Consider the following 113,654-nt stretch of genomic DNA (forward strand, 5'->3'; position numbering starts at 1 on the left):
TCACAATTTGCCATGAACCTCTTGTCTTGCCCAGCCTCAAGTGTGCTCTCAGAAAGGACCTTCAGTGCAGCAGGAGGGATTGTAACTGAGAAGAGAACTCGCCTAGGTCACAAAAGTGTCGATTACCTGACCTTTATTAAAATGAATGAGGGGTGGATCTCGGAGGGTTACTGCACGCCGGAAGACTTGTTCTGACTTCTATGCAGCTGTCCTTCTCTTCAAGCCTCATGACTCCACACACAGCTGTCCTTTAGCGTCCTCCTCCTCCCTCCGCCACCGTTACAAACTAGGGTGCAAACCCTACTGGTTTAATTTTTTCTGGCCTCTGTGCTTCAGTGGCTGCAACCAAAAAAACTGGGCAAACAATGTCTACAAGGTCAACGTATGGCAAAAAATGACTATTTTCAGCATTTATATGGCATATTTTTTCTGGCAACTGTGCTTCAGTGGCTGCGTCCAAAAAAATGCATATTTTCTGCATTTATATGGCATAATTTTTCTGGCCTCTGTGCTTCAGTGGCTGCAACCAAAAAAATGCATATTTTCAGCATTTATATGGCATAATTTTTCTGGCAACTGTGCTTCAGTGGCTGCGACCAAAAAAAATGCATATTTTCAGCATTTATATGGCATAATTTTTCTGGCCTCTGTGCTTCTGTGGCTGCAACCAAAAAAATTTATATTTTCAGCATTTATATGGCATAATTTTTCTGGCAACTGTGCTTCAGTGGCTGCGACCAAAAAAATGCATATTTTCTGCATTTATATGGCATAATTTTTCTGGCCTCTGTGCTTCAGTGGCTGCAACCAAAAAAATTTATATTTTCAGCATTTATATGGCATAATTTTTCTGGCCTCTGTGCTTCAGTGGCTGCAACCAAAAAAATGCATATTTTCAGCATTTATATGGCATAATTTTTCTGGCAACTGTGCTTCAGTGGCTGCGACCAAAAAAATGACTATTTTCAGCATTTATATGGCATATTTTTTCTGGCCTCTGTGCTTCAGTGGCTGCGGCCAAAAAAACTGGGCAAACAATGCCTACAAGGTCAACGACGTTGACCTTGTAGGCATTGTTTGCCCAGTTTTTTTGGCCGCAGCCACTGAAGCACAGAGGCCAGAAAAAATATGCCATATAAATGCTGAAAATAGTCATTTTTTGCCATACGTTGACTCAACGTATATGGCAAAAAATTACTATTTTCAGCATTTATATGGCATATTTTTTATGGCAACTGTGCTTCAGTGGCTGCGTCCAAAAAAACTGGGCAAACAATGCCTACAAGGTCAACGTATGGCAGTTGTTTAAAGAGAACAGTAGATTACTAGCCAGCAAAGCTACCTAAGCTAAAATGTCCCTCAAATCCCTGCAGACTTCTGTCCCTCCAATACAGAGCAGTATCAAGCAGATTACTAGCCAGCAAACTTACTATCATCTGTCCCTGAAATCACTAACAGCTCTCCCCCTACACTATCTCTTCCAAGCACACACAGGCAGATTTTTCAGATACATTTTTGCCCTTGATCCCCCTCTGGCATGCCACTGTCCAGGTCGTTGCACCCTTTAAACAACTTTAAAATCATTTTTCTGGCCAGAAATGTCTTTTCTAGATGTTAAAGTTCGCCTTCCCATTGAAGTCTATGGGGTTCGCGAACCGCTCGCATTTTTGCGCAAGTTCGCGAATATGTTCGCAAACTTTTTTTCCGACGTTCGCTACATCCCTAGTAGTAAAAAGTAGCAATAACAATAAATGTGTAGCCTTACAGAGCATTTGTTTTTAAATGGGGTCAGTGACCCCCACAGGGGCGTAACTACAGAGGAAGCAGACCCTGCGGCTGCAGGGGGCCCAGGAGGTATAGGGGGCCCCATGAGGCTCAAATTCATACAATTTCAATACATTTTGGTAAAACAGGACAACCTCTAGATATGTTTGGGGCCCTAAAATTAATTTGCTGTGGGGCCCAGTAACATCTAGTTACGCCACTGGACCCCCATTTGAAAGCTGGAAAGAGTCAGAAAAAAGACATACGGGGTAAAGGCCCTGAAGTGGCTTAGACAATGCGCCCCCTTTGCTCTCCTATGCCTACATTTTGTAGAGGAGGGTCACATCACAGAGAGCACAGTCTTGCTCTAGGCACTAGAAGACACAAACTTCTGATTTTAAAAAAATTCAGAAACAATAAAAAAGAAAATTGAAGGCCGATTACTAGCCATTCTATTGCATACTAAAAGTTAACTTAAAGGTGAACCACCCCTTTAATATCTGAAAAATGAAGACCAATTGCAACAAGTCTTTGATTGTCACTACCGCCTACATCAAGCCAAAAGCTAGTTTAAAGGTGAACTACCCCTTTAAGTAACTATATAATCTTATGTGATCATGGGATAATATGAGCTGTTTTCGGGAAGATCTGGGGCTTTCAGGATAACGGATCTTTCTGTAATTTGGATCTTCATACCTTAAGTCTACAAGAAAATCATTAAATAAAACAGTAAATAAACCCAATAGGCTGGTTTTGCCTCCAATAAGGATTAATTATATCTTAGTTGGGATCAAGTACAAGCTACTGTTTTATTATAGAGAAAAAGGAAATCAGTTTTAATAAATTGGATTATTTGATTATAATGGAGTCTATAGGAGACGGCCTATCCGTAATTCCGAGCTTTCTGGATAATGGGTTTCCGGATAACAGATCCCATACCTGCATATATATTTTCAGTCTATGGCATTAATGGCACTTTAATCGTTTCATCTCTGAATGGTATAAACAATGGAAATACTGAGCCTTTCAAGTGGAGGCTAAATGACCAGGCTATGACTCCTTTCTAACTTCTCTTCTACTAAAAGAGCTGAGTTTAATGTAAATAAGAGCCAGCAGAGGGCCTAGAGTTTCCGCATTTTCTAGAAAAAGAAAAAACTGTCCTAATAATAGCATTAGCATCATAAAATAAAAATATGGCAACCCAAAGAGGGCTCCTGTACAAAATAAGGTTAAAGGGATGGTTCATCTTTAAGTTAACTTTTAGTATGTTACAGAATGGCCAATTCTAAGCAACATTTCAATTAGTCTTCATTTTTTCTTTTTTATAGATTTCAAATTACGTTTTTTGTCTTGCGACTCTTTCCAGCTTTTAAATTCTGAAAAAAATGCTCTGTAAAGCTACAAATATATTGTTATTGTTACTTTTTATTCCTTGTCCACCTATTCACATCCATACTCTCAGTGCATGGTTGCTGAAATTGCAAAATGGAAAGCTGTTAAATAAAAAGCTAAATAACTCAAAAACCACATATAATAAAAAATGAAAACCAATTGCAAATTGTCTTAGAATATCACTCTCTATACCAGGGGTCATATTCAAATGTAAAAGAAAGTTGGGGAGCAACAGAAGCAGGAAAACGTTTCCTGGAGTGCCAAATAAGGGCTGTGATTGGTAGCCCCTATGAGGACTGGCAGCCAGGCTCTGTTTCGCAGTACACCTGTTTGCTTTGCAAATAAAACTTGCCTCCAGGGCAGGAATTCAAAAATAAGCACCTGCTTTGAGGTCACTGGGAGCAACATCCAAGGGGTTGGTGAGAAACATGTTGCTAGCGAGCCACTGGTTGCGGGTTACAGGCTACAGCTCTACATCAGAAAAAAAGTGAATTTAAAGGTGAACAACCCCTTTAAGGGCAACAACACCACTTCCTCAATCAGGGTTGGCATCAGTATTCATGGGGCCCCAGCAGCAGGGCCCTCCCCCTAATTATTAGTCCAGTGGTCACCTTACCTTACACCCTGGATGGTTGGCCTTGAAATGTAGAATGGGGTCAGGAATGCCCATTATGCCAATCCCACCACCATACCCGCCAGCCCCATTCCCTTCTCAACATGCCGAAGCCGCGAAAAGATCCAAAGTCACGAAAAGAGCCAAACTTGAAGTCCCGAAGCCGCAAAAAGATCTGAAGTCACGAAAAGAGCCAAACTTGTATATGGGGGTTTACCGTTTTTAGCGCTGATGTTTGGGTGGTCTTTTAACTGTGGTGTTGGCAGGATCTGGGTTGGGGCCTGGGGTGGGCAGGCCCAGGGGGCCCTGAAAATGTTGTTGTACAGAGCCCCGTGATTTCTTATGGTGGCCCTAATGGCGGCGCTGCCCTTCCCGGTGTTCCGCCGGCCCAGTCTGACCCTGTGCTTCCACATGACCCTTGAATGGAGTACCCCCTGTACCCCCTGATGGCAGTCTTGAATAAACATCATGGGTGCCACAAGGCTGAAATAGATCATCTAAAATAAAACATTATCATTCTGCCAGATTCTGCTGTCAGAGAGATGCTGAAAGTTGTAAGCAGGGCCGGACTGGGCTTGTGGGACAGCAGGAAAAAAACCTGGTGGGCCCCACTCTCGTGGGCCCCGCTGGCCCGGACCTACTCTCTGCCCTAATCCATTGTGCAGGCCCAGACTGGCAATCTGTGGGTTCTGGCAAATGCCAGTGGGGCTGCTATAAGGTGCAATAGAATGTCAGTATTTAGTGGGCTGGTTGGAGCTGTTTGGGCCCCTGTGTGGGCTGATTGGGGTTCTCAGTCCAGACCTGCCATTGTTGTTGCCCCGACATCCCTCTCCCGCCCAGGTCGTGGCAAAAAAAGGTGCGAGGGGGAGGCTGAAGGGGATTGTGGCTGGGACAGGGGGGCCTGGAGGGGGCTCCCAGTGACACCCTGTTTGTAAGGTCTCATTAACTTGAAATGTGTGAAAAAGGATGCAAATTGTCTCTGCCACAATGCAGTGTTTTTGCCCATAACTGCAGTGCCATTGCCTTTGTCTGCTAGATTGTAAGCCAAGTTTGTGCACACAGTATTGTGTCCGTGTTAGCCATGCGTTGTACGTGAGCTCTTTCAGTCGGGCAAAATCTGGTCTCAGGTCTCAGTGCATCAGTTTTCAGGGCCCTTGTCTGGAGTTTAGGTCAGGATGGTTGTTTTAGGCTAAAGTTACCGGCTGAGACAGGCCGGCTGCCTGAAGAATGCAGGGACTTTAGTGAAAGAATGTCCCCCGGGAGCCAGAAGTAAGCAAATAGTCACACTTGGCATTGGAATGCGAGGCAAGCCCTCTGACATAACTGCTGGCTGCCGCTGCTCCCACAGTTCCTCAGGATTCTCTTGTCACGCTGCTGACGCTTTAACAGGGGAACAAAAGGCTGGACAAAAGCTGCCCCCCATACTCCCTGCAACCCACTTATTTTGCTTTTAAAGATACAATTAAGGAAAAGTCTCAATTTCCAGTAAAGTTGCTGTGTTGCCTTTTGTTTCTTGTAATTGAAAACCTTATCTTGCAGTACCGCTTTTTGTCTGTGTCTGGCCATAAGCACTTTCCATAGACAGCAATAGAACAGCGCCACCAGTGGATGTAACAGACACAATAGTGATGTTTGCAATGCAAGGGTTTCTCAATAAAGCATCTCCCAAGAAGGCAGGTAGGCCCCTTTTTTATACCAGCCAGCAAAGCCCTAGAATATATATATTTGCATTTTTATTGCGGTTATCTTGGATTTAAAGGGCAAGTAAAGCTGCAATGAAATATACAGTGGCCATTAAGTAACCTACGGAGTCACTTTCAAAAGTGCAATCACTCTAACCGTTACATGCGATTCCTTAAAGGTACTTGTGTCCAAAGACGCTCCTTGCACCCACATACAGTTGCGACAAGCACCATTTTTTCCGTCCTAATGTCTCCGTATGGAAAAAAATCTGCTTGTGGCCAGGATTAGATTTCCAAAGAGGGTGAGACTGTAACTGGTCCTGTAATCACGGCGAGTTGGATTTCACAGTGAGAAGGGAACATGTGTTACTCATTTTGTGGGAAACATGATAATACTGGTGCATGTGTCAGGGCCAAAACATTTTCAGTAAATAAATAGAATGCAGGTGCAATAAATTCCAAAGCAGCATCTCACCCTGATATCAGTGACAGCAAAACCTTGTTATGAGCTAAGGGGTCCAGACTGAAGGCCAGTTAGGGGGAGATTTGGGGTGAGTGATTATTTGTGCCCTGGGTACCCCTGGAACTATAGCAGGGTGACTGTTACCCCAATGTTTCTATATATCTGTAACATTGTTATGAGCTAAGGGGGCCCAGTCTGAAGGCCAGTTAGGGGAAGATTTGGGGTGAGTGCTTATTTGTACCCTGGGTACCCCTAGAACTATAGCAGGGTGACTGTTACTCCAATGTTTCTATATATCTGTAACCTTGTTATGAGCTAAGGGGGCCCAGTCTGAAGGCCAGTTAGGGGGAGATTTGGGGTGAATGCTTATTTGTGCCCTCTGTACCCCTAGAACTATCGCAGGGTGGCTGTTACCCCAATGTTTCTATATATCTGTAACATTGTTATGAGCTAAGGGGGCCCAGTCTGAAGGCCAATTAGGGGGAGATTTGGGGTGAGTGATTATTTGTGCCCTGGGTACCCCTAGAACTATAGCAGGGTGACTGTTACCCCAATGTTTCTATATATCTGTAACCTTGTGATGAGCTAAGGGGGCCCAGTCTGAAGGCCAGTTAGGGGCAGATTTGGGGTGAATGCTTATTTGTGCCCTGGGTACCCCTAGAACTATAGCAGGGTGACTGTTACCCCAATGCTTCTATATATCTGTAACCTTGTTATGAGCTAAGGGGGCCCAGTCTGAAGGCCAATTAGGGGGAGATTTGGGGTGAGTGATTATTTGTGCCCTGGGTACCCCTAGAACTATAGCAGGGGTGCAAGTGCAGATTAAGTGAGCATGTTTGTGAGCTCATATAAACTATATTATACGCTGTTATACTGAGGATCACTACATGAGACACAGTCAGCAATAAGTTCCAAGTTCCCACTCAGTAAGACTTGTCACACAGGTTTCTACTGGGATCATGTGGGTTGAAGCAGTTTCAGTAACAATCAGTGGGGTGTTTAATCTCCCCCACCCAGGCAATAAGGCAGTAAAATAGAAGACAGGGCCCTGGGAAAGCAGGAACATGGGACTGATCTTCAGATAAATGTATGTAAATCCAGCCCGTTCTGTTTGCCGTGGCCCCGTCACTTAGCAACCAGTCATCTGTTTGCTGTTGTTATTCTCACTGCACTAGAAACAAACAATAACACTATGGGCCGGGGAAAACTTTGCCCGTGGATGGCCTTGTAAAAATATCTCTAATATCAGACAATGAGATGCATCATTTGTGCTTTCCAAGGATATTTTCCCCTAAATATTATGCACAAGGGTATTCTTACCCCCTAGGGTACACCAAGTAATAACCTTTAATCTAATTATCACACGGTTGTGGGAGTAACAGGGCAAACAAGCACAGGCATTTATATCGATATTACGTGGAGTTAAAGGGGAAGTTCATCTTCAGCACACATATTATTTTCCCAATAGTCAGCCGCAAATAATTACTTTTTTTTCTAATTGCTTTCTATTTTTTATGATTTGGCCTTTTTATAAAATTTACGTTTTAAAAATACATTTATTTTGTTTTCAAGCTGTGGACGCCTAGCTGTTACAATTTGGTACTCTAGCTGATACATTCTCAGCAGCAACAGGAGTGTCAGCCCTTATTGTGCATGTTCCCAGAGCTACTAGTCCAGCAGAGTTATTGGTCCAGATGAAAAATTGGCTGCTATGATGTTTTCATTTGCTTAAAAGACTTTCATTTTTTGGTGTTACTGTTCCTTTAAGGCTAGTGCCAGATGGGGCTTAAATTTGGCGCGCTCCAATGGCATTTGCCTCCTGTCCTGACTGCACCCGGAACAATTGTGTCAGGCACATGCGGCAGATTTCGGTGTTTATTCTGTCTATTTACAGCTTTCTCAGCTAAAGCAATACATTCTGTTGCCAAGGTCACTGACCCTGGCAACCAAATACACATGGACCTACAACGTTTCCATGTTATTGTTATTATCTTGTTACTGCTTACCTTTATTTTCAGACGCTCTCCTATTAATCATCCAAACTCCTGCCTGGTTGCTGTGGTTATTAATGGTGATACATTGTATCGGGACTAGAACTAGATATAGGCCACAGAGGCTGCTGATAAGGGTGCATTGAGATTGGTCGGTGCAAAATTTGGGGTGGGGGGGGTAGAGAGCTTGCCACCAGAATTAAAGGTTATAAGGAAAGCAATGTGTTATATTATTATAGGATAGCTTATAAGGGTGATTTAGGGGGTTATTTATCAAAATCCAAATTTTTTAGATTAATTAATTTAAAAAATCCGACCAAACTAGAATCCACGATTTGATCTTATTTATTATTAAAAAAAACTAGATTTAATTGGATTGGGGAAAAACTCTATAAAATCGAGCAAAAACACAAAGCTTATGATTTTTTAGGTTTTTTTTTCCCGAATCGCTTGATTTTTTGGGGGATTTTTGCCTGAAATAGTCAGATTTTCAGGCTAATTCCAGTACAGACCACAGAAATTTTCGAATTGGATAGGGACCTCTCCCATTGGTTTATATAAAACTTCAGCAGGTCTGACATGGTGGATTTTCGGATTCTGACTTTTTGCAGCCTCGGGGTATAATAAATCTCAAAAAATTCGTTTTTTTTTTCGTTAAAAATTGTAATTCTATAGTAAAAAAACTAACATTTGTAGTTTTTAGCATTCGGACTAATAAATAACCCCCTTAATGTTCTTCTGAAGACATTATGGTTGCATTATGCTCTTGCCAGGGGGAGCATATTTCCTGATGCTCATGACAGTGCCATATCTCCTATACGTAGACAAAAAAAACAGCAGCCCTGTCTTGCTTTATGGCAGGAATTCTAGCAATACAAAGCAGAGCAAACATCTAACTAATTAATGACCTGTTATCCCAAAGGTTCCTTTATTACACTGCTGCCTGCAAAGGTCTGTGAGAGATAAGAAAGCTTAGCTGAGGCAGAGAAATGAAAATCAGTGACGTTTTATAACTCAGGTATGGGACCTGTACAGAATTCTTGGGTTTTCCGGATAATGGATCTTTCTGTAATTTAGATCTTCATACCTTAAGTCTACTAGAAATTCATGTAAACATTAAATAAACCCAATAGGCTGGTTTTGCTTCCAATAAGGATTTATTATATCTTAGTTGGGATCAAGAACTGGTATTGGACCTATTATGCAGAATGCTTGGGATTTAGGGTTTTCCGGATAACAGATCTTTCTGTAATTTGGATCTTCATACCTTAAGTCTACTAGAAAATCATGGAAACATTAAATAAGCCCAATAGGCTGGTTTTGCTTCCAATAAGGATTCATTATATCTTAGTTGGGATCAAGTACAAGCTACTGTTTTAATATTACCGAAAAAAATGGAAACCATTTTAAAACATTTGGATTGTTTGGATAAAATGGAGTTTTCTGGATAACAGGTTTCCAGATAACGGATCCCATACATGTACAAGGTACTGTTTTATTATTACAGAGAAAAAGAAAACCATTTAAAAACATTTTGATTGTTTGGATAAAATGGAGTCTATGTTAGACAACCTGCCTGTACTTCGGAGCTTTCTGTATAACAAATTTTAGGATTCCTTACATGTAGACAAATCCAAGAGGTCCTCTGCACTCAACCCATTAGCATACTGCTACTGAAAAATGCCTTACCCTTTAAACAAAACAGGGATTGTTTGTCCATATATTGCAATATATTTAAGCTGGCCAACTACGTCAAAGTCATCCCATATCTGGCCAGTCCTACACTCAATTTTCATCTGATTCATTAAGAATTCTATTGCTTCATTATACATTTTACAAAGGGACTAAGTTTTACCTGCAACTTACTAGCTGCTTTCAAAGTAAAACTCCCAAACTTGGCTGCCCTTTTATTAGACACCAGTGGGATCACCTGACTATAGTTGGGATGGGTGGGAGCTACAACATGGAGCTGGTCACTGCTCCTGTATAACTATAACAAACAAGGGAAAGTTGTGCTCACCACTATTTTTTAAAACCATTAGGCGGGGGTGCAATGAGGCTGTGACCACAAAATACATATAGACAAATACAAGAGTCCTCTGCACTCAACCCATTATTATTATTTAAGACAAGGTACTGTTTTAGTACAGATTGGATTATTTGATTATAATGGAGTCTATGGAAAATGGCTTTTCTGTAATTTGGAGCTTTCTGGATAACAGGTTTCTGGATAATGGATCCCATACCTGGGATAAATACATATATAAATACATTCAAGGTTGAGATGTGACTCTCTGCTTTAAGGAACCAGATTATAAGATATGTTGGGCACAACCCACTGATCAGCAGTTGCATGGAATTTGTCTGTTCGATACACACACCTTACTTTTGACGGTGCTTTATCTACATCTGTTAATAACAATAATAGTGAGAGATGCAGTGGCCCCGCCACTCTGTTACAGTTAGGGGCCCCGTGTCTCTCCCATATCCTAGTTTGTCTGTGTGCATTGGAAGTTGTGTGCAGAATGGAAGATGACTATCCGTGCCAGCGCTGGTTCCTTCCTGTGTCATTCCATGGATGCCTGACTTGTACACAGTGCAACTGCCAACTGCTAAATGCCAGAGCCTTGCTTCTAATCAAAGAGGCCCAATGAGTCCCGTAACAATGGGTGTGGGGAGCTGTACTTGGCACAGACAGTGAGACGGAGTGAGGATCCATCTCCCAGCGCCAAAACTGTTCACTGCTCCAAGGAGCACTTTGACTTTCAAGGGAAAGTGTCGCCTATATTCCTACTCTTTAGGTTATAAAGTATCCAGGTTTATCTGATTTAAGCTCCTATAATAGATCAGCAAGTTGGAATAAAAATCATCACTCCCAGCAAGAAGAAACCAAATTATTCTATCACATATTTTAACAACACAAACCTGTCTCCAAATTAATATTGTTTCACTGGGGAAGATCCAAGTTCCAATATATTTTGGTTGGAGAACAAGGTCAGGGAGTTTGGGCACAAGAGCTATAGAAAACCTGACAAAGGACAGTAGTGCTATAATAAAAAATAGATATTGCCATTATTCCTGTCCAGGCTTGATGTTAATCAAACACTCCAAACTACTGGAAGGCACTTTTGGCTGACTGCTGCCCTCCTGTTAGTAATATACTTAGCTTTCCCTCCTTCAGTCTAATCAGCTTAAAGTCTACTGGCCATGTGAGAGGTCAAATGAAAGATCCTGCTGGTTTGACCAGGGCTCCTATTAAGGGGGGAGATGGGAATCCAGACACAGGCCAGAAAGATGCAATGGTCCCAAATTGTGGTACCAGGTATGGGGCTGGTGTTTGGGCAGGCCAGGGGCATGTTTGGATAGCTCAGGGCTTGGCCTAGCTGGATCAAGGGTATGAGCAAAACACCAAAGGTGCCCAGTCAAGGCAGAGGTAAGAACTGTGGCCTCCAGAAACCCTACCGACTAAGTAGTATGGGGCCACAGAGTTGCGATCATGGTCCTAGGTGTAGCCTAGTGTGGCCCTCTAGGTGTTAGGTTTAACCACATGTGATCTGACTGGTTCAGATATCACAGAGGTCATCACCATGTGCATAAGCTTATAAATAGGGGTTACATTCCCTTTCTTTCACAGGAGCAGGTTGGTTTTGTTCAACAAGTGGAGAGATATATGATTACTGTCCTTTCTTCTGTCAGTCCTTCTTACACCCTCTCCATTGTCTTGTATTCATTCTGTTGCTTCTATCTACCTGCAGGAGCAAGTCCAAAGCCTATAATAATCAGCAGATAAATATATATCATCTCTCCGTCTCTGTTCTGCTCTTTACTGTCGGAGCGAAGCAATCTTTTCAGCTTTTCAGGTTATTGAGTTTGGAGTAATAAAGACCAAAGGTTTTGCTTACGGTCACAATGGGCTGAACTCATTAATGCCATAGGAAACTGCTCACAGGAGAAGGAGGGAGTGATTTTGAACCATTTTATACTTTTTCTTCTCATGGAAAAGTGTTTCTATTGATTTTCTTGTTTTGTTTCATTCTCTTTATGGACCATTGAGGAGGTAATTGCGCTGGAGGCTGCTGAACATTTAATCTGGAACCCTTTATTTGAGCTGCTGTAACTACTGTAGGTGCACATTATGTGCTCTGTTATTCGGTTATTGTGTACAATGCCCTAGCTAGAGAGGTATGGGCCCAATGGCAGCCACCCTCATCCCTTCCACGCCTACCGTAGCTCCAGCAAGCTCCCTGCCTCATGACTTCAGTCTTCCGACCAGCTCCATTGAATATGACAATGGTGCCGTCATACTGTCTGCAACCCTAATTGTCATGCCACTGATTGGGTGAACTTAATATTCTCCTTGTGTTGGTGTGTTTTTTCTGAGTTCTATTGAGCCCCAAGAATTTACTGGTGACCTGATGAAAGTAATAGCTCCACCACCTACTGTCAGTAACATTACCATACCACTCCTTTGAAATACAAAGTCCTCTGATATCCATCCAAAGCAGTGGAGCAGGGAAGAGAACAGGAGGCAGGACAAGGGCAGAATGAGGATGGCCGGGCTAAACATGTTCTGGTAGGTGGGGCTAAGATGCACCCAGATCCTTTTTCTGCCTAGGGCCCACCAGAGAATCTACATCCAGGTCCTACACTCACAACAGTTAGATGGATACATTGTCAATCGGTGTAGGATTATGGTACAAATAAGAAGGGCTAATGGGAATTGGGGTCCACTGAGATCCTCTGAGGACAGTCCAATCCTGTATATTTTCCAAAGAAGTTCAAATAGCTGGATTAAGACAAATTGGGGCCCTAATTAAGGAAGTGATGTGAGGACCTCATCATTCGAATGCCATTTTGGTGTCACCCCCAGGGTCATATAAAGAGGGCTGTCTTTAGGGGAGCCAAAAAAGGGAAGCTTTTGCTCTTTTATTAATTTGGCTTTATGCATCTACCCACTTCTCAAGGGCTGCCTGAAACTGTGATACAAATGATTAGTGAAGGTGGCCCCAGGCTAGCCATTCTTAGCTGTCAGCTCCCAAATTCACAGCTTATTGGCCTCTACATGGGGTCAAAATGAGAAGCTGTCCATCAGATATGTGATGGGTGATTAGCTAAAAATCAGAAGAGGGTGGTTGTTTGGTGCAGTCTTCTCCCAACAGGTCTGCACAGGTCCTCCTCTATGATCAGCTCAGCCCACACTGGCCGGCATTCAACTAAAAGTAGATCTCCTAAGCAACTCTTATTTTATTGCAGGTGGAGCAGAAAGGATTTCCAAAATAACAGATGTGAGAAAGGAAGGTTTGGCCATCGTTGAAGATGATCCCTTTAAGTTGAGGGCAGTGTTGTCTCTGGTGAGTGTTTTTCTGTGGATGGTGCTTGGGTTTGATAGAGGGTTGGATTAACAATGTGGCACATGGAGATGGTGCACATGGAGCACCAGACATCGCTTGCTTAATAAAGGGTGTGCGAGAACCAGCTGTATTGCCTATACATGGAGATGGTGAACAACAGTCTGAAACCAACTGAACTGAAAAAAGTGTTTGAAGGTGAACAAGCCCTTTAAATTGAGCCATGCAATGTGCTGCAAGTGTTACTGCCAGTGCACCTATATAAGTGAGATGTACTGCAGGGGGACACTTGGAAATGTAGGGAGCACACAGAAGGGGGCACTGTGGGGGGGGGAATGGTAGGTTGAGGTACCGAGGTTACAGAGATGACTCACTGCTGCCTTTATTACTCACAAACACACAAACTGACACAAAGGCGCACTCACACACCATTAGGCCTGACTGCAGAGAGGAGGCGGATTGTTTTCAACTGACCAGCCTTAAGCACTGATCCAGGGAATGACAGTAATTCACTTCAAGCCGTAGAACTGAAGGGCTTTCAAGAAGTGTGTAGGTGGCTTTGAGCATTGCCAACACAAAGGGCTGCGGCTCGCTGCTGACAGATTCATATGTCAGTAAGAAGTGGAGTCTGTTATTTATTTATATTCCACCCAAAAGTGGTAAGAAATTGAAAAGGTAGTGCATGGGTGTAAGTCAGAGGTGTGTGTGTGTGTGTGGGGGGGGGGTAAGGGTATATATCAATTAGCACAGGCCAAACCCTGACCTAAGATTTGTGTGGGTGCTCAGGTGTTGTGGTTTAGCTGCAAGGGTGCAGGTTGAACATTCCTGATGTGCAGTAAACAAGAATGAATTAGGAAAGGAATCATTTGTACATTAATCAAGGATGTTTTCTGCCCCAGATATACCAGTCTGAGACTGGGGGGGGGGGGGGGGGGGCTTGCACGTCTAACCTCAAACCTTCCAATAATTCTGCAGGGAAATTCTGATTCTGCTCTCTTATTTGCCCTAGCACACCCATATCCACCCTAGTTCTGCCTGTATCCACTTAAACGAGAACTAAACCCTAAAAATTAATATGGCTAAAAATGGCATATTTTATATACTGAATGTATTGCACCAGCCCAACGTCTCACCATCTCAATAGCATCAATGATCCAGGACTTCAAAATTGTCACAGGGGGTCACCATCTTGGAAAGTGTCTGTGACACTCACATGCTCAGTGGGCTCTGAGCAGCTGTTGAGAAGCTAAGCTTAGGGGTCGTCACTAATTATCCAGCAGAAAATGAGGTTGGTCTATATTATAAGCTGATGCTACAGGGCTGATTATTAAATTCTGGTGCTAGTTGCACTGGTTTCTGTGCTGCCGTATAGTAATTATCTGTATTAATTACTGATTAGCCTTATAGTGTGACATTTTTATTCTATATGTACTGTATACTGTGAGTGGGTACTTTATCTTTGGAGACACAGATCTTAACTGCTAAAGGGCTGTGGTTGCCTTGGGCTGGTACAAAAGCCCAAAACATAATTGTCCAACATCTCTAATCACTTCTTTAGTTAGGCTTTACGTGTCCTTTTATCCTGCCCCTCAGTTCTTTTTTCTAGGGGCTACAGCAAACACATATCCTCAGGCTACATCCACCACTGTAATGATCCCAGTGAATAGGGCATCAGTGTAGAAGAGTTTACAGGTATAGGCTGTTATGCAGAATGCTTAGTACCTGGGGTTTCTGGAGTGGATCTGTGATTGACTATTTGGTAGCCCCTATATGGACTGGCGGCCTACAGGAGGCTTTCTTTGGCAGTACATCTGGTTTTAACACAACCAAAACTTGCCTCCAAGCCTGTAATTCAAAAATAAGCACCTGCTTTGAGGCCACTGAGAGCAACATCCAAGGGGTTAGGGAACAACATGTAACCCGTGAGCCACTGGTTGGGGATTACCACTGAAGGAGGTGCAAATTTGCACTTACACCTCCGCACATCATAAATAACACCCTTAATCCCTTTTGTAACCAAAAAATTCATAGCCTCAATATTTATAGGGTAACTCAAGTATCTGTCTCTTTACATTCTCTCTAGTTCTAACTCCTGAAACAGATCGCAGCTAAGGGGTTGTTCAACTTTAAAAGAACTGTTAGTATGATGTAGAGAGTGATATTCTGAGGCAATTTGCAATTGGTTTTCATTTTTTATTATTTGTGGTTTTTGAGTTATTTAGCTTTTTATTCAGCAGCTCTCCAGTTTGCTATTTGAGCCACCCAGTTGCTAGGGTCCAAATTACCTTAGCAGCCCTGCATTGATTTGAATAAGAGACTTAAATATGAATAGGAGAGGCCTGAATAGAAAGATGAGGAATGCAAATTAGCAATAACAATACATTTGTAGCCTTACTGAGCATTTGTTTTATAGATGGCTTCAGCGACCCTCAGTTACATAGTTAAATTGGGTTGAAAAAAGACAAAGTCCATCAAGTTCAACCCCTCCAAATGAAAACCCAGCATCCATACACAAACCCCTCCATACTTTCACATAAATTATATATACCACCTATAGAGCAGAAAGCTAGAAAAAGGCAAATAGTTTAAAAAACATAAACAATAGAAGACCAATTGAAAAGACTATTCTATAACATGCTAAAAGTTAACCACCACTTTAACAGAGCTGGATGAGAACTGGTATCTGCTACACTGTATCAAAAGTCAGAGCCAGAGAACAATAATGCAGTAGCAATTACATAGAATAACATGTTTTTTATTTAATTTTTCATAAAACAGTTTTTTTTAGCACATAGCTGTATATTGTTTGAGTTTGCCAAACAAAAAAAAGAAGAAAAGGGAGTATTAACTGACCCATACACATCCATTGTGCTGCAACGAATCGTAATCCATATACGAAAGGTACCAAGGAGCACCAGCGGACTGGCTATAACATATATTTCTTTATTCCATATTAGTTAAAACAAGGGAGCACACAGTCCCTGAGCTTGACGTGTTTCGTGGTCAAAGCCAATTCCTCAATAGCTTTGACCACAAACAGGGTTGGACTGGGCCAGCAGGAAACCGGTAAAAAATCCGGTGGGCCCTGGCCATCATAGGCCCAGACCTGCGCCCCCAGCTGCCCCTTAAAGAGCTGAACTTGCAGTTGGGCTGCGGCACTCGCGCATTGAGTGACATGTTTGCACATGTGTGTGCCGGCCCTGGAATTTGGAGGTTGGGAGGGGGCCCCGGGGACTGCCAAGACGGCCCTTCGTTTGCAGCCACGGTGGGCTCCCAAGGCTTCAGTCCGACCCTGACCATGAAATGTATAAAGCGCAAGGATGGCGTGCTCTCTGGTTTTATCTAATATGGAATAAAGAAATATATGTTTTCACCACACCGCTGGTGCTTCATGGAACAAGTCTTTCATATATTGTGAGTTTGCATGAAGTAAAGGAGCCAGTGAGGCGGCGGCGGCTGCAGAAGTGCCTGTTATGGACGGCATTTAGGAACCTGAGCTGCTGAGGTTTAATGAGGATGTTCCTATTGAATGGCTGTAGGCGAGTGTCACTTAACATGTGTTTTTGTGAGTAGATATCAGTGATGCTGCAAACAAGTCCCCAGGCATCTGTATTTAACCTGTATAAATTGTGCCTTTCAAAGAGCATTCCTGGCTCTAAGCACGGCTTTGTGCCTCTCAGCACTGAAATACACCTCCTGCTCTCCTCTGAATAGTAACCCATCACCCCCTGCCCACTTGAACCCTGGTACTGGACTGGGGAGTCTCATGTTATACTGAGTCTCATGTTATACTGTGCTTTCTAATGGCATTTGGGATGCACAGGTCAATTGTACATTGGTAATGGGAGACTTTCATCGAAAATGAAAAGGTCTCATTTATTCATTAGTAGGTGCAACCGTGTTAGTTAAAGGGAGTCGCTAATTGCCATACACATAGCACCTACACTTTGTGCACTGCCAGGACCACCATCAGCAATCATGGGGCTCTATACTCCTGTATTAGCAGGGCCCTCTCAGGGGCTCCAGTTATTAAATGGTTGGTTCACCTTTCAAGGAGAACTAAACCCCCAAACTAATGAAAACCCCTACCCTCCATAGTCCCCCTCCCTGTTCCCCTTGCACAGTTGTTAATACCTGTAAGTCTTTAATTAACCCTCAATGCAGAGTTAGCGCTGCGGAGCTTGCAGGTGCCCTAGTTCCAGCCCTGTCAACAGCCACGACTCAATATGCTGAAACCCCACACTCTCCCCCATAAGCTGTACCCTTACATGACCCTTTATACCCTTGGAGCCCCTGACTGTACCCCCCTAAAAGTTGCCAAACGTGCAAATCTTTCCCCGACAGGCCAAACGTATTACAATGAGGGGGTTATGAAAAGTCAGAGTGAGGACCACATCAATGAGCTGATGCGGTCCCCCGATCCAACAGGAAAATCAAGCCTTCCCGATCGAGATCTGGACGATTTTTCTCAGATCGGGCAGGCCTATCAGAGAGCCCATACCAGAGAACCAGATAAGATGCTGAATTCGTCTAAAGGGCCCACATTGGCAGTTTAAATTTGCTCGTGTATGTCCACCTTATTGGTAACCCTGTGCAGTGCAAGTGCCTGGAGAAACCTGTTAAACAATTATTGGTGGTTTAGGAAAGACCCACTCAACATGCCTGTACAGACAAAAAGAATCCTATGTCTGGGAATATACAGTATATACATAATGGATACTTAATTTGCAACCCTTCATTTGTTCTTTAACTCCCTGAAGGCTGCTGGGAGTTGGCTCCTGCAGAGGAAAGTTAAAAGAACAGAAAGCTGCCTGCCTGTTGTCCATAATTATTCAGAACTGCCTGAATCTCCTGGATCTGGAAAGAGATGGGGCTTGCTGGAAGTGAAAAGTGAATGGGGTTTTAAATAAATTGAGGTCTTGCTTGTCATGACGGTGTTAGGGTTGTGGCCAAGATTATGGTTGGAAACATATACTCTACAATGCCATTTAATATTAATGTTCATACCGGAGTCTTGGAAGCAGTTAAAAGAAGAAATGGAAAGGTAATAATCATATTAATCAGCTGATTAAATTGTGATACTATTCACTAGAAATGTGCAGCGTGTGAATAGAAGGCTTATTGTTACCCTGACCCAACTGGCACTGCATTGGCTTAATGAATAACTTCCAGTTATCAGCCACTCGGCTTTTGCACAGACTGAGTCATTTGTGCTGAGTTACCTTCACTGGCAAGGGCTAATTTATCCAATGGGCAGACAGAGTGGGGTAACTAGGAGTAATCCTTACCCATGCCATATATCATACATTTCTTAAAATGGTTATTCACCTTTAAATTAACTTTTAGTATGACGTAGAGGGTGATATTCTGAGACAATTTGCAGTTGGTTTTCATTTGTTATTATTTGTGGTTTTTGAGTTATTTAGCTTTTTATTCATCAGCTCTCCAGTTTGTAATTTCAGCATTCTGATTGTTAGGGTCCAAATTACCCTAGCAACCATGCATTGATTAGAATAAGAGGCTGGAATATGAATAGGAGGGGCCTGAATAGAAAGATGAGCAATAAAAAGTATCAATAACAATACATTTGTAGCCTTACAGAGCATTTGTTTTTTAGATGAGGTCAGTGACCCCCATTTGAAAGCTGGAAAGAGTCAGAAGAAGTAGGCAAATAATTAAAAAACTATAAAAAAAAAAAAAAAGGTAGACCAATTGAAAAGTTTCTTAGAATTGACCATTCTATAACATACTAAAAGTAGACCAATTGAAAAGTTTCTTAGAATTGACCATTCTATAACATACTAAAAGTTAACTTAAAGTTAACTTCTATGGCTGACAAACCTTGTTTTCAGCATGATGATTTCTGACAACCCCTAGTTTCTCTACAACAGCCCAGAGCACACTGAGCATGTGCAGTGCCACTGACACATAGAAGATGGCCTAGCAAGAGCCAAGGCGGGGAGCTCCTGTGTACAACTGTGAAGACCAGGTTATTTCTGTTATAGGACTGCTTAACTTCAGTTGTAGATATATTTATTAGGGATGCACCGGTTCAGGATTATGCCTTTTTCATTAGGATTCGGATTCGGCTGAATCCTTGTGCCTTGCCAAACCGAATCTGAATCCCAATTTGCATATGTAAATTAGGGGCGGGTAAGGAAATCCCAAGTCTTTTTGTCACAAAAGAAGAATTTTTTCCACTTTTTCCTTTCCTGCCCCTAATTTGCATATACCGTTTGGTATTCAGCCACCAAGGATTCGGCCGAATCCCAAATAGCGGATTTGGTGCATCCCTAATATTTATTGTTTGGCTTTAATTCTCCTTTATAATGTAAAAAACTAAAAAAAAAAAAAAGGTAGACCAATTGAAAAGTTTCTTAGAATTGACCATTCTATAACATACTAAAAGTTAACTTAAAGGTAAACCACACCTTTAAATACTGTCTTCTTAATTTCTATTTTAACATAAATGTGATGGGATAACTGAAGGGCAATAAAGAATTAGGCTACAAATGCTGCACATTATGTTTTTAGGCCTCTCTGCCAGCCCAAGGCAACCACAGCCCTTAAGCAGTGAAGATCCATGCCTCTGACAATGCCCGTCTTCTTTCCTGCAGTGCTAATTAGTAATTAATTAACAATATAACAGTACATGGCAGCTCAGAAACCAATGTATTCTGCATCAGAATAGAATAATCAGCCTTGTAAAATCAGCTTCTATGGCTGACAAACCTTGTTTTCAGCATGATGATTTCTGACAACCCCTAGTTTCTCTACAACAGCCCAGAGCACACTGAGCATGTGCAGTGCCACTGACACATAGAAGATGGCCTAGCAAGAGCCAAGGCGGGGAGCTCCTGTGTACAATTGTGAAGGCCAGGTTATTTCTGTTATAGGACTGCTGAACTTCAGTTGTAGATATATTTATTAGAGATGCACATTCGTGATTATGCCTTTTTCATTAGGATTCGGATTCGGCAGAATCCTTGCGCCTTGCCAAACCGAATCTGAATCCCAATTTGCATATGTAAATTAGGGGCGGGTAGGGAAATCCTGTGACTTTTTGTCACAAAAGAAGAATTTTTCCACTTTTTCCTTTCCTGTCCCTAATTTGCAAATACCGTTTGGTATTCGGTCACCAAGGATTCGGGGATTCGGCCGAATCCCAAATAGCGGATTCGGTGCATCCCTAATATTTATTGTTTGGCTTTAATTCTCCTTTATAATGTAATTTGGTTCGAGAGTCGGGTTGATTCCATGTTACTTCCCACTCATTTTATTGTCCAAAGTCTCAGGGTTCAAATTCTAAATTGCAAGGTGAACTCAAGTTCTGAGCAGTAGGGGTTCTAAGAATATGGAGATGTCACAGAGAATATGGGAGTCCAGTTCTGGACATAAATGTTGATTTTAAGGCATAGACTCTCTTTAAAGAGCAAGGCCTTCTACTAATGTCAAGGTTCTGGTCATTATCATAGGTGGGGTTCAAGTCCTAATGGGTAAAATCCGTCTGGAGGTGCATTTTCTGGCTTCATCTGTTTTCTTTTGAGCAGAGATGGGTGCTTTACAGAAAATATTATTAGGCTGTGGTTAGACAGAAGGCAAGGAGAACTACTCAGAAAGCAGAAGTGAGAGAAGATTAAGCCAACTGAATGGGCAGTGTGTTGAGAGAATGAATAGCATAGTGTTGTGGTAATGGGCAGCGGTGCATTTAGTTCTAGGCACTGGACATCAGCGCACCCCCTTCATTGAGGAAGAAATGTCTGTGCATGATGTCATAACCATGGTGTATAATGTAATTTCCAAAAAATGCGCTCCTTACCCCCCTCCCATCTTAGCCGACTCATTTGACAGCTGAGCCAGTGGCTCGAGATATTATTTATTTTTAACAAAAAAAATTTAATATATAGACACACAAGAGCCGTCCCTATAAAGCTGCCGCCCTAGTTACAGGCCCATGGGTGCTTATATATATATATATATAAATATGGCCCTGGTAATGGGACAGACCTTCAATGCAAGGATCAAAGATGGAGGGAGGCAAAATACCAAATTTGGATGCAAATTACTATAGGGATAATTTACCAAATTTTCACGGCTTTGGGTCTTCAACTTTGGCTCCTTTCGTGGCTTTGGGTCTTTTTGTGGCTTCTGGAGTTCAACTTCGGCTCCTTCTGTGGCTTTGGGTCTTTTTGCGGCTTTGGGTCTTATCGGGACTTCGCTGTCAAGGGGGCTCAGCGGGTTTCGAAAAGTGCAGCACAGCCGGGCTCCCCATTAGGCCCGGTATAACAGTACCCCCTGTGCTCCTGGCAACCCTGGGCCTGAGAGAGCAGCATGTAAGGAATGAACGGGCACATTGGTCCTTGATGCATGTTACCAAGGAGCATGTACGTACTTTTGTGAATGGCATCAAAGCATGCTTCAGTTTGCATCTAGTGCTTTGCAGTTGGTCTTGGGTTGGTATCTGAGCCCTTGGAGGTACAGATGCTTCTGGAGATTCTTTATGCAGAACTGCTGGTGCTGGAGGCAAGAGGAAGCGTCTATAACAGCTTCTCTTAGAGAAAGATGATAGGAATTAGATTAATGCAGAGTAGCTCAAAGGCGCAGAGGGAACGTTTGAAAGAGCTGGGAAGCAGTGAAGGGGCAAATTATTAGCTGTGGGGCCCCAAAACTGGCTGAGGAGTGCAGTAAGAGGGGGCCACTCCACATTGTTTGTGGATGTGCTTGGAAAGTATAAATGAGAGAAATAAATGTGAGCAAACAAGCAAGGGACAGGCAGAATGGCAGGGAACATTAGCAGCACGAGGAGGGGGGGGGAAGTATTAGTCCTTGAAAGGCGCTAATCCCACATTTATTTTGCTGGCTGGGGAGGCCGCACTGTAGCTCAGCTACTTACAGATCATTGTAGCATGAGTGCCCATAGAAACAGCCAGCTGGAGAGGCCACCGTAGTTGGGGATATACACCCAAACAACATAAAACATGGGCCCAATGTCATTTGAAGCACATTTCCAAGACACACTGATTATCAGCGAACATAAAGTTCCATAATGGGGAGTTATATGTTAGCTCGCTGGTCACTTGAGCCCCGTGGGTGGTTGCCCCCAATAAAAAGTGCTCCTGCACTCATGGTGATGCCTCTGATCTGCCCCAGCTATGTCTCATTTATGCAAAATCTCTGCCCCTGATCCAACCAAATCTCCCCCACATTCCCTACACTATGAATTGTGCTTTCCTTCTTGGGTCCCCCATGATTTTTATGGTGTATTTTGTTACCATATAAAATTAATTCCTAACCCAACAAGTACTGTATATGTTTTTTAGTTGTATATATACAATATATAATATTGGTGTGTAGGTGCATCTCAGGTCATTTTGCCTGGTCGTGTGCTTTCAGAAAGAGCCAGTGCTGCACTATGGAACTGCTTTCTGACAGGCTATTGTTTCTCCTACTTCAAGGGGCAGATTCATTAAGGGTCGAATTTCGAAGTTAAAAATACTTCGAAATTCGACCCTCGAATTGAAATCCTTCGACTTCGAATATCGAAGTCGAAGGATTTAGCGCTAATCCTGCGATCGATCGATTAAATCCTTCGAATCGAACGAAGGAAAATCCTTCGATCAAAAAATCACAGGCAAGCCTATGGGGACCTTCCCCATAGGCTAACATTGACTTCGGTAGGTTTTACCTGCCGAAGTAGAGGGTCGAAGTTTTTTTTAAAGGGGAAGTACTTCGACTATCGAATGGTCGAATAGTCGAACGATTTTTCGTTCGATTCGTTCGATTTCGTTCGAATTCGAACGAATTTAACCAATTCGATGGTCGAAGTACCAAAAAAATACTTCGAAATTCGAATTTTTTTCATTCGAATCCTTCACTCGAGCTTCATGAATCGGCCCCCAAGTGTAACTGAAGAAGTCACAGTGGGACATGGATTTTTACTATTGAGTGCTGTTATTATATCTACCAGGGAGGTGCGGGATCTGTTTACCTTCCCATTGTTCTGCTGATGGGCTGCTGGGAGGGGTGGTGATATCACTCCAACTTGCAGTGCAGCAGTAAAGAGTGACTGAAGTTTATCAGAACACAAGTCACATGACCGTGAGCACCTGAGAAACTGACAATATGTCAGATTTCAAAATTAAATTAAAAAAATCTGTTTGCTCTTTTGAAAAAGGGATTTCAGTGCAGAAGTCTGCTGGAGCAGCACACCCGATGCATTTTGAAAAAACATGCTTTCCCATGACAGAATCCCTTTAATGTTGGCCCCAATTAGCTACAGTCTAGTACCCCATAGCAACCAACTGTATCTTTGCTTGTATTCATTCTAATTGTGGAATAAGGCAACTGCTGCTATAGCGACTGAGATGTAACCTCTGCAGAACCTGAAATAGTGTGCCATTTGATGAATGGGGATTGTATGGTGGATGAAAGATGTTATTTGCTATTAACTCTAATCACAAGTCCCTGGTCATAAGACATTTTTTATATAAGCTGCCCTGGGCCCATCACGTGCACTGATTCTGATAGGGCTTCCTAGGTCACCGAGTCTGCCAGCCAAAATCCAATGGAAAAGCTGAGTCAGCAGAATAAAAAAATTCTAAATTTGTAATATTATTTAAAGACATGGGAATAGGGGGGTTACTGTCCTGATTATGGGCACTGTGTGTGCTTCCATGGGGGGAATCATTTCTTGGTACTTTCCTTTTCTGAAAAACCACAGCAGCCTTGCCTTGCATCATGGCAGGGGTTCTAGTTTTATATCCCACAAGACAAAGCAGGAACAAACACCCAATACATCTATATGCACCTTTTCCCAACAAAGTTAATACAACATGTTTTAATTTTGTTTCACTTTAACGCTTAGTAGCTCCCCTCTGAACCAAGATAACGGGCTGTGTATAAAGAACTCCTTCCCTTCACCCTTTGTTGAGACTGTTTTGGGTTACAGACAAGCAGAAATCCATTCTCCAGGGGTTTTATCTGTACACTACCTTGATCTAATTAATCACAATATACTAGCTTCCTGCTAAGGGACCTTAGATTCTATCCTTTGTTCATCAATTAAAAAAAAAAGCATATTCTAGTAGTCAGGTACCAGGGAGAGGGGGATGGGCACGTAATCCTCAGTATCGCATCTTGTTGCTCAAGACCTTCATTATTTGCTTTCGAGCAAAGTGAAATCATCTAAATGCCACCAGAAATAATGACTCATTGGAATCCTATATCCAACTGAGGGTGGGGGGGACATAGTAGCATTAAAACCCAACTGTCTCTATCCCTGTATTGGCTCTGAGCCAATGGAGTGCTGGCCTTGTATGGCAAAATAAGGGGTTAACTGGATGCCATGAGTGCGCTCGATACACGTATGCCCTTCAGCTAAATATTCCTCTATCCAGCAGTAAAACATGCAGTTAGTAATTAACGAGCCCAATGTGTCGGAGTGATTGACGGTAAAACCATCGCGAGTTAAGATTCGGCCACCGGTTGCTATGGTAATAATTGGAGTGGAGGTTTAGGTCTCTTTATTATTTTTTTTTTTTCCCTGATAAATGCTCGAGGCAGCAATACCCTTGGAAATAACTCTTCTCGTGCTGCCTCAGCCACCAAGCTCTTTTGGTTTTGTAGGCAATATCTAGTAAGGGTTCAAAGCTGTGTATGTATGTGTATCTGTGGGGGGGGGGGGGTTTGTAATAATAATATGATAATAATGAGCCAATTCAAGTGTTCATCTTTCTTTCATAGAAGGCCACAGATTATATTTCCTTCCTATTGAAACTAGGCTACATACTTTTTTTTTTTTTCCTATGGGGGGAGGGAGGAAGCGTCAATATATTTTTCCATATTCCACCCGGGCTCCTGTCATCGTCGAGCTGAGCCGCACGGATTAATTATACGTCTTGACACATTGGTCAACCAGTTAAGTAGAACTGGAAAATAGAATTTGATTTCAGTCAGTATGGATAGATGAAAGCTGATGGTCTATAATGAACATATACAATGTTTTACTGGATTGCAATAGTCTACATGGTAGCATAGCAATGAGAAGCCTAATGAAGTCCAGCATTTAGGCATGGTAGTCTAGTTTGAAAATTGATACATGTCCTTTCAGCTTCAACTTGTCAAGTTGTATGCAGATATGCTATGCAGACTTGTTATGTTTCTTCTGGCAGACCAGACTGGTCAAGATGGACAGGGCTCATGGCTCATTCAGCCTTTTTTAACCAGACTGGTCAAGATGGGCATGGCTTATTCAGTCCCTGTAAGCCAGACTGGTCAAGATGGGCATGGCTTATTTAGCCTCTTTAAGTCAGGCTGGTCAAGATGGAGATGTTTCATTCATCATCTTTTTAAGTCAGACTGATCAAGATGGAGATGGCTCATTAAACCTTTTTAGATAAGAATAGTCAAGATGGACATGGCCCATTCAGCCTCTGTAAGCCAGACTAGTCAAGATGGGCATGGCTTATTAAGCCTCTTTAAGCCATACTGAAATAGCACATTCCACCTTTTTAAAGCAGACTAGCCAAGATGGGCATGGCTCATTAGTCCTTGTAAGCCAGACTGGTCAAGATGTACATGGATTATTCAGCCTCTTTAAGTCAGACTGGTCAAGCTGGAGATGGCTCATTCATCCTTTTTAAATAAGACCAGTTAATATGGACATGAGATGTCTCATTCAACCTCTGTAAGCCAGACTGGTCAAGATTGGCATGGCTCATTCAGCCTTTTTCAGTCAGAATGGTCAAGGTGTACATGCCTCATCCAGGGTCTTCAATCACACTGGTCAAGGTAAAGATGTCTCATTCAGCCTCTTTAATTCAGACTGGTCAAGGTAGACATGGCTATGTTAGCCTTTTAAGCCAAACTGGTAAGATGGATATGGCCTATTCAACTTTTTTTAAACTAAATTGGTCAAGATGGAAAGACTATTACCATTTTGATGTCAACCTGGTGAAAATGGACAGCCCAGGAAATATTTTTAATTCAAACTAGTCAAGATAGTTAAACCAGTCTATCTAAGGATGGACAGGATGGACAGCCCATTCAATCTTTGTAAGACAACTTGTCAAGATGGACTGATCATTCTCTCATTTCTCAACCACATTGGTCAACCATTGTTCAAGCTGGTTAGGATGGGCATCCCATACAGTCTTTGTAAGTCCAACTTGTCAAAATGGATTGCCTGTTTAGCCTTTTTAAACAAAACTGGTTGAGACGGTGGCTTATTCAGTCATTTTAAACCAGACTTCTCAAGATGAACAGCTTATTTTCTCAAAAACATTGGTCGATTATTTGTCAATGCTTGCTGCCATATACCAAGAGATGAGAGTTCAGTGTTTGATCTTGTTGAAATCAGTTGCTTACAACTAAAAAAACGTTAACGTGTGTTCCCAAGTTGCAGCGCATCTAGTCGTTCCCACATGGTTGTACAGTTGGGAAAATATCCCCAGTATGTAAATGCTGTGCCAAAATTTAATTGATTTATATCTTTCCTATTATAATATGTCCTTTTGAGATGGGATAGACACACCTAGGGGCAAATTCATCAAGGGTCGAATATCGAGGGTTAATTAACCCTCGATATTCGACTGGGGAATGAAAATCCTTCGACTTCGAATATCGAAGTAGAAGGATTTTGCGCAAATACTTCGATCGAACGATCGAAGGAATAATCGTTCGATCGAACGATTAAATCCTTTGAATTGAACGATTCAAAGGATTTTAATCCAACGATCGAACGATTATCCTTCGACCAAAAAAGTTAGGCAAGCCTATGGGGAACTTCCCCATAGGCTAACATTGAGCTTGGTAGCTTTTAGGTGGCGAACTAGGGGGTCGAAGTTTTTTCTTAAAGAGACAGTACTTCGACTATCGAATGGTCGAATAGTCGAACGATTTTTAGTTCTTCTATTCCTTCACTTGAACTTAATGAATGGGCCCCCTAATGAATGCATAATATTAATAACATGATCTGTTCACACTGCACTATAGGACTGTGCTTTATAATACCTTAAAACATTCAACAACATCCAAATCATACATTTTCCCTACTGCTACCTTGATTTTTCCCAAGTGTTACATTTTAACTGAAGACATATGGCATCCATTTCTTTCACAAGCACTAAATCCCTTTATGTATAACTGAAATAAAGAATTGAAGTCAAATGCCAGAGAAACTGAGGACACCTACAGAGCTGCATATGCTGATATTTGTATAATAATTTTATAATGTTTTAGGCAATATATGTGTATGGCTGCTTTATGGCAGCTGTGATTCTAGCTATCTGTATAACAGAACATTCTGTCCCAGTGGCTGCACATATCCTATCTGATCCGCATTGGAAGCAGCAGTCCTGCCCTGCTTTATGGCTGAGATTCTAGCTATCTGTATGACAGAGCATTCTGCCCCAGTGGCTGCACAGATCCTATCTGATCCCCATTGGAAGCAGCAGTACTATCCTGCTTTATGGCAGCTGATAGTCTAGCTATCTGTATAACAGAGCATTGTATCTCAGTGGCTGCACAGATCCAATCTGATCCCCTTTGGAAGCAGCAGTCCTGCCCTGCTTTACGGCAGCTGAGATTCTAGGGGGCAAATTCACTAAGGCGCGAAGCGCCGAACGCTAGCGGTTTTTCGCTAGCGTTCGGCATTTTCGCTACTGCGCAAATTCACTAACGAACGCTGGCGTAGTTTCGCTAGTGTTACTTCGCAACCTTACGCCAGGCGAATTTTCGCTAGCGACGAAACTACGCAAATTCACTAACTTGCGCAGTGTAGCGAACGCTACCTTTTACGCTAGACTTCCTTCGCCACCTCAGACCTGGCGAAGTGCAATAGAGTAGATAGGGATTGTTTCAAAAAAAGTCAAAATTTTTTCTAAGTCCCAAAAAACGCTGGCGTGTTTTCTACATGATGGCTGATAGGCTGAAAAAGATCGAAATTTTTTTGGGGCTCCCCTTCCTCCCCCCTACTTTTCCTGACTCATGGCAACTTACCTAGACAGTGGGCACATGTGTAGGGCAAAATAAAAATTTTATTGGCTGATTTGAAGGTTTTCTAGGCATTTGTAGTGCAGATACGTGTTCCTCCATTGAAATTTGAATTTCGCACCGTATGCAAATTAGCCTTCGCTAGCGCAACTTCGCTTTATATAGCGAAACAACGCTAGCGCAACTTCGCAAACTTACGCTACCCCTGTGCACAACTTCGCATTTTAATGAATTTGCGTAGTGCTGGCGAAAATTCGTCTGGCGAAGTGCGGCGAAGTTGCGCCTGGCGCAACTTCGATTCTTAGTGAATTTGCCCCTAGCTATCTGTATAACAGAGTATTCTGTCCGAGTAGCTGCACAGATCCTATCTAATTTACAATTGAAGCAGCAGCCCTGCCCTGCTTTATGGCAGCTGAGATTATAGCTATCTTTATGACAGAGCATTCTGTCCAAGTAGCTGCACAGATCATATCTGATCCCCATTGGAAGCAGCAGTCCTGTTCTGCTTTATGGCAACTGAGATTCTAGCTATTTATGTATCCCGGCTAGTGAAGTGTTATTGCATTTTGAGCATCGGGTTACAGGGCTGCTCTGTGAGAAGCACTGAAGTCATTAGAAGACCATGTGGATTTTCAGCTCCTGGGTGGAAAGTGGGTTACATAAAGTACTTCTAAGCATCTTATCTAAGACACCATTAGATTTTCTGCAATCTTGAAGGTAAATAAATTCTCTGTTTTAGGGGGGAATTTCAGGTGCCTCCCAATCTAATTTCTGCTCGGAGTTAAAACGAGCCAACAATCCCTTAACTGTTTAGTGTCACAGAGGTGAAAGTGTTGGATTACAAGGCTTTGGGGACCTCACTTGAACTCAAAAAAGCCAACTTCTTTGTTAGCCCCGACCACATGCAATCAATTAGAACATTCTCATTAAGTAAAAATATATCCAATTTCTAATAAAAGAGAAAGTAAAATTAAATAGAATCCCTAATTCTCTAACAAGAACATTCCTTTGCTGTATAGTTAGTACTACTGTAGTTTATATAAACAAGCTGCTGTGTAGCCATGGGGGCGGCCATTCAAGCACAGGATACACAGTAGATAACAGATAAGTACTACTATAGTTTACATAAACAAGCTGCTGTGTAGCCATGGGGGCAGCCATTCAAGCACAGGATACACAGTAGATAACAGATAAGTACTACTATAGTTTATATAAACAAGCTGCTGTGTAGCCATGGGGGCAGCCATTCAAGCACATGATACACAGTAGATAACCGATAAGTACTACTATAGTTTATATAAACAAGCTGCTGTGTAGCCATGGGGGCAGCCATTCAAGCACATGATACACAGTAGATAACCGATAAGTACTACTATAGTTTATATAAACAAGCTGCTGTGTAGCCCCCATGGCTACACGGCAGCTTGTTTACATAAACTATAGTTGTGTTTCTGAATCAAGCAGATCAGTTTAACCAGTACAGGGCAACACTGCATAATATTGTCATTACTTTCAACACTTTAATTTTTTGGTGTTACTGTTCCTTTAAATCAGATATTTATTCATTATAGACCTTAAGGCAGCAGCTCCCCTTGTGGCTGTGAACATATACTGCACTGTTGGAGAATGTTTTTCAAATTTCAGATTATTTTTTTTACACTTTTTATTTTGATTAATTGATTATTTTTTTTATTAATAATTATTGATTATTATTGAAACCTGCTGACTACTCATATTCAGCTCAAAATACTGATGGTTAAGACCATTCACAGCAGTTGCCATAGACCTGTCCATTTACCCAAAATAATGCTGCCAGTTGTAGAAAATAGAAATAGCTAGGGGGCTCCAGGTAGGACATGTATTAGAGCTGAGCAGGCAGTTGACAGGATAGCTTACGATGTAGCTCCACCTATAGTAACCAACATGGCTACACTTATGTCAAGGAGACAAGAAGAGTATAAATTACCTTTGAAATGTTTTAGTTTTGCATGCATGAATCTGAGTCATGTTCTTTCGTTTCCTATAGCAGCCCCAATAAAATCTGCACTCACATTCAGACTCCCTTTCATTATCTGCATTCATTTTGCAACTGTTGCTGAATTGTGAGGTATGTGATGTCTACACTCAGGTTCTCAATGCCTGTTCTACCAAAACAGACTGAGATTGCTGCCAGGGTTACTGCCTCTCTGTCCCGTGTGTGGAGGAAAGAGTTAAGGGGTTGTGCACTGAGCTGCAGATGAAATATAATAGTGAGGAATGGGCATGTGGTGCAGAGGTACAGAGTGCACCTGTCCTGTTCCAGCCATTCACGGAATGTAGTTTGTCTCATGTCCAGCAGATCACACCTCTCAGGGACCCGAGAGCAGATATTCTGCAATAGTGTTGGGGCAGGAGCACAGAAATGGGGTTGACAGTCAATGTGAAATGCCTTTAAAAAATCCGGGTAATAGAAATCTGTAAATAATAAATTAGTATTAGCGAATGGACCTTTCCTCTTTGAAAAGTGCATTGTACTGGGGTGTAGTTATGTTGGGGTTAGGAAAAATAACCTGCCAATTTACCCTTAAACGCAAAATGTTGCCATTGTAGGACCCGGTGCCCAACCCATACCTACGCACTGTTGGACTGGGACAGTGACCAGGGCCCCACCCGAAAACCTTAGACCAGGGGCCCACACTCTTCCTCTCCTCACGTCCTCCTGTTCCATTCTCCTAGTCTCTTTTCTTTACATACTATAATCTATTATTCCATCTGTTTAGCCTCCTTGTTCTCATAGAAATGAATGGCAAAGAAAATAGGCAAAATGTTTGGCAGCATGAGGGCCCCCTGACACCTGGACCCACCGGGAGTTTTCCTGGTATCTCAGTGAGCCAGTCCTACACTGTACCCACGCCTTCCTCACTCTGCACGCTCGTTCTGTCTGTGCCTCTGGTTCCAAGACCCTAACTTGTCCAAATTCAACCCAAACTCACCCAATTAGTGGTCAACCCACAGTTCACCATGGTGTTAGGATAGCACAGTGCACAAAAACGAGGTGCGCCGAATTGGACGCCGGCACGTCCAAATTTGCTGCCGACCCCCCACGACCCCTCCCCGACCCCTCCCCCGGTCCTTGCAAAAAAAAAAAAAATTTTTGCCATCGGTCCCTCGTCTAAAAAAAGGTTGGGGACCCCTTCCCTAGGAGGAACGCCCCGCTAACTTAATAGTATGGTACATGATTAGTGATGAAGATCCTGCAGGCCAGTGCTCTTTCTAATCAAAAGGAGCTCATAAATAGCAGTCACATGGGGGCTGCCTAACACATCCTTTAGGAAACACCACCTATCATCTATCTATATTTGTATTTAATTACTAGAAAATGAACATTTCATCTTCAAATGAGTCTGTAAAACTCTTAAAGGAGAACTAAACCCTAAAAATGAATATGGCTAAAAATGCCACATTTTGTCACAAACTTGTCACAGGGGGTCACCATCTTGGAAAGTGTCTGCAACACTCACATGCTCAGTGGGCTCTGAGCAGCTTAGGGGTCGTCGCAAATTATCAAGCAGAAAATGAGGTTGGTCTGTCATATAAGCTGATGCTACAGGGCTGATTATTAAATTCTGATGCTAATTGCACTGGTTTCTGAGCTGCCATGTAGTAATTATCTGTATTAATTACTAATCAGCCTTATATTGTGACATTTCTATTCTATGTGTACTGTATATTGTGAGTGGGCCCCTAAGCTCAGTAAGTGACAGCAGCACAGAGCATGTGCAGTGAATCAGCAGAAAAGAAGATGCGGAGTTACATTGATGATGAGCCACAGGGGGATAAACTGACTTGTCTGTGCTGCATGGATTTGGCAAATGCACTGCCCCCAGATCCTTTGGCTTTTTTCCTTTGGGAAATGTATGAGAAGTCCACAGTACATAGGATTTTGCACCCCCATGGCTGCGTAGTGACTGTGTGTGTGCCCTTTTCTATAGCTACAGGCATAATGCTACATTGTGTCATTTGATCTCATACTACTTACTAATAGCAACAATTTTCATAGTCTCTGCATCTTTGTCAACTGAAACAATCAATGTTTTGACTTCCAGCCTATTGATTTATTCATGAGTAAAGTAACAGGGTTATAAACATGCAAAGCCCCTCATAATCGCTTTACAGCACAGCAATATGGAATATGTTGTGTCTATAACAAGGCAGAATGTACCCCCTACTGGTAAATGATAAGGATATTAGAAGTCACTGAGGGGTTCTGTGACCGTATAAGGCACAAGGCTGCAGGCTGAGTTATACAGGGAACTCTGAGTATCACTCATGTATTATAAGGGATAATGTACCCCCTACTGTAAATGATAAGGATATTAGAAGTCACTGAGGGGTTCTGTGACCGTATAAGGCACAAGGCTGCAGGCTGAGTTATACAGGGAACTCTGAGTATCACTCATGTATTATAAGGGATAATGTACCCCCTACTGTAAATGATAAGGATATTAGAAGTCACTGAGGGGTTCTATGACCATATAAAGGCACAAGGCTGCAGGCTGAGTTATACAGGGAACTCTGAGTATCACTCATGTATTATAAGGGATAATGTACCCCCTACTGTAAATGATAAGGATATTAGAAGTCACTGAGGGGTTCTGTGACCATATAAAGGCACAAGGCTGCAGGCTGAGTTATACAGGGAACTCGGAGTATCATTCTTGTTAGAGTTAGAGTCCTGCAGTGGGTCAGGTACCTGCGAGTACCCCACAAAAAAAGCAGGGAATGCGGAATGAGGGGAGGATTTTCAGTTGTGGGTATAGATGCTGGTGTGAGGGTCGCTGGTCTCATCTAAATTTCTTATCTTATGTACTATTGTCCATATTTTACTCCTTTTAAAGTTTTACAAAACTTGTTTCTGTCCCGCCCGCTTTTGATAATATCATTTCCAGTTTGAAGCAACATCACTTCCTTTTTGATGGTGGTCGGTAGGTTGCAGATTAGGCAGTTGCGGGTCCAGGTAGTGGATCAAAGTGGTTAAATATGCTGGCTGCGGGTTTTGTGTCTTAGAAATTGGTTCTGCGCAGGACTCTAACTCATGTATTATGAGGGATAATGTACCCCCTACCATAAATGATAAGGATCTTAGAAGTTACTGAGGGGTTGTGTGACCATATAAAGGCACAAAGCTGAGTTATACAGGGAACTCTGAGTATCACTCATGTATTATATGGGATAATGTACCCCCTACTTATAATGATAAGGATATTAGATGTCACTGAGGGGTTCAGTGACCATACAAAGTCAATAGCACATGCCTGCTTAGGCATTTAATAACTACACAGGCAGACAAAAAAAACATCTAGACTCCCTCCCCAATGATCTGCATGTCAGTGTCTTGGAATTGCTTGAAAATATTGATGCCCCAGGGCACAAGGCTGCAGGCTGAGCTTTACAGGTCATTGATCATAACATAATTTGCAGACCAAACTCAACCTCCTAATCAGAGTTTTAGCAGGGACGATAATTTGATTTGCAGTTATGATAGTATGTTGGTTTGAGACAGGCCCAGTTTCATTAGGAACTCTGATTAGGAGGTGCGTTTAATCTGTCAATGAAGTAGGCTTTGAAGTATTTAGGTTTCCCCTATTGTTCTTGATGATGTATTTATGATAATAAAGGTATGGGATCCGTTATCTGGAAACCTCTGAATTACGCAAAGACAGTCTCCTATATTATCCAAATTTTTCCAAAATGATTTCCTTTTTCGCGGTAATAATAAAACAGTAGTTTCTACTTGATTCCAACTAAGATATAATTAATCCGTATGGGAAGCAGAAACAGCCTATTGGGTTTTTTTAATTTTTTTATGATTTTCTAGTAGACTTAAGGTATGAAGAGCCATTATCCGGAAAACCCCAGGTCCTGAGCATTCTGGATAACAGGTCCCATACCTGTACTAACTTGCAATAACATTTCTATCCCATGGATTTGTGTACAAAGTGGGAATGAGCAGTGGCGAGTATTCCTGTAAAAGCTGCTGTTACTATTTAATAATCACCTATTCTATATTTATTTCCACATGTGACTTGTGTGTCATATATGGTTTTTTTCACTAAATATTGGAGTGCGGGTCATTCACAAACTACTAGATGTTCAACATTTGGCTCAGACTGGATCAGAGTGCAAGCGCTCACTGGCTTATATATATATATATCTATATATATATATATCTATATCTATATATATATATATATATATATATATATATACACACACTCTCAAATGAACCAGCAACACAGGGATATTTTTCAAAAGTAGAAAGTGTATTTAGTGAAGCATGTTCCAGCCAAACATGCTTCACTAAATACACTTTCTACTTTTGAAAAATATCCCTGTGTTGCTGGTTCATTTGAGAGTGCATATGTGATACTTTAACCGTGCAACTGGGTGAAGTTGAGAAGCGGTGTGCCACCCATCCCAATAATATATATATATATATATATCTATATATATATATATATATAGATATATATATATATGTATATATAGATATATATATATATATTTGTTAACTAAGGATTAGACAGCATTATCAAAAGGAGACCCAAGTATGTGTTTATGAGCAAGAAAGCAATAGAGTTTCAGCTAAGACAAGGTAAGAAGTACCTAATGTGTTGGGTCACTGAGGTCAAGATTCAGCTCTGCGGCTACTTCTGAGGCTGCTGTTTTGTGGGTTTTAGCCACAGAGAAGTGTGTGTATATCTGTGCAACTGTATCCCAGCCATACAAATGCGCCCCCTCTTCAATGGCCTCACTTTTGCCCTTCGTGTACATGCCACTGTTCAAACAAGGTGAACTTGTGTATTCCAGGCAATCCAATTGCATCACATTACACATGCAGGGATCTGGGCTGGGGGCAATTGCTCTGCTGTGCTGGGATATTCTTTTCCAAGTGGGCTTCTTTGCTAACCAAATACTACGAGGGTGACTGTTACCCTAATGTTTCTATATATCTGTAACCTTGTTATGAGCTAATGGGGCCCAGCCTGAAGGCCAGTTAGGGGGAGATTTGGAGTGAGTGCTTATTTGTGCCCTGGGTACCCCTGGAACTATAGCAGGGTAACTGGTACCCCAATGTTTCTATATATCTGTAACCTGATGATGTATTTATTTATTATTTTATTACCATTTTGACCTAGTTATAACTATAGCCATGTTTCCAAGCGATAAGGGCCAAATCCCCAAGCACACTGCATTGCAAGCTCATGGGCTCAGGAACATTTTTGCATTGTAGATAATGATATTGTAAGAATATAGTTTAACTGTTTTCTTAGCAGAATGTATATAAAATATTTTCTAGTGTATCCTGATACTCTGTGTACGAGATACAGGGAGATGCCAATATCATGTTAGCTGGAAGGGAGTTGGAGAAATTCACCCCATATTCTGATCTTATTCTCTCATACAAAAAAAAGCACTAAAGAGAAAAATAACAAGAAATCAATGGCGCTGCACTGCTGGAACACAGAATGGATTATTTTAAGGGCGTCTGGCACATCGGTTGTGAGAGGGCCAGCAGTAAACGAGAGGTTGGTGATCTCATTGGAGTCAATAGGGCAAATGATGTGTGCAAGAGCCTGTTTATTGATCAGGAGAGTTGATGTGGCAGTTTGGGCCAGGCCGGGATGAGAGAAAGAGACACAGGAGCAGATGCAGGTCCTGCACAAAGGGAGAGACTGGGCAACAATGAGAGGATCTGGCACAGGCTCTAGAATCGATATTGCCGGGTCTCAGAGATTTTATCTACAAATAGAATTTCAGTATTTGTGTAAAATTATTACTACAGGTATGAGATCTGTTATCGAGAAACCTGTTTTCCAGAAAGCTTGGAATTATGGAAAAGCCATTCTCTGTAATAATAAAACAGTAGCTTGTACTTGATCCCAACTGAGATATAATTAATCCTTATTGGAAGCAAAACCAGCCTATTGGGTTTATTTAATGTTTACATGATTTTCTAGTAGACTTAAGGTATGAAGATCCAAATTGTGGCATCCGGAAAGCCCCGGGTCCTGAGGATTCTGGATAACAGGTCCCATGTATTATTATATATTTATAAAATGAAAAACATTCTGCATCGCTGTACAATAATGCCCCAAAACCACCACACAGATTCCAGGCCACACCGATAATGCCCTGTTTCCATCTGGTGCCACAAAATACTGCCACCCATCTTGTTCTAAACATATACACTGCCTCCATATTTATGTTGTGCCACAGTCAGACTGGTCCCATGCCAATCTTGTCACTTTGTGCTACACAGTTACTTCCCCAATGCCCACCTTGTGCCACAGACACGACCCACAACCACCTTGTGCCACAGACACGACCCACAACCACCATGTGCCACAGACACGACCCACAACCACCTTTTGCCACAGACATGGCCACCTTGTGCCACAGACAGCCCACAACCACCTTGTGCCACAGACACGACCCACAACCACCTTGTGCCACAGACACGACCCACAACCACCTTGTGCCACAACCACGACCCACAACCACCTTGTGCCACAGACACAGACACCTTGTGCCACAGACACAGACACCTTGTGCCACCAATAGTGTCCCGATGCCTCAGATGCAGACACTAGCCTATACCACTTTGTATCAAGCAGGTAGTGGCAAAGTCATAGGTTTCCTTTCTCCTGACCTTGTGCAACATACAGTGCCCACATAATACATTCCCACGGCTCGGATCTTGCCCCAGTGCCACCTAATTGCCTTCCCTTGTGCCCCCAACACAGAGCCAGACAAATGGACATAAGGAATGTGGTTGAGTCGGCGCCAGCACACGCCGGGACTATACCAGCAGGTACAGAGAGAACAAATCAGCCAAAAAGCGACTGCGATGTCTCTGTAAGTCGCGCTAACTACTCGGGCCTGGAGTGAACTGGGGCTGGAATAGGCAAAGGGGTGTACCAAACGCCCCTTCCATGGGGGAGGATGGAAGTGGGAATAAGGAGGGGGCGGAACCACTCGTCAAGGGTTCCGGGGGGGCGGGCGCGGGTCACAGACAGGAGTGGAATGTTCTTAAGGTGGCCATAGACGTAACAATTACGATCTTTCTTGGAAAAGATCTTTCCAAGAAAGATCGTTCGTTTCAGTACACACGTGTAGAGCTCAATCGGCAGATATACAGGTAGATATACGGGAAGAAACAATAGAATTCTACCTGTATCTGACGATTCAGCACTAACAATGGGCGATGTTTGGGTCCCTTCAAAGGCACCCGATCAAAATTTTCCGTCCAGCCCGATCGACGAGCCGACCGATATCCAAGTCTTCTGCCGATATCGGTCGGCTCTTTTTCCACCATACACGCAACGAATATCGGACGAAAATTCGTTTCGTACGATATTATCTGTGTGTCTATGGCCACCTTAAAGGCGGAGGAAGAGCGTGCGATCTGGTGGGCGGAGACTAATTCTGGAGTGGGCGGTTCTTTTAGGCTCACGAAGTGTTGTCGAAGGAGGGGCAGCGGCAGCAAGGGGCAGAAGGCGGGTTCGTGTCTCGAGAGGCGTGTACGGGAGCCTGATCGCTGAGGAGAGGGGAGGAGGAAGGCACCACTTTCAGGAGCCGGAGAGGGGGAGGGCAGGAGGGGAAGCGAGAGAGCCTGAGAGAGAGAAAAGACAATGGAGCCTCTGTGCGGCTGCGGGACCTTAAAGCTGCCGTGATACCGGCTGTGTGAGTAGGAGGAGGAGAGACCCGGGGCAGGCCCGGCCGGCGCGTCACATTACAACCCCCCCAACCCCGGAGACACGAGCGCCCCCTCCCTCTGCGCGCCCCTCCTGTTACCCGAGGCGCTACCGGTAAGTGCTGGCGGGAGGAGTTTCTGTGGGAGGGAGCGGGTCACGCGCACGTTGCCTTCGGTGCGTTTTTTGCTTGTCGCTTAGGCCCGAGCCATGAGCCGAATCCCAGGCGGGAGTAGGGATAAGAGTACGGCCTATGGGACATTCAGGGCCCGACCAGGGGGCCGAGTGGGGCTCTGGGAACGAACAGGCCATAGTGTGGGACACTGGCAATGTGTGAGGGATAAGGGGACAGGCCATGGAGTGGGACACTGGCAATGTGTGAGGGGATCTGGGATAAGAGAGTAGGCTGTGGTGTGGGACACTGGGAGTGTGTGAGGGGATCTAAGATTAGAGAAGTAATAGTATGGCACATGTGAAGGTATCTAGACCCTTGGAAATGTTAGGGGACAACTGGGATCTTGTGTGGAGGACTGGGATTGTGTGAAAATTGTGAAGCAGGCCATGATGTGGGACACTGGCAATGTGTAAGGGGATCTGGGACAAGTTTTGGTGTTGAGCATTGGGGAATGTGTGAGTGGATCTGAGATTAGAGAACAGCCCATAGTTTGGTGCATGTGAAAGTACCTGGGGTTTTACAGTAGACCATGTGGTGGGTCACTATTCTGTGCTTTTGCGTTGGAAAGTGATATAATTATGTGGGACACTGGCATGTGTGATGGTAACTGTGTTAAAACAAATCATGTTGTTGGGGCAAAGGGGAATTTGGGATGAGAAGGCAGGCAACAGAAATTGCACTGTGGAGCATGTTTGGTATCAGATGAAAGAAGGCTATGGAGTGTGAGCCCTGGGCTTGTGTTTTATTTGCCTCTGGCATAAGAGAAGTGGCGTTGGTGACTGTGGCACTTGTGTGTAAGGGTATCTGATGTGGAACATTGGGTCTATATTTGGATATGCTGGGGCATATGAGGGTATCGGGCTTTGGGGAATGCTTGTCAGGAGCTTGTTAGTAAAGGATATTTGAGGAGACAGTAGGTTGAGCACTGAGATTCTAGAGTACTTGGGGCAGATGCATAATAAACATGAGTTAAGGGTTTTATAGCTTGAGGAACTGGATCATGTGTGTCTGCCTGGGGCACAGTTAGAACATTGGGGCTTGTGTCATGGTTGCTGTCTCAGCCATTGTGTCCCGGGAAAGTGAATTCAGGATATCTGGTGCATAAGTGGAGTTGCTGGGATATAAGGTTTCATGAAAATGAAGGTATCCATGAATGCTTTAGATGAGGCCCTGTTGTAGGCAGTCTGGTATGTAATGTCATTGGGGGGACCAGTGGGCTGGGCGACTGAGGACTATGGCACACATGGCTAGGTAATTTTGGGCTACTTTGAAAAACCCAAGCAACATGTATATTTTCCCACTGATAATTTACATTATAGCTGCTGTGCATTTATAGGAGATTAGTCACCCACTACAAAGCTGGTCTACCACAGGAGACGAATTTCCTTGTGTGCCATCAGCCCAGGGAGCCTCTCTGACTTTCGTTAGTGTAGCCAGGACTGGACTGGGCGTTGAGTATATTTCTGATTGGGATATGGGGGCCTGTAAGAAACACTTAGGTTTAAGTGATGCACAATAACAGAGGACCTCTTGTTGTGGCTCCTGGGGTATATAATTGTACACTAGCCCCTAATGCTGGGGCACTAGAAATTAGCTGTGAGTGAGTGGTCCTGAAATTATACCCTTCCAGTTAGTTACATATGAGTAAGTCTTTTCCAACATTCTTCTCACCTCTATGTGGCTACTTTAGATATGGTTGCAACAAACATGAAGCAGTAGTTACTGGTCTGTATTAGAAGGGATAAGTCTCCATAGGCCTCTTCAGATTTGAAAGTGACCTCATGGATTGCCAAACGTTGGTCTGGATATCCTGGTAGGAAAACTGAGGCACTGACATGGAGACACAAGTTGGTACAACCGGAAACGTTTGGACCTTCTGACCAAAGTTTTGATATTCCGGAGTATTCTGAAATGGGACAGGCTAACAGTCCTGAACTGTTAATGGAGCAGTGCTGAGCTTGTTCCGCAGCTGTTAAGCTCTCTGTGCTGCCTACTTTATGTATTTGGAGTTCAAGTCTTTTAAGGCTAAAGCCACATGTGGAAATGTATATCCATTTATCTTTGATTGTCACAGCAGCAAAGCCAATGGCAAACCAGTAGGGAGCCAGCTTTTGTACCATTTTCCAAAATGCTTTCCCTCTTTAGCTTCAAATACACAGGTGACTTGTCTGAGACCCTTTTTTTTTTAAATTTATTTATTTGTTTTTTATAACCCCATGTAACCTGCATACCCCCATATCTCCCCTATTGTCTGTTGTCCATCTCTGCACTGACAGTGGGTCTTCATCACCAGAAACTTGTTTCTTCTGTCCACTAGATACTACAAGATAGTATTTGCCGGGTTTTTGTTCAAACAACAGGAAGAACCCCTTAAAGGAGAATTAAACCCTAAAAATAAATGTGACTAAAAATGCCATATTTTATATACTGCACTTATTGCACCAGCCTAAAGTTTCAGCTTGTCAATAGCAGCAATGATCCAGGACTTCAAACTTGTCACAGGGGGTCACCATCTTGGAAAGTGTCTGTAACACTCACATGTTCAGTGGGCTCTGAGCAGCTGTTGAGAAGCTAAGCTTAGGGGTCGTCACTAATTATCCAGCAGAAAATGAGGTATGTTTGTAATATAAGCTGATGTTACAGGACTGATTATTAAATTCTGATGCTAATTGGTTTCTGTGCTGACATGTAGTAATTATCTGTATTAATTACTAATCAGTCTTATATTGTGACATTTCTATTCTATGTGTACTGTATATTGTGAGTGGGTCCCTAAGCTCAGTAAGTGACAGCAGCACAGAGCATGTCCAGTGAATCGGCAGAAAAGAAGATGGAGAGCTACTGGGGCATCTCTGGAGACCACTGCTAAAGGGCTGTGGTTTCCTTGGGCTGGTACAGAAGGCCAACACATAATGTACAACATTTCTAGCTTTAGTTAAACTTTAGTTCTCCTTTAAAATTTACACACACACACGCACACACACACGCGTGTAAAAAAAAAAATCGGACTGCAAAATTAGCTGCTGGGTGTATATTAAATATGTAGTGGCAAACACTGGGTTCAGTAGTTGACTGATTTAATGGAACATTTCATAATCAATAAGGGATTAGTTGTTAGGGGTAATACTCCAATATGGTTGATTTACTATGTTTTATTGCCGGTCTAGATATTTGTAGCATTATATAATCTAGGTCAAGTCTTTGCATTAAATAATAAAAAAAAAAAATCTGTTTACCAGTGGGTGCACTTTTATTTTTCATTATGAAATGTCTAGGCTATTCTGTACCAAAAGCCATTATTTAAACATTATTAGCCTGTGCAACATGCACTCACTTCATGATGCATTGCCATACTGCACTTTCAGACTGCAGGATGATTGGTTGTTCAGATGTTTGGGCAGAATGGTTGCAATAAGTTTAAAGGAGAAGGACTCAAAGTAATTCTGCTCTGAGTCCTCTGTCAAAAGAAACACAGCAGTTCTTTCCTTCTATTGTGTACACATGGGCTTCTGTATCAGACTTCCTGTTTTCAGCATAAACCTTCAGGGCTAGGGCTTGAGCATGCTCAGTTTGTTCCTCTATCCCTCTCTACCTCCCTACCTCCCTCCTACCCTCCCAGCTGTAATCTGAGCCCAGAAATATCAGTTAGCAGGGAGAGATTCAGGCAGGAAATGTCACATCAAGCTAATATGGCAGCTGCTATTCTAAACAAACAATAGTTTCTAGTGCTCTTTACTCGGGTATTGTAAAGTATTCTACAGAATAAATATAGCATTCTAGCTTTCCCTATTGTGGTTAATCTATTGGCAATAAACTGCCTTGGTAACTTTCCTTCTCCTTTAAGGCTTATTTCAGTTTATGCCCCCATGGCATATGGTCACATCCCTTGAGCTGGTAGGCCACACTCCTGATGGCTTTTTGTATGGGAATTATAACTCGTCATGGAATGATATTTATTTATATATAATGAAGGTATAGAAGACATTTAATGCTGGATGGGCACTAGATTGTCAGTGTAGTATGAAAAAGTATTTGCTGTCGCAATTCTTTCACAATTTAAAGTGTACCCCCTGCTTGGCAGATATTGCAATGCTCCTTAAGCAGCACATGATGTAAAGAAAATATAAAAACTCCCATGTATGACTTCTTGTCCTGCCGGGTAGGTTAGCAGCAGCCAGAGATACATGGGTTGCATATTATTGGTATTTTCTCCTCCTCCGGTTTGATGGTGTATACCGTTGTTTGCTTCTTTATGTTTAAAGAGGAGAAACAAAGCAAAAACCTCATTGGCGCATCTCTTTCCAAAGTTCTCCCTCGAATCGGCTGAATGAAAATCGCACAAAATAAAAGCAGGCCTCGATACTTTGTGGAACAATGTTCATCCAGTTGATGTTGCTGCTGAATTGTAACATGCTGCCAGATGGTTTCCATTAGAGTCGAATGCCTCATTTTTGTAGAACGATGGCTTTTAGAAGTCTGCAGAAGATGTCCTTCCAGCATGTTCCTCCATATTTCTTGTGTGCTGAAGGAAGTGTTCACTTTCGGGTGCAGAGTAAATGATGGTGTGTTTTGCTGGTTGAGCTCTTGGGTTCAGTACTTAAAGGGATCCTGTCATGGTAAAACGTTTTTTTCAAAACGCACCAGTTAATAGTGCTACTCCAGCAGACTTATGCACTGAAATCCATTTCTCAAAAGAGCAAACAGATTTTTTTTTTTATATTCAATTTTGAAATCTGACATGGGGCTAGACATATTGTCAGTTTCCCAGTTGCCCCAGTCATGTGACTTGTGCCTGCACTTTAGGATGGGATTAAATTCTTTTAGGCTATTTCTCCTACTTAAAGGAGAATTCAATCCCTTCGGGGCTAAAATCCCTCCCCCTCCCCGTGTTGCCCCCCTCCGACCTACCCCCCCCCCCCGGGCAAAATGCCCCTAACTTGTTACTGACCCCTCCGTGCAGTTCCTCTCCTGTTGAGTTCACGGCAGCCACGTTCGCCCGGCATTTGGTGGCGCATGCGCTGTAGAGGGATTTACCAGTAAGGATCTACTGCGCATGTGCCCGAAAGTCGCGAATCTTACGGTTTCTTTTTTCGTAAACTTTGTGACTTTCAGCACATGCACAGTAGATCCTTAACGGTAAATCCCTCTACTGCGCAATGGGTCCCATTATGATCTACTTCCATAAAAAAATTGTTAGCATTCTGTTCCATGGAAAATATTACTTAAATATAGATTTATCAGAGAATTTATATTGCTATATTTAAGAGATCACTATTTCTTATGTGACTTTAAAATAATAAATATCTGAATTAGGGATGCACCGAATCCAGGATTCGGCCTTTTTCAGCAGGATTTGGAATCCTTTTGCCGAACCGAATCCTAATTTGCATTTGCTAATTAGGGGCAGGGGGTGTGAAATTGCGTGACTTTTTGTAATGAAATAAGGAAGTAAAAAATGTTTTCCCCTTCCCACCCCTAATTTGCATATGCAAATTAGGATTTGGCTAGTTATTCGGCAGAATCTTTTGCGAAGGATTCGGGGGTTTGGCTGAATCGAAATTAGTGGATTCGGTGCATCCCTAATCTGAATATAAAAAAATTAAACAGGCGGCTGATTGAGACAAGATGTTTGTGGACAGTGTCTTGAGATGAACTGATCACCAGTTAAAGGTCTACTGGTAAATCCTGATCTACCTTTTGGCACCCCTGCTATACAGGTATGGAACCTGGGGATTTCCAGATAACAGATCTTTCTGTAATTTGGATCTTCATACCTTGAGTCTAGCAGAAAATCATGCACATATTAAATAAACCCAATAGGCTGGTTCTGCTTCCAACAAGGATTAATTATATCTTAGTTGGGATCAAATACCAGCTACTGTTGCTACGGATACTGTATATACATACATAGATATTGTAAGTACTGTTATAGTGTAAAATATGACATTTCCAGGAATAGCTCGGCTTCCTGTGTAATTAAACAAAGCCAGACTATTGCACTCCCCAAAGACAGACATTTCCATTCTCTCCCTGGACATATTGTTGCTCTTTGAATCCAGGAGAAGCACCGAGCCTCCCTGTGAACTGACATCTTAGGAAAAAAAAAAGCGTAGCATGGAAGCGGCATAATGCAGATTAGCAGCACCATTACTGTCACCCTGTGTTGACTAGGCAATTGGTAAATCGTGATTTATAAATATATTTTCTCTTCTAACTTGTGTGGCTTTTTTTAATGTATGAAGTATTACAACCATAGTCCTTTTATTTAGAATCTTTAAAGGGAATGCAAACTCAAAATAGCATTTTGCATAATGAAAGTAAAAATGTATATTCATTGCACATTTTCAGTTGTTTCAAAGTGTAAATGTAATTGCTGTTGAAAGCAGCGTCTGTCCCTTCCTGTTCACTGCCCTGGTGGCACTTGCTTTTGAAACGGTGTGGCAGTATTAGTGTCCCTTTCTGTACTCAATTTCAAGCAACTTTGCAATATACATCAATAAAAAAATATGCAGACTTTTTATGATTTTTAATGGTTTTCTTAGTTCCCTAAGCCTAGCCCCCTGCTCTCCTGCTGATCTGTCTGACTACTTTGCTGAGCTGACTGACTACTGTTACTTTGTATCAGCAGCCAGCTGTCCTCAGCCTGCATCCTCCAAACCCCACAATTCCCTGCACACGTGATTTCAATAAGGAAAGGAACATCATAGTGAAATGCATTGTGGGTTATGTAGTTCCTGCATGCTGTCTGTAAGCTGTGGTTACAATTTCTAACATCAGTGTTTTAGTCCCTCCTTCCCTGCCAGGATTTCAAATGATGCAGAAAGAGAAGAACTTTTAAAAAGCTGGATTTCAGTGTAGAAAATGGAATTTATTCATAGTTTTTGAAGAAACAGGTAACTGTGATGGGTATATTAGGGGTTTCTGTGTTATGTGGGCCTCTTTATCAAATTTTGGTTTGGAAGCTGGAGTTCCCCTTTAATTTTTTTGAAGCAAGTACTAGTATGGTATATGTTATCTGGGAACCGTTATCCAGAAAGCTCAGAATCACAGAAAGGTGGTCTCTCATAGACTCCAATTTATCCAAATAATCCACGTTTTTTTAAAAATGATTTCCTATTTCTCTGTAATAATACTCTGTATTAATAATTCTATGTGATAAGCTAATGAATCCTTATTGGAAGCAAAACCAGGTTTACTAGTAGACTTGGGGTATGAAGATCCAAATTACAGAAAGATCCATTATCCAGAAAACCTTGGGTCCCAAGCATTCTGGATAACCGGTCCCATACCTGTAGTTGAAGCCTGGTGTACAGATCCACACAATATTGACTTCTGCTATAATTTTTTCAAGAGACAGGGCCAGAGAATGGAAAGCGACAGACCGCTTTTCAGCAGCAATTACATTTACAAACTGCTTTCCTTTTTCTAATGAACCAATCTTGGAAAGTTACTTGGAATTCATTTTTCTTTCTTTAGTCAAACTGTTGTTTTGGGGTTATGTCCCCTTTAATGCTCTTCACGGTGCGTGGTCTTGAGACAAATTATTTGTAAGCATTATTGTTCATATTGCTTTGTGTATTTGTTCAAAGCTGTAAGACCCCCAATTTAGACTGAGCCATTGGCTGTGCTTTTTATGTTGAAGTCAACAGTTATAAATTATAATGCTATGGTTGGCTACCTGCTCTTGTTGGCTTAAGTTTTTATTGTCTATAGGGTCTTGCTATCCCAAGGTGTGGGCACAAAATGTGATTGTAGTAGATGAAAGCACCTTAATGTGTCACATGGTAGCTGCTTTCTGGTTTTTGGTTTAAAGTGAAGTTCTTGTTTTTATTTTTGAACTTAAATGAACAGTAACACCAAAAAATGAAAGTGTTTTAAAGGAATGACAGTATAATGTAGTGTTGCCCTGCACTGGTAAAACTGGTGTGTTTGCTTCAGAAACATGACTATCATCTATAAACACGCTGCTGTGTAACCATTGGGGCCGCGATTCAAGCGCAGGATACACAGTAGATAACTGATATATTTTGAAGAATCCAATTGTATACTACAGAGATTATCTGTTATCTGCTTTGTATCCTGTGCCTTTTCTCCCTTTTCTGCTTTGAATGGCTGCCCCTATGGCTACACAGCAGCTTATTAATACAAACTATAGTAGTACTTATCTGTTATCTACTGTGTATCCTGTGCTTGAATGGCTGTTCCCATGGCTACACAGCAGCTTGTTTATATAAACTATAGTAGTACTTATGTTATCTACTGTGTATCCTGTGCTTAAATGGCTGCCCCCATGGCTACACAGCAGCTTGTTTATATAAACTATAGTATTAATTATCTGTTATCTACTGTGTATCCTGTGCTTGAATGGCTACACAGCAGCTTGTTGATATAAATTATAGTAGTACTTATCTGTTATCTACTGTGTATCCTGTGCTTGAATGGCTGCCCCCGTGGCTACACAGCAGCTTGTTTATATAAACTATAGTAGTACTTATCTGTTATCTACTGTGTATCCTGTGCTTGAATGGCTGCCCCCATGGCTACACAGCAGCTTGTTTATATAAACTATAGTAGTACTTATCTGTTATCTACTGTGTATCCTGTGCTTGAATGGCTGCCCCCATGACTACACAGCAGCTTGTTTATATAAACTATAGTAGTACTTATCTGTTATCTACTGTGTATCCTGTGCTTGAATGGCTGCCCCCATGGCTACACAGCAGCTTGTTTATATAAACTATAGTAGAGTATCCGAAGCAACAACACCAGTTTTATCAGTGCAGGGCAACACTACCTTATATCTAAATTACGTTAAAACACTTCATTTGTTGGTGTTACTGTTCCTTTAAGGCTTAAAGCGTGTTGGGCAACTTCACCACCTAAGTGCATTGTAAGTAGCACTTCCATTATATTTAAATATACTTTGATTTAGCCCTAAGAGTGCTTCCACAACCCTCCGAATTTTACAACTTCACCACCTACTGTTGGGAGACCAGTGCATGGAGCACAATAAAAGTGAATGTAGAGTATTTATAGTACAGTTAAACTCAGAAATTATACCATACAAAATGGACAGTGTTTTTGGACTAACAGTACAACCATATTACCCTGGTGCAGGGATCTCCACGCTGTGACTTATTATTCAGCATATTTTTGTTGTCCGAGCCATGCAGGGAGTTGTGGTTGAACTGGAGAGTTGCATGCAGCAATTACATCAGTGGGAAGTTGGAAGTGGCGTGCTGTGGTTTTTGTGGGCCAGACGAGTGAATCCTCTTCTATTAAAGTTTCTTTGTCATTCACCTTAAGGGCTCTTACACATGAGCGTTCCGACCTGCGCTCCCCTGCGTTCCGTTTTTTGTCGTTCAGCCGCAGGGGAGCGCAGGAATAGACGCAAGTCATTATTTGAAATTGGGCTGTACTCACTCAGGCGCGTGTAGGCGCCGAACGCAGGAAAAATGCAGCATGTTGCATCTGAACCTGCGTTCGGCACCTACACGCGCCTGAGTGAGTACAGCCCCATTTCAAATAATGACTTGCGTCCATTCCTGCGCTCCCCTGCGGCTGAACGCCAAAAAACGGAACGCAGGGGAGCGCAGGTCGGAACGCTCATGTGTAAGAGCCCTTAAGGAGTGCTGGTAAGAATCTGTGCTAAAAACAGAAAAAGGCAGCCGAGTCCGACCGATACGTAGAAGGCGAGAAGCTGTATAATTACCTATTCTAAAGACAGGGAAAGGGAAGTGTAATCTTGGAAGCTGTGTCATTGCAACCTGCAGAATGTGGATGAGAAGTTGTAATGATACGTTATGAAGCTGTTCAGTCTAATTGAATGTGTGCTACTCTATGGCCAATTCTAAAAACCTGCAGATGGTGCCAAGGTTTATCCAGTTGTAGTTTAAGCTGGCCATAGATGCACAGATCCTATCGTACGAATCGAGTATTCGTACAATTTTCGGATCGTGTGTGGAGAGTGCCGACATCTTTTGTCCGACGGAGATCGGTCGTTTGGTCGATCGGACAGGTTTGATTTTGACCCGACCGATCCCGCCGGAGCCCATTGCACATCGTAATCGAATCGTTCGCCCATACGGCCGAACGTTCAGATTACCCCCAATATTGCCATGCTCGTTAACGGCATATTGGGGAAAGATCCGCTCGTTTGGCGATGTCGCCTAACGAGCGGATCTTTGCGTCTATGGCCACCTTTAGTTACTGGGGCCACATTTTATCATTATCTTGGCCTATTGTTGCTATCTTTACTACAGGTATGGGACCTGTTATTCAGAAAGCTAGGGACCTGGGACTTTCCGGATAGCAGATCTTTTCCCTAATATGGATCTTCATACCTCAGGTCTAATAGCAAAACCTGTAAACATTAAATAGACCCAATAGGCTGGTTTTGCTTCCAATAATTATTAAAGGGGTTGTTCACCTTTGAATGAACTTTTAGTATGACGTAGAGATAGGGTTGCCACCTGGCCGGTATTTTACCAGCCTGGCTGGTAAAAAAAGATTACTGATCCCAATGTTTATTAATTGAGAAAAAATATAGGAAGGCCGGTATTTTTTTCCAGAAAAGTTGGCAAACCTATGTAGAGAGTGATATTCTGAGACAATTTGGAATGATTTTCATTTATTATTTGTGGTTTTTGAGTTATTTGACTTTTTATTGAGTTCTCCAGTTAGCAGTGTCGGCAATCTGGTTGCTAGGGTCTAAATTCCCCTAGCAACCATGCATTGATTTCAATGAGAATATGGAATATTAATAGGGGAGGGTCAGAACAGAAAGATGAGTAATAAAAAGCAATAACAATAAATTTGTAGCTTTATGGAACATTTGTTTTTAGATGGGGGTCAGTGACCGCCTTTTGAAAGCTAGAAAAAGTCAGGAGAAGAAGGCAAATAATTCATAAACTATAAAAAAATAAATAATGAAGACCAATTGAAAAGTTGCTTAGAAATGGCCATTCTAGAACATACTTTTTAAAAGTTAACCTAAAGGTGAACCACCCCTTTAATTATATCTTAGTTGGGATCAAATACAAGCTACTGGTTTTTTTTTTATTGAAGAGAAAAATCATTTTTAAAACTTTGGATTATTTGGATAAAATGGAGTCTATGGGAGGTGGCCTTTCTCTAATTCGTAGCTTCTGGATAAAGGATCCCATACCTGTATATGAATGAGTGTATTTGCAGGCATCCTGTTTGTGTTTCATGTTTTTAATCTGGCTGTTCTGTATCGTAAAGAACTACAATTATGTATGTCATTTGTATCAAACCTACCAACCCCATCATTGCTATTGAAACTGCATTTAACCCCATTAACTGCTAAAAGTGGTCTTTTCGTTTAGCCTTTTATTGGTGGATGCCAGTGTTCCCGGCATACTTAGTTTAAGGGACAGATTTATCAAAATTTGCAAATAGAACTCACCGCAGAAAAAAACTCTCACTTTCTGATCATTCCTAGGGGATTTTTAAAAGCATATTTATCAAATGGTGAACTCCATTAATAAATATCATTCTAAAAATCCCATCGCAATGAATAGAAAGTGTGCTGAGTTCTAGTTTCACATTTTGATAAATCTGCCCCTAAATTGCAGTTATTTCCCGGAAGACAAACTGAAGCTCAGTGTTTTGCACGTTGCTGCCTCTCCTATTTGAATGCTCATCTTTATTATTTAGGCTTGCACATATCTGCCTCTTTTAAGCTCTACTATAATGTGCATAGTAGGTTTGTCTTACTCCCAATGTTCCTGTTTACTATTGTGGATTCGGCCGAACACCTGAATCCTTCGCAAAAGATTTTTCCAAATACTGAACAGAATCCTAATTTGCATATGCAAATTACGGGCAGGAAGGGGAAACATTTTCTACTTCCTTGTTTTGTGACAGTCATGTGATTTCTCTACCCGTCCCTAATTTGCATATGCAAATTAGGATTCAGTTCGATATTGGGCCGATTCTTCTTTTTTTTTTTATAACTGTTTTATTACATTTTCAATAAAATAAATGCTATTACAAAAGTAAATACCAAACATCCGTGCAGAATACATGTTTGTTGCTTTGTAGCCACATTCAAGTTATAGATGCTTACATACGATATGAGACCGCAGCCACGGTTCAACACATCATTTTGTGAGTCCGAGTTGCACGGTAACATGCATGTAGCATATGAGTAACTTAAAACTAATTAGAGTAGGAAGAGAATAGAGATGGGGTGAAAGTGAAGAGGAGAGGGGTGAATGGAGGTCTTTTCCATGTCGTTTGTCGTCTTCTCAGGGCAAATCGCCCTGCGCAGGATTTAATTGTTGGAGGAGGAGGCGAGTTTCTTCTTATCTAATTTATGGATTTTCATGTGAGTTCTCCCCTGAGGGAGGCTTCTGCCCACCATTTAAGGTAAGGGCACACTTGGAGATTCGGGGAGATTTAGTAGCCCGGCGACTAATCTCCTCTTCTTTGGGGCAACTAATCTCCCCGAACTGCTTCCCCATGTCTTCCGCCGGCTTTAATGAAAAAACGCCTGCGCCAATGCACTTGCGGTGCTTAGATTTCCGAAGTCGCCCAAAGTTTACTCGTGAGGAAATTTTGGGCGACTTTGGAAATCTAAGCACCCTGAGTGCATTGGCGTTTTTTTTTTTTCCATTAAAGCCGGCAGAAGACACGGGGATGCAGTTTGGGGCGACTAAATATCCCTGAATCTCCAGGTGTGCCCTAACGCATAGTATATCAGAAGGGTGCCAGTAGCTTGTGGTATTTTTGTCCCTCAAGTGTGTCTAAATATTTGCTCCAAATATCAAAGAAACAAGAACCCTTGGATTCCTTGTCTTGTAATGCTAGGACCCATTGTAGTTGCATTGTATATAGCAATTTGCGTTCCCACATTTGCGTTGAAGAGGGTTGCTCGTTAGTCCTGAATGGTCTTAACTGCGGTTAATACCATTGTATCCGCTACTCTGATTTTACCTTTGATAGTGTTGTTAGGGGGTGCAGGGTACAATCCCAGTAGAATTTGTGTATTTGTCCCTGTTGTGTTAATATAGCACAGATTTGCGATTTGTGATGGGACTGGATTCCAAAGGGTATTTAGTTTTGTGCACGACCTCAGAGCATGTTCTAGTGTGGCCTCTTGTTGGTTGCACTTAACGCATTTAGGAGTCTGAGTTATGCCTTTCTTGTGTGCTATTTTAGGTGACTTCAGCCAAATCTTTTGCGGGGGTTCGGCCGAATCCAAAATAGTGGATTTGGTGCATCCCTAGTAAACAGAAGGATTTGTCCGAATCCTGCTGAAAAAGACAGAATCCAAACCGAATCCTAGATTCAGTGCATCCTTACTGTTTACAGTTTACCTCCTGCACACACTAACTATACCAATCACAATGTAGAACATGCATCTCCACCTCGGGGCACTGAAATCAGTCTAGACATTGGTTAGACTCCGACATGTGCAAATGTCTCGCCGAAGGAGCCAGAGAACAGGAGAGATAAATAAAAATACAAAAAAGCCATGGAGCAAATCAGAAATTGGGCACAAGGTCAGAACAGAAAGATGCAAAAGAGAGGGGTAAAAGATGGCAATAAAATGAAAACAGGTGAAGTTTGCATCATTGATCATTTATCAGCATGGCAGTACTTGTCTTCCACGTGGTTTATGCTGTAAATGTTCTACTAAAGGAGCATTTGATCAAGTAAAATGTGATAACCAGTAACCATTGCTGAAAAGAGGACCCAAATAAAGTCTGAATAATCTCCTTCCATCTTAGAAGTATCAATTTGGGCTTGTTATACTAAAAGGTCCTTTTAATGATTATGCTGTTTTACATCCCGAGGAAAGCTGAATGCTTCTGAATGAATTCTGTCTAATGAGAGGGCATGGTTGCTGCTCCTTGTACGTGTTTCATCAATCCTTATGGAGACTACCAGAATACAGAAAAACCTGCTTCTAAACTGCAAAAGGCAGAAGAATCTACTGAACTCCGCGTAAGACATGCCTTAGGCTTATGTATACAGAAAAGTTTTTTTTTTTTTTTTAAAGAGAATTTTGACATGGCTTGTCAAGTGGAATTTGTAGTTCGTTGTGTAATTATCATGTTCACATGGCGTTGGAGGAAGTTCAGCCCTGCTACTCTATTTGGATAATGTGTTTGGCTGTTTTTTTTTGAGCCATTAAAAGTACGGTTACATGTCAAACACAATTTGTTTTCAGTTAAGGTGTTTTCACCCTTTTTGTGACATAAGCCTGTGTTATGGTATAATATGGCAAATGCTAGTTTCTCCGTAGAACAACTGCTTTTTTGGTCCTTCTATCCAGAGAGCTTTTGTGCTGTGGCTGCAGGCACATGTCTCCCATAGGTCGATAAGTATGGAGGTAGGGCTTCAGAAATTGTGGGACCTCTTTTTTCATTGTTGTAATTAAACGCAAGGCTCCAGTGCTAAGCGCTGCAACATCTGTGACTGGTATGGCATAAAAAACATATAAAACATATATTATTATTCAATACATATATTATTATTCAATACGTTTTATACTGCTCGGCCTTGCCTGGTATTAATTTGTGTGTTTCCCTGTAATTTAAATATTTGTACTGTTTGAAATGTCCTATGGCGTAGAGTCCTGCAGCGGGTCGGGTTACCCGCAAAAACTTACGGTACCATGCGGGTTGCAGGTAGAAGTTTCTGGAGCGGGTATAGACGCGGGTCGGCGGTTATCCGAGTTTGCAGGTCGGGTCGCGGGTCTTCTCAATAGCAAGTTTTACGCCTTTTTTTTCTGATCACACCTACTTCTAATGATGACACTTCCGGTTTACAATGTCAACACTTCCTGTTTCTTGATGGTCAGGGGATCAGGTTGCGGATAAGCTACGGTCGGGTAGCAGGTAAGTATGCAGGTTGCTGGCTGGGGTCCGGATTTACGAATTGGTTCTACACAGGACTCTACTGTAGCGTACCTCCCATGTACAGGACAGAACCCAAGAATAGTCACTGCAGCAGTATTGGTGGGTTGACAGTGCAACTGGGCCATAGCGCAGTGTGGATAAATCTATCACAAAAGCCATTTAAATGCTGGAAATGTTTTTTGTGATGGACAATGTGTGCGTATGTGAGTGTAAAAGCAAATCTATTCATTTTGGGCTTGTTCCTATCCAAGTGCAGTTGTAGTGACTGCTCGGTCTTACTGCTTTGCACCTGTCGGTAGAAATAGCTCCACAGTTGCTAGTGTGAATCGCCATTTAGATATGACAGTTGGCCGTGTAAGAACCACTTTTCTGACCACCCGCTGTCACATCTGGTCATGCCATCAGTCTGTGTGTATGTGTGGTGGGGGCCCCTAATTAGCAATTTGTATTTTGCTGTAATCAGACTAGAGATATGATCATTTGCAAAGCACAATAAGCTTAAAGGGGTTGTTCACCTTTGAGAAACTTTTAGCATAATATAGACAGTGGTATTCTGAATTAATTTGCAGTTTGTTTTAATTTTTATTATTAAAGGTTATTGAGTTATTTAGCTTTTTATTCAGCAGCTCTTCAATTTGCATTTTAAGCAATCTGGTAACTAGGGCCCAAATTACCCTAGCAACCATGCATTGATTTGAATAAGAGACTGGACTATGAATAGGAGAGAGTCTGAATAGAAGGATCAGTAATAAAAAGTAGCAATAACAATACATTTGTAGTCTTACAAATGGCTTCAAATATCCCGGAAATATGGTAAATTAATAAAGAAGCAAGTTAATATCTTTGAGCTCATGAATAACAACTATATACACTGAAATATAGGCGTTTTACTCAGATACCACTATTTGGATCATGCAAAATTCTATTTTTATATATAAGGACAACTGAGTGTGCGTCTGTTTTAAAAATTGTGTCTGTTGGTAAGGTGTTCCACTGACCCTAGTAACCAGGTAAGGGTTTGAAGGACAGAAAATGAAAAAGTTTTTGAGCTTTTAAAAGTAGTATTCACTTCCTTTCACAGGCACATATTTTCTTTTTATCTTCCTCTTTTGCTAGGAACATAAGATATCAGTGCTTGAACTCATTCCCGTTGTAGTACTTTCACTTTTATAACTTTGTTTTAAACTCAGTGTTTGGTCATTTGTCCTGCTCTCCGTTTGTCCTATGGTAATCCTGCCCCTAAGTTGTCTTTTCTGAAAAGCTCATTAGATTGCAGAGTACATAGCCTGATATTTAGAGGTAGATATGGCTGGAATGAAAGGAGTGCTAATGGCAGATAAGGTAGAATAACACAACCTTTCTGTTTGGCTCTACTAAGGGCTTTAGTACACGGGCAGATTCCGGGAGAATTAGCCGCCTGACGACTAATCGCGTTTTCTTCGGGGCGACAATCTCCCCGACCTGCCTTCCCCCTGCTAAAATGAAAAATCGCCTGCAGCAATGCACTCGCGGCGCTTCGATTTCCGAACTCGCCTAAGGTTGCCTTATGAGGAAACTTTGGGCGACTTCGGAAATCGAAGCACCGCCAGTGCATTGCCGCAGGTGTTTTTTCATTTTAGCAGACGGAAGGCAGTTCGGGCAGATTGTCTCCAGGCGACTAAATCTCCCCGAATCAGCCCGTGTGCTAAAGTCCTCAAAGTGCACTCACATTATAGTGGTGCTAAAACCTGGTCAGAAATACACCATGACTATGGCCGTATAGCTATTGCCTTTAAGCTCAATCAGTTGGACTTATTGAACCAGATTGTGAAGTAATCATGATAGTCTGCCTCTGGCTTGCAGGTACCATTTCCATGCTCTTAAAGGGGTCGTTTACCTTTAAAATAACTTTTAGTATGGTGTAGAGAGTGGTATTCTGAGACAATTTGCAATTGCTTTTAATTTTTTATTATTTGTAGTTTTTGTTATTTAGCTTTTTATTCAGCAGCTCTCCAGTTTGCCGTTTCAGCAATCTGGTTGCCAGGGTCCAAATTACCCTAGCAACCGTGCACTGATTTGAATAAGAGACTGGAATATGGATAGGAGATGACTTGAAAAGAAAGATGACAAATAAAATGTAGCAATAACAATAGATTTGTAGCCTTACAGAGCATTTGTTTTAGATGGGGTCAGTGACCCCCATATGAAAGCTTGGAAAGAGTCCGAAGAAGGCAAATAATTCAAAAACTAAAATAAATAAAAAATGAAGACCAATTGAAAAGTTGCTTAAAAGGCATTCTATAACGTAATAAAAGTTAACTTAAAGGTTAACCACCCCTTTAAGGCAGGACTAAGGGGAAGGGAATCCTCCAATGCCCTCCTTTGCTTTGGGGGCCTTGAAGTCCCTCTGCCCTTGTTTGTTTTCAATAATGGGTGATATGGAACAAGTTAGGGAAGGATTGAATGACTTTGCTAGTCTAATGGGGGTGGGAATTGTTCCTGATAGTTAGCTATACTATCATGGCATTCATCTATACTAATCACAGTTATGAAGGAACAGTTAGCCGAGTCTACTATGGAGAGATTCCAAAACTGTGCCAATATATGAATTTTCCTGCGATAAGCAGTGCCGAGCAAATAGCATCTTTAGGGTAATGTGCTTTTAAACGAAGCACTTCCCCCTCATCTCTGTACAAGAGTAGGGCGCTTTACACCAAACACCGACCACAGCGTGTGCTAATTTCTTCATTATTATTGATTGAAATGCCATTCTGCTGAAATGGGCCAAACCGTGCAGTCTAATCATTCTGCTCACTGGGAGGATGGAGCGATAACAGATCCATTACAAATGCTAACTGCACTAAAACTCCTCTATGTTTATGCTGTTACATGTATAGGAAGATTGCATAATTGAAGAGAAATCTATTTTATGAATAGGTTATGACTGTTTTCTTATAACTAAGTATAATGTAGGGGAATTGTGGGTATGCTGGTGAATGAAACTTGCACTTCTCTGTACATTACATATGTACTCGCCAGCTATACTTAGGTGTTAAAGGGGTGATTCACCTTTAAAGGAGAAGGAAAGCTACTGAAGTAGTTTATTGCCAATAGATTAGCCACATAGATTACTTTACCTAGTAGTCTGCTATAGAAGCTCTGTTTGTTTAGGATAGCAGCTGCCATATTAGTGTGGTGTGACATCACTTCCTGCCTGTGTCTCTCCCTGCTCACTCATAGCTCTGGGCTCAGATTACAGCAGGCAGGGGAGGAGGGAAAGGGAGGGAGGAACAAACTGAGCATGCTCAAGCCCTAGCCCTGGAGGTTTAAGATGAAAACAGGAAGTCTGATACAGAAGCCCATGTGTACACAATAGAAAGAAAGAAATGTTTTGTTTCTTTTGACAGAGGACTCAGAGCAGCATTCATTTTAGGTTTTTTTGGGGTTTTTATATAGACCTGATAAAACTTATTTAATTTTAGCCTTTCCTTCTCCTTTGTTAACTTTTAAAATGTTATAGAATGGCCAATTCTAAGCAACTTTTCAATTGGTCTTCATTTTTACTTTTTTATACTTGAATTATTTGCCTTCTTCTTCTGACCCTGTCCAGCTTTCAAAATGGGGGATCACTGACCCCATCTAAAAAATGGAATGCTCTGCAAGGCTACACATGTATTGTTATTGCTACTTTATATTACTCATCTTTCTATTCAGCTCCTCTTTTATTAATATTTCAGTCTTTCTCCAATCAACATGGTTGCTAGGGTAATTAGGACCCTAGTAATCAGATGGCTGAATTTTTAAACTGGAGAGCTGCTGAATAAAAAGCTAAATAACTCAAAATCCACAAATAATAGAAAATGAAAACCAATTGCAAATTGTTTTAGAATAGCAATCTGTACATCATGCTATAAGTTATCTCAAAGGTGAACAACCCCTTGCATTGCACCCTGTGCTACTACGACTGCTGCTTTGTACTTGCACAATCATTATGTGCTGCACTCTTTATAAATGAGACTTGTAAGTACAATTGAAATAGTGTCCCTGATAGCCAAATAGGCTGTATAGTGGACCTAGTTTTGGTATTTGTTGCTGTTAAAAGAACTATTCTCAGATCAATTGCAGTTGGTCTTTGTGGTTTTTGACATTTGCAGTTTCTTGTTCTGCTGATCTCATGCTTGTAATTGCTACGGCGGCACCGAATCTGTTTGAGATTCGGCCGAATCCTTGGTGAAAGATTTGGCTGAATACCGAATCCTAATTTGCATATGCAAATTAAGGGCAGGAAAGGAAAAAGTCTTCTTTTGTGACGAAAAGTCACGTGATTTCCCTACCCGCCCCTAATTTACATATGCAAATTAGGATTCACATTCGGTTCAGACTAATCCCGAACCGAATCCGGGATTCGGTGCAACCCTGGTAATTGCCACTGCTCTCTGGTTGCTAAAATAACCACAGTACAACAAATTAAAATAAGAACAACTATTAAATTAAAACATGCATTTTGAAATTGAGCCGGTTATGAGGAATAGACCATGTGCCACTTTTATTTAGGAACCCCCTCCCCCCTAAGGATTTTATATTTAGCACCTTTGTGATTGAGCCGTACTGAGTGTGTAGCATGTTTGGATGCACTTGAGAGAGAGACTTATTCCTTTCAGGGAAGATTCCAGTGACCCCCCTGCTCGCTGTGCCATATCTTCCCTGTGTTTGTTTTAATGGTCAAGTGAACATCAATGTGACTGATTTTCAGCCTGACCAGGCGGCACAAATTACTTGTCATTAAGCCGGGTTACTGGATTACTCGTTCTCGCTCAGTAACTCCAGTGCTTTCCTCTGCTCATCACTCTCCTGCCATGCACTCGGCACTTATTCCCCAAATTACTACAGGCACGTGCACTCTCTTATTCTTTGGGCTGTCTAATGAGTGCTGTAGCTGACATCCTATGTGGTTGGGATGTCCCTAACTGCTGCTTAACCCTCTAAAATAACATTATTCTTGGTTTATAACATTTTCATGTTTGTTTTTTTTTTGTGCAAAGACATAGGAATTCTTAGCAATACATATATTAAAACTTTTAAAGGAGACATTTTGTGTAAAAAAAAAAAAAAAAAAAAAAAAAATAAGAACATATCAGTGCGTTGTACTCATTTAGATATTGAAGAACTGTGCTTAAAGGACCAGTAACGTAAAAAAATTTTTTGTACTTAACGGAAAAAAAACCCCACCAAGATTAACTTTAAAATACAAATTCTTTACTAAGGAATAACTTACAGATTCTCCGCTTGCGCTCCTCTTCAGAAATTGGGACAGGGACGACGATCTATCGTGATTTCTCCTCCCTGGCTATCTCCTAGGCAGGGAGGAGAAAGTGAGCGCTGCACGATGGATCATTACCCTGTCGCCGTTTCTGAAGAGGCGTGCAAGCGGAGAATCTGTAAATTAATTCTTAATAAAGACTTTGCCAATTTAAATATGTAGAAACAAAGTTTTTTTAATTTTTTTTTATGTTACTGGTCCTTTAAAAAAAGTAGTGTTTCAGGCTGATTTATTGAATATTTCTGCAAAAACCCTTAATAATCCCTCCCTTCTCTTCCACTTCCTGCTCCCTGAATTCCCAGGCTGTGCAGGGGAGCCATTGACTCTCAGCTCACTGCACTGTAGGACAGGAACCAATCAGCAGCTAGCAGGACCTGATGGGGAACTGAAGCCTGTCTGTGCTTGTGTGACTGCAGGGCTGTGATTGGCTGTCCCCCTCCCACTGTGCTCTTGGCAGGGACACGCCCACCCCTCATTTGAAACAGGGACCAGAGAACATCTATAGGGAGCTCCAATAAAGGGGCCATTTTTAAAGATAATATTAATTTTTTAGCATGTAAAAGACATCATATATTACTCATAACTGCCTACACAATTGTTTTTTTCATTTATCTATATGACTTCTTTAATAGTTCTAAAGTTTTTTGTGTAAGTGCAATTGCCATGACATTTGTTAATGTCGTCTGTGCTTCTGACTCTCGATACAATGTAGAAGTGAGTTTTCCTCCAGGTCAGTTAATCTGCAACATTGTTGTTTGTTACTCCGCTGATGAGCTCACAGCTGCCCAACATTCAGGGCAGATTGTCTGATTTCATGTGCCTGCTTGTGATTGATTTCATGAGTCCTTTGTGGGTCCATTTTTTTGAGACCCGTTTCTGACCCCCATCTGAAAAAACAAATGCTCTGTAAGGCTACACATTTATTGTTTTGTTGCTTTTTATTACTTATCTTTCTATTCAGACCTCTTATTCAAATCAATGCAAGGTTTCTAGGGGAATTTGGACCTTAGCAACAGACTGCTGAAATTGCAAACTGGAGAGCTGCTGAATAAAAAGCTAACTCAACCGTAAAACGTGAAAACCGCTTGTTAAAGGAAAAGTGACACCAACAAATGAAAACTTTTTAATGGAATGGCAATATGTTCGGTTTCCCTGCACTAATACAATTTGTTTGCTTCAGAAACTCTACTATAGTTTATATAAACAAGCTGCTGTGTAGCCATGGAGGAAGCCATTCAAGCACAGGATACACAGTAGATAACAGATAAGTACTACTATAGTTTATATAAACAAGCTGCTGTGTAGTCATGGGGGGCAGCCATTCAAGCACAGGATACACAGTAGATAACAGATAAGTACTACTATAGTTTATATAAATAAGCTGTTGTGTAGCCATGGGGGGAAGCCATTCAAGTACAGGATACACAGTAGATAACAGATAAGTACTACTATAGTTTATATAAATAAGCTGTTGTGTAGCCATGGGGGGAAGCCATTCAAGTACAGGATACACCGTAGTTACACAAGAAAACACACAACGTTTACCAATGCAGGGCAGCATTACTTTATATTCTCAATTCATTTTAATTATGTACTAGCACTATACTTGGAGTGTAGTATGCAGCGTTTGTTTGGGGGTTGGCCAAGTTTGCACTTTTATCGCCTGTCTATGGCCAGCATTTTACTGTTTATAAATAAAAGCTGTTTTTATCCAGCCTGTATAAGGACTATTCTTTGATGGTTGTTTTTATTTTTTTTACAGTTAATTACAGCAGGACCCCTAATGATCATAATTAGACAATATTCTTGCACTTCAGGAGTATTTTTAGCATTGGTAAATAATATGGTAACTCCTACTTGTGTTTCAGTACAAGTATGCGTAGAACTAATGGTGCTTTAGTTTAGGGACTTAAAAATGGGAAAATAACTAGATAGCATTGCTAATGGCAATTTGGGTGTAGCTGCCTCCAGCTTTGTGCCAGTCATAAGGGTTGTGCCATCATTATTTAAGGTAATGGCAAGCTGGGAAATTTCTAAAGTTTGTTGCCTGTGCTTATTCTTGTTCTGTGTTAGGGGTTCAGAGTGCTGAAAATAGAGCCTCCCCCCACCATTGAAAGTCTGAGAATGGCCACAATTAGGTGCTGTCTAATGACGTGCAGGTGCAGTTCTGCTTTTTTGAGTGATATGCACCTGGCACTTAGTGGTGATACCTATTGACTTTGATTTGGGAATCTAGTACAGGTATGGGACCTGTTATCCAGAATGCTTTGGACCTGGGGTTTTCTAGTTAACGGATCTTTCTGTAATTTGGATCTTCATATCTTAAGTATACAATAAAATCATGTAAACATTTAATAAACCCAAAAAATAGGGGTTTGCTTCCAATAAGGATTAATTATATCTCAATTTGGATCAAGTACAAGCTACTGTTTTATTATTACAGCAAAAAAGGAAATATTTTTTTTTTTAAATTTGGATTATTTCATTATAATGGAGTCTAAGGGAGATGGCCATTCGATAATTGGGAGCTTTCTGGATAACGGATCCCATACCTGTTCTAACTTCCTCTAGGGGTAATGGTACTTGGGTTAATTTTGGGCATTTGTCTTCTGAAAGTTTGGCAGGAGGGCGATAAAATGGCGTGAATCCACCTCCTTTCAATAGGAATTATTGCTCAAAAATTAACTGGCGTTCCCATGCAGCCTATAGCATTGAGCTTTGTTGCCTGGGTTCTGACCCACCTGAGCAACCCCGTTTTTGATGACCAGGGTATTTTGGTTTCCACATGGTGTTTAAAGAGTTTGCAGAGTCAGTTTATTTATTTGCTTAAACAGTTTTTTGCTTTTATCTTGTGCTCTGGCTATAAATAGAGTTGCACACGGTGAAGGCTAATCGTCATTTAGGTTACATTTTTATTTTCAAATTAATGTTTTGATGCAGTATGCGATGGCTCTGTTTGTGACCTGCTGCTGTTCTTCTACTGCTGTCTTATTCAATTTGTCTGACTGAGTAAGATAAGCACCTCTTCATTAACAAGTCTTCCACGATTAATTATATATCGATCGGTTTTAAATTCCTTTCAAATTCTCCCTCATGGTAGAGCCATTACCTTCAAGCGCAGGTATTTGAAAAGTCTTAATATGTGGTGGCATCTAAATCGTTTAAAAAAGAAAAAAAAAATTGCTAAATAGGTGCATGCAAACGTCTGGCGCAATGTGCGAAGAACAACAAAACTCATAAATACTACTAACTGTAACAGGAAGATGTATGGAAGCAAAATAAAGAACTCTGTCTGTTAATTGGCTCATGTGACCTAACCTGTGTGGTTTGTTTGGTATGTTTGTGTGCACCATGAATTATGCGATCTCAGGGGGTGGCCCTGATTTTTTTAAAATGGCAATTTTCTATTTATGATTACTCAATGGTACAAACTACCAAAAAAGTATATTATTATGAAAATGGTTTATTTACATGAAGCAGGATTTTGCACATGAGCTGTTTTATGCAATATCTTTTTATAGAGACCTACATTGTTTGGGGGGTAGAGTTTTCCTTTAATCATGAAAATGTTGCATTTTGACCACATGCTGCTCCTAAAATACTGAGTAGGGCAACAGGCTTAGTTGTCACCACTTGTGGGCAGTTTGTGTCCTTTTTACCTGCACGGACCAGTAGTGAACAGTCCAAGCTCAATCCGCTGAGACTGAGCATGTTCCAGTGGGCTGGCGAAAGGATGTAATGGGGACAGAAATGGTGGTCACCATCCTTGCTGCTCTTTTGTGAATTAGGGAGGTGTGTGAGCCTAGAGCTATCTTCCTACCTGCCAACAACCATTCAGATTAAATAAAGTAGTAAAAGAGAAAATCAGACGATGTTCTACCCATGACCGCAATCGTACAAAAGTTATGTCTGACAAATAGTAGCAACAGTCACCCATTGACATGGTCAGATACATGCAGAGAAATTATCATTTGTCGGCAAAAATCATTTAACCTGCCCGAACGACCGATAACCATGGTACGGAAAATGTCTGGAAGATCCACACACGGTCCAAAAATCGCACAAAACATACGACATTATCTTTACGCCTATGGCCAGCTTAAGGCGATTTTTTGAAAAGATCTTTTCGTTATCGTAGCACTAAGCTTATCCTGAAACAATCCTTTAAATACACGAATGAACTAAAACTAGCATTACAAGCAATATCGTCTAGTTGAAGCCAGGAAAACGGTGGGTAGCTGTCTGCTTGGCCCTGCAAACAATTGGACAATGGATACATGTCAGTGTGAACAATGAAAATCTTGTAACCTGCCCGATCGATTTTCTGACGAAAAATTGTTAGCTACATAATTGTTCCGTACCCGCTAACCTCATGACATTTTGACGGATTTGTCGGCCCACATTAAAATAAATCGGTCACCTTTTAGGGAGGGTGGCCCTTGGGAGTCTTTCTGATAGCCTCGATAGGAGAGGACGAAGGGGCATCTCTAGGGTAGTGCAGGATAGAAAACTAGTAAACCGCATTTTAACATATTTCCTTAAGGTGGTCATACAAGTCCAGATCCACTTGTTTGGTGAGGTCAACAAACAAGTGGATCTGGGCCTTCTTTGGTCACCTTCATGTTGAGTCAAATCAGACTTGTTTGATTATTCGTTCTTCCGTTGGGCCTTCAGAAACCTGAAGCTACATCATCTTTGTCCAACTGGATTTATATACCTGCCCAACTTATATCTGGATGATCTTTGGCCAGAAATGAAATTGATTAGGCCCGTCAGTGGGCCCCATACATATAAACAGATCACTTTGTCTGAAGGGCTCTATTAGGGATCTTACATTTGCCCATTTATGGGCAGCTTTAGTGAAAGAGATGCTGTAAAGCTTATCCAACAAGCTCTTCAGGCTCCCTTTTTTGTCAGTCTATGACAGGGGTCCCCAACCATTTTTTACCTATGAGCCACATTCAAATGTAAAAAGAGTTGGGGAGCAACACAAGCATGAAAAAGTCCCTTGGGGTGCCACATAAGGTGATTGGCTATTTGATGTGGACTGGCAGCCTACAAGAGGCTCTACTTAGCACAATACTTAGTTTTTATGCAATTAAAACTTGCTTTCAAGCTTGGAATTCAAAAATAAGCACCTGCTTTAAGGACCATGAGAGCAACATCCAAGGGGTTGGAGAGCAACATGTTGCTCACGAGCTAATGGTTGGGGATCACTCGTCCATGGTATTGCATAGATGTCCTTGACACCGCTAAAGATGAATAGGTTGAATTAAATTGAAGTGCCTACCATATATGTTTGTGTTATGAATACTCTTGCTGGTCTCATTTCCGCTGAGTTAATCCATGGAGTGTATATTGTCTCCTAACAATGCTTGTTTTTCTCTCTTTCAGGTAATTAAGTTTCTGTTGCACTGGCCCTCACTGACTATCAGACAAGATGAGCACTGCTGTATCGTGACCCCAGGGGACCTGGTAAGTAAAGGCCGATTTAAAGCCAAACTTAATGAAGTAAACCTGCTTGAAAAACAATGTAATGGGGGTGGAAAAAGAAGTGATGCCCATTGTCGCATAATTCAGTGAAGTGCCAGTCTGAGAACTTTTCTTTCCCCAATGCTGAATAGCCAATTATGGACAATTGCTTGGAATGAAAGCTGGTAAACACCAGTGCAAATCATTTTTTGGCTCAGCCTGTTCACATAAGATTCCTATCAGCTCCCTTAGTCGTCCCCTTAAAGGTCCAACTGATATAAAGGTGTGCCATGGTTCAACTAAATAGCTTGTGGAAAAGTTCAATACAAACCCAGACCCTAGTCCTCCAAATGCGCAGCCCCGGTGCACGGTGAGATAGGTATCGGCCACCTATACAATGTATACCGCAAAGGATTCACTGGCACACGGGTAATGCTGGCAGGGTGATACCCTTGCTTTAAATTTATTTATTGCTGCATTAAATGAATTTAAAGCAAGGGTATCACCCTGCCAGCATTACCCGTGTGCCAGTGAATCCTTTGCCGTTAACTAAATAGCTTGTAAGTGGAGTTGAATTTTTTTTTAAACTTCTGCAGAGCTGTGTCGTGTGTCCTAGCTTGTGCTTTTTAGCCCTTAGAACCAGAACGTTCTTTATATAAAAACGTTAGCACTTGTGTACCAACATTTGCTTGCCTTTTAAAGGTGTGCCCTGGCCATATATTAACTCGAACCCATGCAGGCATGTGTTTTTGATTTGGCCTCTCTAGACCAAAGGGTATCTGAGTTATGCCAGTTAAAAGACATGGAGGTGTGATTTTAATTTGGGGTATATTTGTGGCAGAGGTAAAGATAGCGCCAATGCCTACATAGTCATAACCTGCAATGAATTAATTTATATTCTGGTGCTTTTGACTGTGAAGTTGGCATACACATATTTAATAATTATATTGTCTTTAAAGGGGTTGTTCACCTTCCAACACTTTTTTTTTTTTTTAAGTTCAGTTGGTTTCAGATGTGTAAAGTGTAAATCACATTTTTCACCTTTCTGAAGCAGCTAAGGGAGGGGTGTCGCCGACCCTCTAAATTGTTTTAAATTGATACATTTAGTTGATACATTTCTTATCTTTGTCCCTGCTGAGCAGAATCTCTGAGTTTCGTTAGTCATCTGTTAGGGCAAGCCAGACGTGGCGTTTTTAAAAAAGCTCCGTCGGGCGTAAATACGCATAAACTGCACTACCACTGAAACTAATGGAAAACACACTATGGCAATTCTGACAGGGCACTTGCGAGCCGAAATCCGCCAGGGGACGCCAGTATTGGCTTTTTTCAGCAGAAATGCCAATACCGTATATACCAGAGTATAAGCCGAGTTTTTAAGCATCCAAAATGTGCTGAAAAAGTCTACCTCGGCTTATACTCGGGTCAGCGGTACCCGACCCGCGTAGCTGAGATTGCAGTCACTTTTAATCATTCCTATACCAACAGTACACTTGGGGAGAGACTGCAATATCCCACAATGCCCTCTGTTGGTTATATGTAAGAACAGTGCGCCATCTGTTGGTTATATGAAAGAATAACAGTGACTGCAATATCACACAGCGCCATCTGTTGGTTATATGAAAGAATAACAGTGACTGCAATATCACACAGTGCCATCTGTTGGTTGTATGAAAGAATAACAGTGCGCCCTCTGTTGGTTATATTAAAGAATAACAGCGACTGCAATATCACACAGCGCCATCTGTTGGTTATATGAAAGAATAACAGTGACTGCAATATCACACAGCGCCCTCTGTTGGTTATATGAAAGAATAACAGTGACTGCAAGATCACACAGCACCCTCTGTTGGTTATATGAAGGATTAACAGTGATGGCAATATCACACAGCGCCCTTTGTTGGTTATACGAAAGATTAACAGTGATGGCAATATCAAACAGCACCCTCTGCACATGGTAGTGGGACAGTGGGACAATGCACACAGTAATCCGTTTGGCAATTCTCTGTCACCATCAACTTTGCAAAGAAGTCCGGTTGATCGCTGGGGGGGTCGCTTTGGCGGAATGTGCGCTGCTGGGAGACAGGGCTGTAGTTGTGTTTAGGCTTATACTAGAGTCAATAAGTTTTCCCAGTTTTCGTAGGTAAAATTAGGTACCTCGGCTTATACTCGGGTCGGCTTATACTCGAGTATATACGGTATGTCAAACTACCAAATCAAAAGACTTTATGCGATCTGCTCATTTGAAACCACAATATGTGTAAATACGCAGCATATTTTAAATATGGCGTCCAAATTCTCTCAAGATAAATGACGCATATACGTTTTTACGGCGTATTAGGCCGGTGGCGTAATTATGTTGCGTATTGACGATAATTCCTGCTCCATTTTGCATGCAAATAGCTGATCTATTTTCTATTTCTAGCCAGCGGAATTATGGGGAACGAGAACAATGAGACGTTCATGTTGGGAAAAGAAACCTACATGCTGAAAAACACACTCAACCATACGTTTTTAAAAACGCAATGAAAAAACGCTGTGTGTAACCTTGCCCTTAGATACAATAGTTGCTAATACTCCAGAGAGGTTGCTCAGAAATGTATCGACTAAATGTTGCAAATTGTAACAGTTCAGAATCTGCACCTTAATCACTGAGCTGCCAGACTCAAACACCAGAGACGGGAACATTCAACTTTAAATTTAGATTTTGGAAAAATGGTAAAAAATAAAAAATGAAAAGTAATTGAAAAAATTGAAAAACTGTTTGGAAGGTGAACAACCCCTTTAAAGACATATTAAAACCCTTCAAGAACTTGTGAAATTTAGTTTGTAGGGATATGTCTGCACCTCAGCACTTTTTTGGGGCTGAATCTCCAGCTCTGCTTCCATCTGCCCTCACTTCCTGTTATAGACGTACATGCTTTGCAATATAGTCCTACATGCATTGCTACTGTGTTATGTGTGTACTTTTCCCAGGGCACAAGAAAAAGAGGTGGAGCAGATAGCTAAAGGTTAAAAGGTAAAGATAGGTGGGGCCTTGACTTAAATTATATTTTGGCTGCTTTATGTAGGAAGTAATTCCGCAGCAGTACATGCCAAAATGCTTATGGGGCTTAAGTTCTTATTTAAAGATATATAAATAAATTGTAACCTTGTTGTCATTCCACTGTTTCTATTTTAAAACACTGGCTTATGACTTAAAGGGAAAACATGTTTTTTTTTTTTTAACTGCATCAGTTAATGGTGCTACTCCAGCAGACTTCTGCACTGAAATCCGTTTCTCAAAATAGCAAATAGATTTTTTTATATTTAATTTTGAAATCTGACATGGGGCTAGACATATTGGCAGTATCCCAGCTGCCCTCAGTGATGTGACTTGTGACTGCACTTTAGGATGGAACTACTTTCTTGAAGGTTATTTTTCCACCTAACTGAATCAGTCTTGGTGTACTTTCAGTACAGCAGTAAAGAGTGACTGAGGTTTATCAGAGCACAAGTCGCATGACTGGGGACAGCTGGGAAATTGACAGGAGAAAGAAAGTGGCTGCTCTGATGTTCTTCTGCTTAGGAAAAGTTTGAGAAAGGTTTTTAATTTTCTTCCTAAGCAGAAGAACATCAGAGCAGCCTCTTTCTTTCTCCTGACAACTTCCTTGACTACTTGGTGGTCAGACTGGTGGGAAACTGACCAGCAGGTGGCGCTGTTGTAACAAAATTAATTCATATTAACAGTACATGTATCCCTTAATATCTTGTAATAGAAACAAAATAAAATGTATTTCATTTTTTTTTTTTTACATTTACTTAGTTTAAAGGTTTGCTTATTATCCTTTAACTCTCTGCATGCTTTCGTATGTTCTGGTAGGCACTGCCCTGCTGTTTACCCCACCAAAGGTATTGCTCATATTCAAAACATCAGTATGGATTTACAAGCAGATAGTCTTGATGTTATCAGCTGGCAATACCTCATAAGATCTGCAATATGGCAGTTCCCATTCATGCCTGAATGCAAACTATCAAGGAATATATATTCATAGAGCACAATAAGCACCCCTTCTTCCATGAATTTGAAATATAAAAAATGTAGGTTAGATTGTCCCTTTAAAGGAGTGGTTCACCTTTACGTTAACATACAGTATGTTATAGAATGGCCAATTCTAAGCAGCTTTTCAATTGGACTTCATTATTTATTTTCTGTAGTCTTTTAATTATTTGCTGTCTTCTTCTAACTTTTTCCAGCTTTCAAATGGGGGTTACAGACCCCATCTAAAAAAAACAAATGGGCAGAGCCACAGGCTGTGATTCGGGGAGATTAGTTGCCCGGTGACAAATTTCTTCTTCAGGGCAACTTATCTCCCCAAACTGCCTCCCCTGTGGCTAGAATGTAAATTGCAGGTGGGATGGCACTCAAAGCGATTCATTTTCCAAAACGAAGCGCTCCGAGTGCCATCCCGCTAGCTATTTACATTCTACCCGCAGGGGAGATTAGTCACACCGCGGGGCTACTAATGTATTGTTATTGCTACTTTTTATTACTCATCTTTCTATTCAGGTCCTCTCCTGTTCATATTTCAGTGCATGGTTGCTAGGGTAATTTGGACCGTAGCAACCAGATTGCTGAAATGACTTATTATTATTTGTGGTTTTTGAATAAAACGCTAAATAATTCAAAAACCACAAATAATAAAAAAATTAAAACCAATTGCAAACTGGCTCAGAATCACTTTCTACTCATACTAAGGTGAACCTTCCCTTTAAAAGGATGGTTAGCATACTGATAGCGCAGGCTGTATATGACTTGGATTTTTATATAAAACAAGGGTATGTGGAATGAGTGTGGAAGCCCTCACCCACCTGTACATATAATTATGCAAACAATTCTCCCCATGCAACATGAACTAGGCCGATGTGTGTTTTTGAAGATTTCTTGGTAAAATAAATATAAACCCTTCCTCTATCTAGGATATATATTTTTTGTTCTTCAGTTTAACCGGGAAAGAAGGATAAATGTTCTGCCCAACACCCACACACCCAGGTCTCTGGTACTGAGTCAGGTTTCCCTTTAGGATTTGCCTGTGGGCAAGCTGCCCAATCCCTGTTGATAAATAGCAGCCCCATAATCTAATGCTGTCACCACTGTGGTTGACAGGCAGTTACGGTGCCACCACCAGGCTATGAAGCTTTGGGCTGGTGCCAGATGGAGCCCTTCACATTTGGAGCAGAATGCCTGACCACAAAATCCTTAGTCCTTGACTCACAGCACCACATTAATGCTTTGTTACAAACTGCATATTGATTTATTTTCCTGCTTCCTTCTTGCCTTCCAAGCCAGCTATGAGACTCTGGTTACTGACCAGTTTTTGCTATAGTAGTGAGTGACTAAAAGAGGATTCCAGTTCCAAAAAAAAATATATAAATAAATATATATATATATATATATATATATATATATATATATATATATATATATATATATATATATATATATATATATATATATATATATATATATATATATATATATATATATATATATATATATATATATATATATAATGTATAATTAAACCATAGAATTCTTAATGAATCAGATAAAATTGAGCATAGGACTGGCCAGATATGGGATGACTGACGTAGTTGGCCAGCTTAAATATATTGCAATATATGGACAAACAATCCCTGTTTTGTTTAAAGGGTAAGGCATTTTTTAGTAGCAGTATGCACAAAATGTCTCTGTCTTAAATATATTGATAATGGGTTGAGTGCAGAGGAATCTTGTATGTGTATATATATATATATATATATATATATATATATATATATATATATATATATATATATATATATATATATATATATATATATATATATATATATATATATATATATAATTTTTTTTTTTTTTTGGAACTGGAATCCTCTTAGTCATTCACTACTAAAAACACATAATAGAAATAGTTGTCATTTAAAATGATATTAAATCATTACTGTTCTCAATTTATTCCCTTAAGTAGTAAATGTAGAAGCTCTAAGAATCATCCTGTGTGGCTTAATACAGAAGTAAAGAAGTTAATAGGAAAGAAGAGAGAGGCATTTAAAAACTACAAAATCAGTTGGGACAGAAGCTGCATTTAATGAATATAAACACTGTAATAAATGTTGTAAATCAGGAATTTTTCCCCCTCTGAGGCAAATTGTTGAGGCTTCAGATGGGTTTTTTTTTGCCTTCCTCTGGATCAACTAGCAGTTAGGCAGATAAAAAAAAACCCAAAAAACTAAAAGGTTGAACTTGATGCACGTGTGTCTTTTTTTCAACCTTACTTACTATGTTACTATATCTAGTATAGGTAAATCTAAAAACAACTGGACTTGCTGCATAATCAATGAAGACGTTTCACTACTCATCCGAGCATCTTCTTCAGTTCAACTGACTGGTGTGGGAAATTCTCGGCATATAAACTCTTCCTCTAATCCGATCACAATAGCACATTGTAACTCTTCAAATAGGTGACATTTGAAGAAATTCACAGAGGTGTTGATTCGTTGTAGTTATTGTGATAGGATTATCCAATGTGTCATGCAACTCCTAGAAAGAGGTGTTACTTGTGAGAGTTGCATGAATGGACGTGTGAAGTGTTCTGGAACCGCCGGGGTACAGATGTTAGAACAGCATTGTATGTAGCAGACAGGTGGTGTCGAAGGCCCCCGCCTCTGTTTAGGGAGGCCTTCGACACCACAGGGTGGAAGTTGTGGCAACTGATACAGAGTCCAAAGACAAAGAGCAAAAACATCTTAGAGGAGCTTTGAAAGCGTGTGGCTACCCAGACTGGGCCTTTGTCAAAACAGCAGCAACCAAGCCCAACAGGAACACCAATAGAAATAACCGCCCGGAGACACATAGTAGGCGAAACATAGTCATCCCATATGTAGCTGGTGTTTCTGAGAAACTCAGGAGGATTTTTAACAAACACCACGTCCCTGTGTTTTTCAAACCTAGCAATACATTTAGACAAAAACTGGTACACCTAAAGGATCCAACCCCTAAAGAAAAACAAAGCAATGTGGTATACGGAGTCCAGTGTAGCGAGGAGTGCACAGATCTATACATTGGGGAGACAAAACAACTGCTCACCAAGCGAATGGCTCAGCATAGGAGGGCGAACTCTACAGGGCAAAACTCAGCTGTCTTTCTACACTTAAAAGACAAGGGACACTCCTTTGAAGATAGCAAGGTCCAAATCTTGGATAAAGAAGACCGTTGGTTTGAACGAGGCGTGAAAGAGGCGATTCATGTCAAGGTGGAGAAACCATCCCTAAACAGAGGCGGGGGCCTTCGATACCACCTGTCTGATACATACAATGCTGTTCTAACATCTGTACCCCAGCAGTTCCAGAACACTTCACACGTACATTCATACAACTCTCACAAGTAACACCTCTTTCTAGGAGTTGCATGACACATTGAATAATCCTATCACAGTAACTACACAGAATCTACACCTCTGGGAATTTCTTCAGATGTCACCTCTTTGAAGAGTTACAATGTGCCATTGTGATTGGATTAGTGGAAGAGTTTATATGACGAGAACTTCCCACACCAGTCAGTTGAACTGAAGAAGCTGCTCGGATGAGTAGTGAAACGTCTTCATTGATTACTCAGCAAGTCCAGTTGTTTTTAGATTTACCCATACTAGATATACCATGACGTGAATGAATGACAATCTACAAAGTCACTGTTACTTCATCATTTAAAAGCCCTGCTTGCTTAAATACCCTTTAATTTAAAGCCTTGATTGATTGGGTCCAATCGGGTAAGAATGCGGGTCCGGGTTGCGGGTACGGGTTTCAAAAAATGGACCCGCGCAGGACTTCTATCCCCAGCCTAATTCAAATAACCAGCATCCAAAGGGCTTCTCAGTGATGCCATGTAAATTGAAACTAGGGATGCACCGAATCCACTATTTTGGATTTGGCCGAAGCCCTGAATCCTTTGCGAGAGATTAGTCCAAAAACAGAACCAAATTCAAATAGAATGGCAGAGAACAGACAAGGCATCCAGTCTGTAGTAGCACAATAAAGCCTTCCAACAATAATGTAATATGTAATGGGTTGTTCGCCTTTAAATTAACTTTTAGTTTGATGTAGAGCGTGATATTCTGAGACAATTTGAAATGTTTTTAATTTTTTTTTATTTGTGTTTATTTGTAGTTTTATTCAGCAGCTCTCTGGTTTGCTGTTTCAGCAGTTTGGCTGCCAGGGTCCAAATTACCTTACCAATTGGTTTGAATGAGAGAGGGGAATGAATAGGAGAGGCTTGAATACAGAGAATAATAAAAAGTAGCAGTGACAATTTTGTGATAACTGTTTAGTATTGAGTAACAAATTTGAAGCCTAAAGCTGGCCATAGACTTGCAGACCCTTGTATCCGACGAACAATCGTAAATTGCAATCTTCCGACCTGTCACTAACCATTCACATTGGTATGGAATCCATTATCCGGAAATCCATTATTCAGAAAGTTCCGAATTACGGAAAGGCTGTCTCCCATAGACTCTATTATAATCAAATAATCCAAATCTTTAAAAATTATTTCCTTTTTCTCTGTAGCAATAAAACAGTACTTTGTACTTGATCCCAACTAAGATAATGTTAATCCTTATTGGAAGCAAAACCAGCTTATTGGGTTTATTTAACGTTTACACGATTTTCTAGTAGACTAAAGCTGGCCATAGACTCAAAGATACGATTGTATGAATCGAGTATTCGTACGATTTTCGGACCGTGAGTGGAGAGTCCCATAATTTTTCGTCCGGCGGAGATCAGGCAATTGGTCGATCGGACAGGTTAAATTATCGTCAGCTGCCGATAATATCTCTGCATGTATTGCCGATCTGACGATATCAGTGGGAGACTGTCACCAGCTTTTGTCGGACATAAATTTCGTACGATTGCTGTCAGGGGCAGAACACCGGCTGATCTTTTCTACTTTATTTGATCTGAATGGTTAATGGCATGTCGGGAGATGGGGGAAGTCCTTGAACGATCGATTCTTTGCATCTATGGCCAGCTTTAAAGGGATCATGGGAAAACATGTTTTTTTCAAAACACATCAGTTCACAGTGCAGCATTCTGCACTGAAATCCATTTTTCGAAAGAGCAAACAGATTTTGTTATATTCAATTTTGAAATCTGACATGGGGCTAGACATATTGTCAGTTTCCCAACTGCTCCCAGTCAGGTGACTTGTGCGATAAACTTCAGTCACTCTTTACTGCTGTATTGCAAGATGTAGTGATATCACCCCCCTGCCTTTCCCCCCAGCAGCCTAACAGAACAATGGGATGGTAACCAGATAACAGCTCCCTAACACAAGATAACAGCTGCTTGGTAGATTTAAGAACAGCACTCAATAGTTAAAGCCAAGTCCCATTGAGATTGATTCAGTTACATTAAGTAGGAGAAATAACAGCCTGCCAGAAAGTAGTTCCATCCTTAAGTGCAGGCACAAGTCACATGACTGAGGTAGCTGGGAAACTGACAGCCCCATGTCAGATTTCAAAATTTAATAATAATAAAAAAAAAAATCTGTTTGTTTGCTCTTTTGAGAAATGGATTTCAGTGCAGAAGTCTGCTGGAGTAGCACTATTAACATGTTTTCTCATGACGGTATCCCTTTAAGGTATCCAGATCCAAATTACAGAAAGACCCATTATCAGGAAAACCGAGCATTCTGGATAGCCGGTCCCATACCTGTAGTAAAAGAACAAATCAGACGATGTTCTGGCTGTGACAGTAATCATGCGAAAGTTGTGTCTGTCAAATAGTAGTGACACCCATTGATGCCGTTAGATAGGCAATGGTGCAAAAAATGGTCCAAAAAATCGTATGAAAACATTTTCGTGTAATCTTTACATCTATGGCCAGCTTTACAGAGCATTTGCGAAAGCTGAAAAGTGTCAGAAGAAGATGGCGCCTACACGCGGGTTGATAAGCTGCCGACTTGGTCTTTCGGCAGCTTTTATCAGCCCATGTATGGGGGCCTTAATCAGATTGTTCGTTCCCAAGGGACAAACAATTGGATTACAACAATGGCAATAGGCACCAACGGCGCCGAATCAACTAGACGATGCAGTCAGACAATTGCAGGGAGAAATTAAACCTGCCCGATGGATATCTAGCTGGTTTTTTTTTTTGTTTTTTTTGTGCAGATATCTTTCGGAGGCTCGTCTGAAGGCCCCATACAAGGAACAGATATCTGCAAAAATGGTTTTAAGGATCTGATTGGGCAACTTAAATCTGCCTGTGTATGCCACCTTTAGGTGTGACTTTTTGCACGACAAATTAGTAATGTATTCAGCACAACATAATGTCTGTTGGTTTGCACTGCTGGGACTGAGCCAAATAATGGCATGCCTGATCCCTATGGATTAGCACATACTCTTGATCCATTTATCTCCAGTTTATGGTATTCCTAAATAGCCTTTAGACTAGAGAACTCCCCCAATTAACACTGCCGATAGTGCTACCGACTCAGCATCAACAGATCATCATATTCTACTTGCAAAATATTGTGGTCGGCAATACGATTAACAATGTGTAAACAAGTGGAAAAAGCTGACGGGGCAGGGATCCCAACTCAGAGCATTGGCTACACAATGTCACATTTTTAGTTAGGTAAGCAAGTGGCCCCCATGCACAGCCCAAATAAACCATAGATGTGTTTCAGTGGTCTTCAATTAACGTGTGTGTGTGTGTGTGTGTGTGTGTAAAAATAAATAAATATATGAATGCTGAATGCGATGGTGGACACCATTAACTTTGTTGAAAGAAAATTGTATACAACATGTATTCAGCTCAATGTCTTTGAACCCACCAGTGCTTTCGTTATTATATTATGTGTATATATAAAATATACACATACTAAATACCCATTATTGTAAAATATAAGGATATTATAAGTCACCAAGGAATATGGAAGCCTGAAGGCAGAATGCTTCCATATAAAAGCACAAGCCCGAAGGCAGAATGCATTTATACAGATCTTTTCCAACAAGGGGTTCTTTATTTTAATATACAAGTTTTAGTAAATCATGTGACAAAAATTACATCACCAAGCTCAGTTTATAACTGATTACATCATTAAGAGCAGCTTATAAGGATATATATATATATATATATATATATATATATATATATATATATATATATATATATATATATATATATATGTACAGACACTCCATCCTCTGCTAACTAATGGTTTATCCTGTTATTTTTACTAGGTGACCAACAGTCCTTTGCATTACATTTTGTCGCCTCTAGAAATAACATGTTAATGATCTATATCTCCTCTGCACATTGCGATTGCTCTGGGCTTTGCCTGTCTGCTGGGTTTATCCACACTGCTTACTTGTGTTCATTTTATCAGCTAATGATGCCATCTTAATTACATGTCAAATTGCAATATGGGGAGAATTATGAAGTGTAATTAAAGAAAACTAAACAGAATCAAGTCCAATAAATGGTATTTGGCCACACGTTTAATGAGTTATATACGCAGGAGGATGTTGTAATGTTATGTCTGTTCTCCAGGTTTAATTAGCTGAAACTTTGTCATTTTCATGAATGGGGAATATAATGCAATTATTTCCCCTTTAAAATTCTATGTATTTGTTTGTATTTATTTCTATTGCTAATGGAAACGGAGAACCTAATGTACCAGCAGGTAGTCACAGACGAAGCATGTGAAACAGATGTTAAACTACAATTCCCAGCATCCACCATTATGCCTTATAGCTTTAGAATAAACATGCCGGTGGCGTTTCCTGCGGAGCGGGAGCTGCGTGTAACAGCTGTGTTTATCTGTGTTTCCTTTGCAGTGTGCCTTGGCGATGCACAACGTTCCCTCTGCAGCGAGAGGCACATGTCCGAAGAATGCTGGAGCTGCAGGAGGGGAGAGCACACTTCAACAAGAGAGAGCGAAACAAAAAAGAGAAAGACGAGCTAAAGGACAACATTGATAAAAGCACTTCACAGAAAGCTCTAAGGACCCATTTAAAAACCCCAAGCCCTCCAAAGAACTTGGCAAGCCCCACTGCATCTGTGACTGTGAGCTCCGGAACTCTGTCAATGCATTCCAGTAATCCCAAAGTGCGAAACTCCCCATCAGGAAACACACAGAGGTAAGCAAGTCACTCTACGTAGGCCTGGGCTTCCTAGACTCTGAATCTGGCCCACATTGTGTATTTGGGTATTTATTCTGTATTGCTGGATATTCCTTGAACCATAGGAAGGTGATAACCATGTTTGCTTGCAATGTTCACATTCACATTTGTTCAACCTTTCCTTTGCTGTTAAAGGAGAACTCAACCCAAGAATTAAGAAAAGCCCCTACCTAGTAAGCATGATAGTCCCCCTACCTGCTTACCCTTGCATAGTTCAATAGGTCTGAAAATGTCCAAAAAATATTTCCAACCTAACCAGGTTTTCACATTTTTTCGGGTCCTGTTCGGATTTTTATTTTTTGATTTTCTTCGCATGCGCATTCGGTACATTCCGGAAGACTGCTGCAACTGCACATACGCCAGCACAGTGCTCCATTACAGAAGAAGACTTGTGATCCGGAAGATGATGCCCACAAGCTGCGCTTACTCTGCCCTGGTAGAAACATTTTAGGGACTTTCAGACCTATTGAACGACACAAGAGGTGGTGGGGGGGGGGGCTATCTTGCTTATGAGGTGGGGGCTTTTTTACATTCTTGGGTTGAGTTCTCCTTTAAAGGAGAACTAAAGCCTAACTAAAGAAGTACCGTATATACTCGAGTATAAGCCGAGGTACCTAATTTTACCTACGAAAACTGGGAAAACTTATTGACTCTAGTATAAGCCTAGACACAACTACAGCCCTGTCTCCCAGTAGCGCACATTCTGCCAAAGCGACCCCCCAGCGATCAACCGGACTTCTTTGCAAAGTTGATGGTGACAGAGAATTGCCAAACGGATTACTGTGTGCATTGTCCCACTGTCCCACTACCATGTGCAGAGGTTCTGCTGTTTGATATTGCCATCACTGTTAATCTTCCGTATAACCAACAGAGGGAGCTGTGTGATATTGCAGTCACTGTTATTCTTTCATATAACCAACAGAGGGCGCTGTGTGATATTGCAGTCACTGTTATTCTTTCATACAACCAACAGAGGGCGCACTGTTATTCTTTCATATAACCAACAGATGGCGCTGTGTGATATTGCAGTCACTGTTATTCTTTCATACAACCAACAGATGGCGCTGTGTGATATTACAGTCACTGTTATTCTTTCATACAACCAACAGATGGCGCTGTGTGATATTGCAGTCACTGTTATTCTTTCATACAACCAACAGAGGGCGCACTGTTATTCTTTCATATAATCAACAGAGGGCATTGTGGGATATTGCAGTCTCTCCCCAAGTGTACTGTTGGTATAGGAATGATTAAAAGTGACTGCAATCTCAGCTACTCGGGTCGGGTACCGCTGACCCGAGTATAAGCCGAGGTAGACTTTTTCAGCACATTTTGGATGCTGAAAAACTCGGCTTATACACGGGTATATACGGTAGCTAAAAATGTTGTACATTATGTTTTGTGCTTCTGTACCAGCCCAAGGCAACAACAGCCCTTTAGCACTAAAGATCTGTGTCTCCAAAGATGCCCCAGTAGCTCCCCATCTTCTTTTCAGCCTATTCACTGCACATGCTCTGTGCTATTGTCACTTACTGATATTAGGGACCTACTCACAATATACAGTATACATAGAATAGAAATGTCACAATATAAGGCTGATTAGTAATTAATACAGATAATTACTACATGGCAGCACAGAAACCAGTGCAATTAGCATCAGAATTAAATAATCAGCCCTGTAGCATCAGCTTATATTACAGACTGTCCTCATTTTCTCCTTGATAATTAGTGACGAGCCCTAAGCTTAGCTTCTCAACAGCTGCTCAGAGCCCACTGAGCATGTGAGTGTCACAGACACTTTCCAAGATGGTGACCCCCTGTGACAAGTTTGAAGTCCTGGATCATTGCTGCTATTGACAAGCTGAAACTTTAGGCTGGTGCAATAAGTTCAGTATATAAAATGTCATTTTAAGCCATATTCATTTTTACGGTTTAATTGTCCTTTAAAAGCAGTGTTTGCCTGCCTGTTTATATTCTCTGCTCTGGTTCTGTTTACAGAACTGAAGTAGGACTGACTTCTGCTACATGGTTTCAAGAGTCCGAACTAAACACAGTCAGAACTAGAAACAGAACCAAAAAAACGGTGCATTTAATTGCAAACACACTTACAAATGCAAAATGTTCAAGTTGCTTAGAATTACATTTTATAGTTGTGAGCCAGACCCGCTCATCGTTAAATAATGTTCAGTTCAATGAAGGAAGGACAAAAGCCCGTTTGCGGTGTTTAAAAAAAAGACAAAAACACAAAAAAAAATTGTTGCAAACCCCTTCGATCCCACCTAAGATGAATTCCTGTACGTGTATAGCAGGCGACTTGCCTTCTAGTTCCCCCTTATACCCTCAAAGTTTTCAATGTGAGAGCCAGTTAGAGACGGCCAGTGTTAGCCCACCACTTTTTGGCAATGTTAGCGAATTCTGTACACTTTAATTTGAGGTATCCCAATGAAAATAGTCATTTATCATAGCATTGCTATTTCTTTGTGTTTGGAGGTGCCGACATTAGCAAAAATACTTGTGCTTTTAGTTTTCCACTTAGAGTAGAAAACTGTTTACACTTGTAATCACGAATTTGTCTGCCAGCCTGCTCTGAGAAAGAGGATACATCTGAATCTGATTATATTGTGGACAAAAAAACAAGCAAGCTAGGTTAGTGTACATTATTGTGGGGCGTGCATGCCATCAGTATATAATAATATCTGCAACCACTTCAGCCTGTGCAGAGCCCTCTTGTGTCTGCAACTGATGTGATCAGAGATCTCCATTGCAACAGGTATCGTATGCACCTTATACTTCATGCACAGAACTTGGGCATTCCACATCTTACGGGTATATTTAACAAAGAGTGACGTTAAAGATCGCCACAGTCTTCTAGAGTGGAATTCTGCCACTTAGCACAATTTACAGTATACTGTAGCTCACCATTAACGAATGTAGGTGGATTCTCCTGCAGGGGTGTCGTATGTCCACACCCCAAAATGACACGGTCATGTATAATAGTACAGGTATAGGATCCCTTATCTGGAAACCCGATATCCAGAAAGCTCAGAATTAAAGAATGGCTGTCTCCCATAGACTCCATTTTATCCAAATAATCCAAATTTTTAAAAATGATTTCCTTTTTCTCTGTAATAATAAAACAGTAGCTTGTACTTGATCCCAACTAATATATAATTGATCCTTATTGGAAGCAAAACCAGCCTATTGGGTTTATTTAATGTTTGAATGAATTTCTAGTAGACTTAAGGTATGAAAACCCAAATTACGGAAAGATCCATTATCCGGAAAACCCCAGGTCCCGAGCATTCTGGATAACGGGTCTCATACCTGTAGTAGGAAGCAGGACAAATCCAATGCAGTAATAACTATGACTGCAAAGTGCTTTTATTGGGGAAAATGTTTGTGGGCTAGGCCCTTTATCAAGTGTGCAAGAACAAACACAAGGGGAGTATTTAAACATTCCTTGACCTTTCACCTCTTAAAGTGCATCGTGGGTAAATATTTTTTTTAATTTTTTTTTAAGTTTTTAGATTAATAATATCTAGAATACTGACTACACTCCATAAAAAATTTAATAAATTAGATAAATGAATGTGTCAATTAGGGATGCACCGAATCCACTATTTTGAATTCGGCCGAACCCCCTAATCCTTTGCGAAAGATTCGGCCGAACTGAATCCTCATTTGCATATGCAAATTAGGGGCGAGAAGGGGAAAACCGTTTTTACTTCCTTGTTTTGTCACAAAAAGTCACACGAATCGGCCGAATCCTGAACCGAATCCAGGATTCGGTGCATCCCTAGTGTCAATTAGTACTGTCCATAAGAAATCTTTACTGAGTCCAATACGTTTGTCTTCATGTGGGGAAAACCCAGCTGTGCAAAATGTCCATATCCGGAAAGATCGAAAAGTGTAAAAAATTAAAAAGTGAAAAGGTAAAAAAGTGTTTAATATACAGTCTTGTACAAAATTAATATAGTCCATTTTAAAAATAAAACAGGCCACTGCTTCCATTAGCCGAGCCTGTGTAAAAAGGAAACTGCATATTAAGCCTATCCAGGCTCTAACATGAAACTTGTTTCAATGTGCCACAATTGTAACAATTTTGACATGTACAATTCATTGTTGCCAGTCTTATCATTATTGCAACAATGTTAAGTATCTACTCTATAATGAATGCTAACAGGTTTAAACTGCAAAATGTTTCTAAATTAACCTTCCCGCATTTCATAAATTCCTGTAATAGGTTTATGACTGCCACTATCCGTTCATTTCTATGAGATTTATCAAAGGATGAACTTTCACTTTCACCCATTGATTAAAAATCCCATAGAAATGAATGGAGAGTGGCGGAATTTCACTTGAGAGGACTGTGGGTGATCTCTTAACTTCGCTTTTTGATCAATATACCCATTAGTCTGATGATCTTTTAAGGTTCATTGTAATTTGGACTGGGCTTCAGAATTTTAAGGGGAACTATTGCAAAAATGGAAATTTAATATAACTTTCCTCATACTGAAATAAAATAATACTGAAATGCAATCAATTAATAATTCTGTACCATTTCTGAAATAATCAAGTTTATGTTCACTGTCCCTCTCTCCGCATCTGTTTCTCTTCATTCTCTCATCATGCAGCAGTTGGTTGTCAGATGAACTATCCAATTTATCTTATAAGGGGTCAGATGTACTAGAGCTCACTCAAATAACCGATTCCAGTACAAACAAAATCTAACAAAATAACTGCCTTTTGCACAAATCCTGCATGTAGAGAGACGTTATGTCTGGTGATTTTAATAGAGTGAGCTCGAATACATCTTCTAGGCAAAAGGAGCCCCCTGTAAGATATATTGGATCTAACTGTCAATGAATATTTGACACCCAACTCCTGCATGAAGACAGAATGAAGAGAAACCGATGCTTAGCGGGATAGTGAAGATAAACTTCAGAAACAACGCAGAATTTTTAATTAATTATACTTAGAAGCTTATACTAATTTTTCATTTTCACAACAGTTCCCCTTTAATGTTTGTTATATATTGTTAACTTAAAGGGATACTGTCATGGGAAAAAAATAATTTTTTCAAAAAGAACCAGGTAAAAGTGCTGCTCCAGCAGAATTTGGCACTGAAATCCATTTCTCAAAAGAGCAAACAGATTTTTTTATATTTTTAATTTTGAAATCTTACATAGTGCTAGACATATTGTCAATTTCCCAGCTGCCCCAAGTCATGTGACTTGTGCTCTGATAAACTTCAATCACTCTTTACTGCTGTGCTGCAAGTTAGTGATATCACCCCCTCCCTCCCCCCAGCAGCCAAACAAAGGAACAATGGGAAGGTAACTAGATAACAGCTCCCTAACACAAGATAACAGCTGCCTGGTAGATATAAGAACAACACTCAATAGTAAAAACCCATGTCCCACTGAGGCACATTCAGTTACATTGAGAAGGAAAAACAGCAGCCTGCCAGAAAGCACTTCTCTCCTAAAGTGCAGGCACAAGTCACATGACTGGAGGCAGCTGGGAAATTGACAATATGTCTAGCCCCATGTCAGATTTCAAAATTGAATATAAAAGTCACATGCTGGAGCAGCACTATTAACTGATTCATTTTGAAAAAATGTTTTTATCCTGTGACAGTATCCCTTTAAATAAATGCAAGCCAAGGATGCTGGGAGTTTTTTTTTTTTAACCTTGCTGCCTTTAGTTCCTTTCCCTTTTTTTTATCCACCTGTTTGAGTGCTGCACTGTATAGTACCTGTAGCAGTCTTTATCCTGAGAGTAGGATTGTTGTTTCTCATCTGTGTACATAGAAACGGACTCCTCTATTGACAGAAACCACAGTAGAAGGATCTCATGTGATCAAACAGGTCAAGCGCAGCTAGTTTGGTGTACAGATCAACAGAGCGCTTCTTTGACCCACTGCATTGCCCTTTGGGTGGGAATCCTCTTCAATCTTTGCTTCTTGCATGAATTGTATTTCTATTAAGCAACTTTCCAGTGTACATTGAAAAAAAAAAAAATGATGGTTTTTAAAGTTAAATGCTTCTAAAAGCAGTTTGCTTTTCTCTTTCTAGCTACTGGATCTAATGTAGCAGGAGACAAAGAGAAGAAATGTTCTGCACTAAATCATATCGCTATATTTAGGATATTGACATTTTGTGTATACAGCTACTAAAGAGTGCCCTTGCTTTCATGTTATAAAATCAGTCCATGTATTGCAGTGTCAAACTACGTCAGTCAGCCCAGTCCTACACTCGATTTGTTTCATTTATTAAGAATTCTTGTACAGGTGTGGGATCCGTTATCTAGAAAGCTCCTAATTACAGGTATCTTGTCTCCCATAGACTCCATTTTATCCAAATAATTCAAGTTTTTAAAGATGACTTCCTTTTCTCTGTAATAATAAAACAGTAGCTTGTATTTGATCCCAACTAAGATACAATTAATCCTTATTGGAAGCAAAAGCAACACATTGGGTTTATTGAAAGGATAAGTAAACCTTTAAAATAAGTGAATGTAAAATTGATGAGGGTGCTATTCTAAGAAATATTGCAATGTTCATTCGTTATTTATTTATTTATTCCAAGATATTAAGGGTTACATGTACTGTTCATATGAATGAATTTAGTTACAACAGCGCCACCTGCTGGTCAGTTTCCCACCAGTCTGACCACCAAGTAGTCAAGGAAGTTGTCAGGAGAAAGAAAGAGGCTGCTCTGATGTTCTTCAGAACAGAGCAGCCTCTTTCTTTCTCCTGACAACTTCCTGGAGCACCCTCTTCAATTTTACGTTCACTTATTTTCTTTCATGACGGTTTCGGGAGTTCGACCGAATCTAAAATAGTGGATTTGGTGCATCCTTAAGTCAAAGGCGCCCAATCTAAATTTTCCGGCTAGCCCGATTGAGCAGCCGATCAATATGCAAGTCTTCTGCCAAAATCAGTCGGCTCGTCTCCCACCATATTATCTGTGCGTCTATGACCACTATTAGTCTCTAGATAAATTTGTGTTAAGAAATGCTACAATTGAATCTGTTCTCTGTTTACCATGTATGTTCTCTTTTCAGCAGCCCAAAATCCAAGCAGGAGGTTATGGTACACCCTCCTTCCGTGATGTCTCCATCCGGTAACCCACAGCTGGATTCTAAGTTCTCTAGCCAGGGAAAGCAGGGAAGCTCAGCAAGCCAGTCGCAAGCTTCCCCCTGTGACCCAAAAAGTGGTAACCACACCCCCAAGCCGCTGCCAGGACCTGCGGGCAGCATGGGACTTAAGAATGGGGCAGGCAATGGAGCCAAAGGGAAAAGAGAGAGAAGTATTTCTGCGGAATCTTTTGACCAGAGAGATGCAGGCACTCCCACTACAGATACTGAAATTAAAGGTGAGTTGAGGCACTGAATGTTTTCTGATTATTGTTAAGTATTAATGTTTTTTTTTTTTTTTTTTTTTTTTTTTTACAGACAGGCCAAATACAAACAGAAGTATAAAATGTTAGAAGTGGTGTTAGGTGACCCAAATTGTAGAGAGAGGGCAGCTTAAACCCTTCCAGACCTTGAGAACAGAGCACCAGCTCCCTACTAATATGATATTTCGCTATCTGCAATTGAGTCATGCCTTTCAGGCCCAGTTTCGGGTTCGTCCTTTAAACTTAAACCAATGCTCGTTGGAACGATACCTCAGGCAGCCAGGGCTGCAAAAAGCCATATCTTGGTTTTATGCTATTTTACAGAAATCCTTGGGCTCACATATAGACCGTTTACGCCTAAAATGGGAAGTGGATATCCCAGGTCTGGATGAGGAGGCCTGGACGGGTGTCATAGAGCAGATTCCAGAACTTTTCATGTCTAATAGGGATAGACTGATACAGTTAAAATTTTTCAACAGGGTGTATCTTACTCCCCAACGGCTTGCCAAGATCTACCCGGGAACGCCAGACACCTGCTACAAATGTGGGGTAGAGGTTGGTACTCTCTTCCATGTGTTTTGGGAATGCCCTAGTATTCAAGGTTACTGGGGGAGAGTACTAGATTTTATTCAGTCTAGTTTTGACTTACCGAATATTCGCTCCCCGGAGCTATGCCTAATGGGTCACACTGAACCACTTACTTTCCCCCAGTGTCAGAGATTGTTTTATTTGCAATTACTTTATTATGCTAAGAAAGCCATCTTGTTGACTTGGAAGGATACTTCCCCTCCCTCTTTAAGTCGATGGAAACGACTGATAAACGAAATTCTCCCCCTGCAGAAGGCAGTGTATTTGGCTAGAGGGTGCCCGGAAAAATTCCTAAAGATATGGGGCCCTTGGCTTGAGTTGCCTGACACTGCTACTCACTCATTTCAAGCATTGACTTAGGCATGGTGATATTGCTCCTCTTGAAGCTAATGCATGTATATTGTTTTGTAGTACCTACTATGTAACCTTTGGTAGACAATTGTAAGACTCTCTTTTCTTCTGTACTTTGTATGTCTTTTTGAAAAAAGTTAATAAAAACAAATTTTAAAAAAAAGAAGTGGTGTTAGGAAAACTTACAATATAAAGTGATAATTAAGTAGAGCAACAGAATGAGATAAATGTAATTCATGATTATCTATAAAGGGCCTCTACTCTAGGCAGTAAGCTTGCATGCATTTTAACTAGTCAATCTGCTTGCTCTAAGTGGCTGCCCACAAAGATAGAAGGGGTCGCTTACCAAACCAAATTCAAATGAAACATAGGCACACTCCACTCAATGCTTCTGCAAAAATTGCAGAAGTGCTTCTTTATTCTATTGAGATCCCAGCAAACGTTTCGGGGACATGCCCCTTCCTCAAGTGCTACTTACAAAATGTGCAAAAAGAGATTATTTAAAGGAAGGCCAATTACAAGCCACACCTTCCGTAATTAAAGTGACATCATCAAATTGGCTGATATTAGCTTAAAACATTTTTAAATTCAAAGGATACATAGTACCTTTAATAAGGTGATTATTCAATACTATTAAAAGACCATTGGTGCTCATAGTCCATATAATCATGTAATCCCTTTGTGATAAAACTGTAAAACAGGTATATAAAGTTTAGATTTTACAAAATCAGGCACAATACATATTCTCCCATCAATAGAAGCAAGAATAACTTAAATCCTCATTTAATCCCTTTGGAGCCAGTGTATTCAATTTCTCTATCCACAGGACCTCTTGCTGTAACAATATTCTATCATGATCACCACCTCACTATCATGATCAATCAACCTTTTATCTTCTCCAATACGTACTCTGATCTGTCTCTTTGTTTTCCCAACATATGCCTTACCGCATTGGCACTTTAGCATGTATTTAAAGGAACAGTAACACCAAAAAATGGAAGTGTTTTAAAGTAATGAAAATATCATGTAGTGTGGCCCTGCACTGGTAAAACTGATGTGTTTGCTTCAGAAACTCTACTATAGTTCATATAAACAAGCTGCTGTGGAGCAATGGCGGAAATTGAAAAACGGCTATATGGCACAGGTTAACTAATGGATAACAGATAACACCATTAGGCAGAGCTTATTTGCTATCTGCTGTGTAACCTGAGCATTTTCTTCTTTAAATGGCTGCCCCCATTGCTACACAGCAGCTTATTTATATAAACAATAGTAGAATTTCTGAAGCAAACACATCAGTTTTACCAGCACAGGGCAACACTGCATTATATTTTCATTACTTTAAAACACTTTTTTGACGTTACTGTTCCTTTAACACCCACAGTTGTACATGTGGCAAAATCTTTCAACTCAATCTCATACCCCTTCAAGGGATGGTTACATTTATTACCCTTTATAATGCTGTTGCAGCATTGACATGGTAGACAAGGATTCGTCCCCTTTTGCGGTGTACCAAAATATGTAGGTTGGCGACTATAACTCACCCGTATATCTGTTCTAGTGAGTTGGTCTCCCAGATTTCTAGCTCGCTTGTATGAAAACAAGGGTTTAGCTTTAAAAAGGATCCCAAAGTGTTTATCCTTCTCCAGAATTTCCCAGTGTCTGTATACAATGGATTTTATCCTATCAGAATGTGCATTATACGTTGTAACAAATGGTAATGTCTTTGCAGTATTCTGTTTCCTTTTATTTTCTGGGCTCCCCAAAAGGTTTTCAACCTTCATTGCCCTCTGCATCTAATTGCAGGAACGCAAGTCACATGTCAGTTGTGCAAAAAATCAGATTCATTAAAGGGATACTGTCATTGGAATTCTCCCCCCCCCCCCAAATGCATCAGTTAAGTAGCGATGCTCCAGAAGACTTCTGCACTAAAATCAGTATTTAAAAAGAGCCACCAGAAAGTAAGCCTAGCTTTGTCATTGCCAGCTCCCCTTTCCATCATTTATAACACAATAGTATGGTTCAGAATTGATGATTATGAGCAGTAATATATTCTTCTTGGGTATAAACCCTGCAGGTGTCTCTTTTTTAATTTTTTTTTTTTTAATTACGATATGGTACAATGAGAAGATGTGCTTTTATCATACAGCAATTGAGGTGCTAGTATCAGAAGCATAGGCCTTATTTACTGCAGCTCTGGGCACAGAATTGTGGCCTTTAGAGCTCATGCATTGAACGTATGGATCAGAACAATGATTGATGCTAGATGCAACTCTCCTTGATGCCTGCTCTGTGCACTCTTTATTAACTCCCATTCTAAGGGGTGTCATGGACCACTATCCCACAATCTACCTGCACCCTGGATATAAAGCAGCACCTCCATTGCTGCCATCACTGCATACAGAAAACCAATACAACTCTTTTTTTCCTGTTTTTGGCTGTTTACTAGTAATGTGCGGGTCAGGCTTTTCCAGAACCTGCACCCACCCTCCCACCACTCAAGCCCGACTTCCGGGTCTCTCTTATAGACCTGCGCCAATCCACCCCTCCGATCATGTGGCAAAAGGGGCAGGGAGACAGGCGAGCGTCTACTCAACCCAAAAGTCGGAAGCCGGCTTTTTAAAGGTCCGTGGAAAGGAGCGTGCAAGGTCGGCCCAAACCCGTGGGTATCTGGTTGGCCCGTACATCACTACTGTTTACCTCTGTGGTGCTTTGTGTGAAGCACATATTTTGGACACAACACACAATACAGGGTTAGTTGCATTTGCCAGTGGGAGATGCATTAAAACACAAATGTGTTGCAGCAATTGACACAGGCTGCTGTGAGCAACCTGCAGCTACTGCCTCGTTAAAGGATAAGTAAACCTGAAAAATAAGTGAATGTAAAATTGATGAGGGGGCTATTCTAAGCACTTCTGCAATGTAGATTCATTATTTATTTATTTTTAATTCCAATATATTAAGGGATACATGTACTGTTAATATGAATGAATTTTGTTACAACATCGCCACCTGCTGGTCAGTTTCCCACCAGTCGGACCACCAAGTAGTCAAGGAAGTATGCTTTCAGAAAGAGCCAGTGCTGCACTATGGAATTGCTTTCTGACAGGCTGTTTCTCCTACTCAATGTAACTGAAGGAGTCGCAGTGCAACATGGATTTTTACTATTGAGTGTTGTTCTTCGATCTACCAGGGATTGTTCTGCTGATAGACTGGTGGGGAGGAGGGTGATATCATGCCAACTTGCAGTAAAGGGTGAACGAGGTTTATCAGAGCTCAAGTTACATGACTGGGGGCACCTGGGAAACTAACAGTATGTCTAGCCTCATGTCCGATTTCAAAAATAAATATAAAAAAAAATTGGTTTGCTTTCTTGAAATAATGATTTTAGTGCAGGTCTTCTGGAGCAGCGCTATAAACTAAAAACTTGTTTCCCTTTAATGAATCTGATTTTTTGCACAACTGACTTGTGGGGAAATTTGCGTTCCTGCAGTTGTGGTTTGGTAAGTGACCCCTTCTATCTCTGTGGGCAGCCACTCATTGACTGAGTGTTTTTGGTCATTCTGCACAATCCAGTCTAATTCCACAACATTGGAGCTGATTGGCCAGTATAATAGCACTGAAAAAGTGATGCTCAAACTGCTTATGATCTTTAAAGAATTCAGATTCTGTGTGGGCCATTTTATGGGCTTCTATATAGTAGACCCAAGCTCTGACTGAATGAATGTTTTCTCTGCGACACCTGTCTGACGTGGGTAACTGAACTGTGTGGGATTGTGTTAATGCCTGTAACCCTAACCCTCAAAAGGGGGGCCACGTTAAAACGTTTGCTTGGTGGGTTTCTATCTGTGTGTGTTTTAGGGTGCGTCTTCGGCACCTCCTGAGTGTGCAGATTCTATCAATAACTCCCATCTCAAGTGCTCCCTGCGATCTGCTACAGCTGTTAGTCTTGTCAGTGTTCCCGTTGAGATGTTTAGTGACAGTTTTAGGTCGAGGGGAAATGTCCCTTATATCCTCTCTCTGTCTGTCCTTCTCCAGGACACCAGGCTTTCATCTAGTGGATCAGTTTATTTTTATCCAAAATAGAAATGCAGCTTATCATTTATTAATATATTTCAATATAGTTTCACATCATGTGACCTTTCAGTTAAATTTTAGTATGTTCTACAATGGCCAGTTCTAAGCAACTTTTCAATTAGTCTTCATTTATTTATAGTTTTTGAATGAATTGCCTTCTGACTGTCCCGCTTTCAAATGTCTAAAAAAAAAAAAAAACAAAACCCAAATGCTCTGTAAAACTAAACTTTTATTGTTATTGCTATTTTTTTATTACTCATCTTTTCTATTCATTCCCTCTCCTATTCATATTCCAGTCTCTTATTCATATCGGTGCATAATGTGTGAAAATACTGTAAAAACCATAAATAATAAAAAATGAAAACCAAATGCTAAATAAGTATGTAAGAATATACCTCTCTACATCATACTAAAGGTCCCCATAGACGCAAAGATTTCTCTTGCAGAACGACCGATTTTAACGAAGTCCGACCAATCCTTCGAAATTATCGTGTGGTTAGTGGGATTCGAACGAGCATCTTACGATTTTTCGGCCGACATCTGTCAGGAAATCGGCCAGGTTAAAAAATCTTTGTCGGTCCCAGTGCAATCTATCTATGTTTGCTGGGCCAAGCAGGCAGCTCCCTTTGTTTTCCTGGCAAATTGGTCTTTTTAGTTGATGGACAATTCGTACGAACGTTTCCGAGATAATCGTGGTCTCACGATAACAATCAGATCTTTTAAAAAATCTCAACATCTATGGCCGGCTTAAGTTAACGCAAAGCTGAACAAACCTTTTCAAACTAGAACCTGTGCTTCGTTTTGTTTCCAAATGGTTCATGTTTTGGGATGTGGTTTCCTGGTTGCTCCGTACATAATATCATGTATTTAAAAGATGTCCTGTTCACTTGGTTGGCAACTTCTTAAAGTGGACCTGTCACCCAGACATAAAAAGCTCTATAATAAAAGTCCTTATCAAATGAAACATGAAATCTAAATTCCTTTTTTTTTTTTTTATGCCTTAGGCATAGAGGCGGGGCAGACAATTACTTTCACTTTCCATTCAGCACTTTCTAGATGTCACTGCTCTCCCCACATTCCCCCATTCTCTTCACCATTTAATTGTGTAGCCAGGGCATGGGGATGGACATCCGGTCCCCCATTCTGGTGCACAAACAAGATTCTGAGATGATACAAGGCTTGTCTTAATAACAGTGTCCACAAAATGGCTCCTGCCTACTTGTTATAATTATGAGTTCCCAAACTCCTGGAAACAAGATTCCAATAATTTATACAGTGTAAGTAAAGTTCATTTTGCTTGACTAACATGATAAAATAGGATTTGGAATACATTTTTTGGGGTGACGGGTCCCCTTTAAAGGCACAGGTTCTATTCTCACTGCTATTGACAGATGAATTCCATTAAAATGAATTTGTCACTAGTGGGCACTTAGACACTGGCAGAGAATGTGCCCTATGCCCTATTAATTTCAAACATAGCATCCATAAAGCCGTGGCTGTGTCTTCATATATACCATCCAAATGAACCTCCTAGAAGAGGATCAGTGGCTCTAAACCACACCATTATTCAATGACTAGATGACAGCCGACCTTGGTAAAAGACCAATCACAATGGGGGGAATTCACAAAAGTGATGATTTAGAGACTAAATAAAACTTTTTTTTTCACTTTTGTGAATTTGTCTTTTAAGGGCAGGGGCACACGGGCAGATTCAGGGAGATTTAGTCGCCTGGCGACTAATCGCCTCTTCTGCGGGGCGACAATCTCCCTGAACTGCCTTCCCCCTGCTATAATGAGAAATGACAGCGCAATGGCACTTGCATCGCTTCGATTTACGAAGTTGCCTCTGAATTTGTCTTAAGGTCTCCCTAAACCTGTCAGTCATCCATTAAATTGGAATTTCCGGGGGAGGGGTTTATTTTACCTAGGAAAATTATACATAAAATTTTTCAGGATAACCTGGGCTTTCTAAATCTGCCAATATGTTTGTGTAATTCCACTTCTGTAACCAGATATAAGGGTCTTAATACAAAAAATGCTATTTTGCATAATATAGGAATTTGTATTTTATTATCTTAAGTCAAGTGTCTGTGGGTAGGACTACATGGACGTTTTCGGCACGGTCCGACGCGCTGCAACAAAATGCCTGCGACAGAAATAAGTTAAGAGATAGAAATGTCGGATGAAGTCGCAGCGTTGATCCGACGAAACATGACTGTTGGTTGCAGGGTGCAGTAACTACATCCAACAGTCATGTCACGTCTGATCAACGCTGTGACTTTATCGGACATTTCTATCTCTTACCTTATTTTTGTCGCAATACAACGGATCTCGCAGAAAACGTCCATGTAGTCCTACCTTAAGTGCTACTAAAAAAAATTGTCTGGGAGGCTTTACTTTTCTTTTAGATAATATATTCACTCAAATTTCTAATATCGCCTCATTCGTTGGGCTAAAACAAGTAAAATAACGCGTGTGAGTTAAAAACTTTTTATGTCTAAAATTGTATAAAATACACTTTTTTTTTTATTTTAATAAGGAGGCTTTTACACCTATAGGGTTAGACAGAAACTTGTGCCCTGACTATAAAATGCTAATCCCTATTAATCCTATTATAAAACCCTATTAATGTGCTAATAAATCCCCAACGGGCACCTACAGGAGATGTGAAATGAAGGTTGGCTGAACCAAAGCAGAGCAAATGATCTTAGAATTGATCTGACACATGGGGAAGAGCTATACTGAGCTTTACTCCATTTTTAAAATGTCAGGAGAAAATGTTTAAAATGTAGTTTGAAAGACAAATTTATAAAAGGGTCTGTAAACGGTATTTCTTTCACTAAAAGTTGAAAAGTGGCAGTTTAGTCGAAATTCAGGCGGATTTCTGTTTGTGAATATGGAGAAAGTATTTTACACCAGTTTACCACCACTTTTACTCCAAAAATGAACTCCGCTTCTGTATAATAGATCCAGAATGACAGACTAGGATCATTTTGCACTGACATTTAGAAATAGAATGTGCTACATTCTGAGCAAGATTTATGTTTTCAATTGGATCTTTATTGTAAATTGCAGGTTTTTCTTCATTGTCAAGCAAAGCAAGGGATTAGTGTGTGCGTTGGACATATGCCTTTCTCCCGCCACTAATCATAGGGGCCCCTTCTCTACAGTGAATGAGCGGCTGTGTAGCACAGTGGCCTCTCTTACTGTCTGGCTCTCTGCCACTTTCCTCCTTTCACAATCTGCCGGGATAAAATTGCATGGAACAGTCTGTTACTCCTCTCCTTTAATAGAGCATGCAGCTAAACCATGCAGCGAGCAGTTAGTCTATATTTCTCCGTCTCATCAACTTGGTTTGCAGGATCCCATTTGGCAACTTATTTTGGCCCATGTATTGCCAGTTTTTTCATCTGATTTATCAGTTTTTATCATCTTAAGGGTAAGGGTCGCGGCACACGGGCAGACTCTGGGAGATTACTCGCCAGGTGACAAATCTCCTTGTGAGGCAATTACGGGCGACTTCGGAAAACAAAGCACTCAGTGTGATTTTCATATTAGTCGGCAGAAGGCAGATCGGGGAGATTAGTTGCCACAAAGAAGAGGAGATTTGTCGTCTGGCGACTAATCTGCCCTTGTGCCCAGACCCTTAGGTCTTAGTTGCCCAGCGACTAATTGCCTCTTCTTTGGGGCGACAATCTCCCTGAACTGCCTCCAGCCGGCTATAGTGACAAATTGACAGCGGGATGGCACTCGCAGCGGTTGTTTTCTGATGTCGCCTGTAATTTCCTCACAAGGATACTTCGGGCGTCTTCGGTAAATCAAGCACAGCGAGTGCCTTCTTGCTGGCGATTTTTCTTTCTAGCCGGCGGGAAGGCAGTTCGGGGAGATTGTCGTCCTGAAGAAGAGGCGATTAGTGAGGGATCCTTTTGAGTTAAGTTGTTGGTGGCTTGTACCTGTGTGTAAATTAAAGTTGCACCAAATCCAGGATTCAGCCTTTATCAGAAGAATTTGGATTTAGACTAATCCTTGTGTCTGAATCCTAATTTGCATATGTAAATTAGGGTCAGGTAGGGAAATCGCGCGACTGTCACAAAAACTTTTTTTTTCAACTTTTTCCTTTCCTGCCGCTAATTTGCATGTGCACAATAGGAATTACATTCACTTTGGTATTCAGCCCAAATCGTGTATTCGGTGCATCCCAATGTAAATAGAGGGATGTCCCTACAAAAAGTGAAAGGGTTGAATGACCACACAGGGACTAGGTAAAGTGAGTAAGTGTATCTTATCTGTATGTGAATATTGTTGTAACGGTTTCCCACTGTCCTTTTTTTTTTTTTTTTTTTTTCTAGACTGCAACACTACAGATCAAGGGATGCCCCTAGAGTCCCATGCGTCTCGCGCGATGACCCCTTCCAATCCCTCCATCCCCAGGTCTTCCACTCCTTCACACGGCCCGTCGATGCTGGACTCTGCACCTGGGAGAAAAACACCATCCAAAGTGGTGTATGTCTTCTCTACTGAAATGGCCAACAAGTAAGGCCTCTCTATTTACTATCTGTATCTAATGTTTTTACTATCTGTAAATCTGTATTTAAAGTTTTACAGCAAATGGGAGAAGAGACCTAGCAATTTAGGTTGCAGTTCAGTCCTTGCAATAGCCTGTAAAGGGATTGTTCACCTTTATATTAACATTTATTTGAGGTTTTTGAGCTATTTAGCTTTTTATTCAGTGGCTCTCCAGTTTTCAATTTCAGCAATCTTGATGCTAGGGTCCAAATTCCCCTAGCAACCATGCACTGATTTGAATGAGAAACTGGAATATGAATAGGAGAGGCCTGAATAGAAAGGTGAGTAATTAAAAGTAGCAGTAACTATAAATTTGTAGCCTTACAGAGCATTTGTTTTTTAGATGGGGTCAGTGACCCCCATTTGAAAGATGGAAAGAGTTAAAAGAAGGCAAATAATTTAAAAACTATAAATAATAAAGACCAATTGAAAAGTTGCTTAGAATTAGCTATTCAGTAACATACTAAAAGTTAACTTTAAGGTGAACCACCCATTTAAAGTGATATCAGAAATTAAACATTTTTTTTACATCTATCATGACATTGCCTTTGCATGCTATTTATAATTTTGCCTTGTAAAAGCATTGAGCAAATATTTTTATTACCTATCTGATCCCCCATGTTCCTCTATGAGGAGCTTTTCATATTTGTGCAGCAGTAGTCCGAAAGCATTAGAGACTCTAAGGCTATGGGCACAGAGGCTGAAGGGCTCTGCTTCTCTCAGTCTGTGTATTTTTTGCCGGCTGAGAAACGGGTCTGCTCCCTGTCCCATTGATTTGAATCCAGTCAGCGGAGCTGAAGCTGAGGTCAGCGAAAGGAAACAGGCACAAAGATTGATCGGATTGAAATCAATGGAACAGACTGCTTCTCTCATCCTATAAAAAATATGCAGGCCGAGATCAACGGAGCCTTTCAGACTGTTTGCCAACGGCCTTAAAAGTGTTAATGTACATAAAAAGTTGCCTATAGGTCATTTTTTTTCGTTGATTGCTCTACTTTTGTAGATTTTGTAGAAATTACTTGAAGTTCCTGACTGCTTTGCCTACCTGACTGTCCCTTTTCAACCCGTAAGTTTTTAGTGTCTGCATATCTGTCTAAAAACAAGTGGATCTTCTGGGAGGCAGTCAGTTCACTCATGGGGCAAACCTTTATCCTCACCCCAAAATTTACACTTTTTGTTCCCTAAATCAATCACCAGTGCTTTATTTTGCACATCCATACACCTATTAAAGTGGACCTGTCACCCAGACACACAAATCGGTATAATAAAAGTCCTTTTCAAATTAAACATGAAATCCAATTTCTATTTTTTATTAAAGCATTCATAGCTGTTGTAAGCGCATTATAAAATCTCAGCTGTCAATCAAATATTGTCTGCCCCTCCTCTATGCCTTAGGAATAGAGGCGGGGCATGCAATTACTTTCACTTTCCATTCAGCACTTCCTAGATGTCACTGCTCTCCCCACTTTCCCCCTGTTCTCTTCACCATTTAATTGTGTAACCAGGGCATGGGGATGGACATCAGGTCCTCCATTCTGGTGCACAAACAAGATTCTGAGATGATGATAGACTTGTCTTAATAACAGTTTCTACAAAATGGCTCCTGCCTACTTATGAGTTCCCAGACTGAAGGAAACAAGATTCAAATAATTAATATTGTGTAATTAAAGTTCATTTTGCTTGCCTAATGTGATAAAATAGGATTCGGAATCATTTTTACTGACACGAGTATGTGTCTACTTGGTTACTATAGGCAGGGCTGTATAGAAGCAGCCGGTTTCAGGCTTTCATCACCCGTAGATTCTTGTCCACAAATGGTGCGTAGCCTTATGTTTCCATGTGGCTTACATTTAACTGTTTAACCCTCACAGAGCGGCAGAAGCTGTACTGAAGGGCCAGGCTGAATCCATTGTTCTCTTCCACATCCAGAGCACCTCAAACAGCAAAGCAGAACGCACTTCAACTCCAACGGTGGGAAACAGCGTCTTTAACTTTTCTATTGCATGTTTGGCAGCATCATATCAGTGGGCATGATGCTCACCAGAGTCTTTTTTAAAGGAATTGTTCAGTGTAAAAATGCAAACTGGGTAAATAAACAATGTTTCTAATGTAGTTATTTAGCCAAAAATGTAATGTATAAAGGCTGGAGTGACTGGATGTCTAACATAATAGCCAGAACACTGCTTCCTGCTTTGCAGCTCTCTTGGTTTCCAGTGATTGGTTAGCAGTCAGTAACCAATCGGTGACTTGAGGGGGGGCACATGGGTCATAACCTGTTGCTTTTGAATCTGAGCTGTATGCTAAGGATCAATCGCAAACTCATTGAACAGTTATGTCCCATGTGCCCCCCCCCCTTCAAGTCGCTGACTAACTCAGAGTTAGAGAGCTGCAAAGCAGGAAGTAGTGTTCTGGCTATTATGTTACACATCCAGTCACTCCAGTCTTTATACATTACATTTTTGACTAGCTATATTAGAAACTTTTTTTTTTTTTTTTTTTTTTTTTTGCACAGCCTATCTATTTACCCAGTTTGCATTTTTACACTGAACAATTCCTTTAATGCTACCTGTAGCAAATGTCATGGACCATATTTTTCTGACTGTCCTTCATAGCCCTCAACAGTAATTTGTTGATTAATATTAGTTACCCCTGTAGAATTACTGACATTTCTCTAGTAAAGTTGCCGTGAGGAAATTTTACATTTTGGCCAATCACTTTCCATTATAGATAGTTAAAATTGGCTTTGCTATGACTGACCCCAATAAACATTGCCTTTTTTTTCCAGTTCGATGGCCATACAGGTTTTTTCCACAGTCATATTTTTTTTTTTTAATGAAAAGGGAAGGGTGACAATTTTCTCTCTGCTGCTTTTCTAGAGAAGGTTTTCAGGTATAGACCTCGTTGTGTAAGTGACATAAATACAGGCTTTATGAGTCCGCTCTGAATCATAGTAGACCGACTTCAGCAGAACAGTTGAATTAACTAGTAAACTGCCAGGGTAGATAAAGAATTGCTACTGGCTCTGAGCACTTTCAGGGTTCAACCAATTCTGCAGAATGATTTCACGGAGGACTGACTCATAGTCTGTTTAGCATTAGAACTATCAGGTGCCTTGTAGTGTCATAGAGGCACCTTTGTGCACACATGCATGGAATAAATAGATATGAGTATTCAACACTGCATAACTTTGAGGGAGTAACAATTCCGCCTTCCTCAACCAAGGCCTTTGCAGAGTTCTCACATACAGATACTGCTCTGTTTATCACTGGAGAATTCCTCAGACAAGGCAAGTAACATGGTACCTCTTACTCCTATATCAATGTAAATATGTGGAGAAGGAATGTTCTGTGTACAGTATTCTGTGCCACACCACTGTTTGCTTTATGGAAGTGCCAAAAGTTGGCCATGACTATATAATTAATATGTAAGAAATGATGCAGCTTTCTAAGAGATTGTATTCCATGCTATCATAGATAAAGAATATAAAGACATGTCTTAATATTTTTTATTTAGTGCAAATATATTTTAAGAGGCTTGACTGCTGGGTTAAATATATGGGTTTGTATTCTGGCAGTTGGCAAGGTCACCAGCCAAGCAGATTTTGCAAGTTTTGCAACCCAGATTAAGGGCTTTAATGTAGTTTATCTGATTGGCCCCGGCCGGGCCCACAATTGCATCACTTGAGGGCCCATGCAGGACCACTGGGAGAGTGCCGCATCTGTAGTTGGATACAGCCCTCATCTGATCTTTCAGCCATGCTAAGTCCTGCAACATGGACACTTGTTTAGCATCACTGATTGCTCTACACTTCCACTGAAACGACTTGTGTATGCAAACATTCTGCTTTCTTTAAAACTGGCTATGTATTTTATTTATTTTTATTTATTTTTTTGCAGAACACTCAGCTTTCTACTAATATTAGGAATGAATCTAAAGCAAATCCCCGAGCGCCAACTCCACAGGAGCAGAACCATTCACAAGCTGCCAAAGTGCAATCCAATCAGCCCGGTCCAGTACTTCCTCCAAAGTCTACACCATCTCTCTGTTCACTTGGGCAAGAAAGCACTGTTGGGGAGAGTAAAATGGCAGCCGGCAGCCCAGCCAATGCCAATGTTTTACAAACTGAAGGATGTAGGCAGAGTTCTACCCCTAACAATCAAGTTGCCAGCCCTTTAGCTCAAGGGAATGTTGCTCCCACAGTGGAGATCAAGGTGGAATCAAAAAGTTTGTCTCAGCCGATGCCAGCTGGGGAACCACCGTCTTTAGGTGAAAATCCTGATGGGCTTTCTCAAGAGCAGCTGGAACACAGAGAACGCTCTTTGCAAACCCTTAGAGATATACAGCGTATGCTTTTCCCTGATGAGAAGGAGTTTGCCCTTAAAGACATTACAGGCCAAAGTGGGGGGCCACCACCGAATTCTGGAATGTTGGACAATCCCCAGAAAAAACTTGAAGGGCCAATACAGGCGATGATGGCTCAGTCACAAAATTTAGGTAAAGGTCCGGGGCCCCACCCAGATGGTGGTATGCCGTTTGGGCCTCAAGGTCACAGGGACATGCCTTTTTCACCAGATGACATGGTTCCTCCACCAATGAATCCTCAGCCTGGCCAAGATCATCTTGACCATATGACTCCAGAGCAAGTAGCGTGGCTGAAGTTGCAGCAGGAGTTCTATGAGGAAAAGAGACGCAAGCAGGAGCAGGCTGTAGTACAGCAGCGATCTTTGCAGGATATGATGGTACACCAGCATGGGCCTAGGGGTATGGTTAGAGGTCCACCGCCTCCTTATCAAATGAATCCTGGGGAAAGTTGGGGTCCAGGAGGGCCAGAGCCTTTCCCAGATGGAATAGGCATGCCTCACCCAATGCCACCCAAAGGGATGCCCCCTCATCCAAATGTGCCTGGAAGCCAAATGCAGCGATTACCTGGATTTGTTGGAATGATGAACCCGGATATGGAAGGACCTAATGTTCCAAACCCCTCATCCCGATCTGGGCTTCCTGGTGTTAACTGGCCTGATGAGGTGCCAAAAATTCCAGATGGACGCAACTTTCCCCCTGGGCAGAGTATATATAGTGGCCCGGGACGAGGGGAACGTTTTCCAAACCCACAGGGTTTACCAGATGAGATTTTTCATCAGCATGTTTCAGAAAAGCAAATGGGTATGCCTCCCGCTATGGGCATGGAGGGAATTAGGCCGGTCATGGAAATGAACAGAGGGATGGCGCCTCAGAGGAACATTGAGCCCGGCAGTGGTCTGTTTCCTCGCATGCCTGGAGATGCAGCACTGAGCCCTTCCAGGATGGAATTTCACAAGGGCATGCCCCCTAATATGGGCCCAAATCGAGAGGTAGAATTTGGCATGGGCCCCGGAAACATGAACATGAAGGTTGATATGAACCTCAATGTTAATATGACTTCTAACCAGCAGTTAATGTCCCAAAAAATGAGAGAAGTGGTGATGGTACCTGAGGAAATGATGAAAATGAGACCAGGCAGCTCAGAGATGCTTCCTAACCAGCAAAAAATGCATTCTGCACCATTTGAGCACTCCCAGCAGGAGTACGGCATGAGGCCCTTTCTCAATATGCCACAGGGTCCCGGAGGAGTGTTAAGGAATCCCAGAGAACAGATGGGGCCTGATCAAAGGACTAACAGCAGACTCAGTCACATGCCACCTCTACCTCTCAACCCAAACAATAACCCAGGCAACCTCAGTGCTGCACCCCCTGCTCAACGTGGCATGGGAAGAAAGCCTTTGGATGTTTCCGTTTCAGGCGGTCAAGTGAACTCTCCTGGTGTGAACCCTCTGAAATCTCCAACTATGCGCCAGGTTCAATCACCAATGCTGGGTTCCCCTTCTGGCAATCTTAAATCCCCTCAGACACCGTCTCAGTTAGCCGGGATGCTGACGGGACCAACTGCTGCAGCTGCTGCTTCCATTAAGTCCCCGCCGGTTATGGGGTCTGCTGCTGCTTCCCCTGTCCACCTGAAGTCTCCGTCCTTACCTGTACCTTCCCCAGGTTGGACATCTTCTCCTAAGCCTCCAATGCAAAGTCCAGGAATACCCCCAAACCAGCACAAGCCACCACTTGGCATGACCTCACCAGCCATGATGGGGAATATGGAATCAGGTGAGCAAGTGCAAACACTAGTGATGCTGTAACATAATGGCTAGATTTTGTTAACTGTCATGTTTTCTCAACTGTCATGTCTCTGGGTGGTCTGAGCACATAAGCGAGTGGCAGAACTTGTTTGCCTTTGCTAAAGCATTCCTTGTAGACCTACTATGGGGAATCCCTCAGCTGAGGCAAGCAATATGGCGTATTCCATTCAAGGTGTCTGTGTATAAGTGTTCTGTGCATACAGTTAGCTTTCTGAATAAACTGGACCCTAATCTGTGGTAGAGGTGTTCTAAAAGAAATTGATGGGACCTCAGTTAAAGGTGTATTTATCTGAATTTCAGTTCTGTTTTGTCCTAGATATTCTTTCAGGCCCTGCACCAAAAATGTTTAGGATACTGGGGAGCCCATTTACAGATGAACTTACTTACAATTTATATATAGTATTTTTGCACATGGCAATATAAGCAGTTCTGCACTAGCATTTGAATGCACCTAGATTTACTATAAGGTTAGATATTTTATAATGTATGTTATTACAGTTCCTTCTGCTTTTTATTTTTCATTCTGGTATTAAATCGATTGCTCTGGATGCAGTTAAAATACCAAACTAAAATAGTTCATCCATAGACTCTTTGACCCTATAAAGACACAAGTTTTAGGGAACCCTGTATCATTAATGTATTATAAGGGATAATGTACCCCCTACTGTAAATAAGGATATTAGAAGTCACTGAGGGGTTCTGTGACCATATAAAGACACAAGGCTGCAGGCTGAGTTATACAGGGAACTCTGAGTATCACTCATGTATTATAAGGGATAATGTACCCCCTACTGTAAATGATAAGGATATTAGAAGTCACTGAGAGGTTCTGTGACCATATTAAGTGCAATGCTAAAGTCATAGTACATTTATATTGGTCATGGAACTTTGAATTGACTTCTATCTTCCTATTCCTGCCTATATTCTGAATGGTGTCTACTTAATTCCTTTCTTGTGAGTTTTGTTTCCAAATTGTATTTTTACGCTTTCCCTTTCAGTGTTATTCCCTGCTGAGATACGCTGTGTGATCATTTGCCTTTATACTGAAGTGCTATTAGTACCTTTAAGCTGTTCATACTTCTTCTCATGATGCTTTCAGGCCTGTGCTACATTCATACGCATCTCGGCTGAGCAGAGAGTCTTGAGCCTGTTCTGCATTAGTGTGCCTTAAACTGCACATGTGACCTGCCAACTCTTTGCATGCTTGCTTCTCTTTATACTATTCTGTCATTTCTGGAAATGGCCAAAGTGGGAGCTGACCGAAACATGCACCCCTAAAGTTCTAAATGTGACTTCCAATTCCCAAGGCTAGTGCTGTCATTTAAATGACCGTCAATAACTGACAGCTGAACCCTAATAGGGACATTCATATGTCCATGGCTGACGACAGTCAGTTTACATGTCTGGATAAGCCCAAATCAGATTGTCCTGGGTTCCTAACATGTACACATTGCTCAGGTCATACTGTATATTACCAGTTACATAGGGGTGAAAGTTGCTTAGAATTGGCCATTTTATAACATACCAAAAGCTCACTTAAAGGTGAACCACCCCTTTAAGGCTGTTATAAAATTGCCAGTTCTAAGCAACTTTCAATTGGTCTTCATTATTTATTTTCTATAGTTTTTTTATTTTTTATTTATTATTATTTTGTTGTTCTTTTGCCAGCTTTCAAATAAGGGTCACTGACCCCATCTAAAAAAGAAATGCTCTGTAAAGGCTACACATGTATTGTTATTGCTGCTTTTTGTTACTCCTCTTGCTATTCAGGCCTCTCCTATTCATATTCCAGTGTCTTATTCAAATCAATGCGTGGTTGCTAGGGGAATTTGGAACCAGATTGCTGAAACTGGAAAGCTGCTGAATATAACTCAAACCACAAATAATAAAAAAATAAAAAACAGTTGCAAATTGTCTCAGAATATGACTCTCTACATCATACTAAAAGTTAACTCAGAGGTGAACAACCCCTTTAAAAATAATGTATTTCTCACCCATTCACCGTACAATCATGTGACCATATAATGGCGTACTGAGCTGACATCATGTAACGCATTCGTATACACAAGCAAGGAGGGTTTAGGGCACTCTAGGAAGCCACGTATAGATCAGACCCAAAGTCAAATAGTTAAAGTAGAAGTCTTTATTTAAACAATCCTCTCGAGCGTTACGCGTTTTGTGTCACCATGACACTTAATCAAAGGCTTAGGCCTAACACATTGCAAGGATTCTGGCCCTAGTTTTGGGCCCCATGTGGATACTTAGATTTGCTTTCACAGAAATAGATTTGCATTGTCTTTCTCCAGCTAACAAGTCTTCTTAAAGGGATACTGTCATGGAAAAACATTTTTTTTTTATTTTCAAAATGCATAATAACGCTGCTCCAGCAGACTTCTGCACTGAAATTCGTTTCTCAAAAGAGCAAACAGATTTTTTTATATTCAATTTTGAAATCTGACATGGGGCTAGACATATTGTCAGTTCCCCAGCAGCTCCCAGTCATGTGACTTGTGCCTGCACTTTAGGGTAGAACTTCTTTCTGGCAGGCTGTTATTTCTCCTACTTAATGTAACTGAATCACTCTCCGTGGGACTTGGCTTTTACTATTGAGTGCTGTTATTTGATCTTCCAGGGAGCTGTTATCTTGTGTTAGGGAGCTGCTGTCTGGTTACCTTCCCATTGTTCTGTTGTTAGGCTGCTGGAGGGGGGGGGGGTAGGGAGGGGGTGATATCACTCCAATTTGCAGTACAGCAGTAAAGAGTGAGGTTTATCGGAGCACAAGTCACATGACCGGGGGCAGCTGGGAAACTGACAATATGTCTAGCCCCATGTCAGATTTCAAAATTGAATATAAAAAAATCTGTTTGCTCTTTTGAGAAATGGATTTCAGTGCAGAATTCTGCTGGTGCAGCACTATTAACTGGTGTGTTTTAAAAAAATAAATAAAAATGTTTTCCCATGACAGTATCCCTTTAAGAGGAAAAAGCAGGTAAAATGCAATTAAAGGCGAAGAATTACCTCCTATATATTCTAAAAGGCACAGAGTTTGCACAGGTGTAGCTACTGCTGCTTGGTATGAGTTACCGCACCTGAACAAAGTTATTTATTTATTTTTTTCATTATATAATCCCATTAAGCTGTAGTGATGGGAGAGGAGGGGAAAGATGTGGGTGTACTTTATTATGGATTTTGTGGTGTAGTGGTGGTACTGCCCTTGCACTTTGCTCCTGCTTATATTCAGCAGTTTCCCACTTTCACTCCCCCTTACTTAGAGTATGAGATAAAACTGTTTGAAATTAGGTAAAGGGGGAAGATAAAATTAAATTTTAAGTTTGTTATAGATAAGCCTAATCCTATATTTTTGTAGTGATCTAGTGTTTTTTTATGACTTTTGTCCTCCTATTCTGAATATTTACCCCAAAGGGAGGGGAGTTGACCAGCTTGCAGTAAAGAGTGACTAAAGTTTATCAGTGCACAAGTCACATGACTGGGTGCAGCTGGGAAACTGTCAGTATGTCTAGCCCCATGTCAGATTTCAAAATTGAATATAAAAAAATCTGTTTGCTCTTTTGAGAAACGAATTTCAGTGCAGAAGTCTGCTGGAGCAGCGTTATTATGCATTTTGAAAAAATGGATTTCAGTGCAAGAGCAGCACCATTAACTGATGTGTTTTAAGAAAAAAAACATGTTTTTTCATGACAGTATCCCTTTTAACAGTATATGTATCCCTTAAAGGAATTGTTCAGTGTAAAAATAAAAACTGGGTAAATAGATAGACTGTGCAAAATAAAAAATGTTTCTAATATAGTTAGTTAGCCAAAAATGTAATGTATAAAGACTGGAGTGACTGGATGTCTAACATGTCAGTCAGAACCCAACTTCCTGCTTTTCAGCTCTCTTGGTTTACACTGACTGGTTACCCTGGTTACCAGGCAGTAACCAGAGACTTGAGGGGGGGGGGGCATCTATTTACACCATTTTTATTTTCACACTGAACTGTTCCTTTAATATCTTGGTATAAGAAATGAAATTAATAACGAACGTACATTGCAAAAGTGTAGCACCCTCATCAATTTTACATTCACTTATTTTAAAGGTTTACTTATCCTTTAAAAAAAAATGCAATTTAATGCAATCCAAATGACAGCAGGAAGAGCACGAGCCAAGGGGTTGGGTATGACACACGGCCGTTTCTTTAAATGACTTGCAATATATATATTTATTGGTCCAGTATCCCGTTAACTGATTAGTATTCAGAGAATAAATTCCAGGGCTGGGGTTACAGGGTCCCTCGTACTCCTTATCTCGTTCATTGTAATTCTGCCATCTTGATATTGTCATTCTTGCGTTGGACGGCGGCTGCCATTGTCAATGAGTCAAGCAAACTGTGATGGCCACGTTTCTTTTCAGTTTTTTAAGTTTTCCTTTGTTTTAATAAATTTTATGTTTATTCTCTCTTAGGAGGCCCACCTCCATCAGTCAGCCAGTCTGCTCCGATTAATCACCCCGGAAGTCTTCCCTCCAGCAATAGCTACACACTGCCGCCTGAGCCCACTCTTTCCCAAAACCCTCTCTCCATAATGATGTCTAGGATGTCAAAGTTTGCCATGCCCAGCTCCACGCCTCTGTACCATGATGCCATCAAAACGGTGGCTAGTTCAGATGACGATTCCCCTCCTGCCCGTTCACCTAACCTACCATCAATGAATAATATGCCAGGTACGGGAAATTCTTGTACCACCTTCTCCATTCTCTTCTGCTGGCTTCTTTGCTCCCACGTTACAAAAGCCTGATTTATCTGCCATTCCACTTCCATTAAAGGACCAGTATCGTCAAATTTTCTTTTTTTTTTTTTTTAAAAAAAAAACGTATTTGTATAGAACAGTGATCCCCAACCAGTAGCTCGTGAGTAACATGTTGCTCTCCAACCCCTTGGATGTTGCTCTCAGTGGCCTCAAAGCAGGATCTTATTTTTGAATTTCTGGGTTGGGAGCAATTTTTGGTTGCATAAAAACCAGGTGCACTGCCAAACAGAGCCTTAATGTAGGTTGCCAATCACAGCCCTTATTTGGCACTAGGGTTGCCACCTTTTCTGGAAAAAAATACCTGCCTTCCTATAATATATATATATATATATATATATATATATATATATATATATATATATATATATATATATATATATATATATATATATATATATATATATATATATATATATATATATATATATATATCCTATAATTAATTTTTTCCCTATTAATAACATTGGGTTCAGCCATAATTTTTACCGGCCAGGCCAGTAAAATACCGGCCAGGTGGCAACCCTATTTGGCACCCCGGAACATTTTTCATTGTTGTGTTGCTCCCCAACTCCTTTTACTTCTGAATGTTGCTCACGGGTTCAAAAGGTTCGGGATCCCTGGTATAGAACGAAAAAAAAACCACCAAGCCACATGTATCTTTAAATTCGCAAAGTTTTTATTTAAAAATAACTTACCGAAACTCTGCTTGCGCTCCTCTTCAGAAAAGGCGACAGGGCGACAATACATCGTGCGGCGCTCCATTTCTCCTCCTTGCCTTCTAAAGGAGATAGCCAGGAAGGAGAAATCGAGCGCCGCACAATGTATAGGTCACCCTGTCGGCTTTTCTGAAGAGGAGCGCAAGCAGAGTTTCGGTAAGTTATTTTTTAATAAAGACTATTTTAAAGTTACATATGGCTTGGTGGTTTTTTTTTTCATTCTATACCAGGAATCCGCAACCTTTTGAACCCGTGAGCAACATTCAGAAGTAAAAGGAATTTTTTTACAAACCAATTAACAAAAAAAAAAAATCTTGACGTTACTGGCCTTTTAAAGGATAAGTAAACCTTTAAAATAAGTGAATGTAAAATTGATGAGGGCGCTATTCTAAGCACTTTTGCAATGTACATTCATTATTTATTTTATTTTTATTCATTCATATTAACAGTACATGTATCCCTTAATATCTGGAATTAAATAAAAATAAATAATGAATGTAAATGACAAAAGTGCTTAGAATAGCACCCTCATCAATTTTACATTCACTTATTTTAAAGGTTTACTTATCCTTTAAATGAAAAAAATTGCGGAATGTCCTTTCTCTGAGTATATAAGGAAAACATATGCAGTGAGCAGTATTTACAAACTAAGACCCAAACAGAAGGTCCCCCCCCCCCGTTTGTGACCCTAGATCGTTTAATATGTCCAGACAAGTATTCAAGAAGGAATATTCTGTGTTTGCAACAAGCTGCTGCAGCATAACGGTGGATGAATTTAAAGGGGAACTATCACAAAATGTAATATAAGCTTCAGCATACTGAAATAAGAAACTTTCTAAGTATAACCCATTATATATTCTGCATTGTTTCTGAAAAATCAAGTTCATCTTCACTATTTCTCAGCATCTGTTTCTCTCATTCTGTCTTCGTTCAGGAGTTGGGTGTCAAATATTTATTGACTGTTAGATCCAATATATCTTATAGGGGGGTTCCTTTTGCCTAGAAGATGTATTAGAGTTCATTGAAATAACTGATTCCAGTACAAACAAAATCGAACAAAATAACTGCCTTTTGCACAAATTCTGCATGTAGATACATCTTCTAGGCAAAAGGAGCCCCCCTATAAGATATATTGGATCTAACTGTCAATGATTATCTGACACCAACTCCTGTATGAAGACAGAATGAAGAGAAACAGATGCTGAGAGAGGAATAGTGAAGATAAACTTGATTATTTCAGAAATAATACAGAATATTTAATTGATTGATCTTATTTCAGTATGCTGAAGCTTATAATAAAGTTTCATTTTCGTGAAAGTTCCCCTTTAATGGTAATGAATTCCCGTTTATGCCTTTGCTACAACATGGGGCTCATCCTGCGCTGCAGCCTATCAGGTGCCATTGGACTTTAAGGGCAGTCCCTATTGAGTGCGGACTCATTCATTCGCATTGCTTCTCTTCTCTGCTTTCACTTTTATTTTCACCTCATGTCCTTAAAGGTGCAATAGCGCTTAGGCCATAACAAATTCTATCTCTATAGCTCCTCATGATGCATTTATTATAGAGATATATATATATATATATATATATATATATATATATATATATATATATATATATATATATATATATATATATATATATATATATATATATATATATATATATATATATATATAATTTATTTTTCAAGTTGCCAATTAGTCAGTGTGTTGATTTTGCTGGGAACTGCCTGAAATCCCTCTGATGCATTCAGCAGGACAATGACCTATGTTGTTTGGGTGGGAGTGGCCATACTATTTCTCTCTCAGCAGTCCCATATTTTCTACTTTCCCCCTCCTGGGTTTTTTTCATTTCTTGCTTTGTACTTTGATTTAGTAAAGGTTTTCTTACTTGTATATATTTTTTCTTATCTTGCAGGCATGATCATGAACCCCCAGAATTCTTCTAAGATGTCAGGTCCACATGTTAATGTTTCCATGCCAACGCTTAGCCCAATGGGTATGACGCAGCCTCTTTCCCATGGTGGCCAGATGCCATCTCCAAATGCCATGGCACCCAATGTACCGCCTCATGGAATTCCTATGGGACCTGGAATGATGTCACACAATCCTATGATGGCACATGGATCCCAAGATCCCACGATGGTACCTCAGGGACGTTTGGCATTTGCCCAAGGCTTTCCTTCTGTACAGTCACCTCCGCACGTTCCTTTTCCGCATAATGGCCCTAATGGAGGGCAAGGAAACTTTCATCCTGGGATGGGCTTTCCAGGGGAGGGGCCTTTAGGTCGCCCTGGCAACCTGCCCCCAAATGCAGACCCAGCACTTTGTAAGTCGGGATGTCCTACAGGGCCGGATTCCTTTACGGTCATGGGAAATAATATGCCTTCGGTTTTCAGTGACCCCGATCTGCAGGAAGTCATTAGACCAGGGGCTTCTGGAATCCCTGAGTTTGACCTGTCAAGGATAATTCCATCGGAGAAACCCAGTCAAACACTGCAATATTTCCCTCGTGGGGAAGTTCCAGGCAGAAAGCCACAACAAGGACCTCCTTTTTCGCATTTGCCTGTTATGATGGGAGAGCCAAACCCGAGAATGGGTTTACCTATGCCTGGTATGGGAGGACCCGTCGTTTCAGATATGCCCTTAGGTGGTGCTCCGAACATGCCAGGACACAACTCTATGAGGCCCCCGGGCTTTATGCAGCAAGGCATGATTGGACCTCACCACCGCATGATGTCACCAGCACAAACAGGAATGCCTGGCCAACTGACTATGATGGGAAATCCAGGAGGGGTGGGTATGATGCCAGGAAAGGAACGGCTGCCTGCAGGACTTTATAGCCACCCGGGGCCCGTAGCTTCTCCTAATATGTTGATGTCAATGCAGGGGATGATGGGACCTCAACAGAACATCATGATGCGCCCTAGGGGTATGCCTTCTGACGTCGGCATGAGTGGATTCAGCCAAGGGCCTGGCAACCCCGGCAACATGTTTTAAGCTGCTACGAACGGACAAACTGAACATTGTCGAGATGAGAGAGTCTCCCGACAAATCCTAAAAGCAAAAAGTCTGAGTCCCCATTTGGCCATGCAATAGGTTAAAAAAATAAAGGACCCAAATGTCAGAATTTGGAGAAATTTAAGAATGTATGAAACTATCCGAGCATTGCTTTCATTTATTCAAAAGGTGTTTTTTGTTTTTGTTTTTTGTTTGTATTTTTTTTTTAAGATTTATTTTTAAAAAAAAATATTTTTGTGGACTTGGGTTACTCCCCCCCATACGGGCACACGCTCTGGGTTGGGGAGGACAAAAAAAAACAACAAAAAAAAAAAAATCTGTAGCTGTATTTTGAGAATTGCCATTTGTCATGAGTTGCACCATCCTGTATGTTTACGTCATTTGGATTGGCTTCTTCAGGATACATGGTTTAATCCCCCCACCCCCTTCATTTTTTTTTGTGTGTACTGTACTATATTGTAAAAGGGATTTTAGCCGAGGCTTCTGTCTTTGTGCGCGAGAGAGGAGACGGATTCAGTGCTGTTTACTTTAGGTGGATAATCCATCTTCACAATCTTGTTACTTTTGTGTTTTTCCTTTAACTCCAGTGTATAGTAAACCAAACGATGACCTCATACAGAAAAGAGTATTATTAAAAAAAAAAAGCACAAAAAACAAACTATTAAAGTCCAGTTAGCGGGATCTCCTTTATGGAAAAAATCTAAAAGCAAAAAAAAAAAAAATCAGACTACGGAGAGCAAAATACGACTTTCATTTTAATTTCTTTTTGGTTCTGTTTTTTGCTCCCTCCAAATTTCATGCTACGTAGGCTTCTTTTCCCCCCCTCCCCCTTTTATTTTTTTCTTCTGTTTTTTCTCAATGTGTATTTTTGGGGGGGGGGGGGATTGAAATCTAGAAGAGACTGGCATTGTAGTGGTTTTATCAAGGAGCCAGGCTTTAGGCTGTTACATACACAGACCATATGCAGTAAATCTTCAGTTTTCCTGTCTCTTAGGAATCCCGTGTAATTCATAATGTGGGCGTGGAAACAGTCGTGGGAAATTTTTATTTTCATCATTTTGTGACGGTTACTGTTTTTTTGTTTTCACTTTTCCTGTTGTCCCCCTCTTACCCCCCCCCCCCCAGCGTTAAACATTCTGTGTAATCTCCATTAAATTTGGTACAAAACCACTTGCCAGGGCTGTGGTGTCAGAAAAAATAAAATATATTTCTTACAAATTCACCGGTGTCTTTGTTCCCAGTGGAAGAGAGTGCCTGTTATTACGGGTCGGTGCTCGTTAGGATTGAAAGAGACTGATCACCCTTCACTTAATTGTTAAAAGGTTACCGGGTTTTTAAAAGAGAATTATCGCGAAAATGAAAATGTAATATACGCTTCATCATACTGAAATAAGAAACTTTCTAAATACAATCCATTAAATAAATGTGCATCCTTTCTTAAATAATTAAGTTTATCTTTAGCTGTTTCTCTTCATTCTGTCTTCATGCAGAAGTTGGGTGTAAGATAGTCATTGACAGTTAGGGATTCAGCCTTTTTCAGCAGGATTCGGATTTGACCGAATCCTTCTGCCCAGCCAATCCGAATCCTAATTGCATATGCAAATGCGGGGCGGGAAATCGCTTGAGTTTTTGTCACAAAACAAGGAAGTAAAAAAGTTTTCCCCTTCCCACCCCTAACTTGCATACGCAAATTAGGGTTCGGTATGTGGCCAAATCTTTTGCGAACGATTCGGGGGTTCGGCCGAATCCAAAATAGTGGATTCGGTGCATCACTACTTCCTTTTCTAGAAGATGAATTAGAGCTCATTTAAATAACTGATTCCAGTACAAACAAAATCTAACAAAATAACTGCCTTTTGCACAAATCCTGCATGTAGAGAGACATGATGTCTGGTGATTTTAATAGAATGAGCTCTAAAACATCTTCTAGACAAAAGGAGCCCCCTATAAGATATATTGGATCTAATGAATATCAATAAATATCTGACACCCAACTGCTGCATGAAGAGAGACAGATGCTGAGACTACTTGGTCAGATTTTACACTCACTTACTTTAAAGGTTTAATTACCCTTTAAGCCCAAAAATTATATTTTGGCTTCATCTGTTCACAAAACCTTCTTCCAGTAGCCTTCTGGTAGGTCCACATGACCATTGCTGTTCCATGATGATGTTCAGGAAGCATGGAACAGCAACGGTGTGTATGGCAGAGAAGCATGGAGAAAGCCTCTGCTCGCCCCCAGAAATATTGCTGACTTTCTACAGTTTGCTGAAGCTCATGTGGACCAACCAGAAGGATACTGGAAGAAGGTTTTGTGAACAGATGAAGCCAAAATATAATTTTCAGGAAGCGAACATCAATGTTCAGCAATGTGAGACAGACCTTCAGTTGCTTAGCAGACACCCTGGGTTCCTTTGTGACCTCTTGGACTATTAGATACCTTGCAGTTTGACTTCTGGGTAGGGTAACAATTGTCTTGAATTTCCTCTATTTGTACTCAACCTGACTGTTGTTTGGTGAAGTCCGAACTCTTTAGAGGTCGTCTTGTAACCTTTTACAGCTTTATGGGCATCAACAACTCCTTTTCTGAGCTCATTAGACACCTCATTTGTTTGAGCCATGATTAAATGGGTTTTCCCTAGACCAGCCCCTGTCAGTGCAGACGCTATCGGATAGTATCCACCTCCGGAGATGGGTCAGAAGAAAGAAGGACTTTTGGCTCCACCCTCCTTATAAGCTCATGCTGCTCCTGCTCTCCTCCGTTTTTTCTTCTGTCCTGCTGGAGGTTAGGACAGTACATTTTTTTTCTAATGTATTGATTATTATTTGCATGGCACAGTGCTCAAGAAGAAATCCTGTTGGGTCATACAGAAGAACCTACAGCCCGTGCATCACTCCGCAGGACTGGTGGGCTGAGTTGGAAATTAGGCACCGGCGACACCGTAAAATCTCTACTGCTGTCTTTTACTGGACCTCAAAAGTTTTTCCGCCTCTCTCGCAAAGTGTTTCCCAAGTGAAGGGAAAAGGCACTTACCTAGCGGCCGCACTAACTAAGTTGGCGCCAAATGTGTACACGGGTGCCATCTTGTTTTCATCAGCCGCTCCGTTTCCACCAGCTCCGGAGCGAAGAGCAATTACAAAGGCACACAGACTAAGTCAGAGGCTCTAATAAGAGCTCTAACTACATCAAGGTATTTAAAGTAACCCTAACACAGTATAAAGGACAACATTAGCAGGTATAAAGCAGCTGCGCGGGTGGTATCGCAGCCTGTAGGCGTAACACACTGGGCCGCTTATACCTTCCCCTACAGAGTAAAACTGCCTACAGGCAAAAAAGCGGCATATAAAAGGGTTATAAAAATTAAAGTGCAGTTATTTTATCCATACAGATTAACTAACTTCAAACGCACATGGAAACTGACGTGGCCCTAGAGGACCTTAGAAAGTAGATGTCCAATACCACTACAACATCAAAAACTAAAAAGGCAACCGAGAAGAGATGTAGCCAGTTCAAAAAATGCAAGATTTGCAAATATACCTTACGCAAAGGGGAACAAGGCAAATGCATGGACATATCAGAACCACCAGATTCCGCACCAACCCTATCCCCACACCCGATTCCATCACAGAATATAGAGGGTAGCCCCCAAATTAACGATGCAAAGACCAAAACTCTTCCACATCAGCAAAACCACCTCAGTTGGAGGAATTAGACTGATTAAATCTACAATTCAATCATCCATCAGTCACAAAAAAAAAACGTACTCCTCCTACCCTACATAGACCCCTCCTCCCCCCCAGCCTACCTGGTATCCAGGGCAAATGCCCCTAACTTTTTACTTACCCCTCGGTGCAGATTCTGTCTTTGGAAGTTCACTGCCTCCATATTTTTCTTTGTTAAACTTCGGAAGCAGACCGTTGTTTTCAAGACATGCGCAGTCTGAGTAATATTTCGGTCCCGAACAACTGCGCATGCGCTGAAAGTCACGAAAGATGTCATGAAAATTTTTGGGAAATTTTCATGACTCTCCACGCATACGCAGTTGTTTAACGAAGAAGAAGATGGTGGCCCTGAACTCCCAAGGACAGAAAATGCACGAGGGGTAAGTAAAAAGTTAGGGGCGTTTGTCCCGGGTTACAGTAGGGTGGGGGGAGGGAGGGAGAGGGGTCTATGTAGGGTAGGGGGTAGGGTTTTTTTATGTTATGGATTGAATTCTCCTTTAATATTTATAATACTAGCCTAGACAAACATTGCCAATTCAAGGCTCTTCCCTTCGGCCTCTGCACAGCGCCAAGATTATTTACCAAATTACTCGGCCCTTTCATTGCACATCTCAGGCGCAGAGGGATAATGCTCACGCCATACCTAGGAAGCGGATTACCTACAGAAAGATCAAGGAGAATGGGAACTTCACACCAAAGTCTTCGCAGAGATCATGTCCAGATGGGGGAACACCAGACATATTGGTGTCAAGACACAATTTCAAGGTACCTATATACTGTGCCAGGTCTCAGGACCCAGGGGCAGCGTATGTGGACGCCTTGAATTGGATTTTCAACTGAGTCTATGGCTTTCCACCACTTTCCCTTTTGCCAGGAATAAAACACAAGATCAAACAGGAGGGGACATTCACCATTCTCATCGTCCTGGATTGGCCAAGGAGGGCATGTCAATATGTCGGCATTGAAAGTACTGTTTCTATTTTTGCAGATGATACTAAATTGTGCAGAACTATAGGTTCCATGTAGGATGCTGCCACTTTGCAGAGAGATTTAACTACATTGGAAAACTGGGCAGCAAACTGGAAAATTAGGTTCAATGTTGATAAATGCAGGTTATGCACTTTGGCAAAAATAATATAAATGCAAGTTATACACTAAATGGCAGTGTGTTGGGAGTTTCCTTAAATGAGAAGGATCTAGGGGTCTTTGTAGATAACAAGTTGTCTAATTCTGGGTAGTGTCATTCTGTCGCTACTAAAGCAAATAAAGTTCTGTCTTGTATAAAAAAGGACATTAACTCAAGGGATGAAAACATAATTATGTCTCTTTATAGGTCCCTGGTGAGGCCTCATCTGGAGTATGCAGTGCAGTTTTGGACTTCAGTCTTTAAAGGACAAGGAAAGTCTGAAATAGAATAAGGCTAGAAATGCTTTATATTCTATACTAAATATAAACATGAACTTATTGCACCACAAGCCTAATCAAACAAATAATTTATGCTTTCAAAGTTGGCCACAGGGGGTCACCATCTTGTAACTTTGTTATACATTGTTGCTGCTGCTGCTAAGGGATCGTCATAAATTATTAAAACCCTGCTTTACAGGGAAACAAAGTTGCTGGAGTTCTGCATGGCTGGAAAGTAAGGCGGGGGCTCCCCCTGCTGTTCATAAGTATGATTGTTTCCCTGCTCAGCAGTTAGGGACCATCTGACAATTCCTATCCACAGCAGTAAATAATGAGGAAAAATTTCACTGCATACAGGTTTCTTATAAAAACGTTTTTTAATTAAAGTATATTGGAGATAGGTTTCTTTTTCATTAAAGAAAGTAAAAATAGGATTTTTTTTTTGCCTTTACATGCCCTTTAAGAGATAAATGAGCTGGAGAGAGTGCAGAGACTAAGTGCAACTAAATTGGTTTGAGGGATGGAAGACTTAAATTATGAGGGGAGATGCAAGGGGACATTAATAATCTTTACAAATATCTTAGACTTAGAGGACATTATAGACAAATAGCAGGGGACCTTTTTACCCATAAAGTGGATCACCGTACCAGAGGCCCCCCCTTCAGACTAGAAGAAAAGAACTTTCATTTGAAGCAACGTAGGGGGTTCTTCACAGTCAGGACAGTGAGATTGTGGAATGCACTGCCGGGTGATGTTGTGATGCTGATTCAGTTAATGACTTTAAGAATGGCTTGGATG

At 41.0% G+C, this 113,654-nt stretch overlaps 1 protein-coding gene across 4 annotated transcripts; it reads left to right on the forward strand.

Moving 5' to 3' along the window:
* Positions 1–13,158: 13,158 nt before the first annotated feature.
* Positions 13,159–108,947, forward strand: bcl9.S (BCL9 transcription coactivator S homeolog). 4 transcript variants are annotated; one of them, XM_041583484.1, is made up of 9 exons: positions 13,159–13,256; positions 63,738–63,818; positions 75,689–75,991; positions 83,102–83,412; positions 92,802–92,985; positions 94,890–94,989; positions 96,915–99,153; positions 103,647–103,904; positions 106,627–108,947. In XM_041583484.1, the coding sequence occupies exons 3-9, from the start codon at positions 75,744–75,746 to the stop codon at positions 107,706–107,708; spliced, it is 4,422 nt and encodes a 1,473-aa protein (XP_041439418.1). In that variant the 5' UTR covers positions 13,159–13,256; positions 63,738–63,818; positions 75,689–75,743; the 3' UTR covers positions 107,709–108,947. The 4 variants fall into 4 exon arrangements, with proteins under 4 accessions (XP_041439418.1, XP_018104434.1, XP_018104433.1 ...); XM_018248944.2 differs by lacking the exon at positions 13,159–13,256 and adding an exon at positions 37,770–38,095 and having other exon boundaries at positions 83,105–83,412; XM_018248943.2 differs by lacking the exon at positions 13,159–13,256 and adding an exon at positions 37,771–38,095.
* Positions 108,948–113,654: the final 4,707 nt, after the last annotated feature.

The sequence above is a fragment of the Xenopus laevis genome, chromosome 2S, assembly GCF_017654675.1.
Source record: "Xenopus laevis strain J_2021 chromosome 2S, Xenopus_laevis_v10.1, whole genome shotgun sequence".
Taxonomy (NCBI): Eukaryota; Metazoa; Chordata; class Amphibia; order Anura; family Pipidae; genus Xenopus; species Xenopus laevis.

Excerpts from the sequence above, each read along its gene's own strand:
- bcl9.S (XM_041583484.1), top strand. The coding sequence starts at position 75,744 with ATGCTGGAGCTGCAGGAGGGGAGAGCACACTTCAACAAGAGAGAGCGA. Across the intron at positions 92,986-94,889 it reads TCTACTGAAATGGCCAACAA|AGCGGCAGAAGCTGTACTGA; the intron begins GTAAGGCCTCTC and ends TAACCCTCACAG. Across the intron at positions 103,905-106,626 it reads ATCAATGAATAATATGCCAG|GCATGATCATGAACCCCCAG; the intron begins GTACGGGAAATT and ends CTTATCTTGCAG.